At 38.2% G+C, this 124660-nt stretch overlaps 1 protein-coding gene across 3 annotated transcripts; it reads left to right on the top strand.

The window, feature by feature from the left end:
• The first annotated feature begins 6549 nt into the window (after nt 1-6549).
• On the top strand, nt 6550-90946 carry PXDN (peroxidasin). Of its 3 annotated transcripts, XM_009902101.2 has the most exons (23): nt 6550-6828; nt 30383-30454; nt 32021-32092; nt 39146-39217; nt 46243-46314; nt 46918-46989; nt 49045-49214; nt 50627-50744; nt 53136-53305; nt 54309-54581; nt 56075-56191; nt 57742-57900; nt 60928-61040; nt 61649-61805; nt 65428-65536; nt 65998-66155; nt 70437-71940; nt 72984-73118; nt 75588-75796; nt 82949-83069; nt 84911-85043; nt 86100-86213; nt 87933-90946. In XM_009902101.2, exons 1-23 carry the CDS (start codon nt 6611-6613, stop codon nt 88053-88055), a joined length of 4461 nt encoding a protein of 1486 aa, XP_009900403.2. In that variant the 5' UTR covers nt 6550-6610; the 3' UTR covers nt 88056-90946. The 3 variants fall into 3 exon arrangements, with proteins under 3 accessions (XP_009900403.2, XP_054035966.1, XP_054035967.1); XM_054179991.1 differs by lacking the exons at nt 82949-83069; nt 84911-85043; nt 86100-86213; nt 87933-90946 and having other exon boundaries at nt 75581-75717; XM_054179992.1 differs by lacking the exons at nt 75588-75796; nt 82949-83069; nt 84911-85043; nt 86100-86213; nt 87933-90946 and having other exon boundaries at nt 70437-71951; nt 72984-73062.
• Nucleotides 90947-124660: the final 33714 nt, after the last annotated feature.

The following is a 124660-nucleotide window of genomic DNA, read 5'->3' as shown; positions in this document are numbered from 1 at the left end:
TGGGCACTGAGTAATCCTAGGGTCTTCAGGAACACCACCAGCAGCAGCAGAGAGGTCACTGGGGTGACCACAGCAACAACTGCTTCAACTTTAGAGAGCACTCTTAGTTTAGCTCCTTACTATGGTTATTTGTCATTAAAATGAGGCATCAATTTATATGCAGAGCCTACTTACACTGGAACCAGTACTGTTAGCTGCGTATTTTTTTCCATTGTTGTGGTGATTGTGAGCTGGCTGTGATTATTCTTAAATGGTTTTGTTATTAGAATTAATATAAGTAAATGTGTTATAGGCAATGGGATCTGAACAGGTGCTGTTAGTAAGTAACACGGTTTATAAAACCCAAGCTATTTAGTGACCCTCCTAACGTGACTTCTACTCTATCTTCACTGACCATGGGTTTTACAGAGAACAGAAGTGTGCAAGTCTTTACTGGGTTTACACATTCAGGAGATGTGTCAAAATGGAAACAGGTTTGATTGTCACACATTTAAAACTCTCTCTGCATGGACAATGCCTGAGATATCAACTCTAAAGCAATTGATACCCCACAGGCAATGAAGCTTTGGATTTCTTTTTCTCTTGTAGCATTAACACAAAAGATTGGTATGCGCGTACGTGCACAGAATCTTAAACTGTGAAGAGTGTTGCCTCACAAAATTCTTGGCCATTCCCCAGAGCCCTCAGGTTCTGCCCAGATGGATGCCCAAGATGTGTGAGCCACATTCATATTTAATCAGATCAATGTTAGCACCTCCACCAATAGACATGTTTAAGCATAGGCCTCCACTCTGACATGAGTAATACCTAATCTTTATTGCTAAACCAGACATTTCAGCTCTTCTGGTTATAATACACAGTATCTATTCACCTCTCATGTACCCAGACACATTTTTAGAGTTAATCTCCTCTGATTAAAAATGCTGATACCACAAAATTTCATGTTTCCTAAGAAAAGATAGATCAGGAGAGCCTTTCTGTGGTATGTTTCTCAGACCAAGAACAAACTTGTGACCACAGGTCATGTACTCAAGATCCCTGGGTATCTTGCTGATCCTTTCAGTTTCTCATCATCTCCCCTTGCTCAGAACCCAATGTGTCCTCCCAGGTGGGATCTCACATGCACCAGATGAGGAAGAAAGAAGCTTCCCTTGATCTGCTATGTTTCTCCTGATGATGCTATTCTTTTAAAACCAAGCACAGAAAACATGTACACTGTTCTGGAGAGTTCAACATGGTTTGTTCAACACTGTCTCTAGGACCCTTCTTAGAATTTGATATCCCCATGGACAGGAGTAGACAGGGCTCCCTGGGACCTGGCAGCCAGAAGTAGGACAACTTGGGGGGACTGTAGCAGTCCCAGCTCCAGACATTATTTCCTTGGGGTGGAATGGGATAAGACAAGGTTTGGTCAGGATTGTGACCTGTGAGTGGGGGTTGTAATCAGGCTCACTGGGGGAATGGGGATTCACACACACAGCCATGGGACAGTTGGGTAGGGCTGTGGGGATGGACCTGAGTTGAGGTCAGGATGGAAATCACAGCCTAAGAGTAGGGCTGCTTGTCCACATAGGGAGTCCTAGCTTTCTCCACAGCAGCTGCCTCTCCCAGTCTGCCCCTGTATCCCACCTGCCAGGCTCCCAGATCAAGGTGCCCAGGATCCTGACAATACCCATCTGGAAAATGGGCACAGTGCTCTTGCCTTTGTCAGAGAAGGCACTCGAGTTTATTTATGTCTGTAAAACATGTGACTGGGCAGCTCTGGTCCTGGTTGAGGCCTCCAGGCACAGCTGTAGTACAAATAATAGCCTGGAATCGTTTCTGGGTGAGGTATTTCCTCAGTGTAGTCAAGGGATTAAACTAATAACACCCAATTTCCCGTTATGCTGATATTAAGGAAAATTACTCTGTGGGAAACCAGAAGCTGATTGGTTTGAGTACATTTTCCTTCAGGAAAATCTCTTCAGGGGAGTTTTTTTTTATTTTCTTCTATCATTACAGGTCAACTCTTCCACTAAGTATATCAGCTGGCTATTGAGGAAAACTTTTTTTCTTACATTTTAAGTAGCTTGCCAAAGCAGGCCTTAATATTATTTTTAATTTTCAGTTAATATTTTTTCTTAGCATATAGTTTAAAAGGCCAGCAGTATGAAAACCAGATTATCCTATTGTGCTGTTTACTTTTCAAGCCTGACTTCACTAGTCAGTGCAGGCTGATAAATGTTTTATCTGCAACTTGTTACCTGTGACAGTTGTGTAGGATCAATAAAGAAACCCCCAAAATACTGTCTTATTTAAAATATGAAGAGTATCTTCCCTTAAAGACATACAGTAGCACCAGGCAGCCTGGTTGAAGAGAAGATTCAAAGATCATTTGAAGGTCAACATTTCCTTTTTATAAACAGTTTATATAGAACATATTCCAGTAATTGTGTATCATAAAGAAATTAAAAATGCATGTTCAGGTGGCCTGCAAGACACAGGACCAATAACGATGCCCTCTCACATCCCAGTGCTAGGTACACTCTTGATTGAACTTGCAAAGAATCTTTTTCATAATGTAACTGACAAAAGATTAATTTTCCCCAGAAATTCGTATTACATTCAGGAAAGGAGAATGGCAGCTTTTAATGGCAGCACTTGCCCAACTGATGGGAAAAAGGGTGTGTGAGTCTGGCTTGTCTGGAAAGAATACCCTCAATCTCCTTTGCTGGGCCAACAGATATAAACTGTTAAATGCCCATGGTCAGAAAAGAAGTTATATTACAGAATCACAGAATGGTAGGGGTTGGAAGGGACCTCTAGGGATCATTTAGTCCAAACACCGTGCTAAAGCAGATTGCACAGGCACATGGGCAGGTGGGTTTTGAAAGTCTCCATAAGAGACTCCACAACCTCTCTGGGCATCCTGTTCCAATACTGCAGCACCCTTGTGTTTAAGTGAAACTTGTGTTTAAGTTTGTGCCCACTGCCCCTTGTCCTATCACTGGGCCCCACTGAAAAGAGCCCAGCCCCATTCTCTTGACATCTACCCTTTAGATATTTATGTGCATTGAGTAGATCCCTTCTCAGCCTTCTCTTCCACAGGCTGAAGAGTCCCAGGTCTCTCCTCATAAGAGAGATGCTCCAGTCGTCTCATCATCTTTGTGGCCACCATTGGATTCTCTCCAGTAGCTCCCTGTCCCTCTTGAACTGGAGAGTCCAGAACTGGACACAATACCCCAGCTGTGGCCTCACCAGGGCAGGGCAGAGCAGAGCAGAGCAGGAGAAGAACCTCCTTTGACCTGCCGGCCACATGCCAGGATACCTTTTCCCTTCTTGACCACCAGGGCAGGCATATATTGCCTCCAATTGATCTGATTAGGAAGAAGGATGAGGTATTTCAAGAACTATGTATACTGAGTACAGTATAAACTTTCCTGGGTCGTTGAGAAAAGCTTATGGTATGCATTTATGAAATTAAGTAACTGATTTGGCTGATACCCTGAGTTTAGCACCTTTGCTGTCATGCTGTTCAGCTATCCCATGACATTCAATCTGCCTGTATGACAGAAATAAAAGGCAGGATTATAGGCTTTCAAAATCAGTCTCAGTTATCCTTCTGCCTTAAAAAAAAAGTAAAGATCAGATGTGTTAAAGCTTTTAGGTTCCTGTGTTGGTGTATTATAATTAAACCACTTTAAATATACACATTTGTGGTCCTCTTTTATCAAATATTTTGACAATTTGCTCTTCTTACCTGTTACTCTTACTGTTGAGAAAAATGGTCCTAAATGATTAACCAGGTCAATGATTCTGTGTCTGTCAGAGTCAATGCAAAATGTTTCCATTGTCAGGTACCTGAAGATTTATTGCTTTGACACATTGAAATATCTTGAATGCCTCATTTTATATGCAATGGAGATATCAAAGAGGACTTGAGCTTGTATTTCTTACATCTGAAATTTTAGCAAACAAAAGATAAAAGTATTAACTATTTGTTATTTTAGAAGTGAATTTCTCTTTACTTCAGCAAAGCAAAAGCTGTAAAAGTGAATTACTGATATGGAATAAAACCAGCAAGTGGCAGTATTTGACAAAAATCTGAGAGGTAAGTAGGGAACTTTTAAAAGCAAATGGAGATTTATACTATATCTAACTATAAGGTGAGCATTTTTCTTAGCATTCAGAGAGATATCTCACTTGCAGCATAAATCTCTCTCTCTCTCTTTTTGTTTTGTTTGGGTTTTGTTTGGGTTTTGTTGTTGTTGTTAAGCCAGCTCCTCAACTACAGAAATTGGAAACAGAAATTTTCCATGGATATTTACAATCAAAGTCAAACAAAATGACCCTACACATTTTATAAAAATTCTTTTATGAAAACTGGCTAAGAATAGAAAGGCCTATCGAAACCATTTGGAAGCCTTAGTTATCAGAAACCTTCTCTGCCACCAATTTATAGTAGCATACAATGAACATCAAAATCATAGAATCGTTTAGATTGGAAAAGACCTTCATGATCATCAAGTCCAACCATAAACTGAACACCTCATACTCTATCAGATTCCACAGGACATGAAAAAAAGTCTAACTTAAAAGAGGCATTAATATATTAACCGAGAGCCTGGAGGTTACATGTAACTTAAATGGCAAGAATGCTATAAAGCATGTTAAGACTAATTAATTAAATATCTATGCCCCTTTACTCTCACTCTCAGAATTATGTATGTATAGCACAGATAATTCTAATGCATAGCACAACAGTCTAGCAAGTCTCCAAATGCCCCAAACTTTTCAGAATAACTTTTATTTCCTATAGAAAGCAATCAGGTTTGACTATGTACTTTATTTCTGAAAGATGTTGTCATAAGGCACCAAAATGTCACAAAATAAACAGTCATCATCTTTTCTTAAATGCTACAAACTTCCCAGGTGAGTGATATCTCTGTATGACTATGTTTAACTATCTAACCTCAGATGTTCTGCTGTTTCTAGCATGGGTGCTGCAGGATGACAGGTTGACAACCACCAAGACACTCTAATGTGAGTGGCATTTCCGGGACAAAAGATTACCTCCAGTTCACTAGGAGGTTGAAGGAAATTTTAAAGGAGCCAGGACTCCTTAGAACAAGAGAAAACAAACAAACAAAAAACTTACTAAGCTTCTGTTAGCTAACTCCTTGTTAGGATACAAGGAGTTCTGCTTTAGAGAAGAGAGTGGCTCAAGAAACATGTAGTCAAATAGTGCTTCTGCAGCCAGTTACAGATAATGACTCATGTCTGCATATCCTGATTCTGGGTTTGTAAGTGACTTCCAGCATTTGTAACGCATTTCCAGGCTCTGATTACCTACATGGGATGTTTGCAAAGAAAACCCAAAAGTCATTAGCTGACTTGTGCACTAAACCCAAGTTTTTATAGTGAAATTCAGAAGATTACTAGTAGTTATGTGGCAGGCAAGAATGGCCTCTGTTTTGTTCCTCGAAGAAAAAGGCATCCAGGCAACCCTGCAGAAGTGCCGTCTTTTATTTCTAGGGTGCTGGCACCCATCGTTTTTAAGAGACTTAATATGTTAACACAATATGTTAGTCGTGATCACTGCCATTGTAATCATAAAAATGACATTCCAATGTTTTCACCTGGGATAGTCACAGCATGGAGAGGGCTGGACATGACATCACACGACAACGCATTAGAAATCTCAAAGGTAAGCTAGCTTTGTTCTTTCATGCAAGATTAGTATTGAGAAAGTGTTGAGGTCACAGGAGCTAAGGTTACAACCATTACTCTTGTAAGTACAGTTACATGCTGGTGATTTCTTTACAGCCCCTTGCCGGTATACACACACACAGAGAACTATCAGCTGGATGTAATTCAAGGCAAATCCGACCGATTTTCGTAGCTCAACAGTAGAAGCTGAATCACTAAGAAGGTGTAGTCCAAGTGCTGTGTGTATGTCTTTTAGACCACGGCAGAAATAGGGCTTAGTTTGCTTAATTTGCTTCTTCTTGTAAGTATCCAAGTATCCCGTTTCCTCTTCTCCCCCTCCACCCCCCGCTGTATCTTTTCTCTTTGCTTTCTGTTCTCCTGTCCCTCTCCTCCCTTCCCTTTCCCTTTCCTATATTTTTTTACATTTTTCTCTTTTCTTTTCCTCCCCGCCCCCCCTTGCTTCCTTTCATTTCCTCTTTCTTATTTCCTCATTCTTTTTTCTCTCCATTTTACCTTCTCAGCTCCTCTCCCTTCCACTTATTTCCCCTTCCATTCCCTCTACTTCCGAGGTGCCCACGGCCGTTCCTCTCAGAGGGTCCCTCCACCCCTTTCCCTTCCCAGGGATGGAGGAGAGAGAGCAGCAGCAGCAGCCGCCTGGGAGGGCTGGCCCTGAGGCCGGACCGCTCTCCCCGGGTCGGGGGACTCCGAGAATTCCCGTCGAGGCACCGGCCGCACAGCCCGGCCCAGCCCAGCCCGGCCCAGCCCTCCGCGGCTGGGGCGGGCCCATCGCCGTCCCCTCCTCCAGCCTGCGCCGCGGGGTCGGAATCGCCGCGCCGCCGACCAGAGCGGCAGCTGCGGCCGGGGAGCGAAGCGGGAGCGGCGCGGTCCTGCCGGATCCCCTTTCCTCCTCCTGCCCCGCAGCATGGCCCAGCGCGACGCGGGGACCGCCCCCGGCCTCTGCCTGCTGCTGCTGCTGCTGCTCCGCAGCCAGGGGCTCGGCCCAGCCGCCGCGCAGCCCCCGCCGCCTCAGCGCGGGAGCGTGTGGTGCCCTAGCCGCTGCCTTTGCTTCCGCACCACCGTGCGCTGCATGCATCTGATGCTGGAGAGCGTCCCCGCCGTGTCCCCCCAGACCACCATCCTGTGAGTAGCCCCCACTGGGCAGGGAGAATGAACTGAGTGAGGGCAGAGGAGGAGGGAATGTACCTGGGGTGGGAGGCACTTTTGGTAGTGGTGGAGCCTCAGCCCTTTGTCTGCGGTCGAGGGAGGGGTGGGAGGGTGTTGCACCCGCTGGTGACTGGAAGGACCGGGACTGCCGCGGCTGGGTTTGGCAGGGCTGGGCTCGCCGCCCCGCAGCCCAGCTCTTCTGCCCCTTGGGTCCCGGCTCTTGTCCCTGCCGGGTGGCAGTACCTGGGGTTGCAGGTGCCCCGGTGCGTTCTTGCGCGCTTCGGCAGCGCCGGGGGCGGGTGGGGTCTGCCTGGTACCCCTGGGTATCGGGGGGCAGTTGGATAGGGATATTGTGGTAAACCTGCGGGCGTTGTGTCTCCAGCTTAGTCGTGCCTTGAAGGATTTTGCCGGTTCCTTAAGTATCCTGCTTTAAAGTTTATGGAGTTGGCGGGAGGATCGACTGGCATATGTGTGCGTAGCACTTTCTGTTCAGTGCAGAGACATACGTGGTGGGGATGTGTGAGCCAACTGGGACCCAGACCCTGGGTTTACTGAGAACGAACTCGGTTCAAGTTCCTGCAGAGACTTGTAGACATTATTTCACAGAAATACATCATGGTAGTGGTTGGAAGTGACCTCGGGATGTCGTCTAGTCCAACCCCCTGCTAGAGCAGGATCACTTACAGTAAATCACGCGTCCAAGCGGGTTTTGAATGCCTCCAGAAATGGAGAGTCCACAGTATCTCTGACCAACCTGTTCCAGTGCTCTGCCACCCTCAAAGTGAAGAACTTTTTTCCTTATGTTTATGTGGAACCTCCAGTGTTCCAGTTTGTGTCCATTGCTCCATGCCCTGTCACTGGACACCACTGAGGAGAGCCTGGCTCCATCCTCCTGACGCTCTTTAGATATTTAATGTCCATTTTTTTCATTACAATCGTAGAATGTGTTGGGTTAGAAGGGGCCCTTAAATGTCATCTTGTCCAAAATATGTCAGTTGGAGTGCCCACCCATTCCTCTGTAGGGTCTGGTCACTGTTTTGAGTGTATAGTGTTGGTAATAAAATTCACTATTGATTATGATAAACATTTGTTTAATTTATGTTGATTTTATGCTAACAGTTATCTTCCCAGCTTTAGTTGCCTGTGTAAATGTGAAGTTCTAAATGAGCATCCCACACTATTGTGTTTCAGGGCTTTCTGTGAGGAATGGATTTGTTCCACTGACCCGATTAAATGTTACTTGGGCTCCGACAGCCCCTGGCACCAGCCCTGTCCTTCCCTTACACACATGCAGCCGTGGAAGCTGAGCAGAACTTGGCCCTGGGAATTTTCTGCAGGGCCTCCTGTAATAAATTGACTTGTGACTTTGTCAGGTATTTTCAAAAAGGATCTCTAACGCCCTGGTGTGTTTCAGCTTCCAAGTATTATTTAATGTGAAGAGTACAGTCATTTACCATTAACTGAGTCCCTCTTTGGCAAGAAGTGCAGCCTTCTGGCAGGATAGGATTAGTCCTGCAGTACTTGTAAACCTTTTAGGGAACAATACAGGAAGTGGGTGGTTAATGTTTCTTACATTTGTAACAAAGTACATTTACAGAACACCTTTTGCCATGGGATTACAGGAACCTGTGTAGAGAGCTAGTTGTGTGAATCGTATGAAATGTGAAAAATGACAGAAAGAAAAACTCTTTAGAGTATGGAGTCAAGTCTTAGTGTCTTGGCTTTGTGTTAAAGGTAGAAGGGCCTGCAAACAGCAGAAAGTATTAAACGCTGGCCTGGGTGGAGCTCCCTTTTTGGTGGGTGTTCATAATCTTGCAGTGAGCCAGAGGAGAATGTGTGTACAATGCCAGCATTATAGTCATCTGTCTCCGCTACTGTATCAAATTGTCTGCTATCTCAAATTTGGCTTATCATCCTGATATAGTGCAAGCTACACTGCAGCAGAAGGAGAAAAAAAAAAAAAAAGTTTGCAGTTTGACAAAGAACAGTAATTCTCAAAATAAGCCTGTGGACGACCAATATTCTTCCAAGCCTGCTGGTGGCCTTATTTGTCATCTGGTAATGGGTATTCTCCTTTTTTACCAGCCAGGAAATAGGGATCTCAGGGACAAAGAACAATGGTACAATATATTTAGTACTCAGTAGTTTGAAGGTACCAATTATACATAAATACTTAACCTACATGAATTGCCTACCTTTAACTGCAGGATATACTTTCAGCATAATTGTTACACCTGAGGTACTCATTGAATTACCAGGTGGTTTACTTCTCATTTTTACCTTACTGTAATGTAGACCTGCCGGTCTACACAGCAATGTTAAGCTTCATGGAGGTAGCCCATCACCCACAGATGGTTTTCTACACTCCAGAATAGTTTCTTTTTTAAGCATGAAAAGGAGAAGCAATTATTTCATCTCTGGCTTGACTCTCACAGTTTGTCTTTCCTGTGGAGCCTGGCTATTAAATTTATTTTCTTTAGTAGTAGTGTTGATAGCTAGATAATTAAAATTAATGAATTAATTTCAATGGAAACATGTACTTGCAAAATCCTGCAGTGTGTTGATGGTGAGCTAAGTCTGTTTTTACTGGCATCAGTAAATTCCACATTCTTGTCTGTTTTATTTCTTCCTTAGGACATAGATTGACCAAGCAAAGTATTTTTGTAGAGAACCATCGCTGCTAAGTTTTTGCTTGTTTGTAAGTGTATAGTTATGTCATTCTTTGCTGAGCATGGGTTCTCAAAACTGTCCCATATTGGAAGCTGTGTTGACTTTGCTCTGCTTGTCTCACATATAATTTGTTATATGAATTAAACCAGTGTGGGGCCCAGACCAACAGTGCAGCCAAATGTTTTCCCCCACATATCAAAAGCATCTACCCCTAATCTCAGTCTCTTTTTTGAAAGCTGTTCATAACATTACTGGTTGTTGACCTTACCAGTGCTACTTCTGGCTGTACATTTTCTCATTCTCTTCTGTTTCCCCCACTTCTGGCACTTCTCCCTTCCCTGCTGAAGGCTGGGATCCATGACTTAGATTTCTTCTGGAGGGTGGATTCTGTCAGGGTCGAAAGTGCTCACACAGCCTTGCATGAGCACGTGGTTTCACTCAAAATGAGATTATTGCCTGGGCTCCTGATAAGGCTAGGGCCAGAATCCCAGTCAGCAGATCCTGTGCTGACTTCCCTTAAGAATGGAGACCCACCTCCAAAGTGGTTTGCAAAACCACTTCATGCCTTAAGTACGATCCTGGAAGTTTCCTTTCATCTCTGACTAAATATAGAGTGTTCATGTATTCACGGAAATTGCTGAACATATTTATGGTAGACTGTTTAAATAGTCGAGGAATGTAAAATTCTAGATACAGGACTATTGATGTCTTCTCTACCCTGAATTGTATCCTGCCTTTCATTTATTTGGGATATGTCTGTATTCTGCAACCAAATCTGATTTCATGGTGTGTGTGATTCTGACAGAGGTCGTTTGAGTATTGATGCAATCTGTTGCTATTTGTATCTTGCCTAAGGATGACCACACTCCAAACCTGTCTCCAGGACTAGTGACACACTCAGACCAATACTAACATTTGTTCAAAGTTTTTCTTGGCAGCGTCTGGATGCTCTGGCTTTTTTGCTAGCATGGTTGACTTCACTGCAGTTGAGTCTCAAAGACTGAATAAGGATAGAAACTAATGTTCTGTTTTAAGCACAAAAAGTAAAAATTGGTTAGTTTAGTGTGCATAGCTATGTATTTATTTGTATAGATTTCTACTTTGTCAAATACCCATCCGAGAGGAAAGGGGAAAGCATTAGCTGTTTAATTCTATGCTGACTTTCTAGACAGAAGAATGATGTGATTTATATACCTGTATTTTTTTCATCTCTCCATGAGAATTTTTGTGGAATCTGATGTACACTCACAATGCCAGTAAGAAGCATTACTGATGGTTTTTCAGGAGCATTTCTCTTAATATAATTTAAAATGAAAAAACTATGGAATGCCACAAATCACATGTCTATTTGGAGTGTACATGAATTGCCAAGAAGATAGGGGTAAGGGAAACATAATGGCATTTTGCATTTCTGTTTTGATTTGTGATAATATTATGCCTCTCAACAGAGGCATTTAGGGAACAGAAATGGGTGATATGTATGAATTCTGTCAACACAGGAGTCTCTGGGCTATCCTAGAAGGAGAATACATGCTATTTGCAGATCTGCCGCTCGTGGGGGCTGCATTATCAGTCAGCAAACCACCAGCTCATTCTCATCTGAAAAATGCAGGATCCTTCATTTTGATCATACCTTTTAAACCCTTTGAGAAAACTTCCAATAGATTAAGCAATTAAGACAACAAATAAATTCATCTTGACACTGTGAAGGGCACAGGATTGTAGTGTGCTGTCTGGACTGACTATACTCCGCTGTTTAACTGCTGAGCATCAGTTTACATATCAGAGGCAGCTGAGACATGACACTAACGTAAGATTTTAGTTAAGACACATAGATTTGTATATACCCACTATTCACTAAAGGACAGATGCTGAAGGTTTACTTGATGTGGGAGTAACTAAATACAGACACAGATCTTGATAGACTCATGTCTAAGCAGCAGACTGTGTTAGATGCCAGTGATATTTTGCTGAAATTGCACAAAGCAAGGGGAAAGCATAAGATTATTTCAATAAAAATTATTTTAGGTCTTCTTGAGATTAAACCACCTACATTTAGGTCTCTATGCACAGGAGACTGTAGCCATGTTTGGAGTATAAGCTTCCCATCTAGTGAGTAGCAATTTAGTCAATTCAGCCCATCATGCCTGGAGCAAGACTCAGCTTATCTAAAAGGAGACCTAGGACTTTGTTCATTGGGTAACTATGGTATCTAGCACCATTTGAATTCCCTTGAAAAAATGCTTTCTAGCCTCCAGCTGCCTCACCAAAAAAAAATAGAAAAGATAAAAGTCTCCCACTGAGGTTGTTTCATACCTGCTTGCTTCCAACAAATGTATCAGATAACTTAGGACATCTAAATCAACAGAAGGCACCACTGTTAAGACAACTGAGTCAGGCTGCTACTGTTAGGACACTTTATTCATTCACCAGCATGAGTGTGTTAACTTGTATTTCTGTTGACAATAAAAGGACTTTAAACATCTCTATGCAAATGTTGATACTTATTTGTCTAAACAACAGCTTAATTTTTGTGGTATTTTCAGCAGAAAGGAACTAGGAAAAAATGAGCTTAGGAGTTATGCACAATGCAGAAAGTAACTGAAAGTATGTTAATTCTTGGTACATGAGACTGTTTCTCCTCCATTAAGGAGGAGCATTCTCTGAGTACTAACAAATTAAATGGATACTGCAAAAGATACCAAACCTCCCTAGAAAACAAATCATGCACGGTGTGTAGGATGTGAATCCTGCTGATACCATTCCCAGGCAGTCTGTCTGCTGCTCATGGAAGGAGCCAGGACCAGGGCATGAATGTATTAAAGAGACATTTGTAGAGCTTGCAGAATGTGCTTGGCTGTTAGTAAGGAGCAGAAGGGCACAGTGTTGGTACACTGTATGGCATTTACTGGGAGATATTAGGCAAATCTTCTGAGAGATGCAGCAGAAGGCTCAAATGAATCTCTGTTTCAAATCATTAGACCTACTAGTGGGAAAGTATTTTTGTCATCTCAGCAGAAAGTTAAGCCTCATCACATTATTTTTTGAGGAATGGCAAAACATGTGGAGCAAAACCATACTCATCGTTTCCTGCAAGTATCTTACTGTATATTTTACACACTGTCACCAGAGGAATATATTGTCTTGTATTGAAGTTAATAAATACACAATTTCTGGTTTTTGGTGGGGTGGGTTTTTTTTTTTGGTGTTGGGTTTTGTTTTGTTTTTTTTGCTATATGTATTAGTGATCTGTAAATACTTAACATTTGAGTGTTGAAATGCTAAATATGTATTTATTTACAGAAGGATGTCTGCAGTGAGTAAAACCTAAGATCCGTTTGGCCTAATACCTGTTCTTTGGGGGTGACTGAAAGAACAGTTTGTAAACAGCTTGACAGCATAAGGCAACATATAGCTGTTCATCCCTATAATAACTTGCAGTTTAAGGATTTTTTGAGCTAATGATTATTTCCATATATATCTAAATCTTAATGGATTTTTCCTCCACAAATTGTTTAACCTCTTCTTTTTAACTAATTCAGATCTTGCACTGTCAATTTGTGATGACAGCAAGTACTACACAAACTGCATGGTGTAAATTGCTCTCTTCTTTTGCTTGAAGCCTGAAAGTTGCTGACTTCACCTGATGACACTTCCCCATGTCTCTTGTGGGAAGAAACAGTGAATACTTGATTCCTTTTCATCATCTTGATAACAGCCACAAATTAATGATTTTTAATCCCCATTCCTATCTTTTTAAAGTTAAGGAGTCTCCTCATTGAAAGATTGATAATTTTAACCTTTCATCATCTGAATTACTCCTTCCCCACTCTGGTGTGTTTTGAGGTGAGATAATTACACAACTTCCCCCAGTATTTAGATGGGCAGATCTGGTGTGTGGGCCAGTTGGGGATTTATTTGGGAGCATTAGGATCACCTCTTCCTATTGTAAGAATTCTCAAGATCATATTTCCTTCTCCTGAACTGTTGCTTTCATGAAATTATCACAGATAGCTCAAGGTTTTGTCCATAAGTAGAAATGATCAGTTCTAGGCCCACCATTTTACTTGTAAAGTTTGGTTATTTTTGCCATCTATGTTACTTCATGTTAATATGCATTAGATCTACACTTTGATAGCCATTTGTGGATTGTGGAGAGGTCATTCTGCTGTTCTTCCTGGTCAGACTTGTTAAAAATAAATCAATATCATAAGCAAAACTTGTTCTGTTTGTCATCAGTCTTCCTCTTATGAATAAATTGAACAGTGAAGAACCCATCACAGCTCTCTGTGAAAGTGCTAGTGACCTTCCACTGCTATGAAAATTTGCCATTTACTACCCACATCTCTTTATATGCTCATCTGGATCTCTTTATATGCTCATCTGGACTGTGTAGGATATTTGCTTACTAGCTATTTCAAAAAGATTGTCTTCCAGTTCCCAAAGCTTTGAGAATTTGAACTGTGGTCAGCAGAGTATTTTTTGGTTTGTTCTACTGAAACGTTTTAGAAAGCCACAAATCAGTGGATTGCTTGGTATTGCTGGCTAGGTCTCCAGTTCAAAGTCACAGCTTCAAACCTTTTCCTGTCTTCCTGATTATGCTAACACCTTCAGTGCCTCTGCTGGTACTCAGTTTTCCCAAATAACAGCAAAAGTAAAAGTGACAAGTTATATCAGTTTTCATCATAAATCTGCAGAATTTAGGGACATGAAGGACACAGAGTAAGAAACTTTTGAGTAGCAGAGACAAACACAGGATTACTCACTGGAAAGATTAATAAATGGATACTTGGACATGAGTAAATGTATTCTTTCTCTTCTAATTCCCAAAGAAGGTTGGTGAAAAAATAACAGGGAGGTGCCTATCCCTTGCATCATCAGAAGGTTCTGGATGTGTGGCACAAGGAGAGGGGCGATGTCTCATCTAATGTTGTGGTAAACACATGCTGAAGAGAAAAATATGACTAATAAATTTTCCAGCCTCCTCAGTTTTTCTGAGTAGCTCTTAGTGATTTATTTTCCAGGTAAGGTCTATGCTTATTAGGAGATGAGATGGGGATGTCATTAACCAATGGAAAACTTGGGCATTTGGATATCAAATAAACATTAGGTTGCCCAGGTGTGATTATCAATTGGCTTGTAAGTAAACTCCATTTAAATTAAAAGATTGGGAAAAAAGCAGCAGGGAAAAAAATAAAAAGGGAGGAAGTATAGCCAGTAAATAAGAGCTTGGGGTAAAGACAGAAGGAAGCTGTGGAGAGAAAATACCATAATACAGTAGAAGAAACTGCCATGGCTATCATAATGTGTAAAAAATCATAGACAACTATTCAAAAAATGACAAAATTAGAAGAGAAATGTACGATATGTAAAATTGCATAAGATTTTCTTCCTTTCAGTTAAAAATTTGCTTTTACAGAAATAGTCGACTGTGTCATGGGTAAAATGAAAATGCTAGATTAATGTTTTCAGGCCACAAAGGTGTTTTAAACAATTAAAAAAACCAAATTGTAAACTTTCACCCATCTTGATTTGCTTCTCCAAACGGTATTTTTTCAGTTCTTTCTTTTTGGATTGAAATTTCAGGGACATTCAATGCTTATTGTAATGTATTTACAGAACTTTTCCTGACTTCATCTATTACTGTATGATTTAATATTTTGAGCACTCAAGATCTCAATCTCATGAATGGTAGCTTATGCTTTGTATACATGAGCAGTCCCCAAGCTTCTGATTCTTTCTCGGCTTGGGCATTTGCAGTGTCTCTTTCCAGCGAGCTGAAGTGTTTACTGCCTTATAGGCTAAGGCTTCACTTAACAGAAAAGGGCCATGTATAAAGCTGACATTTAAAATCTGTATCACACAAGCTAAATATTTATCATTGCTTGTCTTTCTAGAGATGTTTATGTATAAGAAAAGGTTAATATTTTAAATACTTGTGTGTATGTCTGTGTTTAGATATGTATACACACACACACGCTATACATACTGTGTATGTGTGTGTGCATATATACACAGTGAAATGGAAATAACTGAGCCAAATTGTCTTTATCATTTGTTCCATTTGGATTTGATGAAAAAAACCCAACAAAACAAAAATAACTTTACAGTCCTTATTTTTGAAAACATGGGCAGGGTTTCAAGACAATCCAAAGAGCTAGCCGAGCTGGAATGGAGTGACTCAAATATTTCCTTTTCCTTCCTTTGCTTATCAGACTGCCAAATTTGATTTCTTTTTTGGTATGGAGTTATTACTGTTGCTAATGAGAGTTAAGTGATCCTTGTAAAAAGAAAACTGAATGAATGTTTGATTATTGCAAATAACAAAGATTCTCAAACTTGTTGGGAAATACTCGTGAGAGAGAGACCATGGTGAGCTTTCAGTTTTCATGTCTTTTTGTTTAAGATTAGGACATTGGACAGATAGTGCAGTGCTTGGCACGATTTCTTGAACATTGAAAAAGTTTGTAGATTCAGAACTCTGAAGTTTGGTGCAATGTAGTGTTATGATTTGAGGGTTTTTCTGATGCTTGACTAATAAAAATTAAGAACATACATATTTAACTTCAAAATTAGTTTTAAGGCCTGTGACGTTTCTCTTTTTTCTCTTGGTGCTCTCTTGTTGTTCAGGCTTTCACATCTTTTATTCTCTTTCCAGATGCCACTCCCCAAATCTTTGAGAAACATTTTCTTTCAGCATTCTTTCCCCTTAAATCACTTATTACAACCGTCTGCTTATTGCCTGGCTGAATTAAAAAAGGAAAAGAATGAGAGTTGGTACATAGTGTTACCTTAACTAATGACTGCTTTTGCTATGCAGGATGCTGAGTGTCAAGTTCCTTGCATTGTGTTAGCCAGACTGATGGATTTAATAGCCTTTTATTAGTCATATGGCTGCCCACTACCTTCATAAGATTAAAACTACAGAATAAGCAAGTCAATGCTTGCTTGGAGTTATCTTCTGTCAGTGTGCAGCAGAGCTGGGGCTGCATGAAATTCAGTGCAGCCTTCTCAAAAGAGTTGAATTCTGAGGCTTGTAGCCTCTAAGGTCCACCATGTCTACACATGGTAAATATTTTGGTTTTACATGGTTTTACTTTGATATAAAAATCTCACTTTGATATTTCATTATGGCTTCTATTTAATGACTGATTGTCATGATAATCAGATAAAATTCATGATAATCGATTTGCCATAATAATCTGATAATTTTCATGATGATCAGATGAAATCTGTCACCAATATTCAGATCTTTAAAGTGTATCGAAATTAAAGGCTTATAATATTTTAGTGGTGGATGAGGATGTTGGAACATGTGTGGGGCAGAGTGTGGTCTGATGCACAGATAACTCTAGGAAGCCATTCAGAACTCAGAATAAATACACATGCATGCCACGTTGCATTATCTGCCAAGATAGTGCAAAAAGCTGGAGCACCAGTGAGATAGTATGACATACCTATACCAAAAATGCACTGTGATTTGCTGCTGGGAACCTGCCTGTCAAAGCAGGATGCATTTTAAGGACTATTTTGTCACTCTTCGGGTTAGTAACTAATTTAGATAGGACAAAGTTTGGTTTACTGGCATTTTTGTAAACTTTGAGAAATCTGAGAGGTGGGAGTATTTAAAGGTATTTTTAAAAAGCCATCAACAGAATCATGACATTCAGATCCTTGAATTGAGTAGGTAGCATTCCCAGTCTCCAATAAAAAAAGGTCCAGGCAGTTGTTTTTAAAGTACCAGAGAAGGACAGACTTTCCTAGGACAGGAAGAGCTGCAGAGCTGCTCAGGGCTGCAAGAGCCAGTGAGAGCAATTTGAGTCTGTGAGTCAGTGGTTTGCTCTGGTCAAATTCAAGTCATTAACTTTCTGATTTAATTTTATTGGTCTGGGCAAAGCTTAAGTAAGTGTAATAACACCTATGCAGGGGGTAGAATCAGCTAAAGTCAGTCAATTAAAATGTTCACTTTGTGTGCATGAAGCATGCTTTGCATGAGGATTGGAGGTGTAGCTGCCAGGAGTGTAAATTAATTGCTACCAGGAAATGATTAAAGGGCTGTAAAGACCTTTCTTAGTATAGAAACATCTCCTGTACTTAAAGTAATTTTCAAAACTCATGCTCTTCTTCTTCTTCTGGATAAGCTAGGTCACAAGAAATTTCTAAAATTTGAATACATGCCAAAACCATCTTTATTGATTCAGTGAATGACAGTTTTGAAAACTTAATCAGAAAATCTGATCTTCCCATTATGATGTGAGTATTTTCTGAGAAGTTTTGTAATGTGTTGGCTTTGTGTTCTTTCCTTATACATTTAGGATACATCTTGTGTGTGAAGAATTGCATAAAAGTAGTGGAAACAGAAGAAATACTGTCTAAACTGTAAAAATATGCTGGGACACAGTGTTCATTGAGATTTCCAACTGAACAGTTTGGCAAAGTAATTTTAAGTGGCAGAAAGCAAGTTTTATAATAAAAGAATATTAACCAGCATTCAGTGTCAATCCTTAGAGCAGTCATATCTGTATAAAAGAGTTCTGTCCATCAATGGATATAAGACAACTATCTTTTGAAGAAATCTGTGGTATGCCAAAGACTTTAGATAATACAGGAGAAGTTTTCCATTTTTCAGTGACCAACACTTACAGAACAGAGATAAGAGGTAGGTAAATAATTTGTGTACAGCCCTCCCACCCAGGTGTGTTATGTAGGTCAGTTCCATAACTCTATGGCATGTGTTTATCATCCCTTGTTCATTAAAGCCAGAATAAGAACTAGTTGTGGTTTGGTACTTACCATTCAACAATATCAAGTTGAATTCAAATTAGTTTTGTCTTTTCAGTGTTGGTATAATTTTGAATTCCCAAAATATATATGGAACTAGTAATATCCATGCAACTCAGATGCTTCAGGTAACAATTTTTCATTACTTCTCCTATACCTATTTTCTGCAGATATCCATGAGGAATTGTTTTGCAGTAGCATTAGCACGGAGCATGTACCTGTCTTGCTTGTCAGATGTTTACGACAGAATTTGTATTCTGGTTGGTTGTTGGTGTTTTGTTTTGGTTGTTGTTTTTTTTTTCAGCCATTAGCTACTTTCCTGAACTATTTTCCTGAAGATCAGCAAAACATGTATCTCACTATTGGTCTATACTAGTAAATACAGCCTAACTAAAGTAGAATTTGCATTTATAGGATTCTTAAATGTTAAAATATCTATCATTTACTTACTGGCTTTTGCAGGTTGACTTTGCTTTGAAAATATGCTTATTTCTCTGAAGGAATATTTAATTTATTTTTCAGGAGCCAGTCTGCTGGACAGAATAAACAAGCAAAAGCTTTTGAAACAATATGATGACTAGAGTGGAAATAATTAGTTTTATTTTTTTAAACTTTGAATTTTGGAGCAAATTGAACATTGTGGTAGACACTTATAAGTGAAAAATCTTTTTGAGATCTGAGCCCACATTTAAGAAATTTCCAACAGCATCAGGATTTTTAAAAAAATTGGTGAATACCTTTAAAATTTGATTTATTTTCTCTTAGTGTCTCTTTCATTCCATAAGTCTGTTCTTTTTAACTGTGTAGTAACAAAATTTTGTTGAATGTGAAATAAAATATCTATTCAGCTTGGCCTTATCTTTAGCCTTACAGTTTGAACTTGGGAAGAAGTTTTCCCTCCAGAGACCAGAGTCAAGCGTATAATCTCTCAGGAGAGATTTCAGTCATCACAGTACTGTAGTAGTCTAACATCTGATGCCTGAGGAAGCTTTACTCATAGAGGTTTATGCACTTAAGAATTAAGTGCTCAATTTGTGGCTTGCACTCCTCAGCCTCTTTAATTCTACTTAAGTATGTCTTAAGTATTTACGGGAATCCCAGCCATAAATTGGCATTTGTATGCCTCTGGGTCAGAGGGTGTGTTTATACTTCTGACCAGTCCTGGAGCAATAATAATTTAGCTGTGGGTCCAAGAAGATTAATTTTCAGAATTTGGTGCATACCGTGTGTGGGAAAGTGTTATGGCAATGTTCTTAGTCAAGCAGAGTACTAGTAGTTACACATTTCCAAGACATGTAAATATATATTTCTGGGTAGAAGAAACATTCCAACAATCTATTATTCAAAGCTGAAAAGTAATTAGTAGATATATCTGGTTATTGAAGCTAAGAAATTTAAAAATTTTGACTACAGGTAGTAAAATTCTTTTTTTTTTTTGGAGGTTACTATTTATACTATTTCCCCCTGAGATTCCCTCTACTTAAAGTCATCAGTTGAGTATTTTAAAGTTGAATGTCTTTTTCTAGTAGCCATTTCCATTGCTAGTTGTAGGCAGAAAAAAGCTTCTCTTCTCCCAGGAGACAAGAACTCACAGATGGCTCTGCTGAGGCTGTCTGCACTGATGAGGAATGAGGAGATAAATACTGGAGGAGTTCTAACGCAGCCCCATCACTCCCAGCGCTTGTTCTGAGTTTGCTTTGCCAGGAGATGGAGGAGATGGAGGCAGAGCAAGAAAATAGCTAATTTATCTGCTCTGGCAGCCAGTTGTTAACCTCAGGAAGTATAAAACAGGATTTCAAGAGCTTCAGTCCTTTCAGTGGGGTGACCTGGGATTTTCCATAAAGTTAGAAGGAAGAGCCCTGGCTTTGTCTGAAGCCAGGAAGCTTGTCTGCAGCCAAATGATAGAGAACCTGCACTTCTGCTTGTGTTTCTTCATGTGGGAGAGTAGTGCTTTCCATGTTAATAGCAAAATGTGCTTGGCGTTCTATAAGAACAAATACCCGGATCAATTCTAACACCGCCTTTGAGTCTCTTTGGATGTAGTAAGACAGTCTCTGTATTGGAAATAACTGGGAAGCGCAGAGCAGCTGGAAATACGTTCCGATAAGATCAGCCTATTAGAGGGGGAAAAGTGACGCATAGATTTGCAATGAATAAAGGCATTTGAGTCAAATTTAGATGTTATTTTTAGATGCAGTAATTCCTTCAGTTTTCCACATCCTTTGGCTTGGTGTTGATCTTGTACTGCAAGACTCGTTTTTAAACTGAAGGAGACAAAACGGGCATTCTTACTTAGGTCATTGGCATTGTAGATGCTGGATGTTATTTATTGGTATAATAAATACACTGCAAGCTCGGATGCACAGTGTGAATGAGGTTTTCTGCCCTGAGGAAAGAAAAGCCTCTAAATGTACTGTTGGGGAGACTGCTGATGAAGAAGAGGGGCTGAAGTGTTGGAGCTAGAAGGAGGCTTAAGAAGCAAGTTGGCCTCTGGCACTGTTGTAAAATGCAGGTGATTCTTCTGTATCAGTGTGTATTTTCTCTGATGAATATTGATGCTTACTTGCTTGCATTGAACCTGCATGCATTTTCCTGATAGAATAAAGTCAAAAAATTACAAAGAACTCTGAGTGTACTTTTCTGCCCACTCATATTTGAATTTTTAACATTTTGGGAGGTGTTTTACAAACTACCAAAAAAATTAAGGTATGAACTTCAGTGCTTAACTCCTTTGGGCCTGTTTTAAGAAAAATGGTCAATGCTACTCCTTACTTATCACTACGTACTTCAGCGGAAACTGAAGATAAACACACTTAAGCTGGGAACAGGGTGGGACCATCCCATTTTTAGTAGAAAATATAGTCAACTACTAGGATGATAAGCAAGTTATTAAAGTTTTCTTTTTTGAATCACAGTTTTTATTTTCTCAAAGGGATGATTCTGCTTGGGCAGCAATTAATTGCCTTAGAATGGGAACTGCTCTGCTGTTGTGGGCTTTGTCCTGTGTGGGATGTCAGGGGGATGATAATGTTTCTTTCTGGCTTTCAGTTTGTTCCTCCGAGAATATCAGTATTTAATGGATATAGAGTTTAGACTTAAGCATCCCTGTGAGACAGAGAAGTTCCAGAACATTACCTATTTTGCAAAATGGTAGACACAGTGAGAAAAAAGACTGATTTATGACTGCAGTGTAAAAGCAGCATTTCTCTGGGGGTTTTCACAGCAGTTACTCACACAACTATTAACTATAAAATGAAGCAAAACTTTTACTACATTTCAGTGGTGTATGGTATGCCATAAGCTAGTCAGCTTCCCTTTTGGGGGTCTTCTTTAGACTACTAGAGAGGAGGAACTTTTGTTTGTTTGTTTGTGTGTTGTTTGTTTGTGGCTGTTTTGTTTTGGTTTATTGTTGTTGCTGAAAAGTGTAGTTGAAACAAATGGTGTTGAGAGGGAAACAAAAAAGAGATTTGCTCAGTCTAAGGGCTTAACCATCATATATTTGTGCATATCTTATGTGTCTTACTTTATTTGGCATGGTACAAATGAAGGACAAGAAAGGAACCCTTTCCAAAGGATCTTTCTGTCAAAAATAATCCATAAACAATCATATGACTGTACTGTCAACAACCTTTTCATTGCTTGCTTTTAGAAACAGACCTCCCCTGAGACGTGTAAAGGTAGTTTTCACCTTTTCTTGTTATTGGGTCAGACTGCAGAAATAGCACTAAATCTCTTGGGATTCTACCTATACTGTTAAAAGAAGGATTTTTGGGAGTGGATCTTGGTTCTGGTTTGGAGTGGTGTTGGATATCTATGTCTCTATCTATCTATCTCTCTCTCTCTTTATATATATATATATACACTTTATTTTAAGATAGCATGAGAATTAAAAGCAATTATAAAATAAAACTTAATCACTTCAAAATACTGTATTCCTATAGTGGATGGATTTTAGAAGATTTCTGAAGGTGGATGAAAGAGCGAGCCACGCTCATTGCAGAGTAAAATTTCCATGTATAATTCTTGACAATTAATCCTAGATGCCTAAAACATTGAACCAGCAAATCCCATTTGAATCCTGTTAATGGCACTGCATAGCTGGTTGGAAAAAATGGTGTCAAAGGCATCAGAGGGATCTACAGACTTAGTAAGACAATACTGTCATGCTTTGCATTGAGTTCACATTTAAATGTTTTCCTCTCAACTCTAATGGCAAAACAATTGTTAGTTAAAACAAATCCTTAGCTCTTGGAAAAGGCTGCATTGTAAGCTTTCCATTCACCAGAGCTGCACCTGATAAATACATTTTTTAAGATTTATAAACTTGGAAGTCCCTTCAACAAATTTACATATTTGTGTGAACTAGGTATTATTTTAATTAGATAGTTGATAGGTCATCCAGATTTAATTTTTTATGTTTTGGTAAGCATGGTTTAGTGATTAAGATGAGTATTGCCAAGTGTTTTGCATCCTGTTCTACAGATCTCAATATTTTTGTCATACTAGCGTTTACTTTTGTTAATAAAATGATGGTGTACTATATACTATTGACTGTGACACTCACAATGTGAGAATTGTGTTTTAATTTCTTATTTAGAAATGCAGTGGCTTTATTTTATGTGCTTAGTGGTCCTGTACAGATAATAAAACTCTCAATGTAGATTGGGAAAAATGTTACATTGTATCTAGTAATTAGGCTAGGGAAGAACTAATCCAGAAAATGATTTACCAAAAATAAAGAATGATGTAATAGTGTTTCTGAAATAATCACAGGGCTAGAACTTAAAAACAGGCACATAAAAATAAAACCTTGGTTCCTCTGATATTCTAGAAAATGTGGCCTGCTGACAGTGGGGATTTCTTTTAAGTAATCTATAGCTGAAAGTGGGGTTTGGTTTTATTTGTTTAAAGTGGTGACCTTCTCTTTGTTTGTTCAACAAAGTGACACTTTTTCTTTTTTCAGAAGGTTGTAGTTAAAGTAGCATTAAAGTGCCATTGACATCATCCAGTTACTGCACAGACTTGATTATATAACCTCTTTTGTGCAATTTTCATGCTCTGCTCTGTTTGAATGTTTTTACTATGCTGATGGCTGTTTTTCATTTCCTGCTGGGATGACCTTGAATGAAAAAAGAATAAGAATAAAGTAGACATAGGCAATGTTGTCTTGCTGGCATCAGCACATCTTTTGTTCCGTGTTGAGAAACATAGCACTTTGGCATTTATGGTATAGGTTAGTTCTGCTGAGTAGTAATTAATCTTCAATGGTTAGAAAAAAAAAAAATAGCATTTTACTCTTATTTTGTTCTTCTGAATTTGCCAATGGCAAAGTGATCCAGTGATGACAATTCCCACCTTATAAAAACATCTGAAGAGAGATAAATAAAGAACTGATGGAGAGAGTACTCTTTAATTTAGATTATTAAATAATATTTATCTAACAAGACTCATCCTCTTTCTTTCAAAGGAAAATCAGATTAATTACTGCTTTTGTCCAGGTTTAGTATATGTCACATAGCTGAAGGAATTGTTGGTGTTCTGTTTTGTCAGTTCTTGTGGCCAATCAGCGTTTCGTAGCTAGCCTTATGGATAAATAAGATGAGTAAGAGGGCACTGCTTTCCACATACTCATCTTTTCCAGACTTCTTGCATCTCTCAGTATCAGAAAGTTAGGACAAGGAGATATCCACCCTTTGAAAGTTTTAGGGTTTTTTAAAATTTTCATAATTCCTGCTGATTCTTACTAGACCAAAGCCCCTCCTCCTGTAATTAGTCAGATGGTAGTTTAAAAGTCGATATTACTGTAGCATTTACAGTCACACATAGAAGAAGAGGTTTAGCTTTGCATAGTTTTCCTGGATCTTTTAAATGCTTCTACCTTTAATGCAGGGGGTTGGGCACCGGGTTGTATTTTTATAATCCACACTTAGCATTTCAGAACCTTTCAGGATTTAAGATACCAAAGACAGTAGAATTATGGAATCATTTTAATTGGAAAACCCCTTCAAGATCATCAGATCCAACCATTGTCTTAAGTCTACCTAGTCTGGTGCTAAACCATGTCCCTCAGAAACACATCTCTGTCTTTTAAACACCTCCAGGGATGGGAATTCAACCACCTCCTTGGGGAGCCTCCCCTGGTGCAACTTCAGGCTGTTTCATCCTATCACTTATTACTCGGGAGAAGAGTCCACTCTCTTTTCAGGGAGCTGTAGAGAGTGAGAAGGTCTCCCTTGAGCCTCCTTTCTTGCAATCTAAACAACCCTAGTTCCCTCAGCCACTTTTCGCAGGACGTTCTCCAGACTATTCACCAGCTTTGTTACTCTTCTCTGGACACACTCCAGCATGTCAATGTTTTTCTTGTAGTGAGAGCCTCGTACTTGGGTTATTGTGACACAAGTGCAAGACCTGGCACTTGGTCTTGTTGGACCTCATACAATTGGCCTTAGCCCATTGATCTAGCCTGTCCAGTTTTCAGTGCTAAATTGGATATAGTTTACTATTAAGAATGAAGAGTCTCAAGAGTGGAGACAAATGGATAAAGTAAGTTCAAATAAAGAATTTATTAGGAACGTTATTTTTGTCCACACAGGTTCTGCAGCACAGTTCTGACTTGCTTTGTCACAGGAAAGGCAATGTAGCAGTATTGTATTTATTTATATGCCCTACATGTAGATCTTAAAGATTTTCAGGAATCTCTTTCATAGAATCAATAAGGTTGGAAAAGACCTCAAATATCATCAAGTCTAACCTGTGACCCAAGACCTCATGACTACTAAACCATGGCACCTACTGCCATGTCCAATCCCCTCGCACCTACTGCCATGTCCAATCCCATCGCACCTACTGCCATGTCCAATCCCCTCTTGAACACCTCCAGGGACAGTGACTCCAACACATCCCTGGGCAGCCCATTCCAATGGCTAACAACTCTCCCCTGGCACAGTTTGAGACTGTGTCCTCTTGTTCTGGTGCTGGTTGCCTGAGAGAAGAGACCAACCCCCTCCTGGCGACAACCTCCCTTCAGGTAGCTGTAGACAGCAATAAGGTCTCCTCTGAGCTGCCTCTTTCTCCAGGCTAAACAACCCCAGCTCCCTCAGCCTCTCCTCATAGGGCTTGTGCTCAGGGCCTCTCACCAGCCTCATTGCCCTTCTCTGGACATGTTCAAGAGTCTTAATGTCCTTCTCAAATTGAGGATCCCAGAACTGGACACAGTACTCAAGGTGAGGCCTAACAAGTGCTGAGTACAGGGGCACAATGATTTCCTAAGCTACTCTGTATGTGCAACCCCTTTGCTGTGTACTGCTTGGCATGTATCCTAACTCATGGCTGTTTGTGGTGCTGTGGAACCCTGACTGTTCCCATATGCTGGAATGTGACTCTCAGGAGCATCCAATTGCTAAATTGTCAGCATGCTCTCTGGCACGTTCTTAGCCCAGGCAGTCTGGCACTGCTGGTAGCATTCCATGAATTATCACAGTGAAGATGACATGGGACCAGGAAAATAATCTGAAGAGTATGGGTTTTACTAGAAATCTGCCCTGTTGTTCTTTGTGCTTTTCAAGATAAAATGCTTTAAAACGATGGGCTTAGTTTCAGTGAAAGTCTGTAGGGCTGAAGTGTATTTTTATAACTTAAATTGTTATTGCATAGAGGGCTGCAAAAAGGAGAAAAAAGTGGAAACCATTGCCATTTGCAATGCTTTTGCAAACTGACAAACAAATGTTAGGGCTTTGTGTAGAAAACAGTTCATTTTCATTGTAATGACTCTTAGGTATTTTTACTTATGTACGTACATATGGCTATTTTTGAGAGCTAAGAGGTAACTCTCTTAGCAAAGTGTTTTGTGAGGCCGGGCAGAGGGTCAGCAGACACAAACTAGAACACAGGAGATTTCACTTGAATATAAAGAAAAACTTAACTTGGAGAGTGCTTGAGCATTGGACCAGGCTGCCCAGAGAGGTTGTGGAGTCCCTTCTCTGGAGAGATTCCAAATCTGCATGGACACATTCCTGTGCAACCTGATTTAGGTGACCCTGCTTTAGCAGTGGGATGGACTAGATGATCTTCAGAGGTCCCTTACAACCTCCACTGTTCTGTGATTTTTCTGAAGATGTTTAGGTGTAGGACTGCAAGCTAAGACCATTCACTACAGGAAAAGAAGCGGTAGCATACTGTCTCCTAAAAGCATTAATGCGTTGTCTAGGTATAATCTTAATGAGCAATATTTTTACTGTGACACACATAACAAAGGAGACAACATGAATTAAGAGTTAGGTGTACTGGATTTTTGTTTGGAGAACTGAATAATTGACATTTAGGTTTGGAATATTAGGCAAATGCTATTACAGTGCCCTGAAATTACATGCCACCATCATAGATGTTTATGTAACTTTAATTGGTTGTTTCATTTTTTATTTGGATATTGGGAAGGGTAGAATGACAATCAGCAACTGGGGTGGACCTTCTCAATCTGCTGTTACAAGCTTTTGATGCACTGTGGTCTGTCAGTGGAAGTAAAGGTTACTGTGCCCCAAGCCCCACATACAGCTGGGGAGCTGTCAGCTTGTAAGAGCAAAATGAAGAACGCAGACAAAAGTGAAAGAGAAACAACTGGGCAGGGTAGAGGCTTTTGTGAGTAAAAAGTCGTGTGGCAGCATGGCTGGGCAGGAACTAACCTGGGGGGGAAAAAAAAAGAGGTAAGAGACATCATCATGGTGATTAAGTACACAGTATTTCTACTACACAAAATGCCTCTGAAGATCTGTATCAAATGGACTCCTTGAGCTACCCTTACTCATTTTCCAGTCTACCACAGTCCTCATTCCTGCCATTCGCTCTCAGAGGGGATACTTCCTTGCGCTCCAATTGCTGTTAGGCTCGCACTTTGAGCTCTTCTCTTGTCCTCTGAAATGTTCTCCTAAGCTGGAGATGATGACATTTCAAGCCTGAGAAATGGTGCTTTTGCTTAGTACGGAGTATTTTCTTTTCTGCAGTGGTATGGCAGTGGTGACTAAGGCTTTTAACATTTCACCTACTGAAACGTTAATTGGCTATGACAGAACTGGTGGCTGTCTCATTCTTCCCTGTCTCTGTTGCTGTTCTGGTAATTATTGCCACTTTTCAGGGACTTGTTACTTGAGGCTTGTTTCTAATCTCAAACATCTTCCAACATAGTTGCAGCCACTCCAAATTTGCCAACATCTGTGAACTTCATGAGTTTATGTTTTTAATTCTAGCAGCCTTGAACTAAAATATTTTAAACCCTATTTATTACCTTAAACGTTTAATATTTAATACCTTACGGTAGATTGCTGCCCAACTCTACTTCCTACAACCTTTCAGTTTAACAGCTGGTCTTTGTTTATTCTTTTTCCCCCAGTAGAACACTTTGTTTACAGAAATTTTCTCTGAACCATAATTCTCTGGTTTGTTTATGTGAACGGCCTGTATCAAACCCCTTAAACTAATGTATGCAATATATATTCTATTTCCTTTATCCATTTGTCTCATTATCCTGTTGCATAAGGAAATTACAACAGAATTTCTTCCTGAGAAGTCTGTAGTGGTTACGAATTAAAAACCTTTATCTTCTCTGTACAAGAAATACCTCATGAAGTAGAATTAATTTAGCAAAAAAAAATTAAAGGAGGATGTTGTGTGTTCTCTGTCTTGGACCCCATTTGTCATCTGCCTTACTCTTTATTTTGGGTGATTTCATGCTCAAAAATGAATGAAAAAAGTTAACACTTAGAAGGGGCACTTCTTTTGGAGAATGAACTCTTCTTTGAAGGAATGTACCAAAAAAATGTAATCTTTCAGTTTGTTAAACATTTTCTTTTCTCCAATTTTAATGTAAATGTAGTGCTATTTTTTTTTTTAAATAAATATATAATTAATCTTTGTTTCATAGAAGGTTATAATGGCAACAGTATATTTTACTTACAGATACTAAATGCAGAGAAAAATTGGGTGCTGTGTTTTATTGTGCCCCATTTTAAATATCTTCATGCAGAATGAAAGTGAATGGGTAGGGTTTGAAACATGTTGTATTATGTAGTCGTAGAAACATCATATGGGAAGGGAAATAGTGTCAGAAGTTGGGATAAAACAGCACTACATGCAGCAATATTAAAATAGTATAAACTATTGTAATTATGTTGCTAATCCCTAGTTCTCCTAGTGAGCTACTGCAGAATGGATCTGACACATCAAATGGTGCTCATTTTGATGCTGACTCAAGAGGACTGGCTTCTTCATTGCATTCATAAAAGTTACATATTTATTAGTTTTTCTTCACTGTAGGGAATTGGCTTGCTTTTCAGATGAATGAATGAATGCATATTCTTTTATAGCTAAAAAGACATTCTGCATTCTGTCTATCCCTGGAACTTTAAAACTTGAGAAGTCCCATGTTGTTTTAGGAGCTAAATATTGCTAATGGCATTTCAAGGCTTCTGAAAAATCAGGCACTTTTCGGTATTCCATTCATTAGTTTTTGCACTTTTCATCATTGTAACTAAAGTTAAAATGCTCCCTTGAAACACAATAAACTTCCAGATAATCTAGAAAAATCTCCAATTTTTGCTACTAAATCTGGAAATCATCAGTCCAGCTGGGGGTTGAGTAAGGGGGCTGCCCTGCATGTCTATAGGCATTTTAACAACACATCTAAATAAGGGATAGCAGTTTACATCCCTCATTTATTTCAGTCACAGATCAGATATTTTGGTGGACTGTAATGCAAGCAGAACCACATGTCTAATCCTTTCCTTACAATAAACATCCTAAACCACTTATGTAGAAAACAGTCCTTCTAGAGCCATCATTCCAAAGTTGAATAAGCCCTGATTTGTGAAGAATGATGCTTACATATGCTCTTTTCAAAAGACTTCAGGCAACTGTGTCCCCCCATTATGTACATCCTCAGCCAGTCAGGTTATAGGGGATTAGCAAGCAGCTGACTTTTTGTCTGCTTTTCTGTATTTCCTTTGACTAAACACAAACTGCAGAGAGATTTCGTGATAACGTATTACCTGTTAAAGCACAGTGCATATTTATGTTGTAATTAGGACTGGTTTTGGTGTGAAGATTGAAGTTATGACATGTTGATGTCCTGCTTTCTTAAAGCAATTAATGGAAGGACAGTGCAGTAGGTGTGATCAGAGTCTTTCAGAATTATAACAGAATCATTTTGGCTGGAAAAGACCTTTAACATCAGTGATTCGAAGCTATACTACTGTAGCTGTATTACTCAAAGTGACCTAGCTATACCAAGTCTGGGGCTAAACACATTCCTCAGCACCACATCTCTGCCTCTTTGAGTTTGGAGCCAGGGGAAGACAGGATGTGGGCATAGGTGAGATGTGCTGCTGTCTTATTTCAGCAGCACAGAGGTATAAGACTGGCACTGCTGTGGTATTTCCCCACTTTCCTGTGCTGCTCTCACCTTGCTCCCTGGCACTGCTCACTCTGCAGAACCTTGCTTGAGAAATTAGCTTAATTCTCTTTGGTGAAGTTCTCATTAAGCTCTGTAGATCTAACAGGAAATGGAAGATGGTTAAAAAAAATGATAAAAATCTTAGAGAAAGTTAAACTAAATAACAAAACAGCTTCAGGCAGCTAGATTTACAGATTTTGAAAGCAGGATGACATCAAGTACTTAAGTCTCCTTACTCAAAACGAGAGTGAAGCAGCTTAGAAGTCTAGAAAGCTGGCCCTTCTTCTACTGTGTTTTATTGGATGTAAGTTTTTCTGTATCTGTTTATTTCCAAGTATTTTTCTTTACTGCATTATTTACAAGCAGCTTTTAAAATACAGAGACACTTCAATTTAGTGAAGTGCATCCCACTACAAGTTGCTTCACTTCATGACCACAGGTTCAACTTAAAATACAGGCTTCTGTATTGCCAGCCGAGGCTAAATTTGGCCAATCCTTGTCAGACTGTTTTGTTTCGTCAAAAGCTATGGTGTATGGACAGAGGTGATCACAAAAGACCTGTACTTAGTTTGGGGTTTTTTGTATGAAAAAATACAACTATTTTTTTTGTAACATAATTCTTCTTTCTTTCTTTTACAGAGACCTAAGATTTAATAGGATTAAAGAAATCCAGCCTGGAGAGTTTAGGCGGCTTAAAAACCTGAACACATTGTGAGTTCTTTTGCTGCTCTAAGGCCCTTTTCCCTTTTGATTTAATATGGTTAATTTGTTAATGTGCCAGATTTGCTCACTCATCACAGGTAAGCAGTCTCCCAAATTTGAGCTGTAGTATTTACACAGGTGAGGGAAGTGGGGTTTAGTATTTGAAAGCAAACCAGGTGGATGCCTGTTAAAATAAAAAAGGAAATTATTTATGTGCTGATGTTTTATTAACATATTTTAATTGGAGGTATGAAAAATACAGGCCTTTACTGTATTTTTTTCCCCAAATTGTGCTAAATGACTATAGTAAAATACCACATAATTGATCATGGAGTTACTACAGAGCTAGTCAAAGGCTCAGGTGTGTAAATATGTTGCAGTTACAAAATATTTGACAAGCTCTAATGTTTTGAAGTGTCTCGTTCTAGTGTGCTCTCCAAAACTGGCATAAGTCAGGTGGTTTTGTTCTTACAGAGCTGCAATGTAGTAATATCAGTGAGCTTTGGAACACTGTTATCTATGTATCCTGCAAGCACAAAACACAAAATGTATTGATACATCTTGTACTGTATATGCACAACAGAAGAAATTATAAGATTTTCTCCCCAAAAATGTTGTCTAAACCTGTGCTATCAAGACATTTTACTAACAACCCCTACTTCAAGTCACCTTTGATCATACCTCTGTTTGCAGTTGATACTCAGCTGTGAATTCATTAGATATCCAGGCTGAAGTTTCAAATTGTTCTGAGATCCACAAGTCCCAAATAAAGACAGGATTCATTAAGTTTGGATCCTCTTCTTAAAACCGCTGCATGAGGAATGGGTGCAATGCTGTGACTACTGATACTTGTGTTCCTTTGTAACGTAAAGGGTCCCGTACACAGAGTATTTCTAAGCAGCACCTGGGCAAAGTCACTGTAATGCACCTGCCAATGACAAATCTTTGTTAATATTGGTTTTATCAGTTTCAAACTGATGTGTGGACTTGAGAAAAAGATTTTTATTTTTCCTCCCCTCATCTCCATCTCAGATGCCTACTAAAAGCCATATTACATAGAATACATAGAATAAACCAGATTGGAAGAGACCTTCAAGATCATCGCGTCCAACCCATCAACCAATCCAACACCGCCCAAGCAACTAACCCACAGCACCAAGTACCCCGTCAAGTCTTCTCCTAAAAACCTCCAGTGATGGCGACTCCACCACCTCCCCAGGCAGCCCATTCCAATGGGCAATCACTCTTTCTGTATAGAACTTTTTTCTAACATCCAGCCTGAACCTCCCCTGGCGCAGCCTGAGACTGTGTCCTCTTGTTCTGTTATTTCAGGTTCTAGACTGATTGATTCATGTCATGTTTTTTCAGTTTTCTCCTGCAAGTCAGTGACTGAACAGCTGTTAGCACATCACTTTCTTCTAACAGTTACTGTTAGGGAAGACACTGTATTTTTTTAAAAGAAGTTTTCCTTTTAATACCATATTATAGCTGCTGTTACACCTTTCCTTCCCTCCCCACCCCCCTCCCAGCTGTTGCTTTATGTTAAAATAAGTTACTATTTGTTTCTTTTTGTAGGCTTCTAAACAACAATCAAATCAAAAGAATACCTAGTGGGGCATTTGAAGACCTTGAAAATCTGAAATATCTGTAAGTTAAATGAATGTCACTTTTTTGCATCAATATATAACTGAACTCCTTCAGTGAGGAAGTGTTACAATCTGAGATTTATGTTTTACTCTGACTCACTAAACTGGGAGATAAACTGCTTTGAAAATTTGTGAGATTAATGTATTAATGGGATGGGCCAGCCATGTTTCTATAAGTATCTGCTTGGAGATTTTCGAATACAAAACGATACTTTTAGGCAGTAGATTTTAAAGAACTTTCTAGTTGCTGTTTATTGTGTGCAACTTAAAAGATAATTTAGAAAGAGGTATATTGAAAGTTCTAGGAAGTCATGTCTTTAAAGGCTCGCTGAAACATTCATTACAGGTAATTTGTGTGTTTTGTAAAGTGGTTTAAAAGCAGCTAGTTCAAGATATGTGTCTATCGAAGCTTGTGCTATGTAAGGTTTTTAACTGCTCCTAAGTTGTTCACTGACAGTAGTATAAATTTGTAAGAAAAAAACTTAAGTCAAGCACAAAATAGGGAAGTACCTGTATGATGTGCCATGAGTTCTGTATCTTCAGGCATCTCATATATTTTAAGACAAACTCCACCCAATTTTAACAAACATATAGAATAGAATAGTATAGAATAAACCAGGTTGGAAGAGACCTTAAAGATCATCGTGTCCAACCTATCATCCAACACCACCCAACCAACTAAACCATGCAACCAAGCACCCTGTCAAGTCTCCTCCTGAACACCTTCAGTGATGGTGACTCCACCTCCTCCTCGGGCATCATAGTGTAATAATTATCCAAATAAACAAGGTATCAAAAATATTATTTTTATCTGTATAAAAGACTAAAGCTGAATAGGAAGTTGCCAACTATTTCAAAGCTGCGGTCTTTGGAATCCGTCCTGCGTATTGTCATTTAGAAGCGTTTCACTCCATTGTTTTGCTGTACTGGTCATTGCTTGAATATTGTGCAGAAACTAACAGCCACTTTGAGATGCTATTGTTTTGGAAACAATTCAGAAGATTAATTTTTCCATCTAGCTTTCAAGAATGCAGCATGGATAGCTCTAAGGAGGTGGGAGAAGGGAGGAAAATAAAAATCCCATTAATCTATGCAGACAGATCACCTGGTTTTCCAAGCTTTCCTTGATTATATTTCCTGGTTTCACTTTCATGTATATTGTTTTTCAGTAATAAATTTTTTTAATCTATATACAATAGGAGGAAAGAGAATACTTGACAGTCAATCCTCAATGAATTGTTAAAAGTCCATGATGATTGTATTTCTTACAAGATATGTTTATATGGTGGATCTGGTATGGAGCACTTTAAAGTCTTTTCATTTAGAATGGTTAAGCTTTACACAGTCAGCAACTGTGCAAAAATGCTACTTAGTTTTGACTAGTCCTTTGTTTTCATGTGCTTGCCTTTGCCTAGCTGTAGTAGACCTGAGATAAAACTCTACTATCCACTCTTCAGCTCAATATATGAGTGAAAAGAGCTAACCGAGATGGGATTTGTTCTCCTATATATATATACACACACACACGCACGTGTAGTGACATTTATTTATATTTAGATTGTGAAGAGGAGGATTTTTTTCTTTTTCCTCTTGTTCCTGGGAAAATTTGAATAAAGTTGGATGTGGTAGTTCATTCAGCTGGAGAGAGCCCTTCTTTAAAGACATCCACCCTTTTACTAAAATAAGCTTTAAAAAGATCTTTTAGCCTATTTCAACAACTGTGATAAAAAGGTTTAGCTGTAAATGCTTAGCTGTAGAGCCTTAAAATTACAAAAATGTTGGTACTGGTCAGATAATCAATACAGAAGGCTGAAATGTGCCAAATAAATACAGTACAGCTGAGCAAATGTCAGCTAAGTACATGCTAACTGCATTCTGTGTAACAAAGGGAACAAACCAGACCATTTCCAGATCCAAACCAGGATCAACTGAAATAGAAAAAAGGAGGAGAAACTGTCCAAAATTTTTAAATGTTGTTCAGGAGGCAGTATTAGAAAGCCAAAGGATCTGGAATAATTGAGATTTTCTATGGCCTGATCCAATGGATATTTGCAAACCTAACCTGTATTGTCAGGTTTCATAAAATGAGGTAATTTATCCATGATTTTTCATGTGTTCTTATCAGAACTCAAGTGCTGGAGTTCAGATGGTTCTGAAAATTCACTGAGTACTTTTAGTAAAACCTATCAAAAAATGTTAGGAGCTGGAAGGGAGCTCCAGAGACTTATCATTTCTCTGTGGCTTTGATTTAGCAAAACATCAGCATGTGTAAATACAGAATTCATAACTATTAGTAAATATTAATGTATAACTATGTATAATGTATTTGTAATGATACAGTTCTATATAAAACATAATACAGTATATTTTGAAAATCACAGTGGTGTCTGAGATAGATGTTAAGGTCCATTCCTGTATCTCTGCTGCTGCTGTTCTCAGACAAAACTTTTCCAGCAAGCTCTGGATATTTCAAATGCTGCTTTGTACTGTTTCTTTCTGAAATTAAGCTTAGAGGTGTGAGGTATATATGTTTTGAGAATTCTCTGTCTGAAGAACAAATTTCAACAGAGTACTGATGTTTTCTCAGTTTTCTGTGCATGAAAACTATTCATAATTTTTAAAGTTGGTCTTTACATTTCAAAACAAAAGTTATACACATGATCTTTGAAGCTTATGTTTTAGGAATACTCATTATCTTGTTCTTTATGTAATGATATTTGACAGTTCTATCAACAGTTTTGTGGGAACTCGCCATGCTGTTTATGGTAATTTGTCTGGAATTTCCATGCTAAAAGTTAGAAGGAAACAAATGTAATTGTTATTGTTTTGCTATGAAACTGAGAGAATATTTCTTTTTGTCTTTCTGTCTGTCTTTATACTGGAAGTATTAGTCTCTAGTACAAATTAAAAATGCATCACTAGCTTGGAACCCAACCATAGTATAGTTTCATTCTGCACTTCTGTATAATTTTATGGGTCTTATGTTCCCCCTTCTGAAAGGGTACTGTAAAAATCTCCTGCCTAAAGCAAACTTTAAAAGCTGTCTTCATATGAGCAAAATAATTGGTAGCATGTTTGTAATTTGTTGCTCCTGATACAAGATACATAAATATATAATATATATATATCTGTGTACATGATGTATGTGGGTTAATGAATGTGTTTAATTGACTTCCTGGGAGTTACTTGGTTTGCTGACTAGAGATGGTAGTACAAAAGGAAAACAGAAAAAAGCTTCCCAGCTTTATAATACTTAGATGGCAGGCAGATTTGTGGAAGCTTGGTAAGATAACCATTCTTGATCCTGAAAGTCAACAGTTTATTCTCCAAGAGAGAAGATAATTGTGAATTGAAGGTAGATGCAATCTACCATTTTAATGTGCCAGATATCAAAAGATTTTGAAACAGTGGAAGAAATTATGTTAAAAAGAAATAGTTTGTATTTTTCCAAATCTAAATTCTAGATCAGCAATTATAAAAGCCTTTTCTAGATAGAGAGAAGGTACTTGATAGTTACAGAGTGATAAACTAGCAGGTAATGTGAGGAAAATTGAAGGAAACATAAAAAGAGAATGAAAATATGTTGTCAACAACATTGATACATATTCACTGAGTAAGAAATGGAGAAGTGAGGAAGCAAATTGTAACATGATAAATGGAAATTAGGACTGTATGAAATGTATCTGTTCTGGAAATACTAAAAAGGAACATGCAAGGTTTGTTTTACCTTTAGTAAATGAAGTAGTAGTGGTTCAGGACACTTTTTAGGTTTGATGAAGTGCAGATTTGCTGACCTCACCCTTCTAAAAATGGGATTAGGTCATGTTTCCTTCTGTTCTTTCCACCAGTGTTGTTGTCATGGTCATATTATTTTGTCCCATTACTTTGTCCTTTGAACACCTGCAAAGATTCCAGATTATTTTTTTTTTTGTAATTTGTTTTGCTGCTTCCACCATCACCTTTACGTTCCTGTATAAATCACCCTTTGTCATCTTAATCCACTCCTCATTCATTCTTTGTAAAATTCTAGTGATTCCATTCTGTAAGAGAACTTACAGGTAAATAAAATGATAAATTGGTTTTTTTCCCCCTAATTATACTCTAAAGCTCCTTTCAGTTAGTGTAACTAGGATAAATTTTGAGAATTTATAGACTAGTATGGTGTTTACATAATTTTACTCATTAGGCACAGCAGCACTCTAGAAAGACTCCTTTGTGAGTGCTGCTGATTTTTATTTTGTATTCTGCTATCTCTCTTCATTAGGCAAATATGTATATATATGTTTCTTTCTGTTAATGTCCTCAAACAAATATCTATACAATTAAATAAAATTCTTGTTGGCACATATTTCATAGGACATACATTTTTGTAGCCGTGGGGTTGCTGGGGTTTCTCTGTGAAGAGGGAACATAATGGATTGGTGTCATTTGTGTCCTGCATCTGAGAGTTTTCTGATCAGGATGGAAAAATAATTATGTTTTAAAGACAAATCACAAATAAGCTCCCACCACAATGGCTTGGTTGGAGCTCCAAAAGGGGACGTGAAAGACTGCTCCCTTCCCTGCAGTATGTGGTAAAAAGTTGCAAAACTGCAGTCATCATCCCAGGTTTCTTTTTACCTACCTTTGGTTTTCACTTTGCCTTACTGCAGAGAGTAAATAAATGTCACATCAGTGATTCTGTTAAAACTTTCAAAAAAAAAAAATCTGCTCTGATCAGAAATTTAGTACACAGAGGAATAAGATGAATTTGCATGTTGCCAGGTTGAGGGTATTAAGAAAGATGAAAACCACTTCAGCCTTTCAGTCCTTCAGATTTTCTGAGGACTGAGAAGAAATGGTGGATTTAAATTTCTTACTGGAAAATAAGATAGGAATTGAATATTATCCAGAGGGGAAAATCAAGGAGAGACAAAATTGTAATGACTGTGATCCTTGAATTAGTCAAAACAAGCAGTATTTTTTTCCAAATGTAATAAAACCCAATTTTGCATCCGAATGAATCTCTTTCAAATTATTTTAGAAGTTTTTACAGTAATTTCATATGACAGTATTTTTTTCTGTCTAATGTGTTTATATTGTTTAGTGTTTTAAAAACCTCAGAAATTGTTGCTTTCTTGTTAACTCTGTTATGGAAGGAAAACTGCTTTTTGTTCAGCTATATATCTATGTTAATTAAACATCTGAGTCTCTGCATGTGTTGGAATCTCAGCAAGCAATGCATTAGAACATTGTATTTAGACTCAAGGGGAGGATACCGCTCCATATTGTCCCCCAAAATTGTCATGAGTTGAATATCAAAGATGCAATTTTTTTCCTTGTTAGGATCTATTGTGAAATGTTGCCTGTTGTCAATACAAAACTGCCACCAGCACCAGAAGAGCCAGTATTTTATCTTTTACATCAAAAGAAGTTTGAAATATTTCTAGTCACAGAATCACAGAATGTTAGGGGTTGTAAGGGACCTTGACAGATTATCTAATCCAACCCCCTGCCAGAGAAGAATTATCTACTGTAGGTTATACAGGAAGACATACAGGCAGGTTTTTAATGTCTCCAGAGGAGGAGACTCCACAACCTCTCTAGGCAGCCTATTCTAGTGCTCTGTCACCATCACAGTAAAAAGTTTTTTTCCCTTTTTTTATGTGGAACCTCCTGTGCTCCATCTTACACCCATTGCCTCATGTCCTGTCATTGGACATCACTGAGAAGAGTCTGGCCCCATCTTTCTGAATCTCACCCATTACATACTCATAACCATTAATGAAGTCACCCTTCAGTCAGCTCTTCTCTAAGCTAAATAGCCCCAGCTCCCTCAGCCTTTCCTCGTAAGGGAGATGTTCCACTCCCTTAATCATCTTTGTGGCTCTGCAGTGGACTCTTTCAAGCAGTGCCCTGAGGTTCTTCTTGAAGTGAAAGGCCCAGAACTGAACAGAGTATTCCGTATACAGCCTCACCAGAGCCAAGCAGAGTAGAGGGGGAGGAAGTTACTGAAAACTGTAATAGCAGAAAACCCAAACTCACTACTAATAAAATGCCTTCTAATAAAGCCATTTGTGGTACAAAGTCTCTTCATCCCCTTTCCATAGAATTCCATGCCTCATTAACTGAGTTTCAAATCATTTGTCAAATAATTGTGAGAAAGTTCTTAACTGCAAACCTGTGCCTAACCTAACATAAAAAAAGGGATTGACTGACACTGAACTGCAGAACTATTTTGATTTCCTGCCTCCTGCAGAAACTGCAGTCATCAACTAACTGTGATTTTTTTTTATTCCAACACCCTCTCACTAAGCCATCCTTGCTGTTAAAAGCATGATGCGCACGAGCACATACACTGATCCATCTTGATTTAACTCTGTAGAAAAAAGTGGAGACTACATATGTAAACACAGCAGTATGCTGCATATGTTTATTCTGTTTACATGATAGGCTATCAGTGGGGGCCTAATGTCCCCCTTCTACATCATGTTCTGTGGAAGTAATACCAATATTCTAACTTCTCTTTTTCTTTTTTTTTTTTCTTTTAATATTTGAAAGGTAACACAGGTGAAGCTATAAAAATTTTCAGTTTGTCCTCTTAAGTCCAGTCAAAAGACTTATTCCATCAAAATTTTCAATATTTGTGCCAGTATTCAGATCAGATATTTTAAAGAAGGAAAAGGACCAATGGCATCCCCACGTGTTCTGGTGGCAGAACTTAGCTTCTGATACAATTCTGTCCCACTGAGTTGAATTTATTTTGACTTTTGGCAAGCCCATCAAGAAACTAAGGGGCAAAGAAAAGAGTAAGTAACAACAGTGAGCACTGGGAAGCCCAAGACCATCCAGGTGACAGCCTACAAGGCTCCAGACTTGTCTTTCCTGGCAGACATTTTGGAGTGAAATGTGAAGGACAAAGTATTTTTATGTGTATGTGTTTAGGTTTTGTTTTGTATTTTTTTTCCTAATATATAGTTGAAAAACTGTCTTCATGTGTCAACTTAATTCTTCTTTTCCACCTTCATGTAGCTCTTGTTTGTGTACTAATATTACTGATTGTTTCTTGTTTCAGCTATTTGTACAAGAATGAAATCCAGTCAATTGACAGGCAAGCATTTAAAGGACTTGCCTCTCTAGAACAACTGTAAGTGCCTTTTCTCTTCTGTGCTGTCATCTTCATGGTTCCCCTGCAGAGGAAAAGTGCACGCCTTGATCCACACATCCTGCCTGCATGCTCTGCATGTCTGCACTCCCTGGGTTGTTAGGCAGAGAACCCCATGATCATTATGTGAAACCCCACAATTTATCTATGTGTCAAATTCCTAGTTTCTGTGTTTGTCTTGTACGTGTGTCCCTATACATTGTTACATAGCTTTGATGCAGAAGCAGCATTGTTGTGGGAAGTATTGAAAACCAATGTGTATTACTCAAAGATTCTGATTTGATTTCTGTAGGTTTTATGTCATTGCAATTCCTTTGACTGCAGCTGTTAATTAATTTTATGCAGTGTAACTGAAGCCGAATTAATCTGAAGTTTAACCCAGTTTTGTTACAGCTTAAAACAAGAGGAGGTTTTAAAATTAAACCCTTAATATTATTGATGTGTTAATCATTGCTGTATACAGGTTTTTAAAAAGAAAGTTTATTGCTTGTAATGTAGATATTTCAGTCTTCCTAGAAGACTGATTAAAATAACGTTCCTTTTCCTGTATGATGACTGAAGAATAATTTCCATTGGAAAAGAATGAAAAATGCACTCTTTAGCGTAACAAAAACTGATCGTATTGATTCAATGAAGTTTAGCTATATTTTCTATAATCAGAAAGCATTGCTGAATGTTCGTAGTGCTAATGTTTAGAAAACAGAGCTACAAATCCATGGCTGTTTCATGGTTTGACTGCTAAATAGCCCTTCTCCTGGGCAGATCTTAAAAAGGCGGCTTGCCAGGTGGGAAAACAGAAGCACAGGAAACCAGTGGCAAGCCTGGAAATTAATTTACTGGAGAGCACTCACTGAGATTTGTAGTTTAGGAAATGCTGTTTATGCAGCATTAGCATAAAAATAGGTCCTGGCTCTACAAGATTTGCTTTATCAAATCATCTTTGGAGAAATATTCTGCTCACAAGACAAAAGCTTTGTAAACAAGACTTGTAACTTCAGTCTGGGACAGTACTGACTACTCAGTAAATGTTTCTGCAATTTGAGTCTTCAGTGGCCTCAAGTTATCAAACAGACTTTGCTACTGGATGCATTGACTCAGCCAGGTGCTCTTTTCTGTGCTCAAGAGAGTTCTTAGTAGTAGATGTTGTGTTCCACATCTCAGAGAAAGACTTCATTCATTGTAATTTCTTCTACTCCAGTGGACCATAATGGAACTGGTAGTTGCTTTTAAAAATTAACCTGAACAGCAAAGCAAACACTTTTCTCTTTGTTTGTTTGTTGTGGTGGTTTTTTGTTTGGGTTTGTTTGTTTGCTTTTTGTTTGGTTGTTGTGGGATTTTTTTTTGTGTGTGTTGTTTATTTGTTTGGGATTTTTTTTTGGTTGTTATTTTGTTGTGCTTTGAGGGACACTGGAAATACAGTACGATTTAGAAGGCCTATTGTATATATAAGGGAAGAAAAGCCTCAGTATATACTGTGGCTGACAGAATCCTTCTGAAACCTCTGCAGCAGAATACTTAGCTGCTGATGTAGTAGAAATATCCTTTTCTTTGGAAACTTCTGCCAGGGGAATAAGATCCATGAATGAGATCTTGAAACTCACTTGTGCTAGAGTAAATTCTGAAAACAAATTGGCAGTTCTAGATGTTCAAACAAGCTGAGCCATACATACTTCGTCACCTAAGTCTTCAGACAAGGCAGGGCACAAAAGGAGAAATTCAGCTGATGAAAAGTAGATGCTTAGTACCAGTTTAGACCCTTATGTTTGGCTCTGGCAAATGAGACACAAAGCTGCAGGAAACTTGCATTTTTTTTGAGCAGCAGCTGAAGGGAACAAAAGCTGCCTGGATATGCTTGTGCTTAGACAACTGCTGTCTGCCTCTATGTGCCTGTACTTAGACAACTGTATCCCGCCTGTAATCTCACAAATACCTGGCTTGGGGTGGCACAAATTTGCTCTATCTGGATCTTAAGATCAAGCTCTAAATGCAGTCTGTTTCCAGATTTGTGTACATTGTTTCTCTTCCAATATCTGCTCCCATTTTTTCAGATCTTGACTTAAGAACTCTGTGTATCAGGGACAAAAAACACTCCGTGCAGTCCTTAACTGGCAAGATCCCCACGTGCTAAAAGAATTGTCTAAATCTATTTACCTAATCTTAGTCAAATACTTATGATGTATTTTAACTTTCATATTAACATATTAACTTTCCTCTTTGAAAGCTGTTACTAGAGTTACACTGTAGTTTGTGTACACATGTACCAGTTTGGGGGAAATGTATAGATACAAAAGCATTATTATAGATACAAAAGCATTGCAATGCAGCTTGTCATATTAATTTTATTTCCCTAAATCCAAGTTTTGGTAGCTTTCAAATGTTGTGAGTTTTAAGTTATATGTTATGATAAGTTCCTGGTTCTTGCATAACTGTGTGAACTACTATGCACATTTAACACAGCAGAAGCTGATTGAGGCCTCATTGCTGCAAAAGTACCTATGGTGAGGAATAATGGAAGAGAGTTCATTAATAAATGGTCAGCCAAAGCCAGCTGGGGACAGCATACTTGGGTGACTGGAAAAGGATATTTATCTAGTGTTATTTTAAAAGTCTTTAATGAGATTCCATAATCTCCTTAAGCATCCTCTTCCAATATTCTGTACTGTTACTGTAAATTCTTAACCACTTAAACTTGCAGGTTAAGCCTGTTACTTCTTGTCATACCCCTGGGCAGGGAAACTCTGTGATAAATGTGGGAAAAATATGTTTGTTCATTCTTTCAAATAACAAGAATAGCAAACATGCTACTGAAATATTCAGAACATAGGTTGTACTCAACTAACATTTTTTAAGTACTTCCCCAGAGACATAGAGACACTATTAGAACTGAACAATTGGCATGTAAGATAAAAATAATCCTCTATAACAATATTGTGCTACAGAAGATGGAATCTTAAATTTAGTGCTGTGAAAAAGGCTACTGGAACTGAATTTCCCTATAAATATTCATCCTTCAAGATTAATAAAAACAAAGAGAAAATCTGTACCATGCTTATTTGAACAAATCTTTCTCTAGATGTTTGTTTTGAACTTCTTTTCCTCTAAGTATTTCCTTCTGTTTAATCCATGCTAGAGAATTACAAAAGTAAGATACAAAGGTATTTAAAGATCAGTCTTGCATGCTTATCCCTTAGATTTCCATTATGCAAGTCTTCTATCTCAGATTCATTACATCATATTACTATTTTAAAGAGCATTTTATACTCTGAATATAAAAGTTGTCTTTAAAGATGTGTCAGTGTGAGATTATTTCCTGAATATGATTACCTTTAAAGTGAATTTCCATACCAAGAAATACTCATATTAATTAGAATATTAAAAATCCTTTCAAAAAGTATTTATGTGATACATGGAATGAAAGAATGTGGTAAACCTAAGTGTAGGTTGTAAAGCTAAGGATTCGTTTATTCTTTTTTTTTGCAGACTTACAGTGCAGTTTGGTTTCTGCATCTGTTTTGCTTTGGACTTACGCTTGTTGCTAATCACTTTGTCCACATATTTAATACTTTGTTGTATTCCTAAATTGCCTGGCAAGTTACTTTTTCTTTTTTGGTAATAAAGACTTGCAAAAGCCAACCGACTTGTTATATGAAGCAGTCAGGAGTATTTTCCAGTTGGACTCTCTGGTTGGATTTTTTGAGCTACTTTAGGTAGCATGATTTTTGATGAGGTACAGCTAACTGTTACAATGTGCTTCAGTGGCTATTCTGATAGTGTCTGCCATGATTTGAAATTATAAACAAGGCTAGGTTTCTACCAGAAGCATGTTGTAATTAGACTGATTAACTGTGTTGGAAAAACAAGATGAGTTTTCAAGTACATGATGTACTATTTATATCTGTAATTATATTAACCTTGAATACTAAACAGCAGCCATGAGCTGCTGCTTTGAGTTTAATGATGTTTACATCACTTAAACCACATGAGAGAGGTGTTCTTGCTTTTCCTCCATTTGCTAATCTCATCTCTGATCCATGGATATGAGGAAGGGGTTGTCTCAAGCTGCGCCAGGGTAAGTTTAGGCTCGAGGTGAGGAGAAAGTTCTTCACCGAGTCATTTGTCATTGGAATGGGCTGCGCGGGGAGGTTGTGGAGTCACCATCCCTCGAGGTCTTCAAGAGGAGATTGGACGTGGCACTTGGTGCCATGGTCTAGTCATGAGGTTTGTGATGACAGGTTGGACTCAATGATCCTCGAGGTCTCTTCCAACCTTGGCGATACTGTGATACTGTATGCATCAATGTTCCTGCTTTTCACACATCACCGAATAGTAGGGGTTTGAAAGGGTCTCTCAAGATCATTATTCCAATGCCCCTGCTACGGCAGGATCACTTAGAGTAAATAATACAGGAGCATGTCCAGGCAGATTTTGAATACCTCCAGGGACAGAAACTGCACAACCTCTCTGGCCAGCCAGAGAACTATTGTTCTGGTAAGAGGGGTTACTCATACCTACAAATCCTTGCTTTGTCAATGCCCAAAGAAGTACAAGAGTTTAATTTATTGGGAAGATAAGGAGATATGTTTACAAGGTGCTCATGGATCACAAAAAGGCAAATAAAATTGACTAAGTGAAAAAGGAAAAAAAAAAAAAAATCCCTGTTGCCTGTACAGGAACTAGTTGTTTGTAATGTTTTTCCAAAATCAAAGTTGCTTCAGAAGAAGTAATGAACTCTAGAGTTGTGCCTGATATTTCCCTTCATGTTCTTTTACTCCAGTGGTCCCCACCTTGCCTTACATCCTGCCAAATACTGCTGATATTGGGGAAGTGGGTGAGCAGAATCTTGGCTCCTGGCAAGCTCTGCCTGCCTACCTCATGGCCAGGCCCTGCCTGTGGAGCAGAAACCAGCCCAGTCCTGATGGTCCTTCCTCAGGTCTGAACTTATTGAAGTTTCTCTTCTCCCCATTTGTGATTCAAATGAACTTTGCAGGAAGTACCTGCCTCTGAGACATCTGTTGTGGTTTTTTTTTTTTGTTTGTGGGGTTTTTTTGTTTGTTTTTAATTTGAATGAAATTGGCCTGTGTTTTCAAAAGGGAAATGAAGACTGGCAGGCACAGAATCGTATACTCATAGAATCATTTTGATTGGAAAAGACCTTTAAGATCAGTGAATCCAGCCATTATCTAACTCTACCAAGTCTGGTGCTAAACCATGTCCCTCAGCATCACATCTCTGCATCTTTGAAAGACCTCCAGGGATAGGGATTCAACCACCTCCCTGGGGAGCCTCATCCAGTCTTTGAGAACCCTTTTAGTGGAGCTTCTCCTAGTCTACAAACTTAACCTCCTCTGGTGCAACTTGAGGCCATTTCCTCTCATCCTATCACTTGTGACTTGGGAGAAGAGACCAACTTTCACCTGGCTCCAGCTTCCTTTCAAGGAGTTGTAGAGAAGGAGAAGGTCTCCCCTCAGCCTTCCTTTCTCCAGACTAAACAACCCCAGGTCCCTCGGCATGATTGCACCCTTCTCATTTCCTTATGCAAACAGGACTCTACTAACTACTGTACATGGCCATGTGTTGCTCTGGCAGTGAGCAGACTCAATGCTCCAATGTGCCTGATCACATTCCATGCTGATTTATTGGCTTTGTCTGTGGTTCACTGTTCCCTGGCACTGTTGGCTGGCTCACGCTCTGGCTATGCTGCTGCTGGCAGAGGAACTGGGACTCTGCCAGGCACGGGCCTGGCTCCTTGCCCCACACTCCTTCCAGGCTTTGCTGCAACAACTTGCTGGAACCACCACTTCTTTCTACTTTGCTCTCTGTGACAACTGCTCAGCTCAGGTCAAGCAGTAGAGTATGGGCAGTATTTCAGCACAAGGCACGTTCCATCTTCTTTTGTATTTCATGCTGAAGTTTTCACTGTTTTTTGCCCTTTTTTATGGGATTTTGAGGTCTAAGATTTTCTCTTTGTTTTTAAGTGAGAGGCTTGTGTTTTTTTGGCCCTCAGTGATTTCTATTTGTGCACATTCTCTGATGTTCCTGAAGCTGTTAGAGTCAAATAGAAAACTTAAGGAGTTTTGGATAAATTTGGATATATTCAGTAATCAAACTCGATAAATCATTTTCACAGTTCCTTGTGCAAGTCTTAACAATTACTCCTTGTTTTCTCATCTACACAGTTTGGGAGTACACAACATAGCTGACACTGGAATCACCCTGTCTTTGCAGCCTATTGTCCGAGCATTTACAGATTAATAATCTGGTTAATTATCTAGTTACATTGAACTTTGTCAGTTTTACAGCATTAACAACCATGTAATATTTGTTGCTGTGTAATTTTAATAGCGTACACAAGCATCAAACTGCAGAGCATTGCCGTGCTGGTTAATTGTACACAAATTGGTGGAAAGCCCTTTGTTTAAAAGGAGTGCAGTCAAACTTGGTTTTGGATTGCAATTTTGTTTATCTTTAGAGCTGCTGATGGTTCAGCGCTTTAAATGCCAGTATTCATGGACTAGAGGAGGTTACTTCTCAGCATCTTTCAGAATTTTCATGCAGTGTGATAAACAATGAGAACAGTTGCACACTAAACATGTTTGGATTTCTTTTTTTTTTATAGGAAAATAAATGTTTTCTAAAAAACCTGCAACATTTTCGTGTCAAAAATAAATTAAAAGGCTTTGTTTTACCATATATATTTATTCAGGCATTATTACTTTCATTAATATTTTCATCATAATCAAAATGAAATTTGGCAAAATTGTGTTCAAAGTAGTATATCCAAAATGTCCATAAAGTAAGGGGTTTAAACAATTATTTTTTTCCCCACGTACACATGCAGACACACAGTGTGTCTTCAAACTCTTCCAGTAAAAATGTTAAGCATCTACATCACTATCACCATTTAGATGTGTAAAACAGTGTGTAAACAATAGCAAATACTTCATAATACTTTATCTTCATTAAGAAGGCTATTTCAAAATTTTTCTTTCTGTTTAAAATATTTCCAGGTATCTGCACTTTAATCAAATAGAAACGTTGGAACCTGAATCCTTTACCCATCTACCAAAACTTGAAAGGCTGTAAGCTTGGTTTTTTTCTTGGAATAAGATTCAGAAGTCAGCTCACTTCTTTGTTTGAATTGAAGTAAATGTTTGAAACTGGAAAGTGATATTTTTATCATTCCCATGGATTTATTTTTAATCTGAGTTTTTCATTGTAACTACAGCAGTGTTTTTGCCACGAAACTTTGGTCAGGCTGGCCTTAGAGGCAGGCAGAAGTGAGCATTGCCTGTGATATATTTTTGTGTTGCAAAACTATTTCCCAAAGAGCTGTGATCATTGTTTGGCCTAAAATAATTGTTATGAATGAAGAAACAGAAGACTTCTATTATTATTTTTCCCCATTTTTTTCCTTTTTTTCTGAGTTTCTCATTTGAATGTTTAGGAACTCCCATTCTTTTGGTTCCTTTGTCTTTTTATGGCTTCTTTTTGCCTATATGGCCACATGAAATGCACCTTTGAGGTCACTTGAAAATATCAGTCACTGAATTTCTGAAAAACTGTCTTTTTTATTTGTTATTTTGTAAAATTAGTTTTTCTTAAAGGATTTTCAGAAGAATGTGAATGAAATGAGTGCCCTAAAATCAGAATTGTTACGTGTTTATTTCTGTGCTTTTTAACAGATTTTTGCATAACAACAGAATAGCTCATTTGATTCCTGGAACATTTAGTGACTTAGAATCTATGAAGAGACTGTAAGTAAACTGAAATATTATTGAACTATTGAAATATTATTGAACTGAAACTTTAAACAGTTTAATTATTGTTGCAATATTTATCTTCCTTGCAATTGCTTTCTGTTGTGTAACTGTTTAAAATGTTAAACATTTTTTCCTAAGGTGTGCTCTAGGTGTTTATGTTCATAGATTGAGACCACTGCTTCATATCCTACTGTCATTAATGACTGGCTAAACCCTTTTGTTTCCTATGTTGCAATTATTTGTAATCATATGGTCCAATATTTGATTCTTTCAATGTTTTCTGTTAGTTGTTTTACTTGTCCTTATCTGATGATAAAAACGTAGTTGCAAAAAGGTGCTTGATGGTTTAAGAGTATGTTCCTTTCAAAAGCAACTCCATAAGACAGTTCTCCTTGAAATGCCATTAACTTTGAAAATTAGAGGCTTATTAGTCCCCCAGTACCATTTAAAAACTTCAACTCAATAAGAGTACCATAGTCAGGTGACTTTCTAAGGGTTTTCTGTCTCTCACTTTGGATCTCCAATGTTCTAAGATAAACATTCTTTAAATTATCCAGGGCAGCCACTTTGAGAAAGGAAGTCATGTATTGTAATATGGGTGAAGGTGTTCGATCACCCTGAAGGCACTACAAACACAACTTCCAGGCCAAGATGTTATCAGGCGAAGATGTTTATTACGTTACACAGCAAAGTTATATACTCTGTCAGAAGGCACATGTGTCACATCTTAATTGGTTATTTTCTACTGGCCTGCATGTAATTAAGGCATGTAATAGGTTAAAATAACAGAACAATATTCTACATCCAACAAAATTCTGCCAAATTTCTCCCTTCAGTTACAAGATGTTTACATTCTTTTCTAAGTCAGAGAACAAACATAGCTGTTCCAAAGCTATATGAAAACAACCCTTCTCCTACAGTCATGCATTCATACCCCCTTTTCTGGGTGGGCTGCTGAGAGAGTGTGCTTTACTGAGAAAAGAATTGCAAGGGACATAGCAGGAATGAGATCCTGCTTTTTAGGACAGTTGTGAAACCATACCTTTAACTGGAGGGGAGGAGCAGACTAAAATAAGTTTGGGTTATGTATGCACCTTCCACAGTAGCTGGTTCGCTGATACCTCCCTTAATTTCTTATGGAGTTCAGGCAAACAGAAAGGGATGCTTACAGCTGTCCTCTGACTGGGAACAGTTTATCCCTAAAAATCACATAATGACTTTGTGTTCCAGATTTAAATTCTACCAGTAACATCTGACATTTTCCTTCTCATTGTGTATTTTTCATCGAACAGTGAAAAACTCTTATCTAGGCATTTGCACAAGAGGTTAAAAGAAAGACTTAAAAGGCTAGATGATCAGAAAGTTTGCTACCAACAAGCATTGTTTTGTCATGCAATTTTAATTCCAATATCCCTACAGATATATTTAATAGCACATATTTCTGTATTTAATATTTTATGTAGCTACAGAGCCCTCGACCAGAAAGTGCAGCGCTCCATGTAGTAATAGTGCCCTTCACTACTGGAAAGTCAACAATTTACGAGTTCTCATTGTCTGCAATACGCAGGTGCTATAGGAAGCTACTGATCCACTGAACTCAAATTGATTTTAGTGTTTAAACAAAACTCTGTCTCTTTGTCTTAGTTGCCTGATCAGTAAAATGGGAAGTTGTACAAATGTCTGGTTAGCTACAGTGCTAAGCACTTTTAAAAAATGTGCAGAGAATGGTGTAAGTTCCTTATTTAAGCAAAATTTGTTTTAACATGTGAAAAAGCCCTGACTTATTTCTGAATTCTGATGTTTAAAAGAAAGCAGTGCTATTGAACTGTGTTGCTATGTTGAACACAGTACTACTTGTGCAGCAAACATAATATTTTTGGTTTTTTCTGGGAAAGCCTACCAGGACACATGTAAGCAACCTATATTTCACATTGCCTGTTGTCTGTATTCACAGACAAAGGCACTGTTGGTGTTGCAGAATCACTTTGATTCACACAAAATACTCAAATTTTACTAACAGGTGTTGTGGCTTCTGCTTGTTTTGTGCAGGCGGTTGGATTCTAACGCTCTTCACTGCGACTGTGAAATCCTGTGGCTGGCAGAGCTGCTGAAGACGTACGCAGAGTCGGGTAATGCTCAAGCAGCAGCTACCTGTGAGTATCCGCGAAGGATCCAGGGAAGATCAGTGGCCACGATAACACCAGAAGAACTTAACTGTGGTGGGTTTGCCACTTCCTGATGGTTTCTTTAATGTGTTAAATGTACCCACATTTTTGGTTGGTTTGTTTTGGGTTGGTTGGCTTTTTTGGTTGGTTGGTTTTGGGATAGCTGTTGTTCTGTTCTCTTTGAAAACACCAACTGCCTATGGCAAATATTGGTTATTTTCAGAAATCTCCCTGTGTTCCTTCTCAGTTTTTGTCATCTCCTGACAGAACTCATTGATTGTTTTTATTCCTCAATGTATCTTTAGTGAAACAAATATAGTCATGTTTGAAATTTCTCCTTGAGGGGAAAAAAAAACACGTTTATTTTTCCTTCTTATATTTCAGTTTGCATGATAAAAGGATTGTCAGCTAGGGTGGTGTTGTGTTAATATCACTTGGTGTCTTTATTCCCTTCTATACAAAGGAAAGGGAAGGAAGAAACTGTACAAACTGGTCCAAATTTTGCAGATCTTATTGTTAAAAATCCTGGGTTTCTTTTTCAATCAGCTATACTGACAGGCACTGAAATTGTCTGTTACCAAATGATTAATGGACAAGCACTTGTTTTATAATCCCCTTGTTCATCTGTATTCCTTCAGCCTGAGTCTGGCTGCTTAGGCACCATGGGACTCAGCACGACACTTCTGTTCCAAAATCAAAACGTGGATTTCTCATCAAGCTATGGGCATCTGCCTGCCTGCCCATTTGTTGAGGGCAAGTCGTAATGAAATTATCCTTTTGGTTATGTGTTGGGTATCATATAAGAATTATCACCATAAGCATCTACAAAGAACTTGAGAAAGATTGTAAAAAGGGTGTTTCATAGAATCATAGAATGGTTTGAGTTGAAACCTTAAAGATCATCTGATTCTAACCCCAGTGACCTCAAAGTGGTAGAGGTGGGATTGATTCATGCCCTCCCCCAGCAACTTTAGCGCAAGGTTTGCAGGATTTTGTGCAAAGATTTGGTGCAAGAATAATTCATGTGGTGTCCTACCATCTCTCTGCACATTATAAAGAGCTTCAACATGTAAATGGCAGGAAGCAAGCTGGACAAATTATTCTGTAGGAGGCAGGTTAAGCACTGATATTTATCTAGAGGAAGTTATTTTAAATGGCACTTGTGCGTAGTGCTTTAAAGTTTTTCCTTCACAAGCAAATTGAGCCTTTGTGCAAATAAATAAAACAGCTACTTTAGATCCTGATACAAATTTGCACAATCCATTTCCAGACTTCTAAAAGGTCCTAAGGAACAACAGACTTGTGGGAAAAGTGTGTTTAATCCTGATTAAGCATATAAATATTTAAAGTTCAAACATTTGTGAATAATATTTCTCTAAAAAGTATGTGGATTTTTTTTTCATTCACCATTCTTTAGTAGTTTTTAAACAAGTAAGAGCTCCTTTCACATTTTATTGTTGATCCAGAGAGGCCAAGGATTACATCAGAGCCTCAGGATGTGGATGTTACCTCAGGGAATACAGTGTACTTCACTTGCAGAGCTGAAGGCAATCCTAAACCAGAAATTATCTGGCTTCGAAACAAGTAAGTTTCAAAGAGGAAGAGAGAAACATGATGCAAGTATGTTTGTCTTGCTGTGTGTACACTTCTGAGTGCATGTCCACAGGTATTACATGCTAATATATGGAATAGCTACAGCAGAAACATACTATAATTAAAAGTACATGAAACAAGAATGATTCAGATCTGTTTTATTAGTAATTACAAACACTTAAACTTGAGAAAATAATATGACTGTTCATAAGATTTTCAGCTGTTATACCTGCAAAGTTTCTCACACCTGTAAAACTAAAGCGTTGATATGTAAGTACCAGGCAATCCAACATGGACATGTTGCATGTGCAGTTTGTGGGTTAGCTAATGTTTGTGTACATTTTGAGGCAATGTAAAAGCTACTCTGTAAAGCACTCCTACTAGATAAGAGTTAGATTTCTGAGAAGGTCTTCCTTGAGCCCCAGCTCCTCAGAGACAGTTTTCCTCTGAGGTGTAGCTCTGTTCCAGGAGAGGAACATCAATTTCCAGGCTCCTCAGGCTAGTACTTGGAGGCAGGCAAGTGCTCATGAGATTGTAGGTAATTCAGGTTGAAGAGGTTCTCAGGAGGTCTCTAGTGCAGGCTTCTTCACAAAGCAGGATCACAGTATCACAGTATAACTAAGGTTGGAAGAGACCCCAAGGATCATCAAGTCCAACCTGTCCCAACAGACCTCACGACTAGACCAAGGCACCAAGTGCCACGTCCAATCTCCCCTTGAACACCTCCAGGGATGGTGACTCCACCACCTCCCTGGGCAGCCCATTCCAATGACAAATGACTCGCTCAGTGAAGAACTTTTTCCTCACCTCGAGTCTAAACCTCCCCTGGCACAGCTTGAGACTGTGTCCCCTTGTTCTGGTGCTGGTTGCCTGGGAGAAGAGACCAACCCCTTCCTGTCTACAACCACCTTTCAGGATCATACCATATTGCTTATTCTAGTTGGGTCTTAAAAGCCTCCAAGGATGGAGGTAGCACAAACTTTCTGGACACCCTGCTCCATTGCTTCTCCTCACTGCTTAGAGGATGGAGGGAATGAGCTATATGAGATGTGTGTCTTTCAGCAGCCCAAGAGCCAGCCTGCAGCAGAGTAGCTGCTCAAGCTTTGCCCAGAGCTTGTCTCCTTGCAGTAGCACTAGACATAGCACAGCTGAACCAGTCATGTGGCATCACATTGCACCTCTTAAACTGATGTGAATTTACAATGGACATTCGAATTGTGAGTTTACTACTGGCTTAATCAGATTTTGTTTAATAATGCTCTTATACAAATGGAGAACCTGATCTGGAAAATAAATTCCCTCACATTCTATATTAGCAAATGAACCATTTTAGTTTGTTAGTTGCTGATAAAATGGAACAGTGCAGAGTCCTGGTTCAGTGGCTTTCTGCTGATGTCAGTGAGAACCCCACGTGTGAAGCAAGGATACAGCATTTATGGAGTATGTCAAGACCAAAGCCTTGAATTTGGATGGTATAATTATTTCATTAAAATTTTCTTTGGCTTGCACTTTTTATAATAAACAAAGAAAATATATTCAGAATACACATGTGAAAGAGTTTTAAGAAGAAATTTGAGCTTGGGGTGTGGAATTATTGACTCTGGCTTGCTTCCTGGCCTCACGAATGAGAGCAAAGCTCTTTGCAAGGTAGTTGAATGTGGCAAGATTTCAGTCAAAAGCCATTGACCTGTCAAGTATTATGTTGGATAGATCAACAGTCAGACTGGGTTTTGTACATAGGGAGTGAGATCTCGTTCCTCCTCTGTGCTTTCTTCATCATGTAGTCAGGGATGGAGTGAGAAATAATCCTTTTAATAAAAACCCCTAACCATTCTTAGTGTCTCAGAAATGCATCCGTGACATAGCCTAATGATCTGATCTTAATTTATTTTTCAAGCCAGCACAAATTATAATCAGGTTCATTAGTGCTCCTTGAGCAATCCAGACAGAGGTTGGCACAGAGATAGTTTTATAGCAGCTAACACCTCTCCTAATAGAAAGTATCTTGAGTGTTGAACTTACATGATGTGTTTCCAGTGGAAACATCTTAAATTGATTTGCCAGTTAGAACAGCCTTAAAGGGAAGTGAGAACAGCTATGTGTATTTTGTTCACTATTTTCCCTGTAGGCTTTTACTCGTAAAACTGTTTTGACTTTTCATTTCAAGGATGTAATATTTGCATAAACAAAATTGGTTCAGTTTTTGGTTTTCCTATTCTTCTTCTGTTTAGGAGAAAGCTGGAAATTATATAATTTTACTTATCACAGTGAATTTTTTTTCCCCCAAGTTATTTTGAGCAGTATGTTTTGGAGTTTATTGTTTGACAGTTTTTGGTGCTTGTGATTTAAAGCTTTAACTGCAGCAGATTCTTTTCTTCACAGTAATGAACTCAGTATGAAAGAAGATTCCCGTCTAAACTTGCTAGATGATGGCACATTAATGATTCAGAATACTCAAGAAACGGACCAAGGCATTTACCAGTGCATGGCAAAAAATGTGGCAGGAGAAGTGAAAACTCAGGAAGTTACTCTTAGATACTTTGAGTCACCAGGTAACAAACATCAAGTTTGAATTTTACATTCAGGTAGAGAATTGTTTTGTGAATAAGATGGCACAAAATGTTAATAAGAATTTGTTTATCTTTGTTTAGAAGTAAAAAAGTTTTTGAAACACAGTTTGAATAGTACTTGGATGGCTAAAAATTTGATGCTTTGCCACTTTGGTGCTTTTTACATTTAGATTTCATGGGCTTCTTAAGAATTAGATCGTGAAGATGTAATATTCTTAGAGCAAAAATGCAAATCAGACAATATGTTTATTGTAGCATGCAACTCTACTGATAGTCTTGTGGACTGTTTGTAGAGGGTGAGGAAAAAAGCTGTTGCATTGCAACATTGCTCAGTGCAGTCATGATCTGCTCTCTCTGGATATATGAAACCACAAGATTCTAACAGGCCACTCGTGAAAGCTTTGGCACACTCTGTGCAGTCATCTTTGCTTGGGAGCTTCTGAGCCTGAATTTCTGTCTAGCCCGACCTGTTCTTAATTTACATACTTTGCTGTGAGAACATTTTGTTTTGACAATCAGTATCAGGTAAACTTAAAATGTCACTACAAAGCACACTTGTAGTTAGGAAGAGTTGCTAAATTGAGTTGCTTGAAATAAGTTGCTTGATCAGTTTTGTCTTTGTGTGTTTATGGCAATTTTTAGGCAGTTTTTTGTCTGGGTCTTGGTGTTGAGGCCTTTGAAGAGACCCTTATAAAGACCAGCAATGAGAAGGAAATGTTTGAAATTTGTTTTAATGGAAGTAAAAAAAATAGTACAATTAGATTACTTAGATTTTGTTAATTTATTGATATTTATAAATGTCTATAGCTAGCTAGGTTAGGCTTAAAGCAAGGTTGAGTTTGAACCAAGATTAGAAATGTGCTGGAACAGAGGTATCGAACAGAGGTATTAAACCTGTCTAGATTCCAAAAACTGTTGCGATACTCAGCTAAATAAGTGCTGTGTGAACTAAAACTCATATTTAGGCATCTCTCTGTTCTCACAGCCCGGCCAAGTTTTGTGATTCACCCACAAAATACCGAAGTACTAGTTGGCGAGAGTGTAACCTTGGAGTGTAGCGCAACTGGCCACCCTCAACCACGAATTACCTGGACCAAAGGGGACAGAACCCCTTTACCAAATGACCCTCGTGTCACAATAACTCCATCAGGAGGTCTTTACATACAGAATGTGAAGCAGGAAGACAGCGGCGAGTATACCTGTTTTGCAACTAACAGCATAGATAGTATTCATGCAACTGCATACATCATAGTACAAGGTGAGTGATGTTAAACTGAGAGTGGCATGCTGTAAAACACAATTGGAAAAGTATTTTACTTTAATTTCTGTGATTTTTGTATTTTGGGGTTTTTTTAATTGTCAGAAGTGAACTAAGACCACAAGTGTTTTTGTTTTAATCACATCATTGTAGTGTAGCCCATAGGAAAGTTGTTCTGTATTTCACTCAGAGTAAGACGTCAAGGCATCATTGGTTGGAAAAGACCTCTAAGATTATCACGTCCAACCATCAACCCAACATTAAAGCATGTCCCAAAGTGTCTACACGTTTTTGAACACCTCTGCAGGTGGTGACTCCACCACCTCCCTGGGCAGCCTTTTGCAATGCCTGACAAATATTATGAACTGATTCTCTGAAAGTTAACTTTCACTGATTGTGCTCAGAACTTAATCACTGCTGTTTCAGAATGTTAATTTATTATATTATGTTTTCTTTGCCTGTAGGAATAAGCATGCATTGTCAAATTAATGGAGGGTTTCTGTAACAGCAGAGAGATTAGAATTCGTGCCCAGAGTACTAGAAAAGGAGTTTCAAGTACAGATCTCTGCTAACTTTGTTTTGTAGACACTTCAGTGTATATGAGAGTGTCTTCTGCTGAAATTCATGCCAGCTGAGGCATTAACATGGCTTTTCTAAAGAAACAAAATTCACAGTGCTCTATTTATGTGATCACAATAATTTCTGTACTGTTATGTCAATAGTGTGATTATGAAGTATTGTAACAACACTATATCAAAGCCTCCTATATCTATGGAGAATACTTCTTTGCAAATGCTTCTTTGCTGAACTTCCATTTGCAAAACATTTTGAGCAATAATTAAATTTAAATTTGGTTCTGCTCTCAGGATAAGATCTCTGAGATCTTTTGGCAAACAGTCTAGGCTGCGAATGCTTTGTTAATGAGTTCAGTTTGTAAAGCTATACAAAACAATATGTCCATGTGGTTTATTCATTTATTATTTACTAATGGATTATTTTGGTTTGTGACCAGAACAGATTACTTCTCATACTGCAATTCCATTATTGCAATTGGATTTCAGAAACTGCCTCATACTCCATTCACTACTTTCCTTTTGTGTAAAGAAAACAAGCAGCTCAGAGGGTTTTGACTACATTACATTTTTCTTCACAATTTAGCTGAGGTCTTTTCGAGGGAAAGAGAAGAAGGTATTTTAAATCCAAGGAACACTCAGTGTTTGATTCCACAAGGCTTACTGTATGTTTTATTTTGGATCCATCACAGTAGATTCCAGAGGCCTTCGCTGAAACCAGGGCCACATTGTGACGAGATGTTCCTTTTTCAGAAGTGGCTGCCCCAGTTCTTTACCCTATAATGGTCACAATGTAAAAGAGTCCTATTTACTTCTCTATTTCTACCAGTACGAGCTATTCAGGACACACCAGTATATAATTTCAGACAGTCATACATTTTTCAGTTGATTTTTTTTAACCATTTATTTCTTCTTCTGTAGCTCTACCTCAGTTTACTGTCACTCCTCAAGACAAAACAGTGATTGAGGGACAAACTGTTGACTTTCCTTGTGAAGCACAAGGCTATCCCCAGCCTGTAATTGCCTGGACTAAAGGAGGTAAGTGTGTTCTCTTTGTGCTTTTGAACTACTAGAATAGTTTAACTGTCATTTTGGAATCACTCATGCATTGAAAGGAATTGCATGGATTTATTTAGATATTTCAGTCTGAAGGAAACAGGGCTCATATCTTTCTGTTCTAGCTAGAAAAGGCAGGGTGTCCCACAGAAATTAGACTCATGTCTTTCTGTTCTAGCTAGAAAAGGCAGGGTGTCCCACAGAAGATACGTGTCCAAGCATTTTTCACTATTCAGTAAAAATGAGTCACCATAGCAGATTCCTAATAATAAATATTTAAGAAATATGAGGCAAATTACATGTGGCAATATCCACTGTTTTACTGCAGAAAAAATGTAGTTGACTGTAATTAACTGAAGATCTGAAGTTAGGTGGGATGTAGTCTCTTCAGAAACCATAACATTTGAAACTGGAACTGGCATCAGTATAACTGCATTTCACAGAATCACAGAATATTTGGGGCTGGAAGGGACCTCAAGAGAGCATTTAGTCCTAACCCCCTGCCAGAGCAGGATCACCTATACCAGATCACACAGGAATGCACCCAAGCAGGTCTTGAATATCTTCAGATAAGGAGACTTCACAACCCCCTTGGGCAGCCTGTTCCAGTGTTCTGTCACCCTCACAGTGAAATAATTCTTCCTCCTGTTTCCATGGAACATCTTGTGTCTCAACGTCCACCCATTGCCCCTTGTCTTGTCATTGGGCATCGCTGAGAAGATCCTGGCTCGATCCTCTTGGCACTCACCCTTCACATATTTATAAACATTAATGAGGTCAATTTGTGTCACTTAATGCACATTGAGAGGAACACTGAGGTGCACTCTGCTGACTGGCTTAACAGGTTAGGGCTGTAGAGACATTAAGCCAAAAGAAATACTGTAGTGAATGTTTCATCAGTAAGTAAATATTCCCAATGAATCAAGTGAAATAGCTCTAGCAAGCAAATAACTCTTAGGAAATTCTAAATTATGGTAGATAGATCATATTTCTAACAAACTGTTGATCATTTTGATGCTGATAATGCCCCTGTTTTTCAGTCTAGCAAGATTGCTCCAATCAAATGAAAGACCAAGAAAGGGATACAGACACTGATATGCTTTTTATATAGTTTTTATGATACTCTATTTTTCAAAGCTGTATGTATTTTCCTGTGAATTCTCTAGATGGCTTAGGTAGATAGGATGAATTGTGTCTTACACACATGGCAATGATATAACATGAATAGTAATACCTGTTGGTGTTTTTATGACCGCTTCTCATTTGAATGCTTTATCATGCTCCTTAAATGAAAATATTTATTTCTACCACAAACAGAGAAGGGATTAGGATTATGACTGTGTGCACATGGCATTCGTTGTTTGCTTTTGTTTGCTATTTGCATGAAGTAAATCTTTCTTTTTTTTTAAGAGACAACTTTTTCCAGTGTTTTATCAAATGTAAAATGTTCTGCATTTCCGTTTTTCTGACACAAAGGAACTTTGTTCTGCACTGCTATTATAAAGAGCAAATACTGTTGCTTTGTGTTTCAGGAGGCCAATTGTCTGTTGACAGAAGACACTTAGTTCTTTCCTCTGGAACCCTGAGGATTTCCAGAGTTGCTCTGCATGACCAGGGACAGTATGAATGCCAAGCTGTCAACATTATCGGATCTCAGCGAATTGTTGTATACCTGACCGTACAGCCTAGAGGTATGATTTCCATCTACAGCTGTTGATTAAAAAAAAGAGAAAAAGATTTAAGATCATACTGAAATACACAATACTGTATTTGATTTACTTTTTTCCCTAAAATGTAAGATTGAGTATTAATTGCTTTCAGTGGCACAAAATGTTAATGTGAAGTAGTTTATCTTTGTTTAGAAGTAAAAAACCTTTTGAAACAGATCTTAAATAGTGTTTGGGTTTTTCTTCAGGACCTTTGCTGTTTTTGGTACTGGTTGCTGGTTTTGAATTCTAAGGTGTTTTATTAGATTTTTTGCTATTAGCAGTAATTACAAATTGAGTATATCAGTTTGCCCTGATAGACTTCATTCCAAGTCATTTGGAGACTGCACAGGCTTACAACTAAATAAGGCCCATTTTGATAAAAGTTTTGCATTTCACATTTCATGTATTTCTGAGTATTTTAAATTCCAGGTATATTTTTAAATAAATAATGTGGATTTTTTTATAAATACCATGTTACCAGAGTATCACTCCTATAAAGCAGTCAATCTTCTGTGAAATAAGCTTATCTGGTTCACTATTTTTTGGTAAAGAATGCAGATTTGTTTTGAGGATGACACTGTTCCTGTGCTTGGGATTCTTACAAGGCTCTATGCTCTTAAATAAATAGTGTTATTAACGTAAAGTTTTGATGTCCAGAAACACAACACTTTATTTTGCAATCTTAGAATGACCTTCACAATGAACAGTCATTCCTTGCAATTAAAGTAAGATCACACAGGAAAAAAGACAGCATGCCTCCATTTTTCTTAAGCTTTTCTGTAAGTACACTCTAAGTAAGGTACTTCTAGGATTAATTAGAATCATATTAATATTTGTAATCTTGTTATGTATTTTGGTATTTAAATAAATTCAAGGAGATTAAACATTCAATTCAAAGCATTTCTTGTTAGTGACCTAATTTTAAACAGTATTGTAGTGAAAGGGCCTCAGATATCTTCCAGAGCTTACATGCTTGTCAGAAAAAAATCCCATTGATTTTTCTTACTTAAGAGTAGTTCTGAGAGATTGATTTCCCAAAACTGGATTTGTTTTTTTTTACCTTTATAAAGTTGTTGACTCAAATTCCATAAAACAGAACTAAATTTTGAAATTCGTTTTTTAGACTTCCACCTGTGTTAAACTTTGCTAAATTTGAGGAATAGTTAATAAAATTATTTTTTGTGTAATTCAGATTGCAAAATCCAGTCACCAAAAGTAAGATTGAATGTTGCATATTCAACCTGAAATTGGAGCTCTCTCCATAAATACCACTGCAAATGCTATTTTCAGTTTTGCAAGAGAAAACTTTTTTTCTCTGGACTCCTAATGAAAGTGCTGTTCATCTGAGGAATGTCTATTCAGTGTTCACTGTGGCTAAATCTGTATTAATTAATTCAGATTAATGGTCCAGGTCTGTTTGCTGGCAAGATATGTCTCACATCCACAAATCCAGACTCTCTTACCTCCCAGTGCTGGATGATTGTCTCTGGATGCCTTATTTGAATTGTTTTCTGCTCCTTGAAAACCACTGTGTACCAATGAAGCTGGGTCTGGAGAACAGGTCTCATGAGGAGTGGCTGAATGAACTGCAGTTGTTCAGTATAGAGAAAAGGAGGCTGAAGGGAGACCTTCTTGCTCTCTACAGCTTCCTCAAAGGAAGTTGGAATGAGGTGGTGTTGGTCTCTATTGAAAAGTGAAATGGCCTAAGGTTGCACCAGAGGAGGTTTAGATTGGATATGAGAAGAAACTGCTTGATTGAAAGGGCTTGAATCCCCATCTCTGGAGGTGTTTCAAAGAGGCAAAGTTGTGGTGTTGAGCATCACACAGAATGACAGAATTGCCTAGATTGGAAAAGACCTTTAAGGTCTTTGAGTCCAATGATTAACCTAACGCTGACAAGTCCTTAACTAAATCATATCTGTAAGCACTATGTCTACATGACTTTTAAATACCTCCAGGGATAGGGACTCCACTGCTGTCCTGGCCAAGCCATTCCAATGCCTGATTACTCTCCAAGTAAAGAAATTCTTCCTAATATCCAATAAAAGCCTCTCCTAGTGCAACCTCGGGCCATTTCCTCATGTCCTGTGTCCTATCACTTGTTACTGGGGAGATGAGGCTGACTGCCTGTCTTTGTTAGAATTAGGTAATAGTTGGACTCAATGATCTTAAATGTCTTTTCCAACTGAAATGATTTTAATGTAACATCAGGGCCAGATTTCATTGGTAATATAAATGTATGCTGCTTGCCCAAGTACTTTTCTGTAAAAGCAGAGTCACCTCCCACTCTTCCCCAAACCACTGATATTTTAGAGCAGAATTGTAGTTCATAATGTCTTAATAATTTTGTACATGCTTCTCTCGATAGTATCTGTGTGCTGAGTATCAATCTGGATTTGAAGGAGACTAGGATTTTAAAAGGCATTAATTTTCTTTGCACTACATTTAGGAAACTCTGTGCCCTGTGTCCTTAAAATCAAAGGTGATTTTTTAGAGTTTTAAGGTGTAGGGTTAATTGGTGAAGGCTTAGTATCTTAGCAAGTTGGCTTGAGGCAATCATAGTTGAATGAGTTTAGGAAAGTGTTTGTTTTTACTGTCTGAGAAATCTCTGTTGTTGCTATTTAAAGAAAAAGGTTGGGGGGAAAGTGAAGTGTCCAAAAATTAACTAAAGTTGATGGTCTGTTCATTTTTGTGTCTTTGTTCAGATTTGGCTATTCACAGATATTTTTTTAGAGCTTTTAATTTATGGAACTTAAGTAGTTTTGACAACTATTAAGCCTGTTCTGTTAGAAGTTGAGAGTACTTAAAAATCAGACATCAGGAAGAAGGAATTTTATCTCCAAGGCAAATGTATAAGCAGCTAAAAACTTGCAGACAAATGCAATTACAGATTAAGAAATGCTGAGTAACTGAAAAAAAAAAAAGCAGTGCTGACCTTGTTTTAGATCACTTTTGCACGCTTTCTATTTCATACTTTATCAATGTATCTTTTATTTATTTATTTTTCAGTGACTCCTGTATTTGCCAGCGTTCCCAGTGACATGACAGTGGAGGTTGGCACAAATGTACAGATCCCATGTAGTGCTCAAGGAGAGCCAGAGCCAGTAATTACATGGAACAAGGTACTGGATATTTGTTTGGTTGTTGCAGAAGGATGGTGGCCTTTCCATCTCTTCAGAGTTAGCTCTGACTATATAACTGGCAGAGTTACTGGTAGGTTAATGGGTTGCTAACACTGATCTTCAGTTCTGCTGATTATCATCCTCTGTTCAGTTGTTGAGCATTAGAAAAAGTAGTTTAAGGTACCTTAAGTAGCTTCTAAGTGCATTGTGCATGAAGAATTCATGCATATAAAGCTTTTGTGATCTTTAATGGTTGGTTAATTTGGAATAAAATCAGATATATATGTTCTTAAGAGGTGCACTTATTTTGGGGTCTTAATGTTTTTGTGATGAGAGCATTTAACTGTCAAAATACTTTGATTTATGATGAACACTTTTAAAAGAAATAAATGTACTGTACGATTTAGGAGTACATGCAAGTCCTCCTGTCAACTTATCAGTGTGTGAGTTTTTTGTATCATTTTCTGTAAACCTATTTGGCTCTTACCTTGGCATATATAATATAAATACAAAATAAAATGTAAAAATAAAAGAGGAAATGAATACAAAAATTCAGGTTTGTAAACCAAAGAGTGTTTAGAAGAACTAAACATTGTGCTTTGCTGCAGGATGGAGTACAGGTAACTGAAAGTGGAAAATTTCATGTTAGCCCAGAGGGATTTCTTACCATTCGGGATGTTGGAACAGCTGATGAAGGTCGATATGAATGTGTTGCCCGGAATACCATAGGATACTCCTCCGTTAGTATGGTGCTTAGTGTTAATGGTAAGGTGAATGAAGCAGATGTGTGAATTAGATTATTATTTTTGTTCTAATTACTAAATCTCTTAGATGCAAAAAAGGTTAATCAAATATTGACTTCTTTTTTTTATTCTTCTCCAATTCTTCTTTTTTTTTTTCCTTCATGTAATTGAGACAACTGTCTGCACATGAGTAAGATGGGACTACATCAGCCAAACTATTTCTAGGAGTGAAGCTTTAAAACAAACAATGTGTTGGACTCCAGCTAGTCATACTACTTCCCTCTTGAGATACTATTGTGACATTTTAGATTTAGCCAGCAGAATAGAGAGTCTAATCTTTGGGGACAACTTGACATAAAGTCCTGTGGCATCTTTAAATGGACATTTACAGCATTTGATTGAAAATTGGGCTGCAGCCATTGTGAAAGAATTCAGGAAAGTCATAATGAATGATCTTAATCTACAGGAGAAAACAAAGAAAAGGAGAATATTGGATCTTTTTCTAATTATTTGAAAGCAATAATGGCAAATAATATATATCAATTATTAATATGTAATAACTGGTAACATAGCAGCCAAAGATGCTAAGGAAATAACTTTGCTACACAATTTGACCCTGATGCTGTTCACTGACTGATTAAAACTGCTGATTTTTAGACTCATTTTGATGGCAGTTATTAAGGAAACTGATTTTTCATAATTCAGTAGGAAATATGGCACAATATTTTTACATCATTGAGCAATGAGTATTGAGAAGTGGTTTCTTTAACATCTTGGATATTTTCCCCCAATGTTATGTCTGTATTACTAAATTAATAAATATATATCAGTGATTTTTCTAATGTATTACTTACCATGATATCAATCACAAGGCATCAATAAGATGTTTCCTAGCTGAGGTTGCTTTTCTTACAGTGTTAATCTATCACCCCTTCTATCAAAACCTGTATTTCTTCAATCTGTAAAGATGATTTCTGAGAGAAAAATTGCAAGCTGGGAATCATTAAGTGATAAGGTTTCATCTGTGTATATTAAGCATGCAAATGAAAGAAGACCATGAATCTTGGTTACTCTAGAGAGGCATAGAAAAAGAAGTTTTTTTATAAAAAAATATTATTTAAAATTATTAGCCACATCTCAAATCAATAAAAGCTCTGAAAAATTGAACCATAAATTGAACTATAATCCCAATGGAAGCCAGTTTCTTCCACTCGGTGCAAGTGTCAGCTGCTCATTCTCATCTACTGAAATTTAGCAAACAATAAAACTTGGTGCCCACTTATCTGCAGTATTTGACTGTAATGTGGTTATTTTTCTTCTAAACTGTAGTATCAATACGCCTAAAGTTAGTGAAACTACCCTTGATTAAACTACATGCAGTTCGAAAGTCTAAATGATGTTTTCTCTTAAAACTAGTGCCCTATGAGCTAATGTTTCTCTGATTGCTATGAAAATGAAGATGTCAGAGAAGCAAGGAGGACAAATGGGCAGATTCTAAGTACTGAATGCTTACTATGTGGGCAGTATTAATAGTGACATAGCCATAAATGCCAAAAAACTTTTCATGTCAACATTTGTTTTAAACAAACTTAATGTTTTATATATGTTCCTAATATATAAATATCTTAACAGTGGATCAGAATAAAGGCAATTGTATAGAAGATCTGGAGTGCGGAGCAGGTTTTGCTGGCCTTATTTGATAATATTTTAAAGATGCTTTTCTTCTGCCGCTTTCTTCTGTCCTTTCATGTTTTGTAAAAATCTATGGATTAAGTGTAAGGCAGAATGTCTGTGGATTGCATTTTCAGTGCTTAAAAAAATTGCCATTCCACACCACTCTCCCTCTCTGCCAAGTTATTGTATGAAAGGCTTGCAGGGAGCTTTATCTTTTAATATTTATCAGTCTGAAAAGAGAGCCACTGGCAGGAAATAGTCTAAGCAAAAGTAAAGTACAGTATAGTTAACATCAGACCAAAGTTTCTGATTCAGCCCATGTGTGCCATTAATCCAAAAGATAGCTCTGCAAAACATAACTTAAGTGAAGATCAAGATTACATCTATTTTAGATACCTCTAGGGGAGGGAACCAGCAACTGTTTTTTCACTATTTGCAATATTGCAGTTTTAAGATTGGGGCACGCAACCACTTCCTGAAACAGCTGAGCATAACTAACCTGTCAATGCTATTTCTCCTTAAAATACGTAGGTTATCCGATAATGTTTTTTCCTATACTTGCTATGAAAATGAATCTGTCAAGCAACTAGGACAGGTGGTAATTAGGACAGGTCAGGGACTGTTGCTGTTGCATACTGGTGGAAAGGGTCATCTGGTTTTGGATTCTTGGAGTATGTTGTCAGCAGCCCAAGGCATCTGGCCTTGGGACAGAGAAAGGACCTTCAGCTCCAGTTATAGAGTGCCAGGGACTGTTTTATTTGACAGTATAGATGGTTAAGTTTGATCATGCAAGTCTAGACTCTAACTCATATAGACACAGCCTAAGCTGGCAGTTATGGAGGAATAATGAAATATCACCTAGTATAAAGACCCAAAAGGAAAAAAAAGAATGAAAGAGCCATGAAAAGCTTGCAAACAATGTTTTTTATGTCAGCTGATTTTGTACATCTGCTGATTTTATTCCAGTGTATTTGCTTTGGACTTTTTCCCTACTTTACCCTTCCTCCTGTGTGACTTTTCCAATCTAAACATACTCTGGAAATTGTTAGCTGTTGCCCCTGGATCTGGTAGTTCTTGGGTTTGACTGAAAGGAAGGTTATTAGCCTTAGATACATTGTATAAACATCCAGCTGCAAGTGAGGACTGTGTAAAAAGTCAGATGAATGGGCCTATGTATTAGAGAACTCCCAGGATTATGCAGAGTTGCTAAATAGCTTTCAAGCCTGTGATTTTTAATGTAGGATTAAAAGAGGTAAAACATTTGAAAGTAGAAAACAAAGTAGCCGTCAAAATAAAGTAGACCTTTAGAATTATTATATGCTGTTTATGAGATTAAGCTCAGTAGTGGAGCAATGTTAATTTGCAGAAGCTATCTGGGAATATATAAAGTCTGTAGATTTTTCTTAATTTTTTGTATTTTGTGAGGGCTTTGTGTGTGTATGAAATCTCTTTGAATTTATATGATGTATATATTCTAAAAGGCAAACTAAACCTGTCAGTATTTTCCACTTGTAATACATTCCTGTAAGCTCTTTAAATTCTTCCACTGAATGAAGTACTAATTCAGTACTAATTGAAATTGAAGGGAGTACTTGCATTGATTTGAGTGGATATAGGTCAGGTTGTTGTTATTAACACTGCAAAGCTGATAATACACCACACAGAAACCAAACCAAACCAAAAACAAACAAAAACCCTACCCAACTGGGGGTATTTTTTTTTTTTTTTTAGGTTTATAAGCAAGCTTACTTTTATATTAACTCATTTGAAATGAGTTTTGTTCTGCTGTAATATTCTTTGATAGAACATCCAAATGGTTAAAGATTTTTTAATTTGGGTGAATTAATGCTTAAAGAACAGGAATTTACTTTGTACAACTGAAATGATGTCGTGTCTAGACTCTGTTTTATAGAAGAACCTTTTTGTGTGTGGCCATTTTTGCAATAACATGTGAATTCGTCTTTCTGTAGTCCCTAATGTCAGCCGAAATGGAGATCCTTTTGTACAAACATCAATTGTGGAAGCAATTGCGACTGTTGACAGAGCAATAAATTCAACACGTACACATCTGTTTCACAGGTATCCCTTTCTTCTTGTTTTTGTTTTGTGTTTGTGGGGTTTTTTTCTATTGAGAAGTTAAAATTAATCATGTGTATGTTGGAAATAATGGAAGATTTAGTAAGCAGGAAGCCATTTTATTATTTAAGTGACATTGTTAACATTGGTTAATTCTGGGAATACTAACTGTTAAACATGTAAAGGTTCTTGTTGTTTAGACACTCCTGTTGAGATCTATATTCACTGCAGCAGTTTTTCTGCTGAGGTAATGTATATTAAAAGACTACTAAATGTTTAGTTGCTACTAAATGTTTATTGGTTTATTATTCTATTAAATCTATTATTTTTTGTTTGCCTTCCATTTTGAGATGAGTAACCCAGGTATGTATTACTCCTGTTGCTGAATGTTTACATGATTTATGTAGTACTGTTATTTTGTAACTCCTGTGTATACTCACTATATTTTTCAAATTGTCTGTCAGTCGTCCTCGTTCTCCAAATGATTTGCTAGCCTTATTTCGATACCCAAGAGATCCATACACTGTTGAACAAGCAAGAGCTGGGGAAATATTTGAAAGGACATTACAGCTTATTCAAGATCATGTACAAGATGGTCTAATGGTTGACCTGAATGGAACAAGTCAGTACTGTTTCCTTCTTTTTTTTCTGTGTTGAAGTGTATTTGCCTTCTTAAGTCATTATACTTCAAGAGATATTTATTTTCTGAGTCTGGGTCCCACCTGCAGAACTATTACATTGAAAGCCATGGAGTATTTGATTTAGCAGGATTTTACCAAATATATGTGTTTGCCCAATTCAGTCCTTGGATTACACATTGCTTGGTTTGTTTGAGCCCTCTGAGTAGAGTGGCTTTATTTTTTTCTCACGTTGATATATTAAGGAAAAATTCACATTCAGATTCTTCTCCTGGTCAAATTTGAGATAATGGAAGTGCATAATGCATCCTGTTTGATAACTCCCTGTGTGCTTGTTAATTAGGACCATTGTTTCATAGCGGGACAGGCTTTTCTGTTAGGTATTAAAATTAATTCAGTAATTTGTCCACGTTTCGTTAACTAAAACCAGTGTCAGTGTGCCTTGGCAAGTGGAAAAGAAGATATAGCAAGAAGGATTAGTATACTTTACAAACCAAGGTTTCTGCATGTACCTCAACAGCATTCAAAGAATTATTTGCCACAGATTTAAGTGTGTGTCAAACTAAGCAATTTGGTTCAGTTAATACTGATCTGATGTAATGAAAAGTACAGTTTTTGCTTCTTTTTATAAATAGCAGAAAAATGTGAGGTTTAATATTTCAGCCTTTTAGTTATCGAAGTCCAAGTTCAAATTCATGAAGTCCAGCTGGAGCATATACAACCAGTGTGCAGAAATGTGTGTGGACAGGCTTGAGACATAGGACTGATGCATTTGGAAGTAATGATAGAATTTTAGCAGAGTACTTGAGACCTAGCCAAGAGCTACACTGGAAATCTAGAGGAAATATTTTTACTTACTATATTCTTTTTGATGTTTATAATTGGGTATTTTTTGAAACTTCTGAAAACTTTAACTCTGTGAACTAGGCAAGTCTTTAGAAGACCAAAGACTACATGCTTTGTGGGGCTCTCTAATCTGCTAGTAAAAGAAGCTTGTTACTTTTAGTAGAGCTGAGTAAATAATTCGTGATGAATAGTTTACCACAAAAACTTAGTCAAAATTCTTTGAAGGCTTGTGTTTTGCATGAGCAACCTAATCTAATTTGTTTCTGTGATTAGATGTATAGGCAAGCATATTGTATATAATACTACATAATAATGTAGTATGTGAGAGAATTGCTTCACTGCTTTTCACTAGGACTTGTAATAGTACAATTCAGTCATCTAAAGTTTACCAAAAATTGACATTAAAGTACATATATACAAATTAATGAACATAAAATCTGATATTTTTCTGTGACACTGGAAATTCTGTTCACAACCATAGCTTGCTTCTCAGCCCTTCAGAATCCATAAAACCCTGACTTTTAGGGAAGCTTGAATAATAAAAGAACTCAGTTTTCATTCAAATAGCCTAATGCTTAGATTTTAATACTCATATTTGCCCTTATTTGGTTTTATTTCAAAATGCAGAGCCAAATAGAAGCTGTTACTTAGCACTTTTCCATTTGGAACAGTTTAGAAACGTGGCAATTTACCATTCAGAAACTTTTTTTTTGTTATGTTAAACCTTGGGATATTCCAAGTTAAGACTACGAAACCAAATTCTTTACTTCAATGACAGATTGGATAACAAAGGAAATAACCACAAATTACTGCTTGGGAGGTTCAAATTAGGTGTTAGGAAACAATTTCTCAGCAGGAGGCCAGTGCAGCATTTGAACAACCTATCTAGAAAGACTGAGTAGTCTCAGTCTTTAGAGGTTTTCAAGCTTGCTGGACAGGGGTACAACTGAGCTGGTCCAGTGCTGAAGATAGTGGAGCTTGATCTGTCTAAGAGGTCCCTTCTAGTCAATATTTCTATGACTCCGCGGAACATCTTGCAGGGTCTGAAACTGGCATTTACAATAGCTTCCACTCTGCTTAGAAGGTCATGGAACCTGATCAATAGATGAGACATTGTGTCCCCCTGGAACTTGTAAACAGAGAAGCCGAATCTTTTATTTTAAACTGGTAATGAAGGTTATTCCACCCCAAATATTCACAGTCGAGTTTTGCTCACAACTTGATTTCAGAAATGTGGTTGGCAACCAGGATAACAACAGCAGGCAAATATTTAAGTGAAGACTGCATAAGTAATGATCATAAAAACTCCATGATGAATGAAGATCATTTAAAAAGGAATGCTTTTTATAAAGAAGATCTGTTTTATGAGTATAGTTTAAAATTAAACTGCCCTAGTAGCCAGTTTATTAAGATATGTTATCAATAATATCTTCAAAGAATGTGTTTTGCTACATTACCCAGTGATGCTACTTTTACCCTGTGGTTTCTTTTTTCTAGTCTGGAGTATTCCATAAAATAATTCATGTATGTCTACAGGAACAGGTTGGCTTTGCCCTAAGGCAAGCACTAGGTCTCTAATATGTTTGCTTTGACTTTTAAACCACTGGAGTACCCACAGCCCGAGGCTGAGAAAACATAGATCCCCCAGCTGAGCACAGGTCCTGTCCCAGTTGAACAGCTATGAGCAATCCACTTCCTTTCAAGGGAAAGACAAAGAGGGGCTTTAGGTGGTTTGTTTGAAATTGGCCTGCATTGTAGAAATGGGCAGAGAGCCAATATGTCTAACAGACATTTATGTGTTGAATGCAGATGAAGGTCAGTGTCTTTGCAGACACACTGAGACTGAGCTCAGGACTAAAAGGAACAATTAGCCTGCACAGACCTTTTGCAAAACAGCATTCAGTTCATATTACTGAATGATTGCCATCATGTTAGGAACCCCTTGAGTCTGTCAAACACAGTATCAATATACCCTCATCTCCTTTTTTCCTTCTGCCTTTATTCTGTGTGTTCAGTTTTACTGCTGACTGCAAGCTGTCCAGATCAAGAGCCATCGTGGTGTATGATGGTTCCTAGTTGGCTAAAAGTACATATACACTACCAAATATTCTACCTCTTGGGCTCTGAACCTCACTCATCCACACAATGCTTTGAATCAGCACAGTGAATCAAAGAGAATCTCCTAACTGTCCCCATTTAGTGTTTTGCTGTGAGTTGTAGTATGGTCTTGGAACAGCATGAATTATTTTCAAAGTAAGTGAAAAATGTGGCCCAAGGCCACATTCAGTCCAGGAGCACAATGTAAAACTTTTCTGAAGGAAACTTTCCCTATTGCTTAATGGATACCATAGAGGGATATCTGTCTCAGCATCAAAAATTTCACTCTACAGACACATTTCTGCTGGTCTACACAAGCTTTTAATGTAGATTATCAAATTAATTACTTTTCTTTTTTTCTTGTGAAATGAAGCCCAAATGTTTTTAAGTAAAAGGTCACTTTTAGAATAACTTCTAATAGGCGCAACCTGAATGTTCTGATATTTGTAATCACCCAACACTGTACTAGCAGACCTTGTGGTCTTCAATCCTTCCATGTGCCATCATACCACAGCAGAGATCAAGCAGCGCATAGCCCTAGTTTCCAGTTACAAATATATGATTCTAATGAGAGATGGTATATAGTTTGTATATATTATTTATGAACTGAGAAAAAATGCAGACGAGTTTTAAGTATGTTATAGTCCCAGAGGTGAATGGTGTAGATTGCAAAGGAAACCTCTGACAAGTGTTATGCAAACACCAGTTTCTTTAGAAACTAGCCCTGGGTAATGTAAATGGGAGTTACTCCATTTGTCCTAGAGATCACTTCTCTGTTTAGGTATATTGCCTGTGGTTATTTTCATTTGTGGGTTTTGTTGATTTTTTTAAATTTTTTTTTTTTTTGCAATTGTCACTGTAATAAAGCAAAACAAAGTAGTCTTGTTCAGTGAATTACCAAGTCTCAGAAGAAAAAGTCTCAAAATCCATGTAAATGTTACTGACAATTTTTGAAATGCTTTTACTAAGATGGGCAAAATTTCCCAATTCTCTGAATATGAGGCTTTTATTTCTAAAACTATCTCTGCTTTCTTAAATGCCCAAATAAAGAATGAGCTCCCTTTGTGAACATTTTTTTAAAAGTTGTGCTTGAATTGGCATTTCACAAAGCTCTTTCCTCACCTAAGTGTGATGGTTGTTCAAATGACCTAATGCTCTAATACACATAATGTGATTATTATTGTTCTTTATAAACAAAAGAGGAATACTTAATCCATTGACAAATGCAATATAATAACATAACATTTTATTCATGATCTATGGGGATCAAGAGCCTATGAAGTCTTTCATTATTTTTTTTTCTTTCTCTCTTCTGGTTCTAGGTTATCACTATAATGACCTTGTATCCCCACAGTACTTGAACCTGATAGCTAATCTCTCAGGCTGTACAGCCCATCGACGAGTGAATAACTGCTCAGACATGTGCTTCCACCAGAAGTACAGAACACATGATGGAACATGCAACAACCTTCAACATCCCATGTGGGGAGCTTCTCTGACAGCCTTCGAACGTCTGTTAAAATCTGTCTATGACAATGGGTTTAATTTGCCCCGGGGAATTGAACCCAGGAGGCTCTCCAATGGCTACGCTCTCCCGATGCCCCGCTTGGTTTCAACTACTCTGATCGGAACAGAAACAATAACTCCTGATGACCAGTACACTCACATGCTTATGCAATGGGGTCAGTTTCTTGACCACGACCTTGACCTCACTGTAGCTGCCCTAAGCGAGGCCAGGTTTTCAGATGGTCAGCACTGCAGTTCAGTTTGTACAAATGATCCTCCGTGCTTTTCGATCATGATACCACCAAATGATCCCAGAGTTAGGAACGGTGCACGCTGCATGTTTTTCGTACGTTCCAGTCCAGTCTGTGGAAGTGGCATGACATCTCTCCTGATGAACTCTGTCTACCCACGGGAACAGATCAACCAGTTGACTTCATACATTGATGCGTCTAACGTGTATGGCAGTTCAGACCATGAAGCACTAGAGATCAGAGACTTGGCAAGTCAAAGGGGTCTTCTGAGACAGGGCATTGTACAGTGGTCTGGCAAACCCCTTCTTCCATTTGCTACTGGCCCACCGACGGAATGTATGAGAGATGAAAATGAGAGCCCCATTCCCTGCTTTTTAGCTGGTGATCAGCGTTCTAATGAACAACTGGGTCTTACCAGCATCCATACACTATGGTTTAGAGAACACAACAGAATTGCCACAGAGCTACTGAAACTCAATCCTCACTGGGATGGTGACACAATATATCATGAAACACGCAAAATTGTTGGTGCAGAAATGCAACACATAACATTTAGCCACTGGCTACCTAAGATCTTTGGAGAGGTAGGCATGAAGATGCTTGGCGAATATAAGGGTTATGATCCCAGTGTTAATTCTGGCATAACTAATGAGTTTGCAACTGCCGCTTTTAGGTTTGGTCACACACTCATTAATCCTTTTCTGTATCGACTGGATGAAAACTTTGAACCTATTCCACAAGGCCATCTACCTCTTCATAAGGCATTCTTCTCTCCATTTCGGATTGTAAATGAAGGCGGCATTGACCCACTTCTAAGGGGATTGTTTGGTGTTGCTGGTAAGATGCGTGTCCCATCACAATTACTCAATACAGAATTAACAGAAAGACTCTTCTCCATGGCACGTACTGTGGCTTTAGATCTGGCAGCTATGAATATTCAGAGAGGCAGAGATCATGGAATTCCTCCATACCATGATTTTAGAGTTTACTGTAATCTTTCTTCAGCTCAGACTTTTGAAGATCTGAAAAATGAAATTAAGAATCCTGAAATCAGGGAGAAACTTAGAAGGTGAGCCTCAGGTGAAGAAAACCAATTAATTATCTAAATGTGCATGCAAAATTAGTAGTCTTATCTAGAAAAAAATACTTGTTGAGAAAGGGGTAAAAGGATTATTAAAAAAACTTCCATCTGTACCAGGAAATAGATGTGGAAAACTCTCATGTGCTGATTATGTCTCAACTTCTACATTTCTGTGAAGTAAAAGAAGTTAACATATGCCATATGTTTCCATTAAATTATTAATTTGAAATGTCTGGATTTATAAGTTAAATATGCTTATTATTTCAATGTAAGGTCGTATTTAATGCCAGTCTCATGCAAGCGTTTACATGTTCAGTTCAGTCTATTCCGTACATGGAAACTAATGGGAATGTCATTCATTGTATTTCGTGTGGACATCCTTCACTATCAGTAACTGTAGAATCATAGAATGAATCTGTTCTTTAAAGCTTCAGTGTTTGGAAATAAGTCTTCAGCTACCTCTCAACTCTAGTTTATCTACCCAAAATCAAAGAGAAAAGGAAAAAAAAGTGTGCAGAAGAGTAGGGAAGAGAAGCTATTGAAAAAGAAGCAATTCTAAGAAATCAGAAGGAAGTTACTAGGAGAATGAAAATTCCGGGGTATACTTGCAGGCCCCTATGTTGTTACACACATATACAACCTACATTGCAGGATTTCTTGCATATACGCCCGCAGGTTCTCCACAAAAGGTGAAGCACCATCGCTGTCCTTTTAACCCGAGTGGTTCCCATCTCCTTTTCTTGAGAAATCCTATAAAATGTATTTTTGAGTCTAAAAAGTGTCCCCTGCAACTGTGCTCTCATTCTTTTTTCTTTCATATGAGATTTTAATTTAATGTAAACCAAAACATTTAGCAGGTTTTAGAATCTAAAAATCTTGTCCATGGGCACCTAGTGAGGTTATCAGAAACATTTATTGAAGCATTGGAGTAACTGAACTGGCACTGAGGTGGAATCTTATCATATATAACCATGTGCTGGTTGTAAATGCAAAACAATTTGTGTTAAATATTTGTGGTTTTCTGCTTACAGGTTGTATGGTTCTCCACTGAACATAGACCTTTTTCCTGCTCTCATGGTAGAAGACTTAATTCCAGGGAGCCGACTGGGGACAACTTTGATGTGTTTGTTAAGCACACAGTTTAGGCGTATTCGGGATGGAGACAGGTAAATTGAAATACCATGGAAACCAGGATTAATTTTAAATTTAAAATGCTTAATAACAATTGCAATGTCTTGTTCCCAAATCAAAGTGATTTCTATTTTCATTTATGAAATTATTATGTAACTGAAAAGATAAAGAATGCAGGTTTAAAACATTGTTAGCATCTTCGATAAATTTATTTTTCAAAGCTGTTTGTTTTTCTGGTGACCTCCAAAAAACACCATTGTTGACGTATCCTGAGTTACCTTTTACCAGTTTTTCAAGTGATTCACCTTTCTGAAAAGAGTATGTTTCTCCTCTTCTTTAATTATTTTAATGACAAAAGCATTAAACACTTTGACCATTACTCAAGCATAGGTTGTAAAAGTATCACTCTGTGTATATAACGCCTATAAGTATTTCAGTACAACCAATCTGTGCATCAAGAATTAAAAGCTTATCCCAAAGGACACAATTTGATAATTGTTCACTGTGTATACACATTATAAGCAATTTTTCAGTTTCTCCACTGAAACAGAAAAGTCATTGCTTTTGTTACAGCAGGCAGATGTCATTAGCATACTTTCAAGGCACTCATTTAGAATCTGAAAATCAACTTTCCTTCTCATTTTCATCATAATTTGTGACCTAGCATCCTGGGTTTTGCATGTCATGAGGATAAAAAGACCTAAGCTGATTAGTCCCATCCAAGTGAAAGAGAAACAGATGAAGAACTAGAAATATTGCTTTGATTCACTTTGTCTAATGTTGTTTTATGTAAGTTATGAAATTGCTACTTAAGATAGTATAAAGGCCTTTTTTATTTCTGTAGTCAACAGCCCAAGCCTTTTTGTATGTCTTTTTTGGAAACAACTTTCTTGTATAAAATCTGTTTAAAAAATAACCTGTGAAACATAAAAGTCCAATGCCTGGAGGCACAGGGACTAAAGGGAGAAACGTAAGCAGTATGAGCTCTAGATTGTTTGTGACATGTGCCTATTTGTGCCACAACAGGATAATCATACTGCTTGTTACTGTGTTTGCATTTTTCCAGCAAAATCTTTTATTCCCCTTCCCCCCCTTCCTTTTTTTTTCAATTCCTTTTTCCTTTTCTTTTGTTTTGTTTGTTTTGTGTGGTTTGTTTGTTTGGGCGTTTTGGGTTGGTTGGTTTTGGTGTGGGTTTTGTGTTGTTGCTTTTGGGTTTTTTCTGTTTAGCAACTATAGGAAAACGTATTCAGGAAATGGGTTTTTGCTGTCCACAGAAAGCAAATGTTTTGAAGCAACATACCACCAAATATTAAATGTTATTAGACGTCATGAGAGCAACTCTCACTTTGCAAAGCCTTTACAACGAGCAGAGGATCAAAGCTGCCAACGCCATGCAAAACAAATATGCCTGTGCAGGGAAAAGAAGTGAGGCTTGCAGGGAGGCTATAAATTCATGTCAAGATGGAAATTTCAGGATCTCTTTTTATGATCCCAGTAATTGGGAATTAATTGCCTAGTGTCCAATGCCTTATGAAAATAATATCCATAAGAATTATATTTGTTAATAATTCTTCTATGTTCTAGTATAAAATTGTTACTGATTTTGTCATAAAATCTAAAGAGCCTTCTACTTGGTTTTGTTTGAAATAGGTAGGAAAATACATAGAATACATTAAATACATAGAATACATTAAAAATGTACCCATGTAGTGTTAAAACTACAGATTTGTGACAGATAAACAATATCACAGTGAACAACTCTTACATGTTAGAATAGAGTAAAATATTTTCAAATCCTGGGCAATAACTTAAAATGTTTTCTTCTCCAAGTAAATAAAACATTCAAGGCTTACTTTTTAAAGTAATGTATTATTTGTGTTTTCTATTGACAAGAGGCTTTTAGCCCTTTATGTACGAAAAAATAGATTATAAGTGCACTATTTCCTCCTTGAAAATAATTAATTAACTGAGCATATATTAGTAAGTTTCTGAATTGGTATAGTCATTAAAGCAGTTTAATGGAAAAACATTTCCTTAGTAAATTAAACAATCTCACTTATCTTGGTAATAATCTAGGTATAGATTAAGTATTCTGATCTCAGCAATTCTATCAACATTTTTTCTTAGCCATAGGAAAGTTGCCCGGAGAAAGAAACGTATGGTAATTTAAGCCTCTACCTTAAAAGAACTCTAAACTTGGTAATCTGGATTCATTTTCAATGTCCAAAACCACCCGAGACATGGAAATAGAACTAGAGGAGAAATTGAAGGATTTGTTGATGACCTTAGCACCTTCAGAGTGTTAGCATGACAACAAGTAGGGCTGAAGTGACACCGAGCCCTTAGATTTTGTCACCTAGATCACGCCCTCAGATACAATGTAAAATTGAGAACAAGATTCATGGAACAATTAATTTCATTATGAATATAATATTGCTAATTCTCTGGAAGACTGTGTGTTTTGATTTTTCAATAGCAAACTTGTCTTTTCTGTGAGATTACAGGTTATGGTATGAGAACCCAGGTGTGTTCACACCTGCTCAGCTCACTCAGATCAAGCAGACATCTCTTGCTAGAGTTTTGTGTGACAATGGTGACAACATAACCAGAGTACAACACGACGTCTTTAAAGTGGCTGAATTCCCACATGGGTATAGTAGCTGTGAAGATATTCCAAAACTGGACCTCAGGATGTGGCAAGATTGCTGTGAAGGTCTGTATATAGGGGGATTTTAGTGTGTTAAAAATGTGTATTTTTTAGTGTCTGTTCTTTTTCTTGTAAGAAGGTGGCAAAGTTGAAGGTCCTGCACCTAGGCCAGGGCAATCCCAAGCACAAAAATAGACTGGGTGAGATGCAGCTTCAAAGCAGTGTTGAGGAGAAAGGCTTGGGGGAGTTGGTTGCTGAAAAACTCAACACCAGCCACCGTTGTGCGCTTGCAGACCAGACATCAAAAGATGTGTGACCAGCAGGAAGACTGAGGTGATTCTCCTCCTCCACTCTGCTCTTGGGATACCCCCACCTGGAGTACTACATCCAGTTCCGGGGCCCCCAACACAAGAAGGACAGAATTGTTGGAGAGGATCCTGAGGAGGGCCATGAAGATGATCAGTGGGCTGGGTCATCTCCCCTGTTGGGACAAGCTGCAAGAGTTGGGGCTGTTTAGCCTGGCGAAGAGAAGGCTCCCGGGAAACCTTACAGTAGCTTTCCAGTTCCTGAAAAGGGCCTAGAAGAAAGCTGTAGAAGGACTTTTTACAAGGGCTTGTAGTGATAGGAGGAATGGCTTTAAGCTTGAAGAGTTTAGATTTAGAATGGATATTAAGAAGAAATTCTTTACAGTGAGGGTGATGAGATGCTGGAAACGTGTTGCACAGGGAGGTTGTGGATGCCCCATCAATGGAAATGTTCAAGGCCAGGTTGGACAAGGGCTTGAGCAACCTGGTCTGGTCAAAGGTATCTCTGCTCATGGCAGGGGAGGTTGGAAATAGATAATCTTTAAGGTCCCTTCCAACCGAAACCGTTCTATGAATATGTTTGACTGTTGCTCAGTTTTTGTTAAGATGTTGCAAACTCAAATATGGAGCACAGCTCCTGTTAAGTGAGTGATTATTTCATATTTTATACTCATAAATGCAATCTAAGCATAACATAGATCTGAACACTGGATGGTGTAGATAACTTTTCCTGTTTTCTTCCTTTTGTGGATAAATAATCTTGTTCATTGTTGTCTCCTTCAAAAGTGAGGATAATAGGTTGAATTGTTTTTTCTTCAGAAATTAATGGTTTTTGTGCAGAAACATGGTTTGGAGTCTGGGTTTCAGCTAGAACAGAACGGCCACAGTGGGTTCCATGATTTCATGTTTTAGCTCAGCCTCTTCTAATTAACTGCACTTTCTGAAGTTAGTGGCAAGTTTTCACAGACAGTGTCTGCTTTGGAAGTGCTAACACTCAATGTTTATAGTTACTGTCAAGGATTGGTATACAGAAAGGCCCTTGCTTGTACTCGCTCCTATGGTGACAAAGATGACTGCTTAATCTTCTATACTGTTTTGAGGGTTCAGAAAGTAAGAGAGCACACCTGCAGAGAGGAGTGGGCAGGACAGGTGACCCTAAACTGACGAACAAGGGATTTCATTCCATATACCTCATTTTTGGTATAAAGCTGAGGGATCACAAGAATTTGTTAAGCCTCTTCTTCGACATCCAAGGAGGATTTCTTTAGCCATCACATCAGACTTCACTGAATATAGTAAGAAGATCTCTTCCTAAGGGAATCTTTTGAATTGCACAGATTTGCAGAATGATTTGTGGTAACATCAACAACAAAATATATCAAAGGACAATGATCTATGTTTATTGAGGTCTCCTAGGCATTGTTGTTATCATTGCCTTTTGACAGAACTCAAATGAAGAAGTGTGGTCAAGAATTTGCGGAACTTCTCTATAAAACTGTGATTATCTATTTGTCAAACAAATTAATAACTGGAAAAAAACTTGCTCTTATGAGAGAGGGTAATGATACAAACAGTTCACAATTATTAGAATCTTATCATTTACCTAGAAAGAACCTGGCTTTCAAAAATTATGTCTTGTATGATTGCTGATGAAAAATATCCAAACCTGAGTCCTTCATCTTTTCTACTGCTGATTGTCTCGAGCTGACAGGCTATTCATTATTCATTCAAAAGAGGTGCACGAATAAAGAACCAGTGAGCTGTATTTCTGAGAGGTTGCACTCTTACACTCGTGTCCATTTAACTCTTTTGGTGAGATATATTGTCCCTTATGACAGAGAGCCTTTCAGTGATGTAGCTCAGAACATAAGGCAGTAGGTAAAGTGCATAGAGATTTACTGCTCACTTATTGCACAATTTAGCTTTTAAACTGCCTGTTGTATTGCCTTGTCCCATAAACAACTCTTTGAACAATAAATCTCTGTCTAATAAAATTCTTCCTTGGAAGACTTTGTTCAAAATGTAAACTATCTCTGTGACATTAGAAGAAAAAGTGTTTAGGCTTCAGTGAAATCTTGTTCTATTTCTCCCAGATAAAACTTCATTCAAATCTTGCTCTGATTTTTACAAGTTTGGCCTTTTCTTTTAGGTTAATCAGGGTATTTACCAGGTTTGTAATTTCCAAATAGTTGATAATAGCTTATAAAACTCTGGATATGGCTGACACATGGCAAAGTCTTTCAGAATCTCTTCAAAATAGCCCTGGCGTGCCAGAAGCATTGAGAGCAAACAAAATTTTTACTCTTCAAGTGCTTTATCATAAACAAATAAATCATATTCTCCCAGTTCAGAGCAAGTTCACTTTGCCATGGTTCATGAAGCTTGACAGTTTCACAAATACATTAATGTATTGATTTGGAAAAATTGTAAAGCTGTTCTGAAAAATTATGAGTTGATTCTCTAAATGTTATGTTAACACTGAGTCTTCTAGAGCAGATGTTATCTTTGGAAAGTCTTTAGACTAGTCAACCATTCTGCAGCCTAGCTTGTGTTTTCATTCAGGAATATTACTACTGGAGAGCACTACTGGATGTGGTGCAGTTAGACAACTGCCAAGCAAAAGAAAGGGGTCTTTAAAAAATTCTCTATCTGTATTCCCTCTTTCTGAACTCTTGTGAAGTCTGTGCAGAGGTTAATGGAGAAAAACCAAAGTATGCGTGGCTTGAACTGTTTTCTTGCGTGGATGAAGGCATGTGACATATTTTGTGTGAATTCAGGTTTAAGCAATTCCTTTTAAAAATTTCTTTCATTCTGTGGCACTGAAGACTCACCACTACTCTTTGGTGGAGAGCATAGTCAGCATACATTCTGGAACACCATTCACTTTAAGCTAGACACGTTCTGGAATTTATTTATTTTTTAATTTATTGGGAGTTTGGTTTTTTTGGGTGTTGTGGGTTGAGGGTTTTTTTGTTGTTTTGTGTGTGTGTTTGTTTTTTGTTTTTAATTCAAGTGGTTCTCCACATTTCAAATACTTCTGATCATTTTATAACTAAAGTTATTCTAATTTAGAATGTACTACAGAATGCTGTTCATTGCACTTTATGTGTGTTTAATAAGTCACCCATATGTTCAGCTGTTTCAGGCTGGTTAAAAAGCACATCTGTTTTTGTTATCCTTCCTGTTTTGTTCAATTCAACATATTTTTCCATATGAAGAAAAGAAAAGAAAAAATTCTTACTTACAAAAACCCTGCTTCTTAGATTTCTCAAGTAAACTAGTATTTATTTATTATAAAGCAGAACATTATTTAATTTTAGAATAACAATGCCAGAATATTTTAGATTTCAGTTACCGAATTTTACAACATAATTACTAGATTATGGTGGGAAAAAGAAGGGGTCCCACTGAGGTACACAAGTTTTCCTTCTGGTTTCCTTCACTTTCTACCTCTTTTTGTCTTGTCAGAGATGTTGAGGACTTACAGCACGTTTACTACAGCTCTTTTTTTGAGCAAAGAGCATCCAAGCTTCAGATTTCCCAGGAAAGAAACTTTTAGCCAGGCAGTAGCAGTTTATACAGTTATATTTTGTAAATGGTCTGGATATTTGCTTTTTCAGTGTCTGAACTTTATAGTTTTAGTCGTATCAGTCTGTGAGTCTAGGAGGTGGCAGTCTGGGTTGCCACTTCTATCTTTTACCTGCTATCATTGCTGCTATCCAGATGTTTCAATAATGTTTATACAGAGTGCATCTATTCTAATCTGAGCAGATTACTATTGAATTTTGGACCAACACATTACAGATTTTGCTGCTATTTAATTTGTCATTTACTGGAAAGTCTGATGCAACAGAAAAAATTAAGAGGTGTGATGTAATGGCCCATGTAGCAATAGTTAAAAAAACAAAACAAAAACCCAGTTATTTTGAGTTAGGGCTTCTTTTGGACTGAAAAGTCTTTTTCCTATGTTGTGTAATTTTTAAGTAGCTGCCTTGTGAAAACATCTACTTTCAACATTTTACATGTTTTCAGTGTTTCTCCTCCCTTTTACTGCTCCCACTGGCATGATTAGAAGTTCTTAGATACATACATATTTACAGTAAGAGTAACTTAATTCACTGCAATAAATCTCAGCACACTGAAGTAGTATCAAATAGAAGCAATACCCACATCAATGTGCTTTTCTTCACACTGCCTAAGTCTCTCAAGTTGTTTTCATGTAATGCGCTGTTAGTGTAGTTCCAGTTGACTTGGATTTTGAGAGGTGATTTACTGGGAATGAAGAGTGCTCAACAGTTGTAAATATCAATGGATTTTCTATCCAGTTTACCTTGTGGGAAACAGAATGTTCTGAAGATGTGAGCAGGGTTTCCATACAGAAATTATTTATCTTGACACTTGCAGTATAACAATACCTAGCTTCTAAAAGCAAACATCCATAGACAAAAAAGAAGTCTTAGGTTGCTTTAAAATTTTCAGCTTTTGTGCAGAAAATGAGTTGAACTGGGTATTGGCAATATGGGGAAGTTTTAGGTAGGCTGAAAAAAAGCAGAACTTTAGCTGCATTTTTCTCATTTATTACTACTGCTAAGGTATTCTTCATTTTAGAAAAAAACCAGACCAAAACCAGATAAACTTGGTTTAGGCTTTCTGAAATCTAGAACATTCTGTCCTGTAGCCCTCAGTAGTGCAAATCCTCTTCCTTGCATCAGAAACAGAAACCAAGACCAAGTTGTTAATTTACAAAGTTGACATATTTCAGTCTTTAAAAAATATACAAATGTCAAATCTGTGTACTTGAAGCTGCCACTGAACATGCAGTTCTCATATTTACCAGCCTAAGGTGATAAAACTTTCTCAGGATTTCAGACCTTTGTTTCTAAAAACCACCCTTGGAATTAAAAACCAATGGGCCATTGTATTACTGTACCAAAAAAAAGTGAAATGACCTTAGCACTTATTAAACAAAAGAGGATGGCAGAAATTTTTTTACAGATTGCTTCTAGGAGAAACTAAATTTTCTGTGACACTTGAGAAATCTGTATGCAGCAGATTGCTTTAAAAAGAAAATTCCTCTGAACAGAACTAGTTGTTTCTCCAGTGGCCTTTCAGAGTGTGACAACCCCTTTTCTCATCATACTAAATATAGAAGTGTCTAAGGGTGATAAAACATGCCTTCAGTGCCAAGCATCTTACAGACACATTTGGAAGAACTTAGTTTCTAGTGGGGAGCAAGGAGATTGTGTGAGAAACAGCAGAACACACAAGAAGGAACAATATTTTGGCAGTAAATATCCTCTCTAGTTCTTTGGCTCTGCCATTATTATAGGCAGAAGGTAATAAACTTACTTGAGAATGAGACAAGCTGTGAGGAAAGAAAAGGGAAATAGAATTGTGGGTAAATTAGGCTCAGGATTAATCTGTAGGTATTGTTTTTGATGTGAAAATCAATTGGTACTGATCTTTTGTCAGTCTGGGTTGCTATAGGTTTTCTCCTATCTTAGTTGTTATTAAACCTTGGACAAAATAGTTTTTTTGCTAACAGGAAAATTGTAGTTGTTGAATTTAAGGAAAAGGCCAATACAATTAAAAGTAGTCCAAGGTAATTTTTATTCTTTTTTTTTCTTTTTTTTTTTTTTTTTGTATAATCACAGCACAACTTTATGTTTGTTTCGCACATTGCTCAGTTGAACAATGTTTTGAGGCTCTTTTATTGACTTGAACTTTGTGCGGTAATTTGTATCAATACTTTAGATGTTTGATCTAATTACTACTTCCAGAAAAATACTTCATGAAATATTACTTACTTTCTGAATAAAATTGTTATGGTGCAAGTTAAGGAAAACATTAGGGAAAATTGCTTCTTTCCCTGTTCAGTTGATTTCATGGCTCATTCTGCTAATAACAGACTTAGTTGGGATATGTCCATGGGATTCTGTATTTCAGCTTTTCCTTCTGTTTTCTCATCAGATGCTTTGCTTCTAACTGTTGAACATGCTGTTGGTTCCTGCTGCAGCTTGGCCCAATATACCTTTTTATTTTAAAGCTCCTATGAACAAAAAAGAGAAAGCTTCTATTTTCTCATTATGTCCTCTCCAAAGTGCTGTTCCAGCTTTGTATTATTTAGGTCTCTTCCAACCTGGTTTATTCTATTCTATTCTATTCTATTCTATTCTATTCCTTTTCTAAATGGGACTCCTTCCAAATACTCACTGTGCTGGGAAGGCTAAATAAAGTTGACTAATGGAGAAACATACTTAATCCTATGAAGACATCCTCTTAGGGTCTTAGGATAAGATATCTGTCATGCTTATTCTCAGGCTTGAGATTTTCACCTGTGGTTGAAAGTGTGTTAGGGTCTAAGTGATTGGTGATACCTTCAAATCCTTTGAATTTGGAAATAGGGCTGGTCAGTCAAGGAAGCGTATCTGAAAATATTCTTCAGGATTTAATGAAAGGTCCTCTTTCAGATGCCAAAAATTAACAAAATAATAATGCTTGAGATAGATGAGTAAGCAATAGGCTGTTTTTTCTATCATTGTTTCTCTCCATATGTAAGCACCCCATTCGAAAAATAATTCAAAGCCACGAAAGTAGAAATTTCAAAAGTGAAATAATAGTTAAAGCAGCACTGGTATATTTATGAAATTAATCTTTATTTCTTTGGGGTTCTTTCTACCAAAAAAAAATGGTCTGCAAATAATCAAATTCTCTCCATCCAACTGGCTTAAATGTTGTATTGCTTAGACATATTCAGCTCCAATCAAACTGATTCCAGAGGGATCAGGCTGAATGTGTGAATTGCCTTTGCCAATGCAGAAGACATTGTAAAACTTAATATTATAGTTTCATAATATTATAGTTTCTGAATTATACTGTGGTATATAATATGTAATTTCTTTTCTTATTTCAGACTGTAGAACTAGAGGACAGTTCAATGCTTTTTCATATCACTTCCGGGGTAGACGTTCTCTTGATTACAGCTTTCAGGAGGACAAGCCAATGAAGAAAATGAAGATGTCCAAAGCAATAAGGTGAGATTACCTTTTTAATTTTTTTTTCTCCAAGAAGTTATGAAAAAAACACATTTGTTTTCAAAATTGAGTGTAATGAATGATTTCTTTATAAGTATGTACCACTTGTCTAAGATGAACAGATAGAGTCTACTCACTCTGGCAAGGACAGTTGCTAGACAGATATGTGAAAAAGTAAATTTATTTCAGCAGTTTCAGATACTCATGCAGGTGTTATGGTGCTGAAAGAACACCACCATTGTAATTCACTTCATTGATAAGAGGCTGTCCTGAAGTGACAGAGGCTTTACGTGTTAAGGATTTTAGACAGGAGAAGGCGGTAGCCAAATATCAACAATAGAAAAAGAAAGATTCCTGTAAAGTAATCCTTGAAGAAGGATGTTTCACCTGCCTTTGCAAGTGAAGTCATAGAAGTTTGTAAATTTATAAAACAGCAATTCACTTTTTAAATACGCTAGTTCCAAGATTCAGAAACTGCACGAGTTCAATTCAATAAAAATTAAGGCAAGAAAAAGTAAATGCTGATCTCTGTGAAGCAGCCCGTTTTCATTAGTATGATGTTTGACTGTGTTTCAGAAACACTCTAAAATCCACATCAGTCCAGTTACTAATTCAGACTACAAAAAAGTAAATAGACAATACTTTATTTATACATAAAGAAAACTGAAGCAAACTCAGTCCTTTAACATTCTCATCAGTTCTCATGCTCATATATAAATTGCATTCATGATGAGAAGATCTTTTAGTCTCCTTTTTTTTTTCCCTTCTCATTTTCAATAACTTGAGCAGGTGGGGAAGATTAAACTTTTTATTATAAAGCAGCAGCTGGTTTACTTGAATTTTGGCATGTTATGTTATTTAGAGTTCTTTAACTCAGATGAAAAACTATGGGAAACTAAGTAGCTTGAACATCTGCCAGTATGTGCTGGCTTAATTTTTTCAAAATTATTATAAATCATGATCTTTCTTCTATGAGAGAGGATTTCATTCCACTTCATTCTTTGGGTATCACTTAGTTCTGAAGAACACATGCTAACAAAATAGGAGTGCTTGTATGGCTTCCAAGGATCTTAATGTAATAAGTGGCTTCATAATTAGTGTTATCCTTGGGTTTGAATAAGTTTTCTTAAGTGGTGCCAAATAATGTATTAGCTATGGATAGTTCCTTTGATAACTGTTTCCTGTCCACAGATTGAACTTACTAACACAATGTAATATTGTACAGCTCTTATCGGATATGAACTGTGCTATAGACAGAAGAGATTTTGTGTATGATTATCGGTATTGATTCCAAATGTTAAACTGGGACACAGGAATATGTTCATATCTAAAAGTACTTCTCATTCATTTATAAAACCAAATTTTTTCCTTTTTGAAGTCAAATTTCTTTCAACACGTTTTGCTAATGAACATATACAGACAGAACCTAGGAATGGTAATGTGAAATGTGAATTCCATATTTGGATGTAATCGTTTTTACAACTCTTTCACTTTTATCTGCCTCCAAATTAGAGGCTCAAGAGATTTTCCCAGTGACTTCAAAGTGATGCTTTACAGTGTCATAGATGACAACCTTGTGTGTGTGTTGCTGTATGAAATGCATATATTAATTTTCTAAGTAGAAGAAATTCCCCATTGCTCATGATGTTGACAGTAATTCACAGCTCACCAGACCCAAGTCTGTCTTCAGCACCAACGGGTCTTGTGTGCTGTTGTGGTTCATACAGTCCCTACACTTGCTGGTTGCTCTTGTTTTAAATTTGTTGCAAAATTTTCTAAAATATCTGTCCAAGTAAAAATTACTTGAATGAATATCCTATCTTGGCATTCATTTGTTGCAGTTCTGTGAAACAGAGTAAATATTTTCATAATGCCACGTCAGCAACTAGTGAAAATCGAAACGTACCAGCAGTGAATGACTTCAAAGAATTTGTTTTGGAAATGCAAAAAACTATTTCAAGCCTCAGAAACCAGGTAAGGTGCTATAATGGGTAGTTTCTAATTGTGAATTTAATTTGTAATGTTTTCCTAACATCACTCCTCTTCTGCTTTTAATAAACATCCACTGCAACCCAAACCCACCACACTGTATCTCAAATAAAACACAACACAGACCACGGTGTGTTATTATTCTTTATTTCTGTGTTCTTTTGAAATGATGCTGAAATGTTCCATTATTGAACTCTCTTGAGTTTTGAGCCTGAAGCCATTGTAACTGTTGTGTACTCAGTGTGGAAATATTCTTGCTCTATAAACTTGTCTGTAGAGTTAATAGAATCTTTTTTTTCCTATCTGAAAAGTGTAGGATCTATGTAAAAATATGGTTAGAATCTAGACTTTGTAAGAAGTAATATGACAGATGCAGTTGTAAGATCTATGTTTATAGATGCAAATCATGTATTTAGTTGCACGGTAATTTGGCCTTTGATGATATTATCTAATCGTTGTTGTACTCATCTTCAGTGTTCCCATTTTGACAGTGGAAGAACTATTTTAAGACTTCCTACATTCAGTCAGTTCTTCCATCTTTTTTTGGACAGAAAAATGACTGAGGGATTTTTAAAATTGTGCATTCCTAACTGTTGTTTCAAAAAGCACAAAATCAGCAAGGTAAACTAAGTATAGAACCCCTTCTTTTTTTTTTTTTTTCATCATTAAGGAAAACACAGATAGTCAAAAATCCAAACAAACATTTTAAATTAAGTAGGGTGTTTGGTTTTTTTTTCACCTCCCTTTTCTTCGAAGGTTTTTGAGAGTTAATTTGTCTTTTCATATGTCACAGGTAGTTGGCTTCACTTTGTACATTCCAATTGAATATCCAACAGATCTCTGGTTAGTTTTCATTTGAAAGGCTGTTTCTGTATGTATTGCCTGTGTCCAATCTTTTATGATTGTGAAATCCAAGCAGCAAGAAGGAAAACACAGACAAATAGTGAACATTGATTAAGTAGCATAAGAGAAAGCTCAAAAGGCCTTACACCAACAAAAACCTTTTTGATTCAGCTATTGACATCTTATTAATGTTTTCAGATAAAAACACTTGAATCACGCCTCAGTAAAACTGATTGCACTGATGAAGAAGGTAAATCATATTCCAGCAATGAAACCTGGAAAAGGGACCCTTGTACTGTGTGTGAATGCCAAGTAAGTTTATGGATATCCACTTTGAAATCATGTTAGGTCCTGCTTCTAAAATAGCACTTTCAGTTTTGTGCCCACTAATTTATGTGTAATAATTGCTAATTGGTTTTTTAATGGATCTTCAGTTAATACACTGTTCAGATATCCCTGCCCTTTACACTGGTTTTCAATCCAGCCTTTCTGTGCTTACATTTCCATTTTCATTGCTGGCAAAATTAACTTCTAAGTGAGAGACTTCATGGAAAAAGTCTTCTAAAATGTGTTTTAAAATAAATAACAGCTCATGTACCTTAGTGCTAGATTTTAATTTTCTCTTTATCATGGTGAAATTTACAAAAAGGTAGTAGAAGAAATATGTCAGTACTAGATATGCCAGAGTTTCATTTCTGAAAGTTAGATAAAATGGCATACTGGTTCATTAAAGATGGTGCAGTACAAAGAGACTGTTCAATATAAGTTTATGATGAAATAAATTAGGTGAAGTTAATCATAATAGCCAGTTGCTGAGAGCAGCTGCCATGGAACCAGCTAGGTTGAAGGCTATCGGGGGATGTGAGAGAGTGACTCTGGGAGTGGCACCCTGCCCTCCCTGAGACAAACCCAAGAGGCAGATGGAGCTGCTCATTCAAAGAACTCCCTGTCCTCTCTCCACTGAACGTGGTGGCTTAGAGGATAGTGGTCAATGGCAACAAGTTCCTGCCTGTCACAACAATTGTCCCCCGGTAACTACCCCACCTTCCCAAGTGTACAGTGCTCTACAAGGGAAAATGAGTGATGACAAGGATGATGGTTGAACCAGCTTGAAGGTGTTGCTGATGTTTAGTTGTTCTACAACCTGCATCAAAACTTTTTTACTAAAGGATAAAACATGGGTCACTGTCATAGGCCCAATATGAAGACTGGACAGGCTGGCTGGATAGGCCAAAGATGAGATTCAGCAGGGTCAAGTGCCAGGTTCTGCACTTGGGTCAAAGCAACCAAAGTGGTTGGAAAGCTGTCCAGCAGAGAAAGATGTGGGCGTGTTGGTCAACATCCAGATGAATATGAGCCAGCAGTGTGCTCGGGTAGCCAAGGCAGCCAACAGCATCCTGGCCTGTATCAGGAACAGTGTGGCCAGCGGGACCAGGGAAGTGATTGTCCTCCTGTACTCAGCAGTGGTAATTCCACAGCTTGAGTTTTGGGCCGTTCACTACAGGAGAGACACTGAGATGCTGGAGTGGGTCCAGAGAAGGGCAACAAAGCTGGTGAAGGGTCTGGGTCTGGAGAACACATCTTTTGAGTAGCAGCTGAGGGAACTGTGGTTGTTTAGTCTGGAGAAAAGGAAGCTGAGAGATCTTAGTGCTCTCTACTACACCCTGAAAGGAGGTATTTCTCCCAGGTAACAAATAATAGGATGAGAGGAAACGGCTTCAAGTTGCACCATGGGAGATTTAGGTTGCATATTAGAAGAAACTTATTGACTAAAAGGGTTTTCAAAGTCTGGAACAGGCTCCCCAGGGAGGTGTTTGAATCCCCATCCCTGGAGGTGTTGCAGAGGCACAGAGATGTGAAACTGAGGGACATGGTTTAGCACCAGACTTGATAGAGTAAGATAATGTTTGGGCTTGATGATATTGAAGGTCTTTTCCAACCAAAACAATTATATGATTCTAAACATGTGTCTCTGGTTTGGAACATGTAGCTAACCATATTCTGGTTTTGTTACTGTTTTTCCTGACACAGGCTGGTCAGGTTACTTGTTTTGTGGAATCCTGCCTGCCGGCTGACTGCGAAACACCTGTGACGGTTGAAGGAGATTGCTGTCCAGTCTGCTTAAAACAAAATGTTATTAAAAAGAAGCCATAAGTCTGCTTTTTAAGAATTTAGGGTGCATACTCCTCAGATCATATCAATGCCTACTGATGGCAAAACCAGGTAACTCCAGTCTTAACAGCAGCAAGAATTCAAGATTTACAATATTCTAATGGTGCTGTAGCAGTGTAACATAATGTATCATTTTATTCTCTGCCCATGAAGGTAGTCACAATGCAAAAATTAACAAAAGGGAAATTAGCAAACAGGTCAAAGTTAGTTGTGTGTTAAACTTCTCAGGTTCAACAAACTCAGAACTGGTGCTCCTTTAAAAGAACACTGTCGAGTAGTTTTAGGTAGCCAAAATGACTGGGCTTTTAAGCCTTACTTTAAAGTGAACGCTTTGTTTCCTATCTTTAATTAGCAACATTGAGAGTTTACTGTCCCTTTTCAGTAGCAGTCTGACTTGATATTTAGCTCTTTGGTATTCAGTAAATGCAGGGAAAAGGTGAACACAAGGTCACTGTGCCCACAGCAATGCCATAGAGGGCCAGTTTCTACAAACATGAAGGCGTGAAAGTTCTGTTGAATGGCACTGTCGTTTCTGCACCTGGACCAGCAAGGAAATCAGGAGACCTACATTGCACCTTTCAACATCCTTTCATTAATTCAAAGAGCAAAATTAATCAAAATTTTCAAACCAAAGAAGTAAACAAACTTATGACTTAGTAAAGAAATATAAATCAATGGAATTGGAAAACACAAAAAGCAACTGAATGTCTATTACAGGTATAACTGACAGTGTTCCGCATTCTAGGAAAACATACAGAACAGAGTAGCATTTGATCTTAAAATGAACATCATCATATGTCAAAACATATGTAATTGCTTGGCAACCTTTGTTATTGTTGTTGGTGATTTATCTTTAATCATTGTGACATGACTATTCAGTCCAGTTTCCATCCAGTCCAGTTTTAAAGCATACTTCTCTTGAGCTCAGATCAGCACAAATATTTGTATGGCCCTGTTTTGAAAATGTGAAAAGATGTCACATGCCATTTTGTATACAACAATTCCTACTGATTCCTTGTGCGTATTGTTCATGGACCTATGTTCCTGATTATATTGTGGCACTGTTTGTTGGAGGGGACAGAAAAAAATCAAATCAAAATCAAGCATGATGATTAATTGTGGGTAGACTACTTTTTCTGACAAGGTATTTGATTTTTTTAAAATATTTTTCCAGTTTCACCTAATGCATATATATTTTTACCTCAATATTTTTATCATTCATGTTAAAAATGGTCTGCAAATGGACTCTTCTTTCCCATTTAATAAATGTTTAAAATTATAGAGTATATGTCTACACTAGCATTTCAAAGTTGTGTACTCTTTAGAATACAAACTTCATTTGCCCAGGAATTATATATTATATTCAGTGAAGGACAACTATCATACCTCATTTGACAGCTCTTTTTTTGTGTGTGTGTTTATACAGAATTGATTCTTTTCCTGAATACTTCCTGTGTTAGAATTTTTGGCTCTGTCCTTAAACCCTAGGTCAGGACTATCTAGAGCCAGAGCTCTTCTTTGGTTGCATAGCCCACTGACTTGTTCAAATTTAGAGAATAAAGATTCGGATATTGAAGAAATCTACACAAAATTAAGCATTCTCATTTTAAACATTTCAGATGATGCAAACAGACTGAATACTTATTTATTGCATGGTAGATCAAATACTTGTCTAATAACTAACCTCGCAGCAGCAGTATGCATTCCACTATAATATTCTGGCACATAATTTCTCTGATTACTAACAGCAATAATTTCTAATTTGATAAACTGATACCTTGACACACTTTAAAAGGTCGATGGATCTTTAAAGCTCGCTCCAGAAACTTGTTTCATGCTATGGTAGGAGCAATATGTACATGTGAGTGGTGTGTTAAAGGTGTGTGGTAGAGGTACATATGAAACTATGATTTATATTTTTAAGAACATTTTAATTGATTTTATATACTGTGTTTTGACTTGTGTAATTTCTTTGTTCATACTTTTAGAAATTGTGTGTGGCAAGCGTATTTGAGTATCGTATGGTTCCTAGAGGTTGTCATTCCTGTATTCCTTTGATACTCTGGTATCTTGCTGACTTCTGTTAAGAGTCCAAGCCACATATCTCATCCTGTAATTCCAACTCTGATGGAACTCCCTTTGATCTATAGCAGGAATTTCTCAAAGAGGAAAGATTACAGAGCTAGCCCAAATATAATTTAATTGTCTAAACAGTTAACTAAGGCAGTAATACATGCAGCTGGTTACTGCTTGCATTCTTTTTTCCAATTTTCTATTAAATAAACTTTCTCAAGATTTCTGCTTCTAGGAGAAGAGAGTTTCCATTTATACATTATAAAATAGTACCTTATATCTGATTGTTCCTTTTCTCCAGCCTCCAGAGTAAAACTGGAGGGTTTCTTCATTGTTCACTGTTTATTCATATGGTATATAATACGGGCCTATGAGTCTGGATATGCTTAAACAAGTGTAATATTGAATGATTTTCAGCCATCCATCTTGTTATAAACCATTCAGGAAGAACAGGCCTTCATCCATAGTTTAAAATGTAATCAGTCATGGGTTGTACTAATTTAATTTTATTGCAGTGTCTGCAGAATCAGCATTGTTTTTAACATTTCTGAAAGCAGTGGGCAATGACTAGATGACCATTTCCTCAGTATCCACTGTGAGAATATTGCTGTAATATGTTGCAAATTTTACATATTTATTTTCTTTTTTAATGTTATGTAAAACAAAGCCTTTGTTGTTTTTATGTTAACCAGTAAATTTACCAAAGAACTGTTTGCACTGTATAATGAATGCTTTTAGTTAAAATAAAATGGGCCACATTTCCAAATAAATTTCAAGTGATTTCTTCTTCATGCATGCATTGTTTAGATTATTTGGTGAAGATTCTTTCAAAAATCCAGATTACTTATCTCTTACAGGATTGTCATGATCAAGTCTCCGTTTATGGGAACTAAGCATTATGCTAGCCAATCATGTAGATTCGGCAAGTTCTTAGACATTACAACACATACAATTGAAGTAACTATTCTCTGATCTTACCTAGGTGATGGGAAGAAAATGTACATAGACTCAGAATGGATATTTTAAAACACACATATTTCTTAGCACAAATGTGTATTGCAAACTCTTAGTGCTGAACATATTTTTCCCATTTTTATGGGAATGTCATAACACATACATCCTGTTCTTAGACCACTTCATGTCTTCAGTTAGATCCAGTCATGTCTTGCTTTCCAATGTACATGATACTACATCCACAGCTTTTCACAAATGGCTATCTAGAGTCATACAATCTCAGCTCAAAATGAGTTTTCTGAGCAGAAGAGAGTTTATTTACCTCTTCTTGTTTCTCCGTTACAGAATTACTGCTGAACACATCATGAGTGATTCTCATCCTTCGGTGAGGTGTTAGGATCTCTAGGGCAGTGAGTCAGTTCCTTTGTTAGATCCACATGAGATTCATCTGTATATCCACCACTTTGTAGAGTAAAACATTTGTTAGACAATATCATTTCAATTAATGTAGTTCTAAGTTTTCCTTACAGGAAAGTGGGAAGTATAGCTACTTGAAAGGAAGTTGTAGCAAGGTGGGTGTTGCTCTCTTCTCCCTAGGAATAAGTGATAAGACAAGAAGAAATTGCCTCAAGTTGCACTGGGGGAGGTTTAGTTTGAATATTAGAAGAAACTTCTTGACTGAAAGGGTTCTCAAAGACTGGAACAGGCTCTCCAGAGAGGTGGTTGAATCTCCATCTGTGGAGGTGTTGAAAAGATGCAGATGTGGTGCTGAGGGACATGGTTTAGCTGCAGACTTAGCAGAGTTAGATAATGGTTGGACTTGACAATCTTTGACAACTGAAATGGTTCCAGAATTCTAAGTTTCAGATGGACTCCACAGAGGTAAAAGTAATTTTCAGGTTCCAGCTAACTGTGTCACTATTGTTCGAATAAGGCAAATCTAGAAAATGAGAACTGCAATAGGCTCATTTATGTGTTTTCTAGCAGGCTGCTGGAATATCCTGTTGCTCTTCCAAATTGTTGATGTTGTTTAGAGCAATCAGATTATTTTTTAATCCAAATTCAGATAAAATTACTTTGGCAAAGTACATGATGTATGTTTTTCTAGTAACTTGGATAGGTGATACAGTCTTCTTGTAACAGTGTCCTGAAAAGTCAAACCCCAAAACATGCCCTAACCCAGACTATGGGTTAAGCACCTGTGAATGTGCAAACCTGGACATTTCCTGGGGTCTAGGTGGTCCAGATAAATGTGTAGCATGTGTGATTAACTTTGTAATGCAGCTGCAAACTGTGTGTGCCCCTGGCCATGTTTGGATATGCCACATCCATCAGTTATTAGGTTTCTCTGTTACCAGAGGGCATTAATTGTCTTGGGACAGTATTTAAACCAGCCAAGAAGGTAGGCAACTTGCCTTGTTCTCACCCAGACAGCAAATGCTGCTGGAGATGCAGCTGAAGAACCTGCCCTAGCAGGCAAACTACACCTGAGCCTTGTTCTCACCCTGAAAGCAATAGGAGTCAAATGCTGTTGGAGCTGCAGCTGAAGAACTTGTCCTAACAGCAAGGTGCCTTGCACCTGGACCAAGGCAGAAAGGGGAGAAGCTTCAAGAGAACTGAATCCCAGAAGAGCCACAGAAAGGCTACAGCCAAGAGCCACTTGGATTATAGTCACAGCATCATGGACGATACTGGACAGAGGAGCAAGTCGTGAGTACATGGCTAATCTGCCACAGGACCCCATTTGTGGGAAACTGCAGATCACAGACCCTTTATTTCCCATTTGAATTGCTGTATTGGAAATTCTTAGATCTGTGCTTAAATCGTTTAACTGTCTTCATAAGTGAAATGTATCACTCACAACTGAATAACAGAGCCTATAAATATACTTTGTAAATAAGTTACAGTGGTGCTTGAAGATACCACCGCCAGGAAATACTAAATATGAAATATATAAGTATATAGATATTACAAACAGATATGGTAAATTCCTCAGTTTCAAGGCCTAATCTAATACTTACTTTTCAACTATTTGGTGTGGGTTTTTTCTGTTGGTTTGGTTTTTTTTTGTTGTTGGTGGGGGTTTTTTTTGGGGGGGGCAGGGGGTTGTTGTTGCTTGTTTGCTTGTTGGCTTTGGTTTGGTTGGTTGGTTGGGTCTTTTTTTATTATTTTATTCTTTTTCACTGTGAGACTAAAACAGAAACTTGAAGAGAAGATTTTGCTTCTGTATATAACATTATGTTTGTCTGAACAAAACAACAGCCAGGGTTGATCACAGTTCATCACCCAGAAGTTTGATAACAATTACTTAAGAAAAAAAACAAAGCCACACAGATTAGACATTTAGAACAAAAGAACAAAAGTCTTGGACTGATACATATTTTGAGGAAGAATCCACTATATTTGAAATCAACTGAGTAAATTGACTTTATTCCATTTGATTGATTACAGCTAAGAATCATTTGGCCACAGCAGGATTAAAGTTGTCTGTCTTGAGAATGACCTCCCCATAGGCAGCAACTGTTTTGTAAAATAATATTTTGCTGCCAGAGTGTATGTCATTATATGATCCAAAATACTTTTCCTTATATTTTTTTAGTCCCCTACTAGTTTAATATGTTTTCTCTGTAGTACCTACCAAATCAGTAATGTTTGCAGTGAGATTTTTAGAGCTGTTGGGACAGTTTTGTGGTTTTAGGTTGGAAACTAGAATGAAGTATCAAAAGGTGGTACATTTGAGGAATTTTGTGCATTGTTATGTTGTCACATTGTTAAAACAGATTAAATGTTCTGGATATACAGGATAACGCAGTTATGAAATTGCCTGTAGAAAGAAAGACTTTACTCATGGTCACTCATCTGTAATATGGGGTTCAAGGAAGTGCATTTCAGCATTCACTACAAGAGAAAAACATGAGATCTGATATGTGACAAAAAGCTTGTCAGGACGTGTTAACAAAAAATACCAATATGAGGATTTGCACTTAGGTCATTCATGCCAAGAGTTTGTCAGACTCACAGGGGAGTGTAATGACATTATCCTTATTAAACCTAATAGAAATGAATTAGTTACTAAATATGTAATAAGTTGCTAGATACTGATCCTGTCTGAACTAGCTTGGCATTACAATGTACCTAATCAGGAGACTGTAGAGTCATGAAAAGGCAGCATTGTGTGCTATTAGTGCATTTTAAAGCAGACATCCTGTTACTTCACAATTATTCTGGTTGCTTAGTTTAATGCAATAGCTCATTTTCTTTCCTCTTTTAAACATTAACTTGCACCTCCAACACAACTTTCCCTTTCTTTTTATTTTCCTTCCCAATGTCTTTACTGTCCACCCAACAGTGTAATGAATGGTCCTCTCAAGTGCTTTAGCATTGCAGCCTGGTAACAGATGGACACCCCCATCTTCTCTGGGCTGCCTGTTCCAGTGTCTCACAACCCTCACGGCAAAGAATTTCTTTCTAATATCTAATCTAAATCTGCCTTCTTACAATTTAAAATCATTAGCCCCTATCCTGTAATTGAATGTCCTTGTAAAAACTCCCTCTCCAGATTTCTTGTAGGCCCCCTTTAGGTACCAAAAGATCTCCCTGCCATAAAGGAACAAACCTAATTGTTTCATTCAGTAGAGATATTTGTGTCTGTTTGTTGCCTCCCTCAGTGATACAAAACGTTGCTGTGTTGCCAAAATAAATCCATTATCCACTTCTATCTTTGTGAGATGTTTTCTCTTGTTTACCTGGTTCCCAGTCATTCCAAGGATCGTGACAGTGAACTGCTTCATGTCTCTCTTCATAGAGATTAGCATGAAAAACGTACCAGAGAGGGAAAAAAAAAAAAAAAAGAAAATCATCAGGAATTGTCCTGAGAAAGGAAAAGAAACTATTTGTTTTGGCAGGGAGGAAAAAAAGATTTCATGTAGTCTGAAATTTTTCAGGCAGAATGTTCATCAGGAATGTAGGAACTATATATACTAGACTGTAATAGAAGGTCCCTAGGCATTGGGAATTAATTTCACCATTTATTTGACCAACTACTAAAGCAGGAGAAAGGCAAGCCTTTAGTCCCTACCTCCCCTTAGAGACAATGTCTCTCTTTCATAGAAGATCACCTTTTCTCCTTTTGTTTACCATGTTTTCACAACTGAGGGATTTAAATATGAACTCAAGACTACAAGCCAAAACAAATCATCAGCCTGACCCCTCTGAACAGCAGGTAATGGTGAACAAGGACTTACTTAGAAGCCTGAATGGAATCCTTTGGAGCAAAGTTCAGTTAGCCAGTTAGAAATGTTAGTAAAACGGGCATACTGGGGTTCTTGTCTATTCTCATGCTCAAATATCAGATTGGGCACTGTCATGAATTTCCATAATACAGTTTTCAGAATTCCATGGAACTCTGCTTGGCGACACCAAGTCACTCATTCTGTAGAACACATTCTTCTTGCTACATGTGAGAAGCAAGTGTGGCAGCTTTCATAGATAGGGAACAATCCCAGCTGTTGAAGAAATGGTTGAGCTGTTTTATTCAAGGGTTTTCTTTTTGTCACAGAAAAGGAAGAAAGAAAGGGGTGTTGGTTTTGGTTTTTTTCTTTTTTAAATTAAGCTTTGTAAAAAGGATTTTTTTGAATGCAGTACAGCAGAGTGGAGACATTGTAGGAGTGCAGTAAATGTTTTCTTTCACCTGAAATAGTTTGGCAGGATTGCATACAGCCTCACTTGTTGCCAGACTGTTCTCTTATATTGAGAGTATTTAAAGATTGCCATGGGATTATTTGGATTTTCTTCTATGTCAACATTCAATTCGGGCAATAATAAACAATAGCTGCCTTGAGGTCAGAAAATGCCAGCTTCTTTCTGGTGCAGGCAAATGTTGGTATGGATTTTAAAACCTTCATCTTATGTTCTTTCCTTTTCCTTGTTTTCTTTTTTTTCCCCCTGTTGTGACTACTGCACCTTAGCTGGGATGATGTCTTGGTCCGGAGAGTATAATTTTGTATAATTTTAATTGACATTGATACTGGTTTGGGTATTTCATTAAATCTGTTTTCATTTCAAACTGTGGGTCTCCTTTCCTCAGTTCCCCCTTCTCTGCTGGGGATGGGTCATCAAATGATAGAGGAACTACTAAAGGTTAGCCCCAGATATGGGCTAAACATAGACTAAAGTGAAGGAAAACTAAAGGCTGAGCTGCTGTGGTGAAAAGGTTTTTCACAAAAGGAAAAAGGCTGGTGACAGCCACTGTTAGGTTTTTTCCTATCTATCACTGCTGCTGTCACTCTTGATGTGCTATTTAAAAGTATGAAAGCTTTGAGAGGAGGCTTTGATAGGAAAGTCAGGATTTACACATTAGTAACATACTGTGCAGGTTGTGTATTCCTGGTGATAGTCTGATCTTCCTTGTCATTGCAGGCCACAGGCTCATCTTTTGCATTCTCTAGTTCTGCCTTTAAAACAAGAATAGCCCACAGTTATAAAAGAGCAGAAAAATATGGGTAGGGAAAATAAAGCTTAAAGAGTTTGAGTCACATTAAGCTATAGCTGTGGTCAGGATTTTTACATGTTCAGTGTTGGGTTTGCACCACTGAAAATAAATGCCCAGTTGACTTACTGAACAGTCATGGTTTTCAGTTGTGAAAACATTCTAGTGCTGGTGAGCAAGAGCTTTCCAGTTCTGTAAAACTATTCAGACATCGATGAGAACTGGAGTTTATTCAGCCCTTGGCGTCTCTGAGACTGACGCTAGAGGTAAATGCCAGCTTTGGTGAGCTTTGTGATAATTCCTTGTTTGCAAGGATGTAGAAGCAATTATCTCTTTTCTTTTGTGTGGAATTACTGACAATGTATTTGCTTTTTTGGTAAAAACCCTGCAAGTCATTGTTCTTCTAGAAACATTCACATTAGCAGCACCATGTGACTATGGGCACCTTAAAAAACTTATTTTGTTATTTATAACACTTGTATATTTATACACAGAACAATTTCTTGCATAGTATTTTTCACAGTTAATTACTATGAATGGTCAAAATGAACAAGATGCATTAGAATAGGAAAAAACAAAAATATCACAACAATCTCACATTTATAAACCAAACATTGAGTGGCTGACTGCACATCGGGACAATACAGACTTTACAGAAAATGTCGTGGTACTACTTTCACAGCTTGTTGCAAAGCAAACAAGACAGTGGTTCTGAGTCTGATCTAAAGAAAGCTGACCATAATGACTGTGTCAGCTCATTCCAGCTTGTTTAAAATCATGTTCTTTAATTTTCTTGAGGTATCATGGAGAAGTTAAGCAGTTAGGATTTAAAACTTTAGTATGGTATGAGCTTAAAGAAGTGTTGTAGAAACTTTCCCTACACTGGCCATAATTTTCTATTTTGCCTTCCTATCTTCATCCAGCCAGGTGGCTTTTTTCATTCTGAAATCCCATGAAAATCCATTAAGAGGAGGTAAAGGAAACTTTCCTCAATTAAGCAGATGTGGTAATGTCTTTGACATTGCATGGACAGTCCTGGGAAGGACCCTCATTGTGTCTGGATTTCACCCCAAATAATCTTAACAAATATTCTTGTAGTTCTGTGTTTTCTGTTAAGAGGAAGAAGCAATTTGGTGTCTAAGATAAAAGATTCAGGAGATCAGTTTCAGTTATGTCAGTCTACTACAGGTCAATACAACAGCACCGAACAATACATTTTTACTGGGAAGAAATGCTGTCATCTCTAGCATCCCAGACCTGTGTCCTGACTGTTGCTTCTTTCCATATATCCAGTACAACAGCCTCAGTAAGTAGAAGTTACACTTACAGTTCCAGCATGCAGAAGTATCCCAATAGTCATCTATAAACAATTTACTTACAAATGTTTTCTAATTAGACTGCTAGCAATAGTATGTGAGTACCTTTTAAGGACTGGATTTCACTAAAGGAATTTATTTTTGAATTGTTTCCATGGAATTGCTTTGGTTGGAGAAGACCCCCGAGTCCCACCATCAACTGTTTTGCAGGAGACCGTCAGGTTTGTTGCTTTGTAATAATAACCTTGCTGAAATTATCCTAGAAAAGGCTTTTTAAATTATTATTATTTGTTGTTGTTGTTATTTTTATTGCATGAGGTCTGGCCCTGTGTGTGCCATGATACAAATGAAATTGAAATCCATGTAAAAACTAACTTACGGCTTTTGGGCCAGATTTCAGGATCTCATTCACTCTTTAGAGACTATCCATAATGCTCCCAGCAGATACAGTGAATTATCCCAGGCAGCTTGCCAAGCTGTCAGGATGATGGCTACTATCTCAGACCTCAGTTTGCACATTTTGGTCTTCACTGAAGATTGCCAAACCTTGTTATGTCAGTCTTGGCACAGCACACTAAGGAAGCATGCCCTGGATCATGACTTACATGAACACATTTTTCTCTCAGGCCCTGAATAAAATCTCTGGCACTCAGGCAGAAAAACCATACTTCCTTTCCTTGTAAACCTGAAAGCAGATTAGTTAAAATATCTCTATGGAATACATGAATTTCTAGCTGTAGGCAAGAACAAAACTCCACTGAGTATGATATTCCTTAACTGCATTCATTTTATGTTAATTATTTTTTGTATTATTGTGAGTTTAAGTCACTGTGGTGACTTCATATACTCTTGTTACTCTAGTCCTGTGATGCATATGCTATTTCTTATGCCTATCTAATGACATATGTAGTCCTCATGCTTCTCTTACACAACACTGCACCTAAAATAAAAATAAAGGGATCCAAACTCTTGTTCAGATTATTTCTGTCAAAGAGGAAAACAGCATTGGTAATACCACAGGGACTGTTTTAATGAGACCAATAAAACCAGCTTTTGCCAAACTACCATCAGCAGCCAACCAACCAAAATATCAGTCATTTTGAAGGAAATGATTGGAGAAATGTTTGAGGTGGTTTAAATATAATGAAGTTCTGGAGGAAAAGGGTTAATCAGCATTGAGCAACTTTACTCAATTTCTCAAAGGGTGGAGTAAATTAAAGATAATTGTGAGTTCATGGTAAAATTTCCACAACGTGTGAAGTGCCCCCCAAAAAAACCCAAACACTTCACACCAACAGCCCCACCTGCAATTCTTGCAAACAAGCAATTTATCTATACACATCATACTTATTTTAGTACTGATTGATTAATCAGTATCTAGAAAGTTCCAATTTTTTTGTGGAATACCATAGTGTGAGAACTATCAACAGTATTTCAAAAGGCAGAGGGCATATGTTGCTATTAATATGTGAATAATTTTTATATTCCTTTGCTAATAATACTGAAATGTCAACAGTAATTAGGAGTCTTGTTCTAGTATCTAATATGAAATAGTTGATTGTTGGTTTTTGTTTTGTTTTTGGTTTTTTTTAATTCTTTTTTACACAGATTCATATTTTCATTGACTTCCAGTAACTGGCTTTTCTGTTCTCTCTTACAATTCCATTTCCTCAACCTGAAAGCAGCACAGATCTGTGTACTGATTAGTATAAATGTACTGTTTGGCAGTACTCTACAGTCTGTATGCAGTATCCTGTATTTGTTTTTTTTAGTTACATCATCAATGTAAAAACTTCTTTTTCTTCTTCTTTCTTCTCCCCCCCCCCCTAAAGTAAATAGAACAGGTAGAATTAATTGCCCAAACTAGAATAAGGGAAAATTATTTTCAAATTTTCTGATTAAGCTTTGAGTTAGCCTAAGAAGTTGAATGGAATTTAAGAGGAAGAGATTTTGCTTTTAAACATAGCAAAACAGGTTGTGTTTCAAATGGATAATTTAAAAGGATTTGGCTGCAACATGTTTGTAGACGTTGTTTATCTAAAGTGGTCTAAAGACACCATCTGGACTGCTGGGTAGTTAAAAAGGATGTGTGGCCACAGCTGTTGGCCCTCCTGTCTCCAGAGTTGCTGGGTTCTACATTGATAATACTTGTCATCTTGATTGTAAAAATAAAAAAAATCAGGACAGAGTCAGAAAGAGGGGAAAAATACTTCTTAACCATTATCTATCTGAATCTTGGACAGATAATTGAAGGCAGGATGGACTTGAAGATGAGAAACATGATGGGTTTGTTCTTGGATTAGTTTTGGCATTCTTGGGCTATTCATTTAATCTCTCAATGTTTGTTTCCCATATGTAAAAAATACATAACAATGCAGACCTCTGTAAAGGAATTTAAAGTCTTCTGAAGCTCACGTTGTTCTTTTTTCAGGGAAAGTTTACTAGTTCTCCTTCTGTTTTTTTTTTTTTTCCATTGCTGTTTGTTTGTTTTGTTTTCTTTTTTTTTTTTTCATTTTTAGACTTTGCTTGTATTTTAAATAGAAATTTGGTTGACCAAATGAAGACGAATATACCATTTACAACACTACCAAGATCTTGTAACCAGAGTGGGAAGCTATGTCTTAAATTATCTGATTTTCACAAATTTTCCAGGTTTGAGGCATTGCAGTGCCTGTTGTTTCCCAGCAGCTGCTCTGCAGGGGAGTTTAAGGCTTAGAATTGGCGTTTTCTGTCCTTTCTTCCTTTCTTTCATGTACATAGAATTAAGTTATGTGAAGGATTAGTAACAGTGAGCCCATAATTTACACGTATCTAATTCCTGTCAGATACACTAAACCCTTAAAAACAAATTCTCAAATCACTTAAACCTCAGATTATTCACCCAAAATTAAAGTGAAGAAAAAATGTCAGTTAACATAGTCTGAAAATAATCAGAGCATCCCAGAATTTCACTGAACTCCTGTTCTCTTTGTATCCTCCTTCCATTTCTTTATATACATTGATGAGATCGTATGATAGCCCAATACTCCATTGTCTCAATATGCGAACAAGGCAGGGCTGATAGTCCTATTGTCTCAAACAAGGTGTGACATACCTGGTCTGAATTGACAGTGGCTTTGATGGTCTTTAAAAGCCATCAAAAGCTTTGAAAGCCAGAGAGCTGCTGGCCTAGCAGAATGGTTTAACAATTAAGAGAGATGCTGTCTGCAGAGGTGGAAATTCCCTCTTTTAACCTCTGCAAGAATGCCATGGAAAGACCTTCAACACATCTCACTCATGCACTCCTCTCTCTCTGTGATTTGGAGAGACCACCTCCTGCCCTGCCAAAAGGGTACAAAAAGGCTGCAACTTCTGGGGTCCATGTATTGCATCTGCCAGGGAAGACCTTGCTGGGGTGTACACCCACCACCAAAGAACTTGGACTATGCCTGTGAGGCCTTGTGAGAACCAATCTTTCTTTCTCTCTTACTTCTAAACTCTCCCTCTCTCTCTTTTTTTATTTTCCCCCCTCTATTTCCCCCCATTTTTCCTCTGCTCCAGTCCAATCTAATAAACCTAACTCAGCTGTTTGGTGTAGGTTTGCTATAATTTGCTCCAAGGGAATTTTTGAATCTTAGCACTATTTCCCGTGCTGCCCAGGGTTGGCTTAGGATCCATGTCATGACAGAGCCCCACTGAGCCTTTTTCCTAGGCTGAAGAGTCTTGGTTCTTTCAGCCTTTCTCTTTTTCATCCTGGGAGAGATGTCCCAGTCTGTTGATTAGAATCATAGAATTAATAAGGTTGGATTACTAGCACATGGTCAGCTTAATGTCTACAAGGACTCCTGAAATAGCTAGCTAGAACTTTTCTTTGTTGAACTTCATGGGACTTCTCTTGGCCTGTTCTCCAGCTTTTCATGATCCCTCTGAATCACAACATAACACTTTGGTGTATCATTCAGTCCCTCCATTTTTGTCATCTGCAAACTTGCTGAGGGGACACTCTGCCTTATCATCCAGATCACTGATAATATTACACAAGATCCATCTTTGGTTCACCTGTGTTCTGTTCATTTATACTTGGTCATAGAGTACTGTGACTTTTTGACCTCTGAGTAAATTGAAGGTTCAAATTGCAAGTATGAAGGTTCTAGTAGTATGGAGAAATCAGCCCACCAGCTGGCTAAAATTCCAAAGTATTTTAAAATAACTGTCTCAAAAGGAAAACCTTCTTAAATATTTACCTCTTATTTGAGTCCTGCAAAAATGTCCTGCAAAAATCTAAGTGCTGGACATTAAGCTTAACATAATGGGTAATGAGAGCTAAGAAACTGAAGGTGAGATGTATGAAAAAATGCTGAGCATTGAATGGACACCCTGAGAATAAGCTTATGTGTTAAATATCACCCCCCTCTGGACTTTCTATCACATTTGCCATGGAGTCCAAAGCCTCATGCCTTGTTCCAGGGAACACCATTGAGCATACACTTTAGCCATTCACATCTGTGAATTCCCATTTTCCTTCTTATATAACTGAGAAAAGTTGTGCTACTGCTAATTTTCAGCTACTTGCTAACACTCAATTTAAAACTCTACTGAGACTTTTTTCTTCAGTGCTTGTACAGTAATTTGATGACTTGTAAAGTAGCAGAGGAGCACTTGAGGGGCTGAGAACTAGGTGTTGTCTGCTATTGAATGTTAATGGAATGAACACAGAAAATTCACAGCAAAATCTTTTAATAAAAACAACCCAGGGCCTGGAAGCTCTCAGTGCAGGAAGAGCTGATGGTTTGCCAAGGCAGTTATGCTGACATGCAGCTGACTCCAAAGGACCAGAATGATGAAGCTCTGTATGACATTTAATAAAACAATGTGAAGCTCCATGCCTGCAAACTTGATTGTTTTGTTAGAATCTGCAGACTTTCAGCTCATTCCAGCTAGCACTTTCCAAAAACTTAGCACAATCGGGCCAATCAATTTTAAAGAGTAAAAATTGTTAGACCTCCAAAACCCAATGAACTAGATGATGCCTAGGTTAAGTGGCAATTATGTGAGCTGCATGAAAGCCACAATACTAACTAATTCCTGTGTTCTTTGTTTGGATCTAGTCCTACTGTTATTTCTCTGTTCCTTTCTTGGGAATGGAATCATAGAACAAAACCTTTTTCTATTGGAAAAACCCTTTAAAACCATAGAGTCCAACCACTCCCCAGTTCTATCAAGTCTAGTGCTTACTTTCCCTGCTCTGCCACCTTGGTACCTTAATCTTCATATTATTCATTCTACTCCCTTTAGCTTTTTATCCATGTCACACTATTCATCTCACTCCAACTTTGATTCCAGGCTGGGCTTAGTTGGAAGAATCAGGCCTGTCAACAAACCCCCAAAAGAGCTATTTTGAGTCTAACATAAGCAGACATTTCCTGCAGACCTGATTCTTGGATTATTTCCATGTTACAAGGATGACAAATGGCTCGCTAAATAATGGACTTCATAAATGCATTATCATTTTAATGAAATATGTCAGAGCATTTCTGAAAAGGCAGTAGAAGTGAGCTGCATGAACTGCAGTGCAATTCCTTGCTGAGCTTCACAGCCAGACCTAGTTATAGGCCCATGTAAGATGCTGGAAAACAAACTGGGACATGACATCATCGCCAGATGTTGCCTATGTAACTTGATGTATTTATTGTGGTTAGTGGGCTGACGAGCTGATTGAATCATTATTCCCCTTTGTGTAAGAGCAGAGATACATCTGCTAGAAGTTGAAGTAGGACCTCTTGAGATTTTCCAAAGCAGCAATGCAGTTTTGCAGGTATACATTACCACTGGCAATTATACATGGCTAAATAATGAAGATTTAGACTTATGGTGGTAAGGGAAGAGGACCGTGTTCTGTGTTTTATTTTCTTAGTTATAACAATGTATCTTTATATTCTTGCTCACTTTGCAAAGGGCAGGCTTTAAAAAGAAACACTTTATTCAGCTAATTTTAGATTTAAGTGCCAACTTAAGTGTCATGTAACAGTCACAAAATTTCAAAGGTAGGATGTGCTAAAGAGTTGCTCACAAGAACTATGCAAAAATTTTGATAGTGATGCAGAAAAATTTGTTACAAACCCACTTTTTAATCAGTGTGAGTCAGCTTCTAAAATGTCGAGGGAACAAACTTCAGCTGAACTGAGAGATGGTAGATGCAGATTGTTTTCTTTGAAATTTCATAGTTCCAAAGAAATGCAATACAGAATTCCACAGAATCACAGAAACATGCAGGTTGGAAAAGACATTCGGGATCATCAAGTCCAACCATTAACCCTACTCAATAAGGTTCACCCCTAAACCATATCCCCAAGCACCACATCCAAATGACCTTTAAACATGTTCAGGATTGGTGACTCAACCACCTCCCTGGGCAGCCCATTCCAATGTCTGAAATGGGAAAATACAGGGCAAAACTGAGTGTATTATTATGTCTTGGAGCTGCACTGTTGCATGTAAAGGACAAGAAGATTCAGGCTCATAAAGCCTGCAAACACAGCTGGTTGGAGCTGTCTCTTTTAGAACATTATCTACCCAAACATGTCACCTTTAGGCAGCAGCTTAGGATATTTGGTGAGACAACTGTTTTCTGCATTTGCTGCTGAAATGTATGTATCTTGGACAGAATCTCTTATCTTTGACAAGTGGTTTTTTTGTTGTATATACTATTTCCTCTCTATTCCCAGCAGTAGTTAAGGAACACCTTACCTCATTTACCAAAGAGTGATGACATTTGAGGTCAATATGTGAAATCCATTCAAACTACACATGCTATATCTTAATGTGGGAAAGCTCTGGTTAGCCTGTGAAGATGCTTTAAAAGACTTTTTAAAAGTACTATATCTCTCCTTGACCATCTGAGAAATCCCAAAGTCAGATTTTTGTTGAAAAAGAAGGTGCAAATCAATCATTTGCTCAAACAGGTCTTCTAACCTGATTTGCTAATCTGATTCTAGGAACCTAATGCAGTAACATTGTGGTTCATAGCTTATCAACATAAAAGGTGAAGTTAAATCAACCGGTAGGCTCATCTTTTGCAATCCCCAGTTCCAGGGATTGAGATGGTTTGTTTGGATGATTAAGAATATTATGGCTGTACACATCCAGCCTTTTTATTCCAGGGGAAACCTTGTGGCTGAAAAGTCTTTAACCATGATCATGAGGATCCAAGAAGAGGAAGAACAATCTGAGAGAATGAAATGAGGCAGGTATTTGATATGTGCTATAGCATAGTCAAAACAGAGGGACACTCCAGGGGTGCCCTAAATATGCATTTTCTCTGGACCTGTAGCAGGTTTTGGCTTTTGCATATAGGAAGATTTATTGTACACAGTAGAGCAATTATTAAAGTTGGAAAAGACCTTTAAAATCATCAAATGCAACACCACCATGCTTACTAAATCATGCCCTGAATTGCTGTGTCTACATGTTTTTTTAACACCTCCAGGCACGGTCATTCCACTTTCCTGGGCAGCCTGTTCCAGTGCTTGAGCAGTTAAGAAATAGCAGCTATGGAAAGAGAAGCTTTGTCTTGAGCCAGCTTTGGCATTTCTTCTTATGGGGGCCACCACTAACTCTCAGAAACCATGTAACTATTTGTGAGCAGAATAGCACATCAGGACCTGTGACTCCTCTGCAGCCTAGCAGGATCTATTCAGGTGCTTCTGATTGCTGTCTGAGGCTCTGTTCCATGTGCAAATTCACACTGGTAGATGAAGTCTACAGTCTACACACATGCTCAGGTTGTGGAGGACGGGCTCTTCTTTTCAGTCTAAAAGTGTAGTCAGATGCTTGTTTTTGAAAAGAGAGAATGAGGATTGTAAACTATTTTGGCACATTTAATTGTAGTGGGGAGAAGCAAAGGAAGGCTTCATCTAATGGTGTGGCTGGTGATGTTACATAGAATACATAGAATACATAGAATAAACCAGGTTGGAAGAGACCTTCAAGATCATCACGTCCAACCCATCACCAATCCAACACCGCCCAAGCAACTAACCCACAGCACCAAGCACCCTGTCAAGTCTTCTCCTAAAAACCTCCAGTGATGGCGACTCCACCACCTCCCCAGGCAGCCCATTCCAATGTGCAATCACTCTTTCTGTATAGAACTTTTTTCTAACATCCAGCCTGAACCTCCCCTGGCGCAGCCTGAGACTGTGTCCTCTTGTTCTGGTACTGCTTGCCTGGGAGAAGAGACCAACATCTGTCTGTCTACAACCTCCCTTCAGGTAGTTGTAGAGAGTAATAAGGTCACCCCTGAGTCTCCTCTTCTCCAGGCTAAGCAACCCCAGCTCCCTCAGCCTCTCCTCGTAGGGCTTATGTTCCAAACCCCTCACCAACTTTGTTGCTCTTCTCTGGACTCGTTCCAGCAAGTCAACATCCTTCCTAAACTGAGGGGCCCAGAACTGGACACAGTACTCGAGGTGCGGCCTAACCAGTGCAGTGTACAGGGGCAGAATGACCTCCCTGCTCCTGCTGGCCACACTGTTCCTGATGCAGGCCAGGATGCCATTGGCCCTCTTAGCTGCCTGGGCACACTGCAGGCTCATGTTCAGTCTACCGTCGACCAGCACCCCCAGGTCCCTCTCAGCCTGACTGCTCTCCAGCCACTCTGACCCCAGCTTGTAGCTCTGCATGGGATTGCTGTGGCCAATGTGCAGAACCCGGCACTTGGATGTGTTCAATCTCATGCCGTTGGACTCTGCCCAACTGCCCAGCCTGTCGAGGTCCCTCTGCAGAGCCTCTCTACCCTCCAGCAGATCAACTCCTGCGCCCAGCTTGGTGTCGTCAGCAAATTTACTGATGATGGACTCGATGCCCTCGTCCAGATCATCAATAAAGATGTTAAAGAGCATGGGGCCCAGCACTGATCCCTGGGGCACACCACTGGTGACTGGCTGCCAGCTGGATGTGGCACCATTCACTACCACTCTCTGGGCTCGGCCCTCCAGCCAGTTCCTAACCCATCGCAGTGTGGTCCCATCCAAGCCATGGGCTGACAGCTTGGCCAGGAGCTTGCTATGGGGAACGGTGTCAAAGGCCTTGCTGAGGTCCAGGTAGACTACATCCACAGGCCTCCCCACATCCACCAGGCGGGTCACCTGATCATAGAAGGAGATCAGGTTGGTCAGGCAGGACCTGCCCTTCCTAAACCCATGCTGGCTGGGCCTGATCCCTTGGCCATCCTCTAAGTGTTGTGTGATTGCACTCAGGATGACCTGCTCCATAATCTTTCCTGGTACTGAGGTCAGGCTGACAGGCCTGTAATTCCCTGGCTCATCCAACCGGCCCTTCTTGTGGATGGGTACCATGTTGGCCAGCTTCCAGTCAGCTGGGATCTCTCCAGTGAGCCAGGACTGATGAAAAATGATGGAGAGTGGTTTGGCCAGCTCATCTGCCAGCTCTCTCAGCACCCTAGGATGGATCCCATCTGGTCCCATGGACTTGTGGGGGTCCAAGCTGCTGAGGAGAGCTCCTATCACTTGCTCATGGAACAAAGGGAAACCATGCAGCTCCCTGGCTCCCTCTGCCAGTTCTGCAGGCCAGCTGTCTGGTAGACGTTCTTTCCAGGTAGTAAAAACTGAGGTAAAGAAGGTGTTAAGTACCTCTGCCTTTTCCTCATCCTGTGTTACAACATTTCCTTCTATGTCAACCAAGGAGTGGAGGTTGTCCCTGCCCTTCCTCTTGCTATTAATATATTTATAGAAGGACTTTTTGTTGTCCTTCACATCAGAGGCCAGTTTAAGTTCCAAATATTCCAATATGTTGGTGTATGGGAAGTAGTTTGCCTGTTAATTTCAAGAACATTTGCAACAAGCTGAACATTTCTCTGATTAAAAAATAAAAAGGAAAAAAAAACACCATCATCAAACCAAACCCAACCAAACAAAAAAAAACCCCACCCCAAAACAAACCAACCAACCCAAACCAAAAAAATAAAAACAAATAAACAAGAAAACCAAAATATTCTCTGGATTGCCATCTGACCTTGGCCATGGTTTTTTTTTAATTATTATTATTTTTATATTTTTAATGGAGATCTTTCGCTCTCAACCTGAAGTGTATACTTCAAATGTGACTTTTCCCCACTAGAAGAACTTAAGTACCTAAAGCAACCTCCTGAATTTCCTTTAACTCCTACTAAAGCTGTCTAACCTACACTGAATCACACACGTTTGTGGTTTTTCTCTCCGGTTTCAAATTTGCAGGACAGGACTGAAAACCACCTTCCTAGATCCTTGATGTACCCCTCAAACAGGATGTGAAGCAAGCTACTGTGTTAATTTAAAGTCTTGCAAGTCTCCTGACATTTTTATTTCCATGAAAGAAAGCAGCAATTATATGCTTAACAGTTGGGGGGGGAGGGGAGGGGGGAAGAGAGATATTTTTTTCTCTTATTAACCAGACCAGATTGAGGGCATCAGGGAGTCCTTATAAGCCTGCTTTTCTCAATATTTTACTTTCTTCCAGGTGGCTGAGGAAAATAATGCATCTGTTCCAAATCTCAGCAGACCCACACATTGCAGACATCACCAGAGCCCTAAAACAAACATGTGTAAAGCTGGAAATGTTTCAAGAGTTCTCACAATTATGAATTCATCTAATATTCACTTGAGAAACATAACAGCTTGGAAAAAATTATCTTTTCTAAACTAGCTGGCTGTAGCTGTTTTTTCATCTGTGTACATGTGAAAGAGGGTAAGAAGGCAGTGGGAGAGACAGATGGGTCGAACAATGTCATCTTATGACTAAAAAAGGGGCAGAAGGGGCTCCCAGCAGCCCATGATCTCTGATTAAGAATGAGGTAATAAGTTACCAATCCCAGGTTTTATTCCATTGGTTTGAGTTGTAGCATCCATTCATTTGAAAGATCAGCAAAAGATATGTGAGGAGAGAGCAAGTCCTCAATAACTCAAAGCAGATTCCTTCTGCCAGAATTAACTCCCTTGCTTATTTTATTGAAGGTGTTTATATATCATTTCACCAGGAAAATCCCCTTTGTGTCACACTTGCATTTTCAAGGAGGTCCCAGGAACTCATTATGACCTCAAGGGGTGGGTATTTTACCTTGTTTCTACTTGGGACATAGCCAACATATTCATGTTTTCTGTGACAGAGCATTTTATATTTATTTTTTTTCTTTAAAGAATGTTCAGCAGCATTTTATGCCTATTTAAACAAACCAAAGAAAACAACCAACCAAAAAGAGTTACTCTTAAAGATACTACACTGTTTTATTATGGTAACCTCATTTGTAGGCTAGTTTTTCTTATTTGCTCACCTTTATGCATGGCAACATATAAGCATATTCATTTCTTCAGAAGTGTCTATACTTTTAACAGTCTTGTCATTATTTTGAGCCATAACACAGTAAAAATGATCATGTAAAATACTTCTCTTGCATTAACTTAGTGCTTCAAAATGGCACCCTTTATCAAAGACCTGGACCAATACCCTTGCTCTTCCATATAATTAAACCCCCTGATTTTTAGGTAGTCTATATAATATCTTTCTGACCATGAGGAAAAGGATCTGTAAGGGATAGGACCCAAGGGAAATGAAAAGGGGGGGGGGGGGGAATAGAAAAAAACAAACAAAACAAAAAAAAAGCAGAGAAAATAAAGATAAATAGAATTTTTGTTATTTAATAGGGCTTAAGTTGCCTTAGGGCTTAATAGGACTTAATGCAGCCAAGGGATTTTTATGGCTTCTTTCTAAAGGTGACTAAATTATTTTAAGTCCCACAACTTGAACTAATCCCAGCCTGCTGTAGACTGTTTCTTGCTTTTTACCTTATGCTTGTTTCTAATTTCTGTTGTATTGTAACCTTTTTTTCTTTCTCCCCAGTTTGTATTTTTCCCCCTTATTCATATTCTTCTCTAGTTCCCCACCTATTTTTGGCTGGGGCATGTGTGGTAGGGGAGAGCACCGATATTGAGTCCACCTTTGGATAACTTCCGTAAGGTTATCCCTCGGCACATGCAGGAGTGACAACCAGCCTTTCACTTGCGTGTCTGTATTGGTTGCCTAGCGCAGGAAGTCATCATATCTATCAAGAGTGAGCTCTTATAATCCAGACACCTTGCTCTTTCTCCTATTGTCATGTTCTCCCAACAGGTTGTTGGAAGTGATAAAGTCCAGAGTAACTGGGTAAAGAGCATAACTTTGAGCCCAGCACTTATTCACTGTGTGACTAATTCTGTGTTCATGTGATTTGAAGTGAAAATACTCTTTACCCCATAACTTGAAACAATTTTTAAAAGGTACACTGATGACAGACCTCACACTTTTTTGGATGCCCTGAAGCATCCTCCTAAAAGAGTGAACGATGAGTTTTGAGGGAGAAGGAGATACAATGGTTATGAAACACTGGAACAGGTTGCCAAGGGAGGTGGTGGCCCCACCCTTGGAGATATTCAAGGTCAGGCTTCATGGGGCTCTAAACAACCTGATGTAGCTGGGGATGTCCCTGCACACTGCAGGGTAGTTGAACTAGATGACATTACAAGTCTCTTCTACCGCAGTGCATTCTATGATCCTATGAGATAAGAGGGTGACAAGAGTGTCTTTGTCCTTATGTGCAAGTTTCATCATCACTGGATCATCCATGTGTGTTCTTTCCGGTGCTGCTAACTGTACTCTTTCATGGTCATGACTTTTCTGAGAATTGTGGTCTCCAGTGAGAAAGAAGGGATGTTTGCAAGTGCAACAGATAAAAATATGGAAAATTTGAGTTCCCTGTGTCAACATGAGTGGCAACAAGGAAAATAACCAAAAGTGCCTACCTCATGAGATGTGAGACATTTCTAGATTTGGAAAGCAAATTAATACATGCTGTTAATGTTCCCTAGAAGTGGAGTTCTTTAGTGGATGAGCATGGGCATGTCCTGGTAATGTCCTCTTTTTCACTTGAAAACATTATATGAATTAAATTTGAGACTTAGAGGGATCTGTGAAGGTGACTTATGTTACCCACTAACTATAGCTACTACAATGGAAGCTAGCAGTTATGCATACTAGGACTGTTGTACTAACTGCATTGTACACATTGTGTGAGGTGGAATTCAGTCTCTTTTTTCATGTAGCGAGCAATAGGACAACTCATTCCAGGGGAAACATTTCTTCACCAAATTAATTGTCAAGCATTGGAACAGGCTACCCAGAGAAGTGGTTGAGTCACCGTCCCTGGAGGTATTTAAAAGATGTGCAGATGTGGCCCCTAAGGACATGGTTCTGTGGTGGACCTGGAAGTAATAAGTTTGTGATTGGACTTGACTGTAAAGCTCTTTTCTGACCTAAATTAATTTTTGATTCTATATAGTTCACCAATAGATCTTGCAAGTGTTTAGGGAGGTCAGTCTGTGCACCACATATGCAGTGGGCTTCATGTTCTCCTGTATCTGTCTCAGCTTGTTCCATTTGTGTTGTGGAGCAAGTGCACATATTTCTGTCTAGGAGACAACAGTCAAAAACTGTCTGGACAACAGTTTTCCCAGGGCAGGAGGAAGGGGATTTGCAGCCCTTCTGGTCTTGGAAGATTTCATGGTTGTTACATTTGACAGTTGTTGACAAAATGCTGAACATGAATCTACAGAAAAGAAGAATTTTTTCTATTTAACAAACTAAATGTGTTAGATTTTTGTCCTCTTTTCAAGTAATGGGAGAGACAGATTTTAAAGGGCAATGACTGCTGAGAACAATGAGGTGGAGCATTTCTGACTGTAAAACAAGTGTTTCCTGGATCAGAGGCATGACGTGAAGGGTCTCTTTCAGTGACAGCCATTGCTCTAGTGAGCTGCAGGAAAGAGGCCTTTGACCTTTAGAGTGAGATGCAAGAAAAAATTTTGAAACAATCACCTGTTTGGTAGAAAAGACTGTTTTGTTTGAGCATTGTGAAATGCTCATTAATTTGGACAATGATTAAAATATCTGGTTACAAACTCTTCATTATTGCAGTTATTCCTATATTGCTGTATGCTGGTGATGTTTTTATGTTTTGGACTGCAGATTTCAGAAACTATTTCACATACACAGTGTAAAGTATTTGGTACAGATATGATGTTTAAATGTAAAATCACATTATGAACTTCAATGACTATACCAGGTGCTCATTTTCCCCAGCTAGTTCCTCCAATTCTCTGCACCAAATTTATGCTCCAGATCCTCTTCCTTTCCTTCATGTTCCTTAGGAACATTTCCTTCCTGCTCTCTGTGACGCCTATAGCAGAAACAACACGATTTGTTATATTCAGTGTACCAAGCTGATCTTCCATACATTCAATTATGAGCAATTCATATTTTTCACTGGTGAAAATTCACATAAGGTACTGCTCTGACAAGAAATTCTGCTTAGTGAGCTCTGACAGGTATGCTGCAGATATGTTATGCTGGTGGTAATCGATATTTCTACTCTGGAGTAAGGAAATCCTACTTGTGCCTGTCAGATGCTTGGATGCTTCTAGGAAGATGAGCGATGGTGGGCACTCAGCAAAAATATGAGATGGGCATGGGAGAAAGTCAGAATTTGGGAAATGAAGGAACAGCAGCAGCAGACTATCTACAGTGCTTAGCAAGTATTTAGAGAACTACTACAATGTGGTAATTTTATTGTGCTTGTTATATTACTTAGAGCTATGGGACTTTATTCAGAGGATATCCGATTAGGAACCCTGAAAGAGAAGAGAATAGTTTGTGTAAGCCTTGGCACTAGCAGAGAAATATTAATTACAGGGTGAAAATTACCTCTGTACCTCAAGCCCCATCATAAAACCACAGAGCCTTGATCTAGCTCTTTATTTTTTATCCCCTTTGTGACACTTGGATCTCTGTTTGCTTATTCGAGGTTCTAATGACAGCACAAGTTATCGCTACGAGGCTGCAGAGATCATGGCTTTTCCTTGCTCTTGTCAGGAAAGGTCTGGTTTTCTCATAGCATTTTTTCCCGACTTGTCCTTAGAACAACTTATTGCTCCAGTGGTTACCATAGAGACTATAAAGATATTCAACATATTCTTGCACAGTGTTGTTGCAGACTGCTTCATGAGCCTGCACAAGTTCAGTAGCATGACACCACATTATCTTTGTTTTTTAATGACTAGCTCTACTTTTAAGGAAAAATGCATTCTTAATTTCAGTCAAGTTCACAGGAAGCAATTTTTTTACATTTTTTCATTCATTTGAAGGAAACTTAAAAAACATAAAAGAAAAAAAAAGAGAGAGAGAGGGAAAAAAAAAAAAAAAGAAAGAAAGAGAAAGACACAAGTCACTTCCACCCTTTTAAAAATCTCTGGATCCAGAAGCAGAGATTGCCCTTAAGCTAACAATTATTTTTGTCTCACCCTCTTAGACCCACAAGACATACAGCTGTAATCAAGATTAGAGACAGTTACCACAAGGGCCATTTCATCTGTGTTCTGGGAGTAACAGAACAAGACTTCTTCCTAGTTCTTAGTCATAAGATCAAAGCTACATTATGCAGGAATGTTGTATTTATGTTCTAAACTTGGAATTCACTCAGCAAATGGCTTTAGGCCCAAGCTTTGCTGATTAAATTAGGTACTTACAATCTAATGAAGCAGTTTAATGAAACAAAAATAATTTAAAAATACTTGACCCACGGTTCACATTTATTTCTACCCTGGTTTGCTTCCAAAAATGATTTCTTTATTTTTTTAAAGTACCCTTGTGTAATATGCTCTTTATTTTTCAGTGTGCCTAATCATTTGTGTCAAGTGATTTTGGATGTTTCAGTGCTAGGGTAAAGATACTAAGTTCTTTAAACTGTCCTCTGCTTGGCTGACAACATGAAGGATCACTCAGCAGTTTAGAGACTCATATCCTGTCTTTAAAACAGTGCCCTCTTTAATGGAAGCTCAATCAGTAAAACCTGTCCTCAGTACTGATTTTTGGTTTTGTTTTGCTTTTTTTAAAAGATGTTCTCCTTACATTTGCTAGCTTTTGGTACTGTAATAAATAGCATTCTCATAGGATATTGGTAAAGCTCCAGGAACGTTCTAGTTCAGTCTTTCTGTTTTTGCTGAAGTTCGTCTTTCTATATGTCTCAGACTGGACATTTTTTGAAGCTGACCTTCCCTGATTGATCTTTGTAAATCTGACCCGGTTTTCTTCTACTGTGAAGGTACTTGCATGCTGTTTGTCAGATATTCAGGCCAAGAGAGGAGAAATAAAGCTTTATTTCTAGGCATGGGTCAGAACACTACATTAGATCCAGCAGAAATTTCAATAATATTTTATTTTAAAATTTCCCTTAAGAAATAACTTTAAATGTACTTATGAAAGACACACAGCTGTCTGCTGTACACTGAATGTTCATTTTTCCCCATGGAGTCTCCAGGCTAATAATTTTGTCTCCCCACAGCAGAGCTATGCCGTACCCAAGCTACCATAGCCTTTCCTCTTTCTCCTTTCCGTCCAAGTCTGACAGTATGTTTTGCTATACTTGTGGAAAACACAGAGTGTGTTTGTATGGAAAACTTCACATCTTCAGTGTTTGGGTGCTCACCAGGAACCAAGTTGTTCTGAATATGATAAGCCCTAACATCCCCGACTCTGTAAGCTGTTTGCACTATGAGGTTACGTGAGAATTCCTGCATACTTGGATATGATGGGCTTCTAAATATATCTCACTCCAACCTACATGCACACTGACAGCAGAAATGCCAGACATTCCTCACCGCTCAGGGCTTTTCTACTGAATGTGTGTGCATATGAAAAAGAAACCAGTTTGAGGAGTGAAACCATCTTCAAGTAAGACAGTACTCCTAAGAATTTTTAGCAGAGTTTCTTTGCTAATTGCTTGGATTCTTGAATAATTGGCAGCTATAGCCCCAAGTACTGTAGATCTTCTCCTACCCTTGGCTATTCAGCCAACCTGACTAACTGGGAAAAATTGGAGTGACTGGGAAAGGGCTGCAGTCAGAGGAAATTTGCTGTTGAAACAAAAGGCAATCTGCTTCACTGCCAGACTTTCCATGGACAAAAGGGTATTTGTTTTCCCTTTGGTACCTAGAGTGGCATGGCTTTCATTAGAAACAGGCCAAGCAGGCCAAGGTTACAGCTGTACTGGATTGCCAGCCAGCTTTTGCAGCCAGAAGGTCTAAAGCATGAGAGCACAGATGTCTCATAGTACAATGAGGTGAGGAACACATGATGAATAGCTACGTCTGTGTCTGTGAGTGAAATGGGGAAGGAGGAGAGATTCACTGAGGCTATTGCAGAATGCAAGAAATATAAATTATTCTGAGAATTCAGTCTGTTAAATGGGCTGTGCATTTGAGAATGCCTGAAAGAACAGGTGGATCACAACTAGAGTGTGCATCCAACTCATATCATCTCTAGCCAAGAAAGGTGAGAAAACATTTGAATTCCCAGCTTCAACATCACTCTTATGCTTATGGCTTCCAGTAGGATCTTGAATCTTCAAAAGCCTGTTTCCCATTTAAGATGCAGGCAGTTTCTCTAAAAGAAAAAAGAAAAATCAACAATTTGCAGGAGATTTAATGACATATCTGTCAAAACCAGTAACAGTTAAAGACATTGGCATGGTTGGTTCCACCACAAACCAAAACTGTAACTCTGGTAAACTTAAAAATTCAAGCTTAATCCAAGATCAAAAATCTTTCCCTCAGCCCATCTTTACTAGCAAACATATCTGATGTTTTGCTCTTGCTAGAACTGTTTATATTTGAATTCTATAGCAGTGAACAAATAATTGAATTTATTGAATTTTAAGATTATCTTTAGGACTTAAGTGCTGTATAAACTCAAATAGTTTTGAAACACAGATATCAAAATCAGCCAGGTCTGTGTGAAGAATATCTTATTTTTTGTTCCTCTAATACTCTGAGAGAACCCACAGACCTTACTGGCCTTGCCCAGCACCCACTGGGCCACCCTTCCCTACCTGTAAGCCCAGGACCCCATTTCACCTCAGCCAGTGACTTTGTCCATGTCCAAAGTATCTTGCTACTGTGTTGGTTTCCACCTATTTCCCTGGCCCCATCTCCTTGTCATAGAATCAGAGGGTTATTTTGGTTGGAAAAGACCTCTAAGACCATAGAGTCCAACAGTCAAGCTAACACTGGCGTGCCCAGTAAGCCCATGTGTACTCCCAGGGATGGTGACTCCACCACCTGCCTAGGCAGCTTGTTCCAATGCCTGACCATCCTTTCAGTAAAGAATTTTTTCATAATATCCAATCTAAACCTCTCCTGGTACAAACCGAAGCCATTTCCTCTTGTCCTATCACTAGTTTCTAGGGAGAAGAGACCTACCACCACCTCACTCCGACCTCCTTTCAGGCAGTTGTAGAGAGCAATGAGCTCTCCCCTCAGCCTCCTTTTCTCCAGACTGAACAATTGCAGTTCCCTCAGCCACTCTTCACTAGACCTGTTCCCCAGACCCTTCACCAGCTTTGTCACTCTTCTCTGGACCCACTCCAGCACCTCAACGCCCTTCTTGCAGTGAGGGGCTACTGACGGGATCCTCGGCATTGACTGTGGACCTGGATCTGGGGCCGTTGATGGATTCTGTTACTAGCCCATGGCTCTGCGCAATGTGCTCAGCCTTTGTGGGACTGTGTGCTCTTATTAAGATGGGTCTTGCTATTCCTTTACATCAGGTTTTGATCAGTGGTTTCCCCTGCCCCCTTTTTTTTCCCCTCCCCTTTCATTTCTTTAAATAGGTGCACATTTTGTGAACAGCTCTGCAGCATGGTTTGAATCCTAAGATAGTAGTTACAATCTGAGCATGTCTTGAAGTAACAGAGAGGTGGTCAAGCTTCTTCATGGAATGATATGTGTAGCTTGCCTCTTTCTGACACAGGCTGCTTTTTATGTGGTGTAACACATTGTACAAATGCAAGCTGATACTCAGGATAGAGGAAAAAAGCTTACAAGATGGGATAGTCCTTACTATTTGGCAGTAGCTCCACTCTTCCAGAGAGCGTTTTCCTGCCAAAAGTCTAGCTCATGACAATGAAACTAAGCAGTGGTGATGGACAAACTGGCTGCATGGACCCTGCTTCTGAAGGACATGCTTGGGAGAAATAAATTTTAATGAACAGAAGCCTTTAGTGGCGTAGTGGGGATCAGCACTAGAAACGGCCTTGTGTCTTTCTCTTCTCTTTGGTGTCTTTGTTACTGTTAAAGGCAGAAAAGATTAAATTATGCCAAACCTTCTCCCCCTAGGCCCTATCTGATTTACCCACTCTCAATTCCTTCAACCTTTTTTTTATGGGGCATATATTTAAGACCTTCAGTCATTTGTGCTGCTTGTCTGGACTGACCCACATACTTCTTGATCTGCACTGTCCAAAAATGGACACAGTACTCACCCTGTGGTCATACTGCTGACAAGTAGAACATAAGAATTACTGCACATGGTTTGTAGGCAAAACTATTGTTTATCTATCTCAGTATGGCTCTGTCTTTTGTAGCAGCCTAACATTGAATCATTTTCAACTTGTGACTCACTGTAGTTGAGAAACCCTTTTCTGTAGCACCAGAGATCGTAATTATTCATCCTGTCATTATACAACTGATTGCTCTTACTTACGTGCAGAACTTGACATTCATTCTACTGAATTGCACTGCATTCTTCTCCAGGAAATGTCTCTAAAATTGCTCACTGATGCTGCTGTAAACCTATTTTTAGAATAACTTGTTAGCAGAAGGTGTCTAAAGCTGTCACTGAGGCCTCATTACCATAGGAAATTTTTGCAATGCTATTTCTGCCACTCTACATTAGGGTAACCTAGACACTGATGGCACTAAAGACACCTCCAATTACGTGCTTGGGGGTAGGTGTCTGTAGGCATTTTACTGCTTATGCTTCTACTGCAGGAAACTTGCACTGCAGAAAATGAAAATATGGCTTACTGTGACATCTGAGTATTTGAGGATTATTACTCATATTCTTGTGAATAATTCTTCTGAGGGATGGCTGAGGGGAAGAGGGATTCTTTAGTCTGGAGAAAAGGAGGCTGAGGGGAAACCACCTTGCTTTCCAACTACCTGAAAGGAGGTTGGAATGAGTTGGGGATTGGTCTCTTCTCAGAGGTAAATAGGATCAGAGCACAACTCTGCTCAGCTGAGTTACTTGCCAAAGTAATTAATTAGACTGTGCATTTTCAGTGTGCAATAAACTTTTTTAGTCTAAGGTTAATGATGTCTTTACTTGTCACAGAACTCTAAGAATGCCCAGTGTTTGAATTCTTTCTGCATCTTTCATGCTTTTTGTTTTAAGGAAATGTTTTATGACGTGCAAAGAAAACAAACAAAAATTTGTTTCAACATATGAGACCAGGAGTGCTGAACTTTTAGACTTGAGTCCTTTGGGTTATTTTTTATTCTAAATGAGAAAAAAACATTTGTAATCCATTTCTGGATCATTAATATGTAAAAAAAAAAAAATCTTATAGGATTTCTGTTTCAGTGACAATAAGACCCATACTTTTCTGTGTATTGCTTTCACAGTGTCTTTCATGTAATTATTTCCTCACTCAATCCTTCATATTCACTATCAAAAAATCTTAATTCAGACTTGATGTGGCCCTGGACAGCCTGATATAGTTGGAGGTGTCCCTGCCGACTGCAGGGGCATTGGACAACTTGGCCTTTGAGGGTCCCTTCCAACCCAATACAATCTGTGAATTTGGTCCAGCTCTGGGCCCCTCAATATAAGAAGGACATTGAGACTCTTGAACGTGTCCAGAGAAGGGTAATGAGGCTGGTGAGAGGTCTCAAGCACAAGCCCTATGAGAAGAGGTTGAGGGAGCTGGGGTTGTTTAGCCTGGAGAAGAGGAGGCTCAGAGGAGACCTTATTGCTGTCTACAACTATCTGAAGGGAGGTTGTAGCCTGGTGGGGATTGGTCTCTTCTCCCAGGCAACCAGCACCAGAACAAGAGGACACAGTCTCAAACTGTGCAAAGGGAAGTTTAGACTCGAGGTGAGGAGAAAGTTCTTCACAGAGAGAGTTGTTGGCCATTGGAATGGGCTGCTCAGGGAGGTGATGGAGTCACCATCCCTGGAGGTGTTCAAGAAGGGATTGGATGTGGCACTTGAAGCCATGGTTTAGTTGTCATGAGGTGTTGGGTGACAGGTTGGACTTCATGACATCTGAGGTCTTTCCCAACCTTATTGATTGTATGATTCTATTCTATTTTAAAATGGAAGGAAAAAAGAATCATTTTCCTAAGGCAAGGAATGGAGTTCCAGATTAGTAGGAATTCATCTTCCATAAGAAATGTTCCAAGCTAACTGAGAGGTGTATCATAGATGGTCATGCCTGATTTGAGGGCAGAACCTGTGTTGCAAAGAGGAAACAATGGGTGACATTTTCTGTGGTGAAAGGCAGCTTCTCTCTGCTGACCAGACCTGCTGTCTTGGAAGTTCCAATGTTTGCCAGAGGCCTGAATCTAGAATGTTGCAGAAAAATTAATGAGACTCATCTAACACTCTTATGACTTTGACACAGTGGATGCTGTTTCATGTGATTTGAGCAAGGCTTTACAGATAATCTCACATAATTTCTACAAAATTGTTGTATTGACTAACTGGATGGATTTCCTGGTGTGGAAGGACAGTAGTCACTCTAGCTTGTGGCTAATTACAAACTTTTTCTGTGGGGCTGATGCTGGGGCCAGTGCTGTTTAATTTCATCAACAATCTGAGGAACAGGACAGAAACACCCTCATCAAATTCACAAAATTGAGGGAAGCAGCCAATCTGTGATATATTTGTTCTGCCATCATAAGTGACCTTGAATGGAGAAATAGGCCATTGAGTTCCTTGTGGAACAGAACAGCCCCCCAGCAACGCTATAAACTGGGGAGCAGCCAACAAGAGAGCAGCTCTGCTGGAAAGGACTTGAGCATCCTGGGGGAGAGCAAGTTGGAGGCTTGCAATCAGGGTCATTAACTAGACTACATTAACTGGAGTGTAGTCAGCAGGTTGAAGGAAGTGAATAGTTCCCTCTTTCTTGCGTGAATCAAAATTACAAGAGAATTGCTTGGTTTAAGGCCTTTCAGTACAAAAGAAATACTAAAAAATAATTAATAATAGTGCAAGACCGGCAGACATCTGCCAAGATAGTGGCCTGGCACAAAGTATAAGAAAGTATAAGAAAGATGGACTTATTCATCTCAGTGAAGCAGGAAGGGAGATACCTAATTTTTATCTTCAGCTATGTAAGTGGGGGAAGACAAATTTAAACTCTTAGAGCTGTGGCAATAGCCACAAGTTGCAGCAAGGGAATTTCCCGCTGGATACGAGTATACAATTTTCCTTGTGACAGTGATTAAATACTGGAGGATGTTACCTAAAAAGGCTGTGGGATCTTTATCCTTGGGACAGTCAGAGCTCAGCTTGGCAGGACACTGAACCTGACATTGATTGGCAACTGGCCCTGCTTTGAGGAAGGGGTTGAGTTAGATGGCTTCCAGAGATACCAACCAGCCAAAATTCTTTGACTCTAAACAACATGCAATGCAGCATACCACACTGGATTTGAATTTAATATAGCTTTCACACCACCTTTAATTAGGACATAGAGTAATAAAGGAGATTAGGAAGCACCAGTAACTGAATTGATTGGCTTTTTTTTTTTTTTTTTTTTTAATTGAGGAAAACCCCCCTGAAGTCCATGGCAACAACTGATATTTTCTTTTAATTAAAATATCCTTAATTAAAATGAATTACATTTCAAGTTTATGGTGTACTTGATTTGTACATGACACTTCATTACTGTCAACCATGACCTGAGAAACTTGACAAACGGAGAAAGAGCAGCAGTTCACTGGCACAGCTGGGAACAAAATGAGTTCCTCCCAGGGCATTGTTCAAAGCATTAGGTAATTTTGTCTGTTTCCTGTTGCACAGCTCTTTAACTGGTGACACTTTTAATGGATATTCGAAACTAGGTGAATGCTGTAGGTGTTCACACTTGGACAAAACATAGCTTGCTAGGTCATACTAGAAAACGTTTCACTGGAAAGCATTTCTGCTGATGTAACTCCTAATTTATTTGTCTCAAAAGACATTTATGTCATGCAGGGTCCCATAGGCCAGCGAATTTCTGAACGAAGAAAAAGGAAGGCATACATGGAGTCTGTTTCTTCTCCCAAGATCCCAGCAGAAAATAGAAATGGGAAGAAATAGCCACCATTTAAAAAGGCTCTTTTGTTCCAGCTATTCTATTATGACAGCTTGAGCCCTTGAGCCACAATGTCTGTCTTATTTTCTCCAGCCTGACAACTAATTTACTGGGTCCTTCTGCCTTCCTTCTGACTTTGTTCACAATGTTTTGTTCTTCCTTTTCTTATTTTTTTGGATCATAGTGGTGAGTATGCTCCTGGCAGGTCATTGTAATTAATCATGTGCATGTATCCAGCATACAGTAGGACTCCAGTTTTTGTGGAAATTTGCACTGTTTGAGCTTCCATAGGTTCTTGGTAAGCTTTGATGGGACTGTGTATCTTCTTTGACTCTAGTTTTCATTTGACAGAGAAATCCATCAGTCAAACACTGTTGCTTGACTTGCAAAATTTACATGACTTGTATATATTTTTTTTCCCGTGTTGGCTGAATGCATTTCTTATAATTGATGTTCTGACATGGATCTATTCACCAACTTGTTTTCTACTTCCCCCCCCCCATCCCCCGCACTTATTTGTATGACCGTACGTGATGACAGATAATGATAAACAACAATGGAGATGACACGGGCAAATTCACTGTAAAACTGAATAATTGTGGGAACTCTTTGTGAAAAATGTTCATAATGGTGAAAGCAGCAAAAGATGTTAATTATTGTCAGACCCTTACGTGCGTTGTTCAGTCCAGCAGTGGCTGGAAGCGAATGTTTCAGCTTGGTGAAACAAGTTGCTGTGGCAGATACTACCTATGGGGAAGTTCCTTCTCCAGATTTTGGAAACTGGTTCATACCTTAAAGCCTGAGGAATTTTATATCCAAGAAAAGTTCTCTGAATATTTTCTATCCTCTGGATAATTTTACTGTTCATACACAAGCCTGGGACTTTCTGAAAAACAATGATTAGGCTTCAGTAGCATCAGGTCTGAAACACCAAAGAAATGTATGCATTTGTGGGGGAAAACAGAAGAAAAACATCTGGTAAAATACAGTATGTTGCTGAAGTTCATTTCAGATATGGAAGTGTGATAATTTTGGATGACATCCATTCCACCTAAATCATCTATAGCAATAAATTCAACAGTGCTATAGTAATTCCAGTTTGCCATTTGAAAGAAGCCACCCTGCTTTGGAGGGGTAAAAACATTTAATGAGATAGGCTCTTTGAAGAGAAGTTGTCTCTGTGTCAAAAGCAGTCTCCTGACATTTTTAACTTAGTAATATAGATGTCCTAAAGTCCATCTTCCTTCCTGTGTCATAATTTGGAAATGACCTTTAAGGTCATTGACCTGACATTGTCAAGTCCTTGACTAAACCACATCCCTAAGCAGTATGTAGTGCAGTTCAGTTTACAAAGTGCTTTGCATGGAAAAAGAGTAGGGGAGTGGTGCCTGAATGTTGTTGAATGGCTATAGTTTCGCAGATATTGTTTCTTGCAAGATGAATGTAGACTCATAATTTTTTTTTTGCTTGGAATAGACCTTTAAGATCAAGCCCAACCATTATTTAACTCTACCAAGTCTGGTAGGAAACTAAGTCCCTCAGCACTGCATCTCTGCATCTTTGTAACATCTCCAGGGACAGAGATTCAACCACCTCTCTGAGGAGCCCATTCCAGTTTTTGGGAACCCTTTCAAGAGAAGATGTTTCTCCTAATATCCACCCTAAACCTCCCCTGGTGTAACTTAAAGCCATTTCCTCTTGTCCTATCACTTGTTACTAGGGAGAAAAGACCAATGCCCACCTTACTCCAGCCTCCTTTCAGGGTGGTGTATAGCTGAGAAGGACTCCGCTCTGCCTGCTATTCTCCAGACTAAACAACTCCAGTTCCCTCAGCTGCTCCTCATAAGACCTGTTCTCCAGGCCTGATTTATTTTAGACTATTAACGAAACAGAACTTTCCTACAACCAGGCATCAGATCTGTCTCTGCTTTGTCTCACCTGGTTACTTGAGCAACAGCGTAAGAACGCTGTGCTTTCTTGCTTACTGTTCTAGTGTAAAATCTGGCTTACTTCAGTGATTAGCAGTTTGCCTTCAAAAGAGAATGGTATGTGAGGAGCTTCTGCCCAGCTATTTCATGTTTATGTGCTTAGAAATTTATCTTTTGAATAAAATTGAGACAAGAACTCAATTTTTTTTTTTTTTCATCTTGAATTCTGTAATCATTACTCTGCTAAGTCATCCACTAACTGATTACATGGCCTTGCAAAGGAAAAGCCAAGGATAAACTATATCCTTGCTCTGTGTATGTTTAAAGGCAGATAGAGACTTCTAAATAACCCAAAATCTTGAGAAAGGTGGTGTTAGTGTGTGCTCTATAATTCTGTCTGAAGTGAACCCTAGCATAACCCTCACTGGGTGCAAACATCTGCATTAAGGAATGTCCCACATGTATGTGAAGTGATGGCTTTCCCACCTTTGTGACACATCTGAGCCAGCAAATAGAGAATAAACTGAATAATCTTAGTCTGTGTCTTGGACACAAGAACTGTAGAACTAAAGAACAATGCAAACTGGTTCGTATCTCAATATTTGCTGTAAGCTAAGATTTGTACCACCTGGAAATATGTCCCATATTTTAAATATTGTGCTGCTGTTAGTTATTTTGCATTTGGGCTTTCAAATCTATTCTCTACATGCAGATCTACCAGAAGATGACTTTCAGGAAAACTGAAGGATAAGGGACTACATTAATTGTAAGACTTATTTCCCATGGAAGACTTTTAATTTTGTCAGGGAATTACAGGTTTGGTTTAGGAGCAAAGTAGAAATCCACCTGACAGTGGGCCAGTACTAAGTGGCTAATTTTGACTATTGCCACCCTAAGGATTTTTGCATAATTGCATTTCTGTTGCTTTAGTTATAAATCAGCATTTGAACAAAGGAAATAACTAATCAGAAAAAGAACCTTGTGATCTTTTTATTGGATAATTCCTTTCAAATGTCTTCCAAATATTTGCTGTCAGAATGGCTTGACTCTAAAAGCTTTGCAAGTGGATATTTTTGATCAATGCCCGAATCAATTCTGAAGTCTTCTGTTATCGATACAGATTTGGTGGAAAGAAAGTCACCAAAGGTTTTAGCTTTATGTCTGTCTTTGAGGACAATACATTGCTAGATCTTCAGTCAGCACAAATGAGTCTAGTACAATCATGAGGATTTTGGCCATCTCTGGTATAGCATCTAGTCAGTCTTTGGCCAGTTCACTAAGAAATAGTTAAATTTGCCGCATTGGACAATGACTGTTTTTGCTTTGAGAAAAGAATTGTGGGCCTATAATATCAATCTAAAATATGTTGTTTGGTGGCTCATATGAAGAATCATTTCTACCCTTTAATTCATTTTGTTGTCCCCTTTTCTTCAATCTATACTTGCATGTATTTTGGTTTTTTGTTTTGGGTTTGGTTGGTTTTGTTTGGGGTGTTTTGGTTTGGTTTGGTTTTTTCACCCTGTTCATACAACTGAAATAGCAGTCTATGTCACTGTTTGTTCTGGATCTTGACACTGTTGCTGTAGAAGTTAAAGCAAACTCCCACTGGCTGCTGAGACAGAAGTTCAGTCATCA

The sequence above is a fragment of the Dryobates pubescens genome, chromosome 3 (genome assembly GCF_014839835.1).
Source record: "Dryobates pubescens isolate bDryPub1 chromosome 3, bDryPub1.pri, whole genome shotgun sequence".
In the NCBI taxonomy this organism is placed as follows: domain Eukaryota; kingdom Metazoa; phylum Chordata; class Aves; order Piciformes; family Picidae; genus Dryobates; species Dryobates pubescens.
Note: the sequence above shows the minus strand (reverse complement) of the source record. Positions and strands in the feature narration are given on the sequence as shown.

What these genes read in the sequence shown, in the direction of transcription:
- PXDN (XM_009902101.2), top strand. Translation starts at nt 6,611, where the DNA reads ATGGCCCAGCGCGACGCGGGGACCGCCCCCGGCCTCTGCCTGCTGCTG. An exon ending in CTACCAAAACTTGAAAGGCT is followed by an intron (nt 46,315 to 46,917) that starts GTAAGCTTGGTT and finishes GCTTTTTAACAG; the next exon opens with ATTTTTGCATAACAACAGAA. An exon ending in TGCATACATCATAGTACAAG is followed by an intron (nt 54,582 to 56,074) that starts GTGAGTGATGTT and finishes CTTCTTCTGTAG; the next exon opens with CTCTACCTCAGTTTACTGTC.